The following is a 144,179-nucleotide window of genomic DNA, read 5'->3' as shown; positions in this document are numbered from 1 at the left end:
GTGCCAAAAAGTTACAAAACAGCTTGGCATCATCTGAGCAGTCATTAAATAGACTAGCTGAGCGGCAGATGGGCATCAGAGGCCTGGCCTGCTCACAAGGCTAGTGCCACATGAACCTTAATGCCACTGTCTATCTAAGAAATAATGTGTAATGAAGCTGGCAGTGCTGGTCAGGCTGTCATTCTCACTACTTTCATTCAGATGCCAGGGCTGTAAGAAATTCCTATGAACTTGAGGCGAACATAACCCTTCTTCAGTCACTTCATCCTAATGCCAGTAGAATGGGTGTGCCCCTTTTGGCTCAGAATGAGCTAAAGAAGAGCCCTTTTCATGAGCAGTATCATTAACCCCATTCTACAGAGTGGGAAACTGAGGCACAGTGACTTATCCCAGGTCGTAGCAGAGCCAGGATTAGAACCCAGGTGTACCAAGTTTCAACCCAGAGCACTACCAACTAGGCCACACTCCCTTTCTTTATTTGGCATTTCCTACCTGCTATTATGTTTATTTCTGCAGAGCAAGAATAATGTTATATAGGAACCTGTGAAAGCCATATTCTTTATTGTTAGAGGATGGGGCTCTACAACCACAGGACTGGGAACTGCCTCCCTGCCTTGCAGCCTCTCAAGGCACTGTCCATCTAACTGGGAAGAATGGAATGGGACTCCTCCTCAGAGCCATTTGGCTTCATTAATCAATCTTTACTAGAATAGAAAGATCGCTGCTGAGACATGCAAAGCACTGCCGGACCCTAGGATGAGTTCTGACCAAGCAACAAAGACTTAGTCTGAAGGACAATAAATTCAATCTGTTATGATTTGTCCTGGTACCTTTGAAGAACCCAGCCTGAGGATATTTCAGTGGGATTAAGGAATTTAAGTATGGTTGGTTGAATTTTTTCCATTAAAGGTTTTTTCATTGGAAAATATGATTTTGTCAAAATTTTCTGTGGAAAAAATATCAATGTTGACAAATACTTTGATTTTTCTAGTCAAGAGAAAAAAATTGATTCTGAGTCAACATTTTGGAACAATTTTCATTTCAAAATGTCATTCCAAAATGAAAAAAATCAGACTTTTTCACCTCTACATTTCCAATTTGAAATTTTGGGGAATTTTCATTCCCAAATTTTGCCTTTGCATTCTGATTTGGAACAGAAACTAATTTTGAAATGTCAAAAGTTCCTGTGAGATTAAAAATCCATCTTATAGGAATACCTATTTATTTAAGGCCTAGCAACTCATGCCTTCCTGGTAGTCATAAAAGTAGTTGGCATTTTCTGAAGTTTGATTTTTCAAGGAAAATTTGTGTCCAAATTCCGATGAGAGGAAACATAGAGGGAGAGAAAATTTGGAGAAGTTTTGAAGACTTTTCATGAAATATTTTTCCTGTTTTTAGAACAGCTCTAATTAGTTGCTTTTTCTGCTACTTGACTTCTTTGCAACCACTTAGTGTGTATATTACACCTTAAGCTCCTTTGGATTTGGTAATACAGAGTTGATGTGGAAGAGATGTAAATTACCTATAGCAAGCTGCAGAAAATATAAATGATTCTGAGCCTACCAGCTTTGCCTGCAAACAGTTTTCCAACTGTCCAACGAAGACAGACAATCCTTGTGGGAGATTCCATACTCAGAAGAATCAAAAGAACATTCTGCAAGGGACGGGTGGACAAGAAGTTGGTGTGCTACCAACCAGGAGCCAAGACACAAGATGTCACTCTAAGATTGGGTACGCTTTGGAAGTCAATGGTGAGGATCTATTTGGTGATAGTTCATATTGGTATTAATGACATGGTGTCATGGGATCTCTCACAGATAGTAGATGGCTTCAGAGAACTTGGAAGTGTGCTGAAGAAGAAGTGAGTCCAAGCGATATTCTCTGAGATCCTTCCTGTCCCACAAGCAAAGGAAGACAGAAGGCAGAAGATTCCAGAAGTGAATCACTGGTGAGTTAAGTGGTGGAGGGTTTTGGTTTTATAGAATGTTGGACCACTTTCTGTGGGGAAAGCGGGCTGTATAGTTTGCTTGGCCTCTATCTCAGTAGAAGGGAGACCGATCTGTTTAGGGACAGGCTGGCAAGAGTAGTCAGGAGGGGGTTAAACGAATAGAAAAATGGAAGGGTAAAAAGAGAGGGAAGATATGAGCACTCAGTTAACACAAAATCAAGATGTTGAGAACAAAATTAGTCAAGAAACCAAAGGACATGAGGAGAAGAAATTATTGACTTGCCTGTACACCAATGCTAAAAGCCTGGGTAACAAATAGGAGGAATTTGAATTGTTCATTTATGAGCATAAATTCTATCTATTTGGTGTTACTGAAACCTGGCGAGAGATGATGCAGACAACTGGAATGTTAAAATCAATGGTTCTAATCTATTAGAAAGGCTTGATTGTGCAAAAGAGGAGAGGGAGTGGCACTCTATGTCAAAAATGGCATCACCTGTTTCCGAATTATTGATAAATAAGAGAAAAATAATCTTGAATGATTATGGATCAATGTGCTAACAGACACAGCACGATATGGAGTATTAGCTTGTGTCTGCTACAGAACAGCAAATTCAGAGAAGAGCCACAAGAATGACTAAAGGATTAGAAAGCAGCTCTTATAGTAATAGACTCCAGGAGCTCAATCTATTTAATTTAACAAATTAAGGGGTGACTTGAATACAGTGTATAAATACCAACATGGAGAACAAATATTTAATGATGGGCTCTTCAATCGAGCAGAGAAGGATATACGACGATTCAATGGTTGGAAGTTAAAGCTAGACAAATTCAGACTGGAAATCAGGCATAATTTTTTAACAGTGAGAGTAATTGTGAGGAAGTGGGAATTTTTGCAATATTTTGATTAAGCCGCTGTGTGCCTCAGTTTCCCCTATATGCCAGATTGTTACTTAGTAGGTGAAAAGGGACTGCTTGCTCTGAGGGCAGGCTAGGACACAGCTGTGAACAGTGCCTAGCTGTCTGAGGCCTAAGATCACATATCAATGGCACTCGTGAGACTAGAGTGTCACATTCTACTGCCCGGACATAGACGCCTAGCAACTATACAGGAAGGATGGGCCACATCTAAACCAAAATGAAATCAGATTGCTGGCACTTAAAATTAAAAAGGTCGTAGAGCAGTTTTTAAACTAAGGAAGGGCTGGAGAAAAGCCCACAAGTGCGGAGGAGTACGTGGTTCAGACAGATCCCCTTAGGGGAGGCTCTATGTCCTAATAAGGAGGAGAGGATGGAAGATGATAAAATACAGGTAGGATCTGATGAAAAACAGTCAAATGAAAAAAAAATCCCATACATCATGTAATGGCAGACAGCTGAAAAGTGACAAGTTTTTAAAGTACTTACATACCAATGCTAGAAGTCTAAATAATAAGATGGGTTGACTATAGTGCCGCGTATTAAATGAGGATATTGATATAATAGGCATCACAGAAACTTGGTGGAATGAGGATAATCAATGGGACACAGTAATACCAGGGTACAAAATATATCGGAAGGACAGAACAGGTCATGCTGGTAGGGGAGTAGCACTATATGTGAAAGAAAGCATAGAATCAAATGAAATAAAAATCTTTATTGAACCAAACTGTACAATAGATTCTCTAGGATAGTAATTCCATGCAGTAATAATAAGAATATAGCAGTAGGGATATATTACCGGCCACATGACCAGGATGGTGATAGTGACTGTGAAATACTCAGGCAGATTAGAGGGCTATTAATAAAAAAACTCAATAATAATAATAGGGGATTTCAACTATCCCCGTATTGACTGGGTACATGTCACCTCAGGATGAGATGCAGAGATAAAGTTTCTTGACACCTTACTTGACTGCTTCTTGGAGCAGCTAGTCCTGGAATCCACAAGAGAAGAGGCAATTCTTGATTTAGTCCTAAGTGGAGAACAGGATCTGGTCCAAAAGGTGAATATAGCTGGACCTCTTGGTAATAGTGACAATAATATAATTAAACTTAACATCCCTGTGGTGGGGAAAACACCACAGCAGCCCAACACAGTACCATTTAATTTCGGAAAGGAGAACTACACAAAAGTGAGGTCAGTTAAACAGAAATTAAAAGGTACATCTCCAAAATTGAAATCTCTGCAATCTGCATGGAAACTTTTTAAAGACACCATAATAGAGGCTCAACTTAAATGTATATCCCAATTTAAAAAACATAGAGAACCAAAAAAGTGCCACATGAGAGGCAAAAAAGGCATCCTTTAAAAAGTGGAAGATAAATCCCAATGAGGAAAATAGAAAAGAACATGAACTCTGGCAAATGAAGTGTAAAAATATTAAGAAGGCCAAAAAATAATTTGAAGAACAGCTAGCCAAAGAATCAAAAAGTAAGAGAAATTTTTTTTAAGTACATCAGAAGCAGGAAGCCTGCTAACCAATCAGTGGGGCCACTGGACGATCGAGATGCTAAAGGAGCACTCAAGAATGATAAGGCCATTGCGGAGAAACTAAATTAATTCTTTGCATTGGTCTTCACGGCTGAGGATGTGAGGGAGATTCCCAAACCTGAGCCATTCTTTTTAGATGACAAATCTCAGGAACTGTCCCAGATTGAGGTGTCATTAGAGGAGGTTTTGGAACAAATTGATAAACTAAACAGTTACAAGTCACCAGGACCAGATGGTATTCATCCAAGAGTTCTGAAGGAACTCAAATGTGAAATTGCAGAACTACTAACTGTATTGTGTAACTTATCATTTAAATCAGCTTCTGTACCAAATGACTGGAGGATAGCTAATGTGATGCCAATTTTTAAAAAGGGTTCCAGAAGTGATCCCAGCAATTACAGACTGGTAAACCTGACTTCAGTACCGGGCAAACTGGTTGAAACTATAGTAAATAACGAAAGTGTCAGACATATAGATGAACATAATTTGTCGGGGAAGAGTCAACATGGTTTTTGTAAAGGGAAATCATGCCTCACCAATCTACTAGAATTCTCTGAGGGGGTCAACAAGCATGTGAACAATGGGGATCCAGTGGATATAGTGTACTTAAACTTTTAGAAAGCCTTTGACAAATTCCCTCACCAAAGGCTCTTAATGAAGGTAAGCTGTCATGGGATAACAGGGAAGGTCCTCTTATGTATTGGTAACTAGTTAAAAGATAGGAAACAAAGGGTAGGAATAAATGGTCAGTTTTCAGAATGGAAAGAGGTACATAGTGATGTCCCCCAGGGGTCTGTTCTGGGACCAGTCCTAATCAACATATTCATAAATCATCCTGAAAAGGGGATAAACAGTAAGGTGGCAAAATTTGCAGATGACACAAAACTACTCAAGATAGTTAAGTCCCAGGAAGACTGCAAAGAGCTACAAAGGATCTCAAAAAAATTAGTGACTGGGCAACAAAATTGCAGATGAAATTCAGCGTTGATAAATGCAAAGTAATGCACATTGGAAAACCTAATCCCAACTATACATATAAAATGATGGGGTCTAAATTAGCTGTTACCACTCAAGAAAGAGATCTTGGAGTCATTGAAGATAGTTCTCTGAAAACATCCACTCAATGTGCAGTGGCAGTCAAAAAAGTGATCAGAATGTTGGGCATCAAAAAGAAAGGGATAGATAATAAGACAAAAAATATATTGCCTCTCTATAAATCCATAGTATGCCCACATTTTGAATACTGCGTGCAGATGTGGTCGGACCATCTCAAAAAAGATATATTGGAATTGAAAAAGGTTCAGAAAAAGGCAACAAAAATGATTAGGGGTATGGAATGGATGCTACATGAGGAGAGATTAATAAGACTGGACTTTTCAGCTTGGAAAAGAGACGACTAAGGGGGGATATGATAGAGGTTTATAAAATCATGACTGGTGTGGCGAAAGTACATAAGGAAGTGTTATTTACTCCTTCTTATAACACAAGAACTAGGGGTTACCAAATGAAATTAATAGGCAGCAGGTTTAAAACAAACAAAAGGAATGATTTCTTCACAAAACTTACAGTCAACCTGTGGAACTCCCTGCCAGAGTATGTTGTGAGGGCCAAGACTATAACAGGGTTAAAAAAAGAATTAGATAAGTTCATGGAGGAGAGGTCCCTCAATGGCTGTTAGCCAGGGTGGACAGGGATGCTGTCCCTAGCATCTGTTTGCTGGAAGCTGAGAATGGGCAACAGGGGATGGATCACTTGATGATTACATGTTCTGTTCATTCCCTCTGGGGCACCTGGCATTGGCCACTGTTGGAAGACAGGATATTGGGCTAGATGGACCTTTGGTCTGACCCAATATGGCCGTTCTTATGTTCTTATGGAATCTATCTACGAGCACAGGCAGAAGTTATGCTGTGATTCACATTTTCACATTCTTTACCCCTAGATGGCATTTATCTTTGATCTCCATTTGTGTGGATGGCTTCGAACATAATACACCAAACACAGGGTTTGACTACTTCCTCTCAACTTGCATTCACTTATATCCATGCCTGTACTTTCAGCTGAATCTTGTACTCCCTTACAGTGTTAGAAAATTAATTGAAATACACTATATCATTTTTACTGGAGAAGAAGCTCCCTCTTCTAAAACATGCAGGTCCCAGGCCCTACACAAAGCATTAACAGGTGACAGTAAAAGGGGAAAAAATGAGATGACTGGGACATCTATTTTCTAAATGAAGGACATTACAAGAGATAGTAAATGCTAATGTATGCAGTGGACTCCACTGATGTAGTGCCCATAAAAATAACAATGAAGTACTGTGTGTACCAAAGAAATGTTAAACCAAGGGAGACTGTTAGAAAAAGATATGTATCTCAGGATTGAGATATAGTATGCAAGATATATGCCTTCAAGGCCATAAAAGGTTTTCCCTCTAGCACATTAGCTGTAAACCTTCTGTAGAAGAGAGGGGCATTATTCCACGCATCCCAGGAAGACTATGTTTTAAGGGTATGTATTTCCATGATATCTTCTATAAGCAATAAAGGAGCTGTCACTGTGGGTGATTCTCCGATCTGTTAAAAGATATTGCCTAGCGAGAAGGAGGTCTCACCCTGGGATACAATACAGAGAGGAGAACCCCTGAGAACTGGAAAGCTACCATTAGTATTCTCCCAGGAGAAGCATTGGGAAACAACTGAAGAGCTCTGCTCTGCCTGTTGTCTCCACTCAGAAAGAATTCATGGTTTTCTATAATGTTTCAATGTGCAACTGACTCTCTGAAATGCTGGATTTTAATCAAAGAAGGAAGGAAACTTTTCACAGAAGATTAAAGACTTGAAATATCAGAGTTGGGCTGAAATGTCTGCTGTTTGCTTTGCCAAATTTTTGTGGGGAACAAAGCAGTCTTGTGAATTTCACTCAGTGTTTTTGTGGTGTGAATGATCACAAATTTGTCATTTCCCCCCATTGCAAATGGAGGGAGTAAGGGCCAGATTGTGATCTCAGATAAGCCAGTTTTTATCCAGCATAACTCCACTGTCTGGATATGCACTGATGTAAATGAGAGAAAATCTGGCCCTTATTTTTTTGAAAATGTCACTTTGGGGATGTTTCCATTCCCTTTAGTACTTTAATTATTAATTATTATCATTATTTTATTATTTGGCAGAAGAAAAATATTCTTTTCTGGAAAAAAAAAAGAATATTAATGGTGTGTCAGAGGAACAAATGCAATGGAGATTGTCAAGGAGTAACAGATGAAACCAAAAGAAAAACAGAAACAGAATGACAAGCTGGAAACAAAGGCAAGCCATATTTCTGGTAAATAACACAGAGATCTATCAATCAAAGTACAGATGCAGTACAGAGCTAAGCCGAGGGGGCTGCAGTGTAAATAGATTCAAGGCAATACATGGAAGTTATAACAAAGTCTGTAAAAAGGACAAAGTTGTTCTTGAAGTAATAAAAATACAGTAATCAACTAACTGAACAGTTCTAAGCAAAGAAAGTCGGCAAGGTCGCTGTTCTGTCTTTCACATATTGCCTTGAGAATGCAGAAGGCTGCAGCCTCTGGACTGTGTGTTGCATCTCTGCTTTGATTTATCCGCCATTGTGTTGTTTCCTCCAGCTGTTCTACGCATTGGATACTCACCTACCTCTCTCTGCCTCTGCTCTTACTGTTCAGCATTTCCAGGGCTTTTCTGTTAATATAATTCAATTCTTTTTTCTTTGCAAAAGGATACTTACTTCCCTCTAATCTGACCAGGATGTAATTCTAGTTAATAACAGAGGTTCTGATTCTACCCTCTGCTAGGACAACTTTGTGTCCTGGAGGTGCTGTTTGCACAGTTACTAGAGAATCTCCTATGGCTTAGAAGCTTCTACATGTAGTTGGGGTTCCTTTGTATCTGGCTGATTCCTGGCTACTGGAATGTTCCCTTGGGACCATAGACAGATGGGGTAAATTACAGCAGCCTGAAGGACTGACAGCAGGATAGGATTGGAGGAACACAAAGGTGATTTAAAGCCGTGGAACTGAGCCACAAGGATCTTTCCATTTCCCTCCTTTTCTCTCCACCTCCAGGAAGGGCCCATCATTGTGATCATCCTCGCCAAGAGGGATCTGCAGAAAGGGATGATGTCCTCTCTTCCGGGGGTGAGGATGGGGTGGGGAAGGGGATGACAGTGTTGTCTCCACAGCTTACTGGGGGCCACGAGGAAAACTTGGATGCTTTGCACCTGCATGAAGCAGGCTATGTCCCGATGGAGTACTGAGCAAGTCCACCTTTGTCTCAGATGTGAACTCTCCTACACCCATCTAACCACATTTGTGTAGTAATTAGCTCCTGAAAATGACCTTGCTATGGATTGCCCTGTCTCTCACCTTCCTTCTTTGGGCAAGATTCCCGAGGGATAGGTAGAGAGTCAACTCCAGCAATATCCGGCCACTCCTAATATTCTAGATCTCCCCTAAACAGGCTTCTAGACCTCCCCTAGACAGGCCAGTGTGTAGCACAGAGCTGGTGGATGTAGCAAGAAGTGGATGACGATGTGGTCATAAGCAGAAGAGGAAACATCCAGGCAGTCTTCACAATAGTCAGTCATGAGGTACTATGGACCCATTTGCAAGGCCTGGCAGTGCTGTGTGGGAATGTATTAGCTGGCCACCCGCTTTCTTCCTGAACAGATCCCAAAGAGCCCTGAACAGCTGTTCCATTTCCATGAATCTTCCCATCTGTGTGGTCCAATAGGGACTAATCTTGTTCTCCCCCTTTACTCAACATACTCAGTAATATCAGTGTTTTCCACCTAGCATCACAAACCAAGGGATGAGTGTACACTACTCCAGTGCTTAATGCTCCACAAGGCATTCCCATATTCACCCCCAAAGCAGCCTCAGGGTCCTAGTGCAGCAGTCAGAAAAGCAAACAGAATGTCGGGAATCATTAAGAAAGGGATAGATAACACTGCTCTACAGCCAAAATGCTTCTGAAATAAATGTAGTCAAACTTTACTAATTCTGGGTCACTGAGAATGAAAATGATGCTTAAAATTGATTGGCTCTAGTTTTCAAGATATGCTATTGGGTCAGTATATACGACCCTTGACTTGGGAATGGCGGAGGATAAGTGAGTTATAAAGGGAAGGGATCTCAATTTAAACCAGAAATGACTAAAATACATCTTTGACTGGATCTATGAATAAATCTATGACTGGGTTTGGACAGTACTTGCTTTTTAGGCAAAACAATGAATGATGCAATCTGAATCTGGTATTGCGTCATACCTGATATGAATTGCATCATGTTATTCCTAAAAGTCATGGATGATGCAATCATAACGAAGCTTACACCACTCTGCTGAACAAATTGCCCTATATCAGCGCTAGAAATCATACAGTGTCGTGCTCTCTTATTTGTCAGTGTTTGATTTTGCAAAGGGACACATTTCTGTTTAGCCAAAGTGAGCAGAGATGCCTCGTACTTGTGTGAACAGTGCAGATAACTTCTGCTATGTTTGTGGTGAAGTGACTTTTGCATCACAAGAGCGCAGTATAACCACTATGGTTAAGAAAGCCTATCACCTTTATTTTGGCTGCAAAACTGGAGATCAGGACAAGAGGTGGACCCCACACATATGCTGCAACACTTGTGCAACAAATCTTCACCAGTGGTTGAACAGGAAAAGGAAATCTATGCCTTTTGCAGTGCCAATGATTTGGAGAGAGCCAACAGATCATACCAGCAATTGTTACTTCTGCATGGTGCCTCCAGTTGGGAAAGGTGTGTCAAAGAAGAAAAAGTGGACTGTGCATTATCCAAACATTCCATCAGCTATACGCCCAGTAGCCCATGGAGAAGGACTGCCGGTTCCTGATGCACCAGAATCATTCTCACTTGAGTCAGACGAGGAAGAGGAAGAGGATGAAACTTCTGGTCCTGAACCATCAATGTCACAGGACCCACATTTTCTCCCATCCTCCTCCTGTGAACCACACCTCATAACACAAGGTGAACTGAATGACCTTGTCAGGGATTTGGAACTACCCAAGAGTAAGGCAGAGCTATTGGGCTCCAGACTACAGCAGTGGAATCTCCTGGCAGGTGATGTTAGGGTTTCCATGTTCCATGACTGTCGAAAGGATCTTGTCCCATTCTTCTTCATGGAAGGTGATCTTGTAGCCTGCAACAACATCGATGGTGTGATGGCAGACCTCAATATCGTTCACGATCCAGATGAGTGGAAACTGTTCATTGATTCATCGAAGATGAGTCTTAAAGCTGTTTTACTGCATAATGGCAATGTTTTGCCATCAATTCCAGTTGGTCATGCAGTCCATATGAAGGAAACCTATGACAACATGAAACAACTTTTGAGGTGCATAAACTATGACCAACATCAGTGGCAGCTTTGCGGCGATTTGAAGGTTGTTGCTCTCTTGCTTGGTCTGCAGACTGGATACACAAAATACTGCTGTTTTCTCTGCGAATGGGATAGTCGTGCAAGAGATTCCCACTCCATCAAGAAAGACTGGCCACTCTGACAGTCATTGGAGCCTGGGAGGAAAAGTGTTCAGCATCCACCACTTGTTGAATCAAGGAAGATTTTGTTACCACCCTTACACATCAAGCTGGGTCTGATGAAGAACTTTGTCAAGGCCATTGACAAAACACAAGCGGCTTTCAAGTACCTCCGTGGAAAATTTCCAAGGTTAAGTGAAGCTAAGATAAAGGAAGGTGTCTTTGTTGGTCCTCAGATTTGTGAACTTCTTCGAGATGATGCATTTGACCATGCACTGCGTGGCAAGGAAAAGACGGCATGGAAAGTCTTCCATTTAGTGGCAATAAATTTTCTCGGAAACAACAAGGCAGACAACTACAGGTTGTTGGTGGAAAACCTCCTCAAGGCATACAAAAGCCTTGGTTGCAACATGTCACTAAAGATACATTTTTGGCACTCTCATCTAGATTTTTTTCCACCGAACTGCGGAGCAGTGAGCGATGAGCACGGCGAGCGATTTCACCAGGACATTGCAACAATGGAGAAACGCTATCAGGGCAAATGGAGCCCATCAATGATTGCAGACTATTGCTGGACAGTGACAAGAGATGCTCCATTTAATGAATACAAGAGACAAGCCAAGAAGCGCCGAGTAGACACTGAATAGGACTAAACTATGTACATAATAGTTTTTTGCCTTTTGTTTCATAATAAATTTTATTTATATAACCCTTTTGCTGATTTTTAAAGTGTTACATAAACAGGACAGGTGAAATATTATCATGTAAAGCAACCATAAACACATGAAAAGACCTAGGTTTACAATTTATGATTAAAACTCTACTATCTCCACAATATACATAGACATAAAATGTAAAAACTTAAATATCTTAGAAACAGTAGACAGTCAGTTGTTTTAATTGTCATATTTGAATTCAGCACATCAAAATACATAATAAATAGCACATTTCATCTCTGAAGCAGACGACTTCTCAAAAATTGTAGACCAGTGTAATAAGACATAAAATATCATGTTGCCTTTCTATAAATCCATGGAGCGCCCACGTCTTCAATACTGCATGCAGATGTGGTCGCTCCATCTCAAAAAATATATATTGGAATTGTAAAAGGTTTAGTAAAGGGTAACAAAATTATTAGGGGTATGGAACAGCTGCTGTATGAGGAGAGATTAATAAGACTGGGACTTTTCATCTTAGAAAAGAGACAACTAAGGGGGGATATGATAGAGGTCTATAAAATCATGACAGGTGTGGAGAAAGTAAATAAGGAAGTGCCTCATAACACAAGAACTAGGGGTCACCAAATGAAACTAATAGGCAGCAGATTTAAAACAAACAAAAGGAAGTATTTCTTCACACAACACACTGTCAACCTGTGGAACTCCTTGCCAGAGGATGTTGTGAAGGCCAAGACTATAACAGCATTAAAGAAATAACTAGATAAATTAATGGAGGCTAGGTCCATCAATGGCTATCAGCCAGGATGGGCAGGGATGGCGTCCCTAGCTTCTGTTTGCCAGAAGCTGGGAATGGGTGATAGGGGATGGATCACTTGAGGAGTATCTGTTCTGGTCATTCCCTGTGTGGCTAGATGGACCTTTGGTCTGACCCAGTATCGCTGATCTTATGTTCTCAAAACCCTTGGTTAGTTGCCACCTAACCCTGTAGACACCTACATTTCCACTAGTGAAGCCCCCATGGTACCTAGGTTTCTGCGAGGGAGCTTACACAAAACCATTGAAGTCCTGAAGCCCCCGAGCTGCTTAGGGCTGTAGCTCAGACCTAAGCCCCAGGAAGATTACAAACTGGGTGTGTTCTCACCTGTCCTGCCCGATCTGGTAGCTCAGAGCACTCCCAATATGCACAAAAAACTGCGTGAGGTGAGCAGTTCAGGAATTCTGGGGGTGGGCGGAGGTGTGTGGTTATACCAATAACCCATGGCTAGAGCATTCATATAGGAAGTGGGAGACCCAGGTTTAAATCCCTTTGCTGTCTAATTTGGAGCAGGGATTTGAAAGCTGATCACCCACCGGTCAGGTGAGTGCATTCACGGTGCGGCTGTCTTAACCAGTCTTGGTGAAGCTGTTCCACTGTACAGTATTGAGTGGGCTAGTGAGTGGGAATGACCCTGTAGCCGGATAGCTAAGGCACTCAGCTAGGTACCCATCCCTGTACCTGAATCCTTAATTATTTATACACAATGGAGCAACTCCAACAAGAGAGACTGGGAGAGCATGACCACTGTGTAACCTGATGGCTAGGGCACTTCTCTGGGCTGTAGGAGAGCTGGGCTCAAGCCTCTGCCCTCAATCAGGCAGAGCAGGGATTTGAAAACAGGTCTCCCGTGTCCCAGGTGAGTGCCCTGTCCACGAAGCAAATGCCTGTAACGGGCTGGGGCTGTTTTTCCCCCGTGCTGCTTCACAAGAAAAGCTGACCTGGTTTAGGCATCTAACTCCAGGAGATGGTCCTGGCTGAGAATCCAGAATGGAGAGCTATGTCTGGGATGCGGACAGACCAGCCCAAGTCAGCGTCTCGGAACAATTCACTTAGGGCTGAATCTCAAAGAAGTGGTAAGTGTGACCTTTCAGCTCTTAGTCCAGCTTGTCGTGATGACAAGATGCACTGGAGAGCCTAAGGAGGGCAGTTTGGGACTCCATGGTACGACTAATATCGTAATCCAGGAGTGCACAGTTGTTACTGGCTTGGGGAAATCTACTTATCGAATATCTCACCAGTTTGGCGTCTCTGTCCTGTTTTCTGACAGTCTGCTCTGAGATTGGCACTCTCAAGTGTGAGCTGCGGTGCAGTCCGCGACGCCGTACCTGTACGATATTTATAGCAAGGACGCCGTACCAGGAAGACACAGGAGGAGCAGAACGTGGGGCCGCTGGACAACCCCGCACCGGCAGCTCCTCCAGTGCGGCTGTACCACCCCAGCCCCACCCCCCAGCCCTTCCACGCAGCTGCGTCTCCTGAGTCCGGTCTGGGGTCCGTACAGCAGCCCCGCTGGAGGACAGGGTTGGGGGCGGGGCTGGGCTGCAGGTGGTACAGCCGTGCAAGAGAAGCTGCTGGCGTGGGGCCGCCCAGCAGCCCCACATTCTGCTCCTTTCGCTGCTGCAGTTCCCGGGAGAGCCCTGAACCGCAGGGCTCTCCCGGGAACCACCGCGGCGAAAGGAGCAGGGAACCACCACGGCAAAAGGAGAAGAATGTGGGACCGCTGGTAGCTCCGCTGGCACGGCTGTTCCACTCCCATCCCAGCCCCACCCCCAGCCCTGTCCTCTGGTGGGCTGCTGTAGAGACCCCAGACAGGAAATGAAGCTGTGTGGAAGGGCTGGGGGTGGTACACGCCAGAGAAGCTGCTGGCGTGGGGCCGCCCAGCAGCCCCACAGTCTGCTCCTTTCGCCGCTGCGGTTCTGGAGAGCCCTGAAGTTCAGAAGTCTCTGGCGCAGCGGGAGGAGGACAGAGCTCCCACTCCAGGTAACGTGGGATGGATCATAGGAAGGGGTAGGGGAGAGTGCAGGGCCCCGGGCCGGGGGCAGGGCAGAGAGGAGTCACGTGGGGGGTCACATGGGCAGAGCACGTGCCCCCGCCTCCCCTTAACTGGTGCAGCTTACTGGTAAGAAATGAATTTTACTTGTACCACTGCTTGTGAGCTACTCCGGACAGCGTGACAATCTCTCTCTCTGGCCTGGGCTAAGCCAGGCACCTAACTTGGGGCTGAGGATTGCACTGAGCCACGGGGTGCCTCGGAGTTAGGCGGCGCAGCGTCTACATCCCTTTGTGGCTCTAGCCCCAAGTGCTTCTGTTACTTTTGAAAATGAGACTTAGGCTCCTCAGTCAGTTAGGCCTTGCAACACAGAGCAGAGCAATGCCTTTAAACTACTTGTAGAGTTCTGGGCCTAAGTCTTGTGAACATAGGCCTTAGGCACTTTTGAAAATGCTATCCAGTGGGTTTATGAATACGTTTCTGAATCAGGGTTCAACTCAACTTTGTCTTTACGAACCTTGTGAGGTCAGCACGTATGTATGAGCAGCGTTCTTATTATCCTGCCTTACCCGGGAGAATTCGCCTCTCTTTATGCCTATACAATGCCATATGGCTACGCTCACCAGTGATTTAGGAATAAGAGGTGACATTTTTTCCATGATTTGCACACAGGACATTTTCCAGAGACTAGTATGGGAAGTAAAAAAACCCACCTGGGCCAGATCCTCATCTGGTATCAATTGGTGTAGCCCCATTGCAATCAGTGGAGATATGCTGATTTACATCATCTGAGGATCTGCCTCGCTGGCTTTCCATTAATGGAGACGTGCCATAGATGCGGATACATCATTTCTCACCTGTAAGAAAATACATTACAAGAGCTGATGGGGAGCTCAGCTGTAAAAGTCAGGGAGCGGGGTGGCAAATGAAGCTGAGTAAAATGAAGACAATGCAGGAGAATGACAGTCCATCCAACATGGAGATGTGACTGAATTAATGGGCAGAAATGCATTTAATTCAGATAGACACTGCAACGAGAAACCAACCCAAGGGACAGAATACAGACAGACACGGATGAAAGGACCAAGAGAGCGAAACTCCAATAGGCAGCTCATAACCTGAAGGACAAATAGATTTAGACATTGCAACTTTCTGGAGACAGGGTGTCTATGAATGGAAACATCAAACAATGTCACCCAAATACTTTAGGTGGTGAGCAGTACTGGAATAACTTGCAGGTATAGAGTGATGGAAAAGAGGTGAGAGGCTAACACTTGAGAGGCTCCAACAACGAACTAACAGGTGATTTTCACAGCATGTTTGGTTCACATGGGAATGGTTCTGTTCTCCTCTAACCACATGTGTGCAGGGAGTGGATTCCTGCAGTTTAGTTATAATGGAACGGGGGAGGCATTAAATGTGTAATATGTGTATTTTAAGGTACTTTGGGGTGAATATTATTAATTATTTATATCAGTGTAGTGCTCAGAGGCCAGTTCCAGCCAAGATCAGAACCCCATTGTGCCAGGCACGGCACAGACTCATAGGGTGGGACAGTCCCTGCCCTAAAGAGTTTACACTCTCCACAGCCAAGGCAGACAATGGGAGGGGAAAGAGAAGCACAGAGAGTGGCAGTGGTTTGCCCAAGGTCACACAGCAGGTCAGTGGCAGAGTCAGACAAGGAACCCAGGTCTCCTGACTCCCAGTACAGTGCCTTTTCTGCGAGGTCATGCTACCTCCCTCTAGGCAGCGGTTCTCAAACTGTGGATTGGGACCCCAAAGTGGGTCATGACTCTGTTCTAATGGGGTTACCAGGGCTGGCGTTAGACTTGCTGGGGCCTGGGGCTGAAGCCCATGCCCAAGCCCCACCACCCAGGACTTAAGCCAATGCCCGAGCCCCACACCCTGGGGCTGAAGCCGAAGCCCAAGGGCTTCAGCCATGGGACACGGGGCTCGGGTTACAGGACCCTGGACTTTGGCTTTGGCCTCCCCACCCATGGCGGTGGGGCTCGGGCAGGCTCAGGCTTTGATCCCCACTCCCGGGGGTCATGTAGTAATTGTTGTTGTCAGAAAGGGGTCATGGAGCAATGAAGTTTGAGAACCTCTGCCCTGGAGGAAGGGCTGTTTATTCAGGATAAATCCAAATAAATTAAATAATCTACAATTTTCAATCTCCTGTTATACAATCACTGTGCAGCCAGGCCAGGGCTGTGGGGGTCAGCACGTTCTCCAATGAACTGCTGCAGAAATATATTTTCTGCACATAATTTGAATGACTCAATTGGGCTAATCCAATGAGCTAAAGCGGTGTCCCTGCAATCTGTACAAAGTAGGTTGTGCTTGGCTTTTGTGTTGGAGTACATGGGCAGGGCCCTTGTGCAACATCTTGTTGACCCTCTTGTGATGAACCCCACACTGCTGAAGCAAGGGTAAGGAGTTGCTCTGGACACAGAAGGCCCCACCTCGCTGCCCCTGCTGGGCATGCTCACAGTGGAGGCAGAGTTCAAAAGGGAGCGGCTCAGCTCAGTCTGGGTGGACAGAGCAGGAGAGCAGTCGGGTGGTGCAGCTTCCTGCAGAAAAGCTGCCGAGGCTCCAAGTGGCCGGGACCAGGCCTTACAGTCAAGCCACCACAGAGCCTTCAGCTGCAGAGGCTGAGGATGATGGGCCATCGCAGATAGAGGGAGACCTGAGAGTGGCCCGAGAGATCTCAAGGCAGATCAGTGGCACTCCAAGAGGAACTGAAGCCGGGATAGGAAGTGGCCCAGAGAGCAGGCGGAGCGGTGCCCAGCTCCTAGGCTGCACATTTCAAATGATTGTTTCTTTGGGCCCTGGGTAGAAACCTGGTGGAGCAGGGAGGGCCGAGGTACGTCTATCCCTAGCTGCTGACTCTCACCATTGGGCCACGCAACCCAGAGTATTCTCATTAGGCGGTCCTGCAGGCCTTGGCTCAACCCCTCTTTGATATGTGGTGGAGAACGTGGGCATTGCCCATGTCCTGGACGGAGGGGATGACTCTAAAGAGAACCGTGGATACGGAAAGCTGCTGAAACGGATGCTGGAGAGCCAGCAACAGCAAGCGCCCAACAGTAGCAGCAACAGCTAATTTGGGAGCTGGTGGCCCAACACCAGGCACAAGAAGAACACCTGATCCAGCAGGTGGGGACACTACTACAGCCCCAGGGAGGTAGAATGCTTGGATGCCCATATGGCTCATGAAAATGGGCCCCAGAGATGACACCAAGGCTTTCCGGGTCACCTTTCAATGGGTGGCTACTGCGGCATGTTAGCCACCAGAACATGGGTTCTCCTGATTGTCCCATACCTGACCAGCCTTGCACAAATGCCATATCAAAGCTTGGACTCCACTGAGGCGCTGGGTTATGCCAAAATAAAAATAGCCATACTCGACTATCTAGGTATCAAGCCTGAGAGGCTTTGCCAGGAGAGATACCTACCAAGAGCCCTGCTCCAGGTGGTGGCCTAACATCTGTGGGACCAGTGTTGGTGCTGGTTAGACATGGAAAAGCAGACTGGAGTGCAAGTAGTGGAAGCAATTGTATTGGAGCAATTCCCCCAGATTCCCCCAGGCAGAGGGAGGGAGTGGGTGAGTTGCCACTGACCATTGACCCTCAACCCTCATGGAGAACTATGTATCCCCAAGCATCCAGCCTCACCAACACTGAAGTCAGGCACTCCTGAAAACAAATCTCCAACACCTAGCGGAGGCCAGGTAAAGAGGGAAAATCAAGGACCACTAAACAGGCTAACACCATGAGAAGTGCCTTTAGCCAGAGAGCAAAACCTGACCACCAAAGCAGAATGGAAGTGGGACCAGAGCCCCAGAAGAGAGGGATACATGGACCCAGAAGGCCCACTGCCTAAGAACTGAGCGAACCAACTGAGACCTTGAAAGGCCCATGCTTTGAATGTGGACAAAGGGGACACTTCCAACAAGACTGTCCCTTCAGGGACTGTAGTTATGATCAGGCATGGGTGGCAGGCCCCTGAGCCCAGAAACGAGGCCCATCCAAGCTGTTGCTGCTGTTACAGGTTAATATCACCCAAGTGATGGGCTTGGTGGATTGTCCAGACAAGCTTGGTAGGGGGTGCTCCTATCTACCTCCAGTGTATCCATGGTGAGGTGTGGCCCTACCCAGTGACCAAAGTATGACTGGAAATAGAGGTCCAAACAGAAACTTGCTGAGTTGGTTTAACAAGCACCCTGGCCTACCCTGTGGTATTGGGGTGAGACTGGAAGTGGTTTGGGGAGATCCTGAAGTAGTGGAGAAGAAATTATCCCAGAAAAATTGATGAATTCCCAGCTGTTGAATCCAGCCACTAGACAAAGCGCCCTCTGGTTCTCGCCACTGGGCGACACAGTCTGGAGTATCGCCACTAGGTGGTACTGCTGGCCTTGGACTCAAAACCCCCTTTGACACCTCTTGTTATCTAACAGGAAGTAGGCTAGAGAGAGACATGACTCCAGACAGTGTTTAGGGGCTGTCTGGCTCAGACACTGAATACACTTTGTGCCATCCATGTTGTGAATGTAATTGTTGTCTGAAAGCACTTCCCTGAGACTCCTGTCTTCCTCATTCCACCTTCATGCACCAGTGCGAGACTGACACAAACATTTTGATTCCTGGAAGGGAGAAGAAAGGACATTTCCTCTGCATGAGATGTTAACATAGGCATACAATAAATAAATAAATAAATAAATAAATAAAATAAACTCTACAACAAGGGACCTGAATGTCGGAGGAACATAAATCTGCCAAGTGAAATCACTTCATGAATGCCAGCAATTGTTTTTCATCTTATTTAAAATGCATGGGACTGGAAGGTTTGGACCTTTCTCAAGAAAGACAATAATTATTCTGGAGTCAAACAATGAACATTAGGCAGCCAGTGGGCTTTTATGAAGAACTGAATTTTGTTTCCTTCATGTAGCTGACAGTTTATCTACATCCTGTTTGTTTTGGGTAATCTGAGTGGTTTCTCATTAAGAAGTAGGAAAACACTATTTACCAGAAGGACTCAAATTTAATAAGAATAGCTGAGGTAAAACTGAATCTAGCTGTACACAGTAATTTCCCCATCACTATCCCAGTCTAACTCTGCATTTCTTTTTAAATGTGCAATCGCTTTCAATGCATACATTCATTACACAAGAGTCCATGATATAAATAGTGGCACAAAAGTGGGATGCACTTTATGGATTCATTTTGGCTGAAACATATTGATCTGTGTCTACACATTGTCCTCTGACATTGAAATTGATATTACGTAACCTAGGTGGTGGGGGTTGTGGGGTGATTATCAGTAAAGAATTTTCCTTCTTATACTCGTGAATTGCTTTTTTTTCTTCTTCCCTGTGATTGCTAGCCTACGGGAATGATTGCACAGTGAGTACTCTGTTAATTATCTTCATTCACTGCTGTGAATGGTGCGGGTTGTGTGTATTTCTGATGCTTTAAACTGTTATCAACCCTGAAGGAGAAAACAGCAGGGAAAAAAAGGAAACTTTTGTTAAAAGCCTCTGACAAAATGAAGAACATATTTAATTAATTATTTTGTGATTACCCTCTTTGAGAATAATATGCAAGGTCAGCAGCTATATGTCCCTGAGAATCAGAAAAAGGAACTGCGGGTCTGGAATAAATTGAATATTCTTCAAATGAGACAAAGAGGTTAAATCCGTGCTTTACATCGAAATCTCAACTAAGTCTTAACTTGAGAGCCGTGACTTGCTGCTTATGCAAAAGTTTCCTTTATTTAAAATAGGAGGAAAGGAGAGATGTGTGTAGCGCCCCTCTCCACCTGGTTACCTCCTTTAATGGCAATTCACTTACAGGTTTTGATGGACAGGTCTGGGTTCTTTTGGATCCCGCCATCCACTCAGCAGGGTAAATCTTTTTTTTCTATGAAATTATTTGGCAGTGCCTCCACCCCCCTCGCGCCTTTCTGGCAGGTTCACTAGGGCAGCTTGGGCGGAAAATTCTAACTACAGAGTAATCCCCTTACTTGCCAGATAGTTGGAGACTTCCAAGAAATAACACAACACATAAAAATATATTCAACACAATAATTATATTAAACAGGCAACAAATACAACATAACAGGGTGAAACACTATTTTTAAGGTCTCCGGTGCCCACACTGAAAATACCCGGGACTTGATGTAACAAGTGTAAAATTAGTGTCCTGTTGGTACGCATACTTTGCTGGGGCCCTAGACGACCTATACAATTCTGTGCAGTGGTTTAGCAGTGTGGCTGACTGGGTTCAGTACAGCCCAAAGGACCCACAAGTGGGAGGAGGTGGTGAATCCCTCCACAGGTATAATAAGCAGCAGGTTATAAAATCCTCAAACCCTCACTGCCTGGCTTGAGGACACAGTTCAGGGAGTAGGGGGTCCCCAAAACAAATTCCCTGACTAACTAAAAAACGGTGCACTCACAAACTCCATGAATGATCTTCAGGTTGGAAGATGACGCTGGACTCTTCAGTCACTGCAGAGGGGCTGATCTCCGCTGGTAGGGATCCTCCTCAAACAGGAATCAGGCTGTGTCGGTCCCAGGATTTCCCCTCACCACGAAGGGGTGCAGGGCTCAAGGTATAGGTTATACAACTACCCTAACATTCAAACTGTAGCCTCCTAGCCCAGCCTCCAGTCACACACTCGGCGGGCAGCTTCCCTGGACTAGCAGAGCTGACCGTGTGGTGACTGGTCTCACCTAGGGGGCTGGGGGTGAACCCAGCCTGGCTGGGGAAATTTCTCAGCAAATGCTACCAATTGGGACTCATCTGTGGGGAAAGAGAACCCAGGTGAGGGATCGGCTGTCAGGTCCCTAAAGGCCAGTTCTCAGGGGGAACCCTGCTTGCAGGCCTGGGACTCACCAGCTCCCCACACAGCCGGTCCTGCCCCTGCCCTGGCTGGCTCCAGCCTCTCCCAAAATGGCTTCTTCCCTCTCCTGAACTCCCTGGCAGGGGCATCTCACTCCCTATCAGTTGCGGGGCAGACTCTGAGTTTGCCTTGGCTCCTCCTCCCTGAGCTGCCAGCAGACAGAGCTCCAGGAATCTAGGTAATCTCCTTGGGGGTTACATGTGTTTTGCAGATTGAACAACTTCCTTTGATTAGCAGGAATGAAAAAAAAATATTACGGTGGTACCCCCAGGCTCCAACTGGGATAGGGACCCTGTTGTTCTAGGTGCTGTACAAACATAGATAGGAGACAATCCCTGCCCTGAAGAGTCCATAATGTAAAAGATACTTAAAAAATCCCCAGTGTAGACACAACTATGCTGAGAGAAGTACTTTTCTGTCAGCATAGCTAATATTGGTTGGGGATTGTTTTTCTTTCAGCTTAGTAACACCACTTTTCTCAGCTTACACAGGATATAGTTATAGTGACATATCTATGCCGACAAAGCATTTGTAGTATAGAGAAGGTATGACGCAGTTCACTGACTGCTCCTAGCGCCTCCTCCTGCTGTCCTGGGAATTAGCTCTGCCAGCTACTGTGCCCTCCTCAGCGGTCTCTCTACCTGTCTTCTTCTCTCGGTCCGCAGCCTCTTGCTCTTGGAGCGGCAGCTTCTGGTCTGTGGCTTGGCCCTCTGGCCAGGTCACTAAGTTCCTCCCCTTCTGAGGAAATCACAGTCCTTCCGGACCAGCTGTCCAGTGACATCTTCAATGCCCTGTGCCACTACCCAGTGGCTGGTAGGGGAACCCAGGCCCACCCTCTACAATGGGTCGCAGTCCGGAACCCTATAACATGCAGCCAAGGCCTGTATTGTCATAACCTTTGCTGCTGTTTCCCTGGGCTTCTTCCTACATAACTGGCTCTCCTCCCTCTTTGGGTTTGCAAGCCCTCTCTCCCTCCTCTCTGAGAGTGACGGCAGATTCCTTCTCTGCTACCCCCCTTTGCTGCTTGCAGCTCCTGGTCTTTACACGGGCCCCTCCTGTTCCTGCCCAGCTGAGCCTGTTTTTAATTAGGGGCTTGCTTGCTTGGCCTAATGTACCCTCTCAGGCCCAGTGTGGGGAATACACCCCATCACAGAAGGCTGAAACTAAAACTATCCTCAGCTGAAAATTCTCAAAACCCATTCCAAAGACACACAAGGCAAAAACTAGTACATTAAAATCAGTGCAAACCATCGAGGGAACTTTTGGGTAACATATTCTGGGACTTAAACTCAACACAAAATCCAATAAGCCAAGTATCTATCCTGTTCATTACTAGTAAGCTTGGTGTCAGTTTGCAAACAATCAAGTAATGAAGTAGCAACTCAGGATCTGTCTGTCTGCACCTTTAAACAAAGAGGAAATAAATCTTTCAAAATGCTAGTGCTTAGTGATAGCATGTAAAGCAAGGGGTCTGGGGAGCTCCCTCTCTGTCTCAGTCTCACCTCACTCTGCCCCTGAACAAAGGCAGACAAGCCTTATTAACTGGCTTGCTGGTTCTTGATTGGTCATTATTTCCTCTAGCCCTTCTAGGGCTCTGGAGGACTGTCTTGTTGTTTGCCCAGTCTGAGTGGATTTTCCTTTGGCGAGGAGTGTCAAGGTGCTGATGCCTCCAGCCGGGGTCAGGAAGGGCCCGATACAACCCGTCACGCTATGGTAAAGTTCGAGTGGGTAAAATGGCAAGGTTGATGTGCAAGGTAGTACAGGCCCTGCACCTGCACGCTCTGACTGGGAACTTCTGGACTGAGAGGGGAAGAGGAAAGACAGTCCCATGGAACCATGACTCCAGTTTTCCCCTGTGCGCAGGAGAGTATAATCCATTCCCTAGAGGGTGCAGTACTTTATGGGTTTCCACCATGCATTGGGAACTCAGGATGGCATTCTGCCTTTCTGAGTCAGAATACCCATGGAACTAGCCCTGGGGAAACATGGGTCTTTACAGCCCCTAACAGGGCTGTGCCATTCTGGCATGATCTAGCCCTGTGCTAAATGGCAATATCTAAAAGGTGGGAACACAACTATGCAATTATGAGAAATGGCTTTGCTTTCCTATAACACAGGAAGTACTTCCATTAACAGAGTGGGCAAAGGCATGACAGTACGGCCAATGGCTGCCTCTGTTGGATCCCCCTTCTGTCTCACATTGGTCAGTATTTGCTGGTAGCAAACTGGGAGAACAAGGCTCTTTTGGAATTGGGGGAGGAGATCTCCATTTTCCTCCCATTTGGGATAGGAGCCAGACATAATAGGAGACAGCAGACAGATCACAACTGGTCTCAGCCTCCTGCCAACACGGAGAGAGTTTATGGGTAAGTAATTAGTTCCTGAACCTAAGTGGCTGCCAGCTAAATAAATACAAATGACATTTCCTATAAAAAACAATGATAGTTTGGGTTTGGGTATTTTCTAGATGTACGGTGATGAATACCTGGCATTTATTAGATTTCCCGCGTGTGCACGCGCACACACACACACACACACACACCAACATTAAAAATACAGCAGCGAAATAACACAAAAACCTTTGTGTTACTTTCTTTGGAAACTATCTTTCTGAAGCATCTGAAATCTAAATTAGCTCCACTCCATTGATTAAAAATATTGCTTACTGAGATTTGCCAAAAAAATGTGTTCTGAAATTTAAATTAGGTTAAGTATTTTGTAGCAGACTGCCATAATAATTTTCCAAAGCAATAAAATCAGTTATCAGAATTAATGATACATAAAATTCATTTTCTGATTTTACTTACATTACCTTGCTCCCCTCCCGCATCTGTTTTCAAACCAAGTCCCGTCGCTTTCTAATGGGCCTTTACACTGTTTGGCGATCCTGCTTGAGGGTACATGGAGCACAGGATTCACAACACTGCTTTTAAGATCACTGAGTTATAAATATAGGATGAAGTCATGGGGAAATGCAAAAAGTGATAGTGGCAACTTTACAGAATTTCTGTGCTCATACTACCACTGTACGGCCTTTGAGGTGGCAGCTGTCAAATCAAATGAGTTCCTTTGATGTCATAAAGATAATTCCTGGTTTCCCCAGTGCTTTTAACAGAGTGAATGAAGCAGCTGCTACAGTAGAGGGATCAGTGAATGGCTATCCAGTAGAAGAACAACTATCTGGGTTGCAACTGGATTTTCTCTCTGGCAGGAAGTGGTGGCTGCTTCTCCACCACTGTAGAAAGCCTCCTTTCCAGATAGTCCATAAATGGAGACAATGGATGTCTTTATTACTTGACAGCCTGCTTCTGGCTTACAAGTGAAACTACATGTTGAGAAGTATTTCTGAAATAATCTTGCATTTGCAAGATGTAATGTGAGCGCAAAGCTCCCCGAAAAGATGGCCAGAGTCTGAGAGGCACTGCTATAAAACTAGTTTCAAACCCTTGAGAGGAAGATCCATTGGTAGGCAAAGATAATGAATCATTGTGCTCACAATGATTAGCAATAATGGTCCATACTTATCCCTGATGGGACTCCGTGGTCAATACTGGTAAGTGATGTTGGTAGGATAGGGGAAGCAATAGATATGCTGAAGATTCCACCTGCTCCTTTAATTTACAGTGTTTCTTTCCCAAAGCCACAATGTGCAATGGCTTCCAGCAGCGGTTCACAAACTGGTGTCTCCTTGGTTTAAGAGAGTGAGTTGTTGGCCAGAATATTAGGGTCTTTCTCTTCTCTTTTTCAAAAGTATCCCAAGGGGCTTTTATTTGTCACAGATCTTGGAAACAACCATTGTTTAATGTCTCACAAGATTAACTAATACAATTTACTGATATGAAACTTTTCATGCAAGGATCTTAGAACATCTTACCAACAGAATTGATGAAGGGCTATGTTTTCTGAAGTGACTAGCAATTTTGGGGGCTACATTTCTGGGGATCCAACTTTAGTCACATGATTTTCGGAAAGTGCTGAGCACATGTTCTCAGAAAAAACAGAGGTATTTCAAGTGGGGCAAAATCACTGCACAGCTATGGGTTTCAGTGACCATTGGAAGGGTGCAAAGTGAGTCAATGGCAGAGTTGAGAACAGTCTATCTAGTTTCCAGGAATTTTGTTTCCCTACTTTCTAACCACTAAACACACTGCCTTCCACAAGACCTGCAAAGAGCAAAAGGTATTTGTACATGAGTAATCTGTCACCGGAAAATCTCAGTTGGAACTTTGGTAACTAAATTCAACACGTTGCAATACCTATGTAGTAAAGAAAGGCAGAGAGATCAGATTTATGTAGTTTTTGTACTGAAGCTCAAATGAATTCCAAGCCTTTGTTTCTTACGAAGGTCAATGGATCTTAATAAAAGTTAGGACTTATGTTTTTATAAAATAATAACAAAAAGGCATGAGTACAACATGTATATCTTTTCTTACAAAATCAGATGGCAACTATTTTCCCCAGATTGCAGGTAATTAGAATCTTTGTGAATTAGTTCCATGATGATACTTCATTTCATATATTTGATGATACGTTTTACATAATGATAGCCATGTTTCTTACTTTTATGGCTGTCGCGGGTATGACTCTAAACTACTTTTTCCAGCTGGCTGGGTAGATGACTTCAAATACGTTATTTTTAATATTCAAACAAATAGATAAAATAAAACCACTAAGATACAAGATATTGCTTCAGACCTCATGAAAGAGCTGTTGGGCTGTGACCCTTCAATCCTGACTAGGACATGAGTCTAATAATAACTAGAGGTGGGATCCTTTATCACCTGAACTACTTCCGCCCTGACACAAAAAAATACATAAAAATTTGGAGGGAATGGAAAATCTGACCTAATTTTTTTGGCAGGTTTGACAGGTTTTCTTTTAAGTTAAAAACAAGATGAGACTGAAGTCATTCTGTGAGATGTCTTACAGCACTGATGGTTCAATACAGCAAATTCCAAAAGATACTTCGGTGGAACAACTCCAGTATGATTGCAAAGCCACAGCTTGAAGGAGGCGGGATGTTTAATAAACCATGCCATAAATCTATGGGGGGGAAATTATTTTTTTCTGCAGAGGAGGGCTGAAGAATTGGTGAGGATGAGATGTGTAGATAGGGATCTGTGCTTCTGGCTACATGTAAACTAGGGCAAATTGGGGTTTACATATGACTTCTATATAATCTCACAAAGGACTCACTGACTTTGGTGTGAGTTAAGGTACAGTAGATCAAAGCTTACTCATCTTTCTGATCTAGTTCTGGTTTCAATCAGAATACTTTTGAGTCCTTCCAACCCTTTAAACCCCTAAAGTACTCAAATTTTTAACTAATGCAGAGCAGAAAAATACCATATATTATATTGGGAAAACATGCATACTGCCTGTATATTTGCATTCATTTCTCAAACTCTCTCTCTCTCTCTTTCTGTTCACCCTGTGAAGGCATAATAGTTTCACCATGAATACTTGTCCATTCGCATGCAGATTTAGTATGCAGATAAAATATGACAGAATTTTTCTACAAAGAAGAGATTATATTTTACGCTGTGACATTTCTATTCTTTTCTTCCTGGGATGTTAGTAGCTTTACTGAGATAGAATAGATAAATGTAATGAGAAAACTTTTGTTTCAGAGGGGAAATGTTGCTGCCTCTTTAAAAATGAAGGGAAAATATTAAGATAAAGAAGAAAATAATTAATAATACTTTGCATTTTTAATACAGCTTTCATCCAAGTATTTCAAAAGCACATTGGAAATAGTAACCAAGCTTCACAACAACTGTGTGGAAGGCAAGAGTTCTTTGTAAAATGGGTGATCTGTAGCCTCAAGAGGTTGTGGCCTACATTTTTGAAAGCTTATGGCGTGCAATTCCCCATTAGAGCACTTATTCTGGATACCCCAGACAGGACTGGAAAGAGTTAAGGTGGCCAAGTAGGCCTATTAACTCTACGGGCTGCAGCTGTGGAGGGAGAGCCAGGGAGCAGTGAATTGATTGCAAGCAGGTGCAGCTGTTCAGAAACAGTGGGGCCTATAAAGCCAAGAAGCTGGCAACAGACAAGGGCTGCTACTGGGAAAGGGCAGTCAATCTCTGGGAAGAGGGTGGAAGGTTTTAGGAGCTGCAGGGGTGTGTCGGCTGCAGTCATTCCCTGGGAAAAGAGCAGAGGGTTTGGAGCTGGTACACCCAGAGAGAGGAGAGGAACCAAGAGTGGTAGGAAGCAGTTTAGGTAAGGAGCAGTGAGGACTGGGATAAGAAAGCTCAGAACTGTGGATTTAGGGTCCCTGGACTGGGACCTGGAGAAGAAGGCAGGACCAAGTTCCCCTACCAGCCACCAGGGGCGTGGCATAGACCAGCAGGGCAGTGAACGGGAAGACTGCCTGGGTCACTGTAGTAGTGACAGAGAATTGAAGGGCAGTACCCCAGAAGGGGGAGAAATATGGAGTGACCTAGCTGGAAGGCTGAGTCACAAAGAGGACGCTGTGGTTGCTGGGCGGAGAGGAGCTGCAGACCTCTGAGAGAGAGAGACGGAGCGATGGTGTGGAAACCATGGAAGGGGGCATTGATCTAAGAGCTGGAGGAGGCGCCAGACATGGTGAGTGGAACATCCTGTGACTGGGTGCTCAGGGAATGTATGTGCTGAAGGATGGACATCTGCAAGGATGGATTGTGAGCGTCACCATGGCGATAAGCCTGTTGTGTGAAGATCATACAGACTGCTTTAGGTAGCATATGCTGTAGTTGTGCCAAACTGTCCAAGATCTGTGCAGCTCTACCAATGCAGTTTTATACAAATTCTTTAATATGCAAACCAGCCCACTTATTAATTTGCATATTTGCTAATAATTTGCACGTGACTATCAACTCCAGTGTAAATCAGTACTTCCTGTTCCTAACTATGGCAGGGGTGGGACATGAAGCTGCCCCAAACCTGGTAGCAGTGGTAGGTCATTGGATGCCGAAGAGTTTCTGGGGAGGAGGCGGGTGCTGGGTGGGGGGACAAGCCCAGGGATCTGCGTTTGTGGGGGTGTCTGGTGGGGTAGTTATTTGACCATGGCTGGGGGTAGCTAGGTTGGGTGTTTGTGGTAGTAGCTGTGTGAGTGTCATTAGTTGAGTAGAGAAGCTGGGGAAAGTTAGGGAGTATCCAGTGGGTAGCTGGTGAATAGGGGAAGAAGCTGGGGAGAGCTGGGTTTGTGGGGAGTGTCTGGGGAGACTTTATAGAGCTGTAAAAAGCAACAGAGGGTCCTGTGGCACCTTTGAGACTAACAGAAGTATTGGGAGAATAAGCTTTCGTGGGTAAGAACCTCACTTCTTCAGATGCAAGTCTGCAAGCTTATAGAGCTGGTGTGACACCTAGGGAAGGTGGGAGTGGTGGCTTGGACCTTTTCAGAAGGGGCTGGCTGGTTGCTGTGCAGAGAGCCTGGGTCAGAACTGGGTGCCCCTCCCTTTCTGTACCTGCTGCAATTTGCCAGCTCCTTCCCCACTCAGATCCAGCAGGAGGAGCAGGGAGGTGGAGCCTGCATGGCTGCCTGGCCTCTGGCAGCTGTGACATAATTGCAGACCATTCCTGTAGCCCTGCTGGGCACGTGAGATGCAGTCGAGCTGTGGGGACTGCATGCATGAGCGTTGCACAAAAGACCTGATACAGCTTGGGCCAGAAGGTGTAAGCCAGGCAGCACAGCGGGAGACGGTTTCCACTCATCCCTCTGCAGGGATAACCCAGTACAGCTCCAAAGAGACCGCACTGGATGGGAGAGAAAGGAGCAAAGAGTGATCTGATGCTGCATGGAGTTCTTCTCTGGAGGAGTCTGGTGTGTTTGGACACACTTGCATAGTGTAGTGAGGCTAACTATTAATTCCTGGCACTGCTCCGGCCTGCTGGTTTTTGTGGCCAGGGCCAATGTGCATATGGTAATCATTCATTAGTGGATGCTAATAGAACTGCCACAGACATGGCCAGGAAGACATGGCCAGCCAGGTTCATTGGTGCCCACATGTGCCTGCCAGATTGCTCCACTGGGTCCCCCATGGGCAGAGCTTGCAGGTCAACTGGCTACCCAACAATCATGTAACAAAGGGGAAAAACTATCCATTGATCCACAAATGCAAAATGGCTGTTTTAATCCAATAATACACTCTCAGGAGAGCTCAGCGGGATGTCTACTTTAGCAAGTACTTTGGCTTCTTCCAGTGAGGTCCCAATCCACACTCTGCTCTCAGGCAAAACTCCTGTTGGAGTTCAGGACAGTGAGTGTTTGGCCTGCATGAGGAGTGCACTAAATGGAACAGGTCAGAAAATATTTTTTTTTCCATCACAAAATTCTGACAAAATCTAGTTTTCATTTTATTTGTTTTTTTGTTGTTGGAAACCTGAAAATTTTCAATGAAAACATTTTTTGCAAAAAACAAACTTCTTGTAAAAAAAGCCATTTTCTGTTAGAAAAAGGTTTTTAATGGAAAACTGATGATCGTCACTAATACTAAATACTCTACCTCACTCCATCGTCTCTAGTAACCAAGGGTGTACAAAAACAACAAGGAGTCTGGTGGCACCTTAAAGACTAACAGATTTATTTGGGCATAAGCTTTCGTGAGTAAAAACCTCACTTCTTCGGATGCATAGAGTGAAAGTTACAGATGCAGGCATTATATACTGACACATGGAGAGCAGGGAGTTACTTCACAAGTGGAGAACCAGTGTTGACAGGGCCAATTCAATCAGGGTGGATGTAGTCCACTCCCAATAATGCAGTGCCTGCATCTGTAACTTTCACTCTATGCATCCGAAGAAGTGAGATTTTTACTCACGAAAGCTTATGCCCAAATAAATCTGTTAGTCTTTAAGGTGCCACCAGACTCCTTGTTGTTTTCGTAGATTCAGACTAACACGGCTACCCCCTGATACTTGATACCAAGGGAGTACAGGTGTTCACCAGCATTTTTACCACTCTGTCTAGTAGACACAGAAAATTCTAGCAAACAGTTTACAGTATTGCGAACACCAGTTGTTCAAAAATCATAAATCAGGCCCCAAAATCATGAGATTGGCTTCAAAATCATGAGACTGTAAAACATAACTCGGAGGTGCTTTTTATTTCTTTCTTAGATTCTAAGCCTTTCAGGCGCAGTTGCTTCACATTTTCATGCTTTTCCCCACAACCACAAAGACTAAACACTTCCTTTTTAAAAAAAAATGAAAGCTGAGAGTCTTCTCCAATCTCCTGATTCTAGAAGCTGGAGCTTTAGAAAAAAACACCAAACATCTTTCTCCCTCTTCTCCCTACAGTCTTAGCCCAATAGAAATAATTAAGTAGGAAGATTAGAGTTGGTATCAATAGTTCTTTTTTGTGTACCAATGATAATTACTATTTGTTTGTATCACAGTGGCACTTAGAGGCTACTTCTTCGATGGGTGCCCTATTGGGCTAAGGCCTGTACAGACACATACGGTTTGTCTACACTGTGCACTAGTCCACACCAGAAGGATATAAATTCTAATGCACATGAGGGGTTGGACACTACCTGGCCCATGTGGACCCTGCTGGCATTCACTAAAAGTTCCCTAGTGCACATGAATGTAGTCCAATTTTAAACAGAACTACGTTAATTTGCACTAGGGAACTTTTAGTGCATACTTGCAGTGTCCACATAGGTCAGTTAGTGTATGACTTGCTATCATGCACTAGAATTTACACCCCTCTAACACACAGTTTAGATGAGCCCATAGTTGGAAATGGTTCCTGTCCCAAAGAGCTCACAATCTAAGTGGACAAGGCAGAAGGTGACAGAAAGTGCTGTTATCCCCGTTTTACTGATGGGGAGATGGAGGCCCAGAGAGGTCAAGTGACTTGCCCAAAGTTACACAGGAATTCTGTAAAAGAATCGGGCATCAAATCCAGATTTGCTGAGACTCAGTCCAGTGCTTGAACCGCAATACCATACTGTGTCTTAGAGGGAATCAGTGAACCAGCCAGAAGACTAAAATCCCTGTGGCTCCCTTGTCTGATATGACATGCTCCTTTGCCTTCATTATTATTCTTCATTTTTAAAAGAGAAGGGGGTTCTTCCCCTTATGTATGTTTGGGCCTGCAAGTAACTGTACAAGAAAGGCCAGAGGAAATGGGCAGAGTCTGCTGAAATCCTTGAGAAGCTGCTCTCGGCATTTTGTGCACATCAATGAAAATGTTCTGTGAATGAGTCTTGGCTCGAGTACTGAAAGTTGGTATACTTCCCAGATTGCTTGTAATTATGTGTCCTTATTATGAATAGATATCGTATTATAATGTGCCTAATCACAGCTCAGTTGCCGATACAGAAATGTATTTTCTTCTATTGTCTTTTTGAACATTTAGTATTTTATGGGTTAGCTACTAGTATATTTCCACTTAGCAAAGGGTTCAATTAATGGGTCAATGAAAACAGAGCTAATGGATGACTGTAAAACTCTACTTATTATAAAGCGTGAAGAGTGGGTTCCATGCTCCAGTGCTCTACCTCAGTTCAACCGATGTCATTTGTTAGGGCAACAGTTCTCTGGCGCTTCCATGCGATTAAACCCTTTTAGGGGCTTTAATTTAAACAGCCTTGTGATTAATTTCTAATCCGTCTCCCAAATGGCTTGTTACTAGCAGCAGGGGGCGTAATTAGTGTCACCCTAAGAACATGAGAACGGCCATACTGGGTCAGACCAAAGGTCCATCTAGCCAAATATCCTGTCTTCTGACAGTGGCCAATGTCAGGTGTCCCAGAGCAAATGAACAGAACAGTGGTCCATCCCCTGCTGCCCATTCCCAGCTTCTGGCAAACAGAGGCTAGGGACACCAACCCTGCCCATTCTGACTCATAGCCATTGATGGATCTATCCTCCATAAATTTATCTAGTTCTTTTTGAACCCATTACAGCACATATGTAATGGATTCTGGGTGGGAGTAACCGGTGACAGGGGAAAAATACTGGGGATCGTTATTTTTTGTTTACGGAACTCATCCCAGAAGGGGAGTGTGACGGGGTGTGCTTGTCCCACACCGGTACTGCGAGGGTTAACTCCACTCTCTGGGCCGAAAAGGCCATGCTCCCTTGGCCCTGCTGGGCATGCTCCAGCTGGAGATGAGGTATAAAGGATAACCGCCGAAGAGAGAGTACGCAAGCTGTGAGCTCGAGCCCAGGAACCCCAAAAGCCCCAGGCGGCAAAAGACAAGGATGCTGAAACTCCAGCGGATGCCCAAGGAGTAGCGGAGCTGTTGGGAGCTGCACTGCCTGAGGAGCACAGAGAGACGCTGGGACCCCGGCATCAGGAACCAGGTAGAATGTAGCTCAAGGAGACTAATTGTGGTGCTGAGTGGGGTCAGCCTGTTTTGGGCGGATTCCCTGCTGACCTGGTGGTGAGCATACTTGCCACTGACAGGGCCCAGAACTGGGATCCAGTGAAGCAGGGAGGGCCCGGGTGCCCCTACCTGGCTGTCACATGCCCTGGGATGGCGGCCCACTCCCTTGACAGGCCACTAGACTACAAAGCCCCACAGAAGGGGCAGTTATACTGACTCAGGCCACTAGGCCACGCGGGCCAAAGAGAGGGTGACCTTACTGACTCTCACCCATTGGGCCACACAACCTTGAGAGAGAGAGAGTGGCCATATTGACTTTTACCATTAGTCCACACAACCCCAAGACAATGGGCGGTCTATGTCATATTATGATTTGATGTCATATTATGCCTTATTACTACTGACATGTCATGAAATAATTTAAAATAATAAATACCACCTGGATCACCTGGATCGATCAGTCTTCAGCTGTCGTTAGGACTGCGCCGATCACAACACATCCATATATAACAAATATAAAAATGAAATAAGTCAAATAAATTTAGAAATGAAAATTTTGTTTTGAAATTTTCCCAAAATTAAACCTACCAAAACAAATAAAAAATAATTTCAGGAGAATTTGTTTTCATGGTATACTTTCTCAAAAATAGATATGATTTAGGAAAAACAATTTGTTTTTGTGAAAACAACATTTTCCAACAAAGATTTGTTTCAACAAAAATTTTCTAACCAGGCCTAGTTAATAGGGATGAAAAATTGGTATTGTCTGAAGACTATTGATTTCTGAATAGTGATGAGTATATTCTTCAAATAAATGAGCAAACTTGGAAATGTCAGGTTCAATTTTTAACTACAATTTTTTTAATCGTTTGCACTCGTCTTTGTGATTGCTTTCCACAAATTCAGTTTACTGACTGCAATGGTTGCCAAAAGAGTGAATTTTGAGCCAGTGTTGCAGAAGTTTAAATATACAATCAGGAGTAATCACACTGGAAACCTGATGCTCATCCCATCAGGAAACAGAAACATACCATGTATTCTGTGTGGCCAGTGAAATGATCTCAGATTTTTGAATATTGAAGATTTACAATGCACTGCTGGCAAGCTATAATAAACCAAGAATTATTCATAGTAACTATTCTGTGAATAATGTTTAATATCAAGTACAGTTGAGAGAGACACCATCCGTTTGTGCACAATGCAGGATCAGAGGTTACAAACTGGATGTTGTTCTAAGAGAGATGCTTGTGTTCAAACAGAAATTGTTTAGGGGCAGGTCTCTGGCCTGTGCTAGACAGGAGGTGAGACTAGATGATCACAGTGGTCCCTTCTGGCCTTGCAATCTGTGCATTTGTTAAATAACTGTTTGTGGTGAATTAATCACCCAGTACTAGCAATGTATTGTTGATCTTAGCACAGTTTCTAATAAACTCAGCTGGGATTTTCGAAAGGGCCTAAGAGAGTTTGGTGCCAAAATGCCATTGAATAGCAATGGGAATTGGGTGCCTAACTCCCTTAGGCTGCATTGGAAATCCCAGCCTTTTGTCTAAAACACAAAACACTGCCACCACACCTGGCAGAGGTGCCAACTTACCAAGTTCCCGGGGGTCGGGAACTTGGTAAGTTGGCACCTCTGCCAGGTGTGGTGGCACTGTTGGTAAGTTCGACCCCTGCTCCGCCCCGGGCCCTGCCCCCACTCCACCCTGCCTCTTCCTGCCCCTGCTCCTTCCTCTCCCCCGCAGTGCCCCCTGCATGCGGCTGAACAGCTGATCACGGCCGGTGGGAGGCACTGGGAGGGAGGGCGAGGAGCTGATCGGTGGGGCCCGCTGTCGGGTGGGAGGGCTGGGGGAGGATGGAGAGGAGCTGAGGTGCTGAGCACTCACTACTTTTTTCTGTGGGTGCTCCAGCTCCGGCGCACACACGGAGTCGGCGCCTATGACACCTGGACTACGTGGCTGGACTACATGGCTGGACTGCTTCCTTGTGGTGGAGGGGACCAGCATGCCTTGGACCTCAGGTGCTCAGAGCATGCATAACTAATATGGAGAGTATGTCATTGTAACCCAGTAGCCTGCTGTTAAAGGAGAGGAGGGCTGGGGCTAGCCTGCACTATTGGGGTCAGGTGACAGCCTGTTAAACGCCTAGGCCGGATAGGAGGGCTTGGAAAAGGCCGTTTGTAAGGGGAGCATGGGGACCTAGCTGGGCTGCTGTGAGGAGCCCTGAAGGGGGTTTGAAGGGCTCCAGGGAAGCAGCCTGGGGCTCTATCCCAGAGTCAGCGAGACTTCCCGGTGACCCAGAAGGGAGGGGGAGCTGAGCCTGAGTTCAAGAGGAGCACAAGTAGGACAGAAGCCCCTTTGGTTTTCTTGTGACTTCTGTTGCTACTGAAAGGGGATTGGACTTTTCGAGTTCCGTGCTGAAGGGTTGAATTATGTGAATTGCTGGAAGAGATGGAAAATCTGGGTGTGGGAAACCGGAGCAGGGAGCAGCTTTGATGCTGGCCTGCAGGGGGGGCTATAAGGCTGTCACGCCCTGTGACAGTAACATATTGTCTTAAGGCACGATTCTGCTCTCATTGACGTCCATGGCAAAGCTCCCATTGCCTTTAATGGGAGCAGGACCAAGTCTCCCATTAGTGCTCACGTCTCCCACTAGCAGCTTGGTCCAGTTGCTAGAACAGCTAGCTGAGTTTCCTTTACTTCAGTGGCAGCTGCCTTTGGTTTTGGTGCTGAATATTCCATGTTTGACCTTCGCAGACAATGGTCTATATCAATGCAGCCACAGGATATTGGTACCACGCTCCATGCATGGATTGTACATGGTTCACCAGAACTTGGGAAGGCTTTGTGGAGCAGGTTACAGTCTTGGCTGTTGCCATCTGTGAAAACTGTTAACTCTGTCACCCACTCTGCATCAGTTTAAATAGGTTACAAACTGCCCACAAACAAGCTGATCTGAATACTATAAATTCCTGGGTGTCATTACTAAAGTGTACCCCTGTAATACCCTATCTATGATTATAGCAAAATAATAGGACCTGACTCTCTAGCTTCTCCTTTTCTCACTGCCCATCAGCCAGCAAGATACCAAAATCATTGCCTGAACCCCCATTCCATAAATCACTGTGCTGAATCAAGTAGCTTCAATTTCAGAGATCATCCCATACACTGCATGCAAAACGGCGCAAGGGCAGCTCAGTTGATGTGAACTATACCTTTACTATAAACCTGGATATATGCAGTGTTGCCTATTGCAGTGCATATGCTGTGTAATCATCTTAGAGAAAGACCTTTTTGTAGAGGTAATGAATACATGCAAGCGGATGAAGTTACTGCAAGACTCGTAGTGCTTGTTGGGGCAGATTAGCAACACAGCTCAATAACCACTAGCTCCCATTGACTATCATAGGATCTATTGAATGCTGAGCCCTTTTGAAAATCTGGCTCTTTGCGCCTGTTTTTCCCATTGCCGAGCACTTTGTGCACACTAACAACTGTGCAAAATGGATTTGGCAATAACTTGTACCCCCTTGCAAAGTCGCCTTTCAGGAGGATACAACACCCTTTATATTCATGGCAAAGAGCCGATTGCTTAAACAGATGACAAAGTAACTTCGGGTTTCACTATATGACTTGGCTAAGTCAAAACCTTTGCCTAGTTAAATCTGTTCATTTTTGTCCTTGAGTACTTAGGGCAAACCTCCATCTAGCTGCAACAACTGAGCAGCAAGTGCTGCTTTTCTGCATGCAGTGTGACCTCTGAAATTTAAGCTCCCTGATTTGGCAAAGTGAGTATGGAACTAGTGTGGGAGCCTGTGATTGGGATGGGGAGGGAGGGCGGAAGTGATACAAATCTGACATCTCTTACAGTGTGGTTGTCCCTGGGTAGGCTTCGTATGTATCTGTGGGATCCAGGAATTTCAGCGGCTGACCATTTCTAAATTGTAGTTTGTGGTGAGTGTGTGTGGGTTGGTGGTTTTTTTAAAAACATCTTTCATTGTCTCTAGTTCCTGCCTTATTTTTTTAAACTGGAAGTCAAAACAAGGAACATTTAACCTGAGAAGTTGTCCAGATTCATCTAACGCAATAAGACACTCAGCACTGCTTGTACTAAGTAGGTCAGAAAATTCCCCACGGCACTCAACATGCGTTTTGAGTAAACACGGGATGGTGGGCAAATGAGCTAAAGAAAAGAAAGGACACCGATGATTTATCATGCAAACATCAGGCTCTCTCCTTGGAATCAGAGGGGAACACTTGGTACACACAGAGTCACCAAACTGATACTGCTGCAGGGAAGCAGTTTGGCCTGTTGGACTGGAATTCAGGACAAAGTGGATTTAATTCTCAGCTCTGCTGCTGGGTGAGCTTCGAAAAGTTATTTCACCTTCCTGTGCCTCCAGTTCTCTATCTATACAATGGGGATAATGATTGTGCCCTCCTTTGTAGAGTTCTTTGAGATCGAATGATGAAGAGCTAGTGGTTACAGTTATCCTATTTCCATGCCGTGGAAGTGTCTCTGAAAAGAGCCAGGGCCTGTGTGTGTAATACATAAAATATCTACTTTGTTAAAGGTTCATCCCCACTATGCCATGAGTAGAGTGGAATGGCCCATTGGATAGACAAATTAAACTAGCCATAAAGGGAACCAGTTTTTTCACTTCTAAAAAGGAATTATTTTCCATCTTATTTTTCTCATGGGGAACAATATGGTGAAGCTAAGAGCATTAGAAACAGTTAGCCAGGGCTAAGCTTCTCAGATGTTAAGGCAGCGAGAAGCCATGAAGATCATGTAATCTGACCTCCTGCATGACACAGGCCAGAGAACGGTACCCAGTCATTCCTACAGCCCGCCCAATAGTCCTGTGGTTGAGCTACAGCAAATATTTTAGAAAGACTCAGTCTTGATTTATAGATTCCAAGTGATGGAGAGTCCACCACAACTTTTTGGAAGCTGCTCAAAGCTTAATCATTCACTGTGCCTTATTTCTAGCAGATGAAGGCATAATGTTTTTGTGACGTTGTGCAGTCTATATGGTTTTATAAAAAAACTTGATAATAAGTCAATATAATGTAACTGAGATAGTTTTAGAGAAAATACGGTAATAAGTGAATGTAAGTAACTGGGATATGCCTCATGCAAAAGGTCTCTTGTAAGGTATCATTACAAAGTTTATAATCTACTGAGTGTGATCATCTGATTTGTATAAATGTACCACTCTTGTATCTAAAACTAGAAATATAAAATGTAACTCTGAGGGCCTATTGTAATTGTGTAAAGTGTGGACCATTAATGATGGTTTGGAATCTTGATGACTCCCATTGTCTGCAGATGGCTGTATTTACCTGTGAGTCTTCCTGTATATGTGTGTGCTGGCAAGTGAGTAATGAAGTCTTGCAGTGACATGTGATCATGTCACCTGAACTGGAATCCATCTTTAACCTGGTGCTTTTCCAGTGAGGGGGGGTGGAAACCCAGAGAGACAAAGAGTTCCCGCCTTATGCAAAAGATATATAAAGGGGGGAAGAGAACAGAGAGAAAGAGAAGCCATCATGAAGAATCCCCTAGCTAACACCTGAGCTGCAGCAAGAGCTGTACCAGGGGAAAGAATTGTGCCCAGGCCTGGAAGGTGTCCAGTCTGAGAAACTTACTGAAGCATCTCTGAGGGTGAGATTATCTGTATTCAGTTTGATTAGGCATAGATTTGCGCATTTTATTTTATTTTGCTTGTGACTTACTTTGTTCTGTCTGTTACTACTTTGAACCACTTAAATCCTACTGTCTGTATTTAATAAAATCACTTTCTATTTAGTAATTCACTCAGAGTATGTATTAATACCTGGGGGAGCAAACAACTGTGCATATCTCTCTATCAGTGTTATAGAGGGCGAACAATTTATGAGTTTGCCCTGCATAAGCTTTATGCAGGGTAAAACGGATTTATCTGGGTTTAGACCCCATTGGGAGTTGGGCATCTAAGTGCTAAAGACAAGCACACTACTGTGAGCTGTTTTCGGGTAAACTTGCAGCTTTGGGACAAGTGATTCAGACCCTGGATCTGTGTCTGGAGCCAAACAGGAGTGTCTGGCTCAGCAAGACAGAGTGCTGGAGTCCTGAGCTGGCAGGGAAAACAGAAGCAGGGGTAGTCTTTGCACATCGGGTGGCAGCTCCCAAGGGGGTTTCTGTGATCCAACCCGTCACAGTTTTCTCCCTTTGTAAGTGATCACACTGGTTTTTAACCTTTTCTTCAGTAAGAGTTTGTCTAGATGAGCAATTAGTCTGCTGCAAGCTGGGTGTGAATCTACCCTGCAGTAAACTGCCATGCACTGTGTCTGTGTGGACCCTGCTGCCGTGGACTAACCAGTCATGTAGACAAGCCTTTAGCGAGACAGACTGGGCTCCTTCAGTTCCTTGTTGTAAGGCAGGCTTCCCTTGAATCATTCTTGTAGCTCTTCTCTGAACCCACCCAAGTTATCAACATCCTTTTCAAAGTGTGGCTACCAGAGCTGGACAAAGAGTCCCAGTAATGGTCTCACCAATGCCATATACATTAGCCCACTGACATGGGACTCACCCTGCTTGGACTAACCTCCTGCAGCATGGCATGGCAGGTGCACCTGCCTCAGTTTCACCTTCATTTGCCCCTGGAAAGGAACATAGTCTTTGTGTCCAATTCAAAGGCCTGCTTTTATGCATAATTTATTTATGTACACTAGTCCACAGAACCCTTCTGATAAAATTGTTGTTCCCAAAGAACAGGTACTATCCCAGAAGATTTCCATGCCCCTTCCAGGCTCATCACTTCCAGCTTGCCTACCCAAGTGTCTGTCTCCAGTCTGTCCCCAGTGCTTTTGCCCTTGTTCCAGGGCTTCACTTTCCAGGCCCCCATCAGAGAGTTACCAGAGTTGCTTCTCTCCCATGACTCTGCTACCACATCCCCCACGTCAAGTCCTCCTCTCAGAGCGCTTCCCACAGGGTTCCATACACCAGCCCTCCCTGCCTGCAAGTCCTACCCCTACACCTGGGATCCACCCTCCAGCATCAGCACTCTTCTTTCCAGGCTTGGCTTCCCCTGACCAAGATACTTTGCCCAGTGACCTCTGCATGAGATTTCCTGCATCTTAGCAGGATTCCCCAGCTTTGGCCAGTCTTGCTAAGCACCTTTCTTCAGCTCCTGTTGTTTCAACAGCTGTCTATACCAGCTCTCATGGGACTCCTGTGGTTCTCTGCCAGTAACTCTTGCCAGTTGTCCATGGTTCCACCAGCTCCTTCCTGGTGCTTCTGGGACACTTGTTGCCACAGCATAGCACTAGGAGCTCACAATTAGTGTATCTACAAGGAGAGGGGAACAAAAAAAAGTTTTGGACAAATAGATTATTTGCTGAAAATGCAGTTTGGGGTCAACTGTAACTATTCACAAAGTGGGGTTAATTTGGCAAATGGTTTTACAAAACCAAAGGGGGAAAGTCAAATCAGTTCATTTTAACCTTTTCTAAATGAAACCTTTTGAGTTTTTTGTTTTGAAATGACATTTCATTTTGAAATCTAGCTAGATTTGGGTTTAAAAACCCACCCCAAAACTAAAAGAAATTAGATTTTTGGGGGGTAGAACAAAATGTTTTCTTTGACCTGTAATGCATGTTTTCCCCCCTGCTTTGATGAGGTCAGACAAAGAATGTCTGTTTCAGGTGGGACAAAAATACAAGTTTAAATTATTTTTAGGTTCAGCCACCACACCAAAAAACAAAAAACACTTATTTGCTCAGCTCTGTCTCCAGTGGTCCCTCAATCTTTTCCAGTGATTTCCTGCTTTTCATAATATAGTTCTGGAGTTGTGTCCTGCATTCTTTGTTCCTAGATGTTTGATCTTCCACTTAGCTGTATTAAAATGCTCATTTGATTGCATCCAGCCTACCAGCATCACCCTTCTGGCACTTATGAAAATAAGAACGGCCACACTGTCTTCTGACAGTGGCCAATGGCAGGTGCCACAGAAGGAATGAACAGAACAGGGAATCATCAAGTGATCCATCCCACGTTGCCCATTCCCAGCTTCTGGCAAACAGAGGCTGGGGACACCATCCCTGCTTATCCTGGCTAATAGCCATTGATGGACCTATCCTCCGTGCTGCACTTAGGTATAGCAAAGGAGTTTGAAAAAACTGGGACACACATTCATGTCACAGGAAGTATTCTTAAGGCTTAATTGTGCTCTATGCAATTAGGCTGGGATTTTTTTGAAGCACCCCAAGGGAGTTAGGCACCCACATCCCATTGATCTTCAGCTATAGCCCCTTGTGTTCAAACAACTCAGTCTCAGTGTTTCCCCTTTATTCTTCTCCCCAATTTATCCCTCGTATCAGTCATCCTTCTAACTGACTTGCAATATCTTGAAAAAAAGACCTACATTTTGGTCTCTTCTGGACAACAATTCCAACTTATTAATCACTTGCAGACAAGCTGGAGAGTGGATAAGGCCACAGCAGGGTAGGTGTGTGTGTGTGGGGGGGAGGGAGTTATTATTTTTTTTCTTGAACATATTTCTATTTTTTCCATAGGAACGGTTTCTTCAAATCTGAATTTCTGGGGGAAAGAAGTGGCTTGGCTGACATGTTGTAATATGACATATCTTGTCCTGTTTAATATAAGTCATCTCAATTTTATGTTCCTTCAAGTGACACAAATGGAGTTGATGATTCACAAAATGATGCCCTAGTTTAGGAAACCTGAAAATATGTTTTGTTTTTCCATCACTCAGACAAGCTCTTATATAAGCTACAAAAATTGGAGGAATAAGGAGCTGGAATTGCCCAAAGAGGGCACAATTCAGGAAAGTATCACTCTTAAGACTATACATGACTTTCAGCACATTCTTAAGTCCTATTGGAGCTTATTGGACTTAAGCATTTGCTTAGTGTGCTGTCCTGAATTGGGGTTTGCATATGTTTTTTCCTGAATCAGGGGCAGAATTCTAGCACTACGAACCCAACCATGGAAGATCAGGTAGGTAGATAAAATTAGATGTAGGAAAGTGGTAACTAGGGAAAGCTTGCTTGGTGGCTCCACTCTTTCTGCATGGTAGGCATTACAGCTACAATATATAAATAGAGGAGTGCACTAAATCCAAAAATGGGAAGGATGATCTCGTGGCAAAATCAGAGGCCTTGTAGTCAGGAGAATTGTATTTTACTCCTGGCTCTGCCCCAGACTTAGAATCATAGAAGATTAGGGTTGGAAGAGACCTCAGGAGGTCATGTAGTCCAACCCCCTGCTCAAAGCAGGACCAACCCCAACTAAACCATCCCAGCCAGGGCTTTGTCAGGCAGGGTCTTAAAAACCTCTAAGGATGGAGATTCCACCACCTCCCTAGGGAACCCATTCCAGTGCCAAATGACTTCTGGGGCAAGTCATTTGATTCCTCTGTTTCCCTGTCCGAAAACTGGAATAATCCTGCCCTACTCTCCAGGGTGTTGTGTGGCTTAATTCATGTTTGTAAAGTGCTTTTGAGATCCTTGTATAGATGGTATGTTTGTGCTGGGCAGAACTGATTTTTTTATTTTTTTTTATAATTTTCATGGGTAAGATCAATGTTTGTCAAGCATTTTTTAAATTTTTATTGATTTACACTTCCACAGTTGCAGGAAATTCTGCTGGGTATCAGCCAATAATAATTTAATGACAAACTCTGAGATTCAAAAAGTTAAAGCTCTAACTGTTTAAATCACACATTGTCAACATCACATGTCAAAATATACAAAGTACATATCCTTAAATGAAATTAAGTTCTCAAGCAGCATTTTTCTTGCTTTGCCTATCTGTACATTTCTATTACAATGGAAATAGTATGCATGTGTGTACGGTGAAACTGATGTTTACTGATAAAAATCTAATCCTTCCAATCCTAATGATATATAAGTGTATGAAGTATTTATTATGTTTTATATCCCTCGTTCATATGGGTTCTTAAGCATGGACCTAACTTGAACCACTTAAGTACATGCCTAACTTAATGCAACTTAAATAACTTGCTAAATCTGGGGGTCTGTTACTGCTGCTGTCCATCGTCAAAATATAGTACAGACTGATTTCTCTATGCGTGGCCTCCCAGCACTTCCCAATAATGGACAAGTTAAAACCAGCCATTGACATTGGCCCCCGTTGTTATAACTGGAGCAAGGCAGAGACATGAACTGATTGCTACATGAGCTGTTGTGTTATACTTTTAAATCATGTACCTATCATGCTGATAGCAGTAATGCCAATTACAAACATTCAAAAATCACAAGTTAGGCTTCCCAAAATGATGAGATTGTATTAAATCATAATTTTCTTACTAATGAATTTGGGCTTTTTAATTTGTCTTCAGGTTTTTCAATCTTTAGAAGGCACATGGGTTACATTTTCAAGTTTTTCTCTTCAGCCATGAGAATGATAAATATACTTTTGTTTTTTAAAGTGATGCTAAGATTCTCTCTCAAACACATGACTCCAGAAGCTGGGGCTTTAAGAACATAGCCAATATCATGAGACATACAACACTCTGGTGAGAGAGGGCAACATCGAAAGGCACTTTATAAACACTGATAGATAGGGCTGGTTGAAATTTTTTCAAACAAAACTTATTTAGTGGGAAAATTGGGGGCTTGAAGAAGCTAAATGGTTTTGCAAATAAGTGTCTACTTTCTGCAGAACTTCTGTTTTTCATTGAAAAAATAAGTGCCCCCAAACTGAATTTTTGGACAAGAAACAATTGGGGGGGGGGGGGGGGGTCAGAGGGGAGGAATGCTATTTTTTATTCAGATTTCTGTTGAAAAAATCAATATTTTCAATGGGGAGGGGGCAAATTCTGACCAACTTTGATAGACACTTGACTTTTCATCTGTATTTCTGGGAGATACCCTAAAATTATTGTGGAAGATTGTTCTGAACTATTGCTTTCAAAGGGAAAAGTGTGTTCTATTTCTGAAACTGTTTTCCCTAGAAAATCTGCTCATGGCATGCATTGTATGATCAGTGCAACTGATCAAATCAATAAACATAGTTTCTTAAAACAATTAAATATTGGAAAATTTGAGAAACATGTTGGCTTGTGATGCAGAGCGTGGGCTTATTTCCAAAAGGTGATGAGCTCCTGCATTTCCTATGAGAGTCAATGGAAGTCCAGGTTGCTCTACACACCAAAGGACTGAGTGAAGAGAGACTTGAAATCAGCTGTTTGTGAAGCAAGTATTCTATTTATTTCTTTGGTGTACTGTTCAGGCTTGTTTTAGCAGGGCATGCGGCAGAAAGACTGCAGATATGATGGATAGCTGAACCTGGCCTGGACAAAACAATCTAGCAAAAATTATCATTCTAATTCAGAGGGATTTTGTATTTGTAAATTATTCCAAAATCAAATCATATGCGATGGCTATCTATCTCACACAGATTTTAACATTATAATAAAGCATGTTCTATCCACTGGAGCTGCAGCAGAGTTCATCCAAGATCTGAATTCTGGGAAACAAACAACTCTGTGCCTACTTGGCAAAGCTGAAAAGTGCATTGTTGTTTGTCTGCTCGCTCTTGTAGCGTTCCGGGTGGTAATATATATACTAAAGTCTGGACCTTCAAAGGCATCAGGCCCAACAACTGGGGCTAGAGTTTCAAAAGAACTCAGTGAGAGCTGCTGTGTGAAGCTCTTTTGTATGTTTAATTGCCAAAATGGGGGCACTTAGGGATTCAGATCTTCTGAAAATCTGGTCCTATATGTTCAGCTAGATTTTAGTGGGTTTTTTTTCTCCTTATGAAGGAAGCCCAGAGTGGATTTTCCCCCTCCTTAGCATCCCAAATCCTAGCAATGTGAAGGAGTCTTTCACCATCCTCAGCCCATGCTTCCTTTGCTTGCAGTTCTAGAAAGTCAAAGTCTTGCCCTCTTCTTAATAAAAACCACCTATGGTGTGTAATCAGCCAAGCTATCAGTTGTAATCGGAATATACCCCTTTTAACACCATTTTGTCCACCTGCAAGATGTGTTTATACATCTACTGCTGAGCCCTGGAGAGACAATCAGCATTTAGCATGTTTGATTCGGCAGATTTTCAGGGAATTCCTCACTGGGAACCTTTCTTCTAAATGGAGATGCCATGCCTATTGTCCTCTGTCTGTGCCTCATGAGGTATTGGTTCAGCAACAGATCGCCACTGTTTTGGAACTCTAAAAACTCCATTTGCAAGTAGTCCCTTCTCTGCCCCAGACATGTGTGACCTTGGGCAAGTTATTTAGCCTCTCTGAGCCTCAGTTCCCCCTCTGTACAATGGGGATAACAGCCTGCCTTACCTCAATGGGGTGCTATTAGGATAAAAACATTACAGATTATGAAATGCTCAGATACTTATATGGATGCCATTATTGTAGTAAGATCAACAGCTAGATAGAAGTAATGAGTAGAGCTGGGTGATTTTTTTTCAGCAAATAGTGAATTTGCTGAAATTCATTCTTCAGGGCACAAACTATTCACAAAATGAGGTTGAATTTGGCAAATAATTTTGGCAAAAAATACACAAAAATCTAAAGTCAAGATACTGTGTTTCATTTCAGCCATGTTGAAACAAACTGTCTCAACTCTTCATTTCAAAATAGCATTTTGTTTTGAAACTTAACTAATATTAAACAAACAAACAAACAAAAAACACAAAAAGGGGGTTAAATACCTGAAAACCAAACAAAACATAGTTTTGGGTCACATGAAATGTTTCATTCAACTCAGAATGAAATATTTTCTTTTTCCTTTTGGTGACAAACTCAAAAAAATAGAGTTTTTGGCTTCTCAGTTCAACCCCCAAACTGAAAAATCCCAAAGACTCACTCAGCTCTAGAAATGAGCCATTGACAGGAAAGATGCCAGTGGTAAAGGCTGCTATGTACAATTACAGACCCTTACCTGTCATGAGTTAGGTAGCCTATATGGAGTCTTAATACTTGCTATTGTGTATGTCTCAAGGGAAAGCTACAGTAAAATCTCAGTTTGGAGACAATAACTGATGTGGAAGGGCTGAGCCATTCCCCAGCCTGAGCCGTCCGGCTGTCCCCGGGAGAGTTCGGTGCTCGAGGGAATTTCTGCGGCGCTGATGATGAGAACACAAAGCCATCCCATCAAGGAGAAGCTAAAAGCTCCACTACAAGTTAGTAACTACCGCTCCTCTCATTTTCTCTTCAAATCCTCTTCTCTCCCCCATTTCAAATCCCACAGGCTGAGCACTGGGCTTAAACGATAGTATTTTCTGAGAACAAAGTATAAACCACCATAACCACCTGATGTGGGGTTTCCTCAGTCTCTCCTGCTACAGCAGTTCCACTGGGCATAAATAATTAAAGTCATCAGAGCAATGGGACTGGATCCTGTATCTCCCGTGTGAGAGCTCAAACCACCAGGCTAGAGATTCACTTTCATGCTCTCTCTCTCTCTCTCTCTCTCTCCCCCCCCCCCCCCAAAAAAAAAAAAAAAAAAAGGATTCTCTTATTACTTAGCTCAGTGGAACAGCTTTCTCAGAAGAGACTGAGAGGACACCCCTCCACACACACATCACAATATCCCATGCCCAGTGGTTAGGGCACTCTCCTGAGAAGCAACAGAGCCCTATCCAAAGCCCTGATCCCTCCCATATCCCAGCTGAGCACCCTAAGCACTGGGCTAAAGGGTGAGGGACATCCTCCCGCTATGGCCATTTTGTGTAAGCTCACCTATAAGGACCTGACCCAGTAGGTGAGCTCTGAGCATGCTTACCAGAGTGGGCCCCACATTCAAGTAAGGTGTAGGAATGCTCGTCTTCCCCCAGTTCTGTTTCACCCTGGGACAGAGGTATCTGGTTGCCTGGCGTGGGGCTGCAGTGCACATGTGTGCAGAGAGAAACATAGGCTCCTAGAGAATGCTTTCTGCAAAAATGTAGGTGCTGAGTGAGTTAAGGTGTTGGGTGGCAGCTGAGCAGGGATTTTGTGAATCCCAGTGGGGCCTGATTCTGGGATTTAGGTGCCTAAAGTGGCAATTAGGTGCCACGCCCTCTTGTGAATCTAGCTCCAGCTGCCAAGCCATTGTGAAGTGTCTTGGAGGCATGCCGGCAGAGGAGGGGGTTAAGGAGAGATTTAAAGGACACAGGTGGCTTTGTGGATTTTTACAGAGGGCTCCTTCCAAATATGAAGGGTGGCCTGGCATGATGGTGCTTAAAGGAAAATGTAAAGGACATTCACAGCCGGTGTCATTGGCCGTGTGGAAGAGTGAATCTGTGTCTTGCTCTACACCTCAAATTTAGGTCTACATAGCTACAGCGTTCGGGGATAGGAAAAATCCGCACCCTGAGCACCATAGGTAGGCCTACCTAACCCCTGGTGTAGACACTTCTAAGTCGATGGAAGAATGCTTCTGTCGAACTTGCTAGCATCAGTCTACAGGTGAGGTTCTTACAGGGACAGAAACCTCCCTTCTCTTGTAGTCTGTCTAGACTGCGGGGCTACAATGGCATAGCTACGGGACCATGATGCTGTAATGGCAATAGTGTAGACCTGGCCTACCTCTCCAGAGCGTATGAGAAACGATGGGTAGGGCAGGGATAGGTCTTCACTCCAAAGACCAATAGGTTTGGGCTTGGTGGCAGTGGAAAAAGGAGTCTTGTACCCAACTTGAGCACTGACACTCTCTCCAGCTATCAGCCATGGTCCAAATCTTGCATTGTGGGATAAGATTATGGGATCAGTGCCAAGACAGCTTTCACTGTACATTACTGACTATGGTTTTCTCAGTCTTTGCCTGTGTAGAGTCCAACCTCTACATGGCACAGAGGCTGTACTTGTCAAACCAGTCTGGTGGTTTGTTTTGGTTGGTTGGTTGGTTTGTTGGATTTTTTCCCCCTCCTGGAAAAGCATAAAGATTAGATGTACAAGCCAATATCATTAGATCTGTTGCCTGACTCTGATACTGTGGATCATGCTGTGCTGATGCTGGTGCATCTGTGGGACTTACGGGAAGTGGATGGAACTGATCATCAGTCATCTTGTTCCTGTCTTGGGGAGAGATCACTGAGGATAGATGGGGGCGGTTGCTCTTCTTCCTGACGGGCTGTCTCCTGTGAGGTACCATGCCATCACCCCGCTGATTCACGGGATGTGCTAGGCCCCTGGGAGAACAGGCAGGCAGCCGCAGTGCTTTCTGTATAGTGATAGCTCAGCTGGGCTTGTGTAGCTGAGCACCTCTTCCAGGGTCTGGGTGAGACTGGGGCACAGATGAGGACAAACTGGCTGAGACTCAGTCTGGAGAGGCCTGAGATTATTTGGGTGGGTCGGGAAGAGTCAACTGGAGGCTTTGTCTGAGGCTATCCTAGCCCTAAGAGTGGGGCTGTTCATTCAGATATATAGAAATGACCCAAAGGAGCCTGCGTATAACTTACATACGTCGTAAGTGTAGCTGTGCGCTCAAAGACAGCCCACCACCAGTGAGGCAGGAAGTTTAAAATCTCAAATTCCCCTCCTCCGCTAACAGTTCCCTAGCCTTACAGCTCCCTCAAATACACACCGAAAAACAGAAAGCTCAGTTCCTCTAGTGCCTAAGAAAAAAATCAACTGTTTTCCCTATGAACCTTCCTAAATATGAATGAAGAAAGAACAGGTGGGGCAGTCCAGCCCAAACAGCCCTTTTTAATTGTAGCAGTTCAAATGAGTAGAATAGTTACCCCGTAATTATCTCAGGGTCGGATGTTTCCTGGCAAATAGTGACTGTGTGAAGGAATGAGGCCCAAGGTTCAGCCAAGCTTACTTCACTGAGCTGGTCATTAGCTGCCAGGCAATGCCTGACCCGGAGGGCATCACAGCTATTATACACCATGAAAGTATAAAGATGTAATGAAAGAGTAAAGCAATTACCTTTTTTGTGAAGGAAAGCTAAAAGTAGAACTGCTGGTTGCCATGGATATGGAGTTCTGTTGACCCTGCTGGTGTCTCCTTTGCAGACAGAAGCCAAGGGTCCAATGCTGCTCTCAAAGCTGTTCCATGTAGCCCTGTGTGAAGCCAAAGTGAGCCTGGGTTCCATGGAGCAGCTGGCCGCACCAGGGAGTGACACAGTCACTCAACCTGGTCGGAAAATGTCAATTATTTTTGTAGGAAATCTTTAGAAATTAAAAAAAAAAAGAAAATCCTGAGACGTGTTTTGTGTGGAGGTGGAGAGAAGAAAAAATTCAGGTTTTTAGAAACCCAAACTGTGACCATTACCACCAAATAACCACCAAAATGAACTTTTTTTTATCCTGAAAGCCATTACATTTACTGAAAATACCAATCAAATATCTGTCAGCAACATTTTTCTTTTGGATGAAAAGCCAGTTTTGTTCAAAAACTTGTTGATCAAATATTCTGACTAGCTCTGGGAGGAGCTAATAGGACAGTAGGACTCCATGCTCGTTGTTTCATTTGTTTAATCCGGTTCTGCTGAGGCTCGCGTGTGCCTTTGCCTTTTGACTGGTACAGGCATTTTGCAGTTGGAACGATATGCAAATCAAGTTAGCTTTTTGTGAGGAAACTATCTCCCTTTGAATTCTGGTCCCAGTTTGATTCTCTGTGTTCTCTCCTATTCATCTGCAAAGGTTTTAGGAAGTTGTTTTGTTAAATATCTTTACTGTATATTTAGTCTGCTGATTACCATAGGCACATGTGGTACAGTGTTATAGGGCAGGTGAAACATTTAACTCGATCACTACTTTGTGCTCTGTATTTACAATGAAAGTTGCAGCAGCAAGAGGAGATTGAAGATCCCAGTTATTCTAGCAGACTCCCCATAGCATTGCCCATTACATACTAAGCTATGTGCTTTTCCCACTCACAGGTGGTATTGCTGTTGATGGCTGGTAGCAAATCAGGAATGGGAATGGATATGTGCAGACTTTTAACATCGAGGCTCAGGCTAATATTCTAGTGCTGTATTGATTTTCCTTTGTATAGTTTCAGTGTTTTGTACACTGTTGCAAAGAGATAATGGGTTTTCACGGGTGGATGTCAGAATTACACTCATGCTCAGCTCATATAGCCGTGAGTCAATGAAGCAGACTAAGACAGTCTCCTAGAAGTTTAGAAATCCTGTAAATTCCAGAAAGAGTGGCCCAGCCACTCAGCTGGAATAAATCAGCATAGCGTTACTGAAGGCAATAGAAGCTATGCTGATTTAGTCCAGTTGACAACCTGACCAGTATTAACTTAGCTGATCTAGTCAGTTTGGGAAATAATCTCTCCATGACCCAGTCCTTTAATCCCTTTGCACATGCTCTGGAGTTCAGAGTATAAGTTTTGCACCAGATCATTTCATCTGAAAACATTTTCTAATTCAGACTTACAGGCCGCAATAACTCCCCACCAAACCAAGTTGTCCCAAATCACAATTTTAACACTGGGGAAGGGAGGAAGTAAATGTCAGTCCATCTGTAAACTTTAGCAGTCCACCTAATCCTCAGTGGTAATGCTGTGTGATTTAAATTTGGCTGGAAAGTGTATTTGGACTAAAACGGTGTGGAAGCTTCAGGCCAAAACTTGAAACCTGCTGAAAATCCCCAAAGTTGCCAAGTTTTGGCCCAGGTTCAGTTGAATGTCTAGGAGAGCTCAGGCCCCACCCCCTCACTGAACTTCTGCAGTCCCTTGAACAGAAGTGGGGGTGGTCGGGCATTAAAACTGTGCTAAAATTACTAGCTATCACTCTAACTTGCAAAGGGTTCCTGGTCCTGCTTGCAGACTACAGGGCTCTGAAGAGACGCACGTGATCAGTCAGTCTGCAAAGAGTGAGTCTGGAGTAAAGTGGGGTGAGGTGTGACTCTCTGTTTTAGGGAGCAGCCTGTTTTGTCTCTTTTTGGGTTTGAGTTTATTTCTTAGAATTCAGTACACAAAAGAAAGTAATGTTACATTACAACCTTCAGCAGTAATATATGTTTTGATCTAACTTCTGTGTGTTTGCCATGAGCATAACAGGGACCTTTCCTCACCCTCCTTTCCCAGGTGTTGCAGTGCTTTGTAATACATATTAAGGCTCTTCTACCTGTTTGTTTCCAGTGGTATGAAATGCTCTCATTTAGGGCCAGATTGTGGCAGAAGAGACGAGGCGAGTGCAAGGAGTCTTCCTTTCCTTGCTCTGAACCTGGTCCCAACCGGGTACCCTCGCACTCTGAAGTGAGAGCTGGGCCAGGGCTGGTGCTGCTCCAAAAGGGAAAAGGAAGACAGGGTGGAAATGAGGTTATGGCCTCACTCCTACTCCAAACTCTGCACCAGCTAGTAGTGCTGGCTGGCTACGGAGGGGAGCGCACACTCCAGGCAATGCCAGCTGGAGCTCTCTTTGGGGTGGGGCAGTTCTGCACTGTGCCTTAACTGAATAACTGACCCTTAATGTTTAGGTGGCTCTACAGCAGTGTTGCTCACCGAGTGGTGTTTGGTATCACCCAGCCAGGGCACAAGGGCACTCCACAGTGCAGGGAACACAGCTTCCGATGAATACATATTACAATAGCGCTGAGTGCTCAGATACTGCCGGTCAGGGGCAAAGCCAGGAATGGAGTCTGGGAATCTTGATCCAATGGTCCCCATTGTAACCATTAACCTGCATGAAATCCTAGACTCCAGCAACGTGGGGTTCAGCTTTGTTTCCATTTGCAGATTCAAACACTAACTAGGGGGAGGGTGGGGGCTGATTAGAAAAACACTTAAAATGGAGCTTTAGGAGGTATTTAAATAGGGCAAATGTCCTGTGCTGGCCTTCTTCATGGAGTAAATTTCAGCCATGGTGTTTATTCATAGTGTCCTAGATTCCTTATAAACACAATGCACTTACAGGCTCTCTGGGGTGCTCTCGTTGTGGGTTACAGAAGCATTCCCAGAATTCTTTGCTCCACACAGGCCTTTTACTGTATAAAATGTCCAGCACCTCCAACTTTGTGAGACACTCCCACAGTGAAGATGTATTTCTCCAAATCCCTTGTTAGTAAGAGTTAGGCCCAGCTCCTCAAAGGTATTTAGGGTCCTAACTCCCATTGAAATCAATGGAAGTAGAAGCCCAAATACCTCCCCCATCTCAGACTAAAGAGGTAAGAAAGAGGAATACAAAATCTTACTCAAAATGGGTAGAAGAAAAGCAGGCAGGAAATCAGCTATCAGGGATAATATCCAGGGAAGAGACAAAGAGGCTGAGAGATTCATCAATGAGTGGAGAAATCAGCAGCAAACCCAGAAGCCATCAAACACAGGAGGAGGAAGAATCAAGAGAGTTTTTTGGGGGAAATGGCTGCCATGAAATGCTGCCTCTGGAGGCTAAAACCAACAGAATTAAATTCAAGCAGCCCAATGGCGCTCGTTTTGCAGAGTCTGTCGCACACAGGGCTGGGATAACTAGGTTGCATGATGACCAGATACAACAAAGTATTGAGACCAAATCAGAAGCTGGAGAGAAAATCTAGGGGAACAATTCTTAAAACCTCCTGGAAATCTTTGTGTAATTGCTATTGTCCAAACAGAAAGTCAATTGATCTTTGGATAATCACCTTTTTTTAACTTCCAGGTTTAATCCACACTAAGACTAGCCCATTTTCTCTGCCCTAGTGCACTGCTGCCTTTGACTTGGTGGCAATGTCAGCTCTCTCATGCTGACAAATGCATCGCAGCAGAGAAGTATTTCCATGAATAGATTGTTACAACATCAGTGATGCACCGACTGCTAACTCCTTTCTCTGGGAGATCAGTTGTAATGTTAGTGGGATTGGTGCTGAGTGCTTCCAAAGCAAGAATTCTAAGTTTTGACAGCAATATTTCGATGGGACTGAATTTGATTCAGTTCACAGCATATTTCTGTCAGACTTCTAACTTCAGTTCCTCCAGCCACCTGCAAGTAGCCACAGTGGGCCAGAACCCCAGCTAATGTTAATTTGCAAGCTCCATTGAATTCAGTGCATCAGCTGAGGATCCGACCCAGTGTTTCCATTTGACTTATTCTGTACAATAGTCAGACAAATGCCCCTCCTATACTGAGAGGTTCAGGGAAAAATTCTTAAAATGCCTTTAGCCTTTTGCTGACCCTGACTAGGACCAGTGATAAGGAATGACAATATAAGAAATCAGAGTAGTCACAACTGGCGACAACAGCATCCTCACCCTTAAGGATGGTGCACTCAGCATAACAGCCCCCTGAGAACAGAGACCTGAAAGAGGAGACATTTTGTAAGACAAGAGACCTGCCATTGTGAGATGTGCTTTACATTTTCAAGATGTGCCCTGTGATAGTGTTTATTTACAGGGAAAAATATCTTTCCCCTAGCATCAAAATTAGAGCTGGTCAAAAAAGGCAAAAAAACTGTTTCTGTAAGATACTTGGAAAATGTTGAGGCTTTTATTTCAAACTTTTTGAAATGGGCCCTTTTCATTTTTTAATTGTTATTGATTTTTTTCAATTGCTATCAAAAACGTCAAAATGGTCTTAGTGAACAAAAAAGATTGATAGCCATCTTGCTGGTTTTGATTTAAAAAAAAAAACCCTGAAAAACCCAAAGGCCATGGATTGTCTTTGTTTGGCCAATCCCCTTCCCCCCACCAAAAGTCCACAGTTGTGTGGGGCATGGTGCGGGGGTGGCGAGATCATTCGTGGGGGAGGGGGAAAGACCACCTTTCAACACAAATTTGTTGAAATCCACCACAGGATTAACCCTTTGTCACCTGTGATTGATACCCTCTGCTTTGCATGGCTTGTAATAGTAATTGGCCCAAACTGGAACCTCCTATCCAAAGCCTTTTGAATGTCATAGGGATTCCTATTTGAATCCTTACATCCAACCCTCTTCCTAAAATCACATCCAAATCTGTTTTCCATTGCACCTCAGATGGGTCCAAAATCTCGGCACAGCAGATGATATTTCCACCATTGGGGCCTTAATCTCTCATGAACAGCTAGTGAGATGTCAGAGTTATTGAATCTGAATCTAAATGCGAGCCATTGTCCTGATTATCCTCAGCCTGGAAATACCGAACCCTGACCTCATAGCTCTTGAGAAAATGGAGCCAGCTCATCGTGCTTCAAGCACATCCTTTATTTAACACAAGCTGTAAGATTTTTGGAAGCTTTGTTTTTCATCATTCTTAGTTTGTCCCCTATCCCTGAAATGTACCCACTTTAAAATGCCACTTACAAGACTGAAAACACAAAGGCAGGGAGCATTCTTCTGTCTCTTTGACTCCTCAGCAATTTGATTGAAAGACTTTAGCTCACATTCCCCTCATGGAGTGGGCCTGTAACTCTCTGCATTTTAGAATAGGTGAGGGTTTGAGGGGATGAAAGCAGCATCTGTGCCACACATTTGATTCACTAGTGTTCTTTTATCTTCCGATTGAATTGGACAGGCATAATAAAGCACCAGGGTGTATAAATACTGAGAAACACACATGGTAAAGTGACTATATGTTAATTTTTTTTTTATATGATGTCCCTACTCCCTGTGTCACAGGAGCTTCTGTCAGGGTGCCTGAAATGTCCTGGCTTGTCATTTCCTCAATTGAAACATCTAGCTTTTTAAAATTATTGTTCACGACTGCACTCAGCGGAATTGTATTTTTAAGGAACAACAACCAATTGGAGTGAGTATTCAGGGTGATGGGCAGTGTTTGGAATGAAGAGAAAAGCATGTAGAGTAGAGGTGGGTCATTTCTCTTACGCAGACATCTGTTGCAGTACTCAGGCCCGGACGTTTCACGAACTTGATACCACCTTAAACCGGGACATGATAAAGTTAGCTGACCACTGTAAGACTTGGTGCCTCCAGCCAAGCATCATAAAAACAGTCTCCAGTTTGTTCCATCTTCATCACACCAGCGCAACCCGAGAACTAAATGTTTATCCGAATGGTCAGAAGGTGAAGCATAAAGTAGAACTGGTCTATCTGGGTGTGACCTTAGACCGCCTGGTTTTGACCTGCCCCATCGCCAATGGTCCCTGTTGAACAGGTTCCGGACTGGGCAAGGTCTCTGTGCAGCCAACCAGTATCGCTGGGGCCTTCGTGACAGCCCTTTGTGCAGCTGCGAAGCAACACAGACGACGCATATTCTCGATGAATGCCTGCTGACTAGGTTCAGCAGTGGCCTAGAAGAACTGCATCACGCCACTGAAGATGCCATTGCTGGGCTAAATGACTATGCACACACTAAATATATTTCTCTTATGCAAAAGTCTCTTTTTTTTTTAGCTGAAAATGCAGATTTGAGTGGATTGAAACAATTTGTGAATTTGATGGTTGATTTCAGTTAATTGTTCTGGCCCAAAAAAGGGGTGGAGGGGGGATTGTGGAAGTTTCCCTGTTCAAATACCTTCTCATCTGGGGGAAGGCGGGGGGCTTGAAACAGTGTCCCCCACATTCTGGGTGAGTGTCCCTAATCACTGTGCAAAAACTTATCATGGAGGCCCTCTTCTTTCCCTCTCCCCACATTGTGTGGAGTTGGACAGCCTCTGTGCATGCCTAGGCCTGGGCCCCATGGGTGAATACCTGTCTCCCCCCACTTAGTGATCATATGAGGCTTAGGCATGAGATAGGCAGCAGTGTGCATGCCCTAAGGCAGGAACTGGGTGCAGAGGGGACTTTTACAATGAACATTTAGCTTATGGGTGAGTTTAGGCACCTACCGAGTTAGGCGGCAACTGAGGGGTGGTTTTGTGGACTACGGTGGTGCCTAAAATCAGGACTTAGTGCCTAAATCTCTAGCCTTTGGTGCCTACCTCCCTTTGTGGACCTGGTACTCATTTCTCTCTCATCCTGTGCAGCTTGAAAGCTGCTATAAGAATGCACATTGCTCTGTTCAGCTCCCGTGTCTGAAACTGATCCCCTGTTTGGTGAGAGAGAACCCATGTAGGGTTGTGCCACTTTGGTGGAAGAGCAGAGGCCTAAGTGCGACTGTGAGCCCACAGGTCCTTTACTCTTTGCTTTTCAATCCAAGGCAAAAGTACCATGTCCTAGTTGAGGGTTGTTTTTCTTCCTGAGAGGCTACTCCCCTGACTCTTAATTAAGCTGTATTTTGGAAAGTTGTTCAAATAAGAAATGTCGGCTTTCCTGAAGGTGAACACTACATGAGTATGGTGGAAACTAGTTAGGAGGAACCTCAAAATGTTGATTCAGGGAAGCATCTCTTTGTTTGGCTGCTTATCTGAAACTGGACTGACACTCAGCCTTTCCTGGTTTTTGGATAGCGCTGTGGGGAGGACAGACATTCTGTTTCACGAAGGGTTTCGAGATTGCAAAATCTGGCTTTGTTCCCAGTTGCAATAAAACTTGAAGATTTCAAATTATCCATGAAATGAAGCTTGGGGGTGGGGAGAGTTTCAGGTAAATTGATAAAAAAAAATCAGAATGTTTCTTGATTTTAACTTTATTTCATATTATATTATCATACAAAAATTTGAAATGAAAAGTAGCTTCACAATGAAATATTTTGGTCTGAAAATGTTGACATGGAACAATTCTGACATTGTCAGAACTGGTTTTCTGTTCTTTTTTTTCTTTGTCTTGTCCATTTAAAATGTAAATGACTTACTCTCCCTATGTGTTTGTACAGCGCCTAGCACAATGGCTCCCGGCCCTCTCGCACTATTATAATACTGATAATAGATGAAATGTAACTGTTCAGGGCCGCCCTATGCATTCTGCACCTTTCAGCACTCAAACTGAAAAGCAATCAAATATATTTGGCAACGCTGAAGTCCTTGGAAGAACGTCTCCTAAACTTTTTGATCTGCCTAATAACAGGAAACCCATGCGCTGAAGTATATAACAGAGGCCTGAGATGGCATTACTCTCACTGGGTATAGCAGGCATATGGTTAAAAGGGGGCGGGGAGGCGGCTAGGGCTGTGTCAGAATCACCAGCTTGTGTAGTGAAGCATAGATAATGACAACAGGACACTCACCAGCTGCTGCAATAAAAAATACTGCAGGGCAAGGCTTTGCTAAACTGCGAGATTGGACACAGGGCAGGGAAGGGGTTTATATACTGTGCAGCCCCAGTGAAAACAAACAGAAAAGCTAGGGTGGCTAATCAGAAGTAAATGATTTCTGAAGTCAGCACACCATGCTGAGCTAAATCATCTTTTCTGGCTTCTGCTTAAGGAATTTTAAATCAATAGTTCTAGTGGGCACTTATCTATACAATTTTCAGCAGAGGGACTTTACCTTGCAACATCGTGGGTTGAAGCTGTTGTAGCAGAAAATTGCAAATGATCCAGAAATAGAAAATCATAAATGACACATTCTGCATAACTTTGCCGGTAAAACTTGGGAGTTGGGGGGGGGGAGGAAGGGGATAAGAGTTTTGGTGGTTTTTTTTTTTTCTTTGGGTTAAGAAAAGTTTGGTGGGCAAATGTTTGTCTTCAGACACTTAGCAGTACTTTAACGAGGACTTGTAACCTGCTGCATGTACTTTGTTTTCCCTATCAGTTTCCTGCTGCTCACATGTACCCTTTCCTCATGTGCCTATTGGCCCCTTCTTGGGGAGCAGGGCTGGTGACATGAAGCCATGGCTGAGGCACTCCCTCATCCCAGGCGATTACTCCAACCACTGAGCTAACAGTTACAAGGGAGGTGGGCCCCCTCCTCAGAATGCCTTAGGTGACTAACTTCAAAGGCTCCTGGCTGTGATTCACTGGCAGACATAGGCACGTCCCTGCAGCCTGGATTTAGATGCCTGTCTCTGAGAGAGGAGTAGGGTTTAGCACAATCCCCTGGGCTTGGCATCTCCTGTTAGCTGCTGGCTTCTGTGAACCCCAGTGTAGTGTGCTTCTTCCTCCCAGGGCCGCCCAGAGGATTCAGGGGGCCTGGGGCAAAACAATTTTGGGGGGCCCTTCCATAAAAAAAAGTTGCAATACTATAGAAAACTATATTCTTGTGGGGACCCCTGCGGGGCCCAGGGCCTGGGGCAAATTGCCCCACTTGCCCCCCCCCCAGGCGGCCCTACTTCCTCCCCATTCATTGTAGTGGGAGCCTGCACATTCAGGCTCTGTGAACCTCAGTGCACTCCTGTGACTTTCTAGGCACCTCAAAGTTAAGTGCTGTGGAGCTCAGTGCCAAACATCTAAGTATTTTTGCAAATCTAGGCCCAAATGACTTGCCCAAGGTCACATACACAGCCCGTAGCAGAGCACGAAATGAAGCTGACTCAATCGTGTCTTTTGATCACTTAAAATTAAAATTCCATCTCTTGTTTATTGCAAGTCATTTGCTTGTACTGTATCTTTCCCCTGTCCTTCTGCACCTGCTTTTATCATTTTTAGCAAGAATAAAGCACTTTTCATGCCACCACTCAACTGCTTTCAACCTGTGAAAGCTGGTTAATGAGTGGTGAGAAATCAAGAGCTCCAGCGAGTAAAGGCCAAAGGATCTTACCTCCCCAAGCTCCCACATGACTGATTTTTAGAGCCAGTTGACACCACTGCTACTGCGCAATCCAAACCCCCAACACTTTAGCTACAAGAGCCAGCAGACGGCCTAATTCATGGCTTAAAAACTCTTGTCTTTGTTTTCCTTCTTCCATGCTTCCCTTTCATTTCCTCACTGACAGCTTTTCACACACAAGTTCCTAGTAGTTAGAAATTCTGAGACTGCGGTTGGATAAACTCAACAGGAAGCAGCCAGCCCATATAGCTAATTATCAAACAGCTAGATGGGCTAGTATTATTTGAACCACAATTCACAGCTCAGGCTTTAGAGGGCCCCTGCACTAGGATTGCATGCTGGGTTTAAGCCAGTGCTGGTTCTCATGTGAACTATAAATTGGGTTGATATGACTAATTTGGGGCCTCCAACACAATCAGCCACAGTTTCTAGCCCTTTTTATTGCCCAGCACACACAACAAAGAAACATAGAACAACATAAAACACTTTGCCAGGTTCCAACCCGGACTGTGTGCCCGCTTGCCTCCAGCAGCCTTAATGGTCAGGACTTTCCTCAGGCTAGAAGGGTCTGCAGGGCCCACTTGCCCCCATGCAGCCTTTTGCTGCAGCCACAGGACAGCACACTCCCAGTCCCCACATGTCATTTATATTCCCCAGCGGGGACTCCTCAGCACCTGACAGCCTCAGCCAGGCTCTTCTCCAGAACAAGGCTGGCTGGGCTCCAGCTCTTACAGGCATCCTGCCCTGTTACAGACCCCTCATGTGTTTGTTTTCTTGGAGACATTTACTCCTGGGCAGGGAGCTAACGCAGGGTCTTGGGCCCATTTAAATCTCTCTGAGGGCATAAGTGGGATTTAAATGGCATCTATGCCTCGTGTGGGTAATCGGCATTTGCGTGAATGTTGCTCTCTCTAAACATTCATGAAAGCAGGAATCTTGTTGACAAAACCATCTGCAAAACATAGTGGTGTGAGCACACTTGCTCAGTGCCTTGCTCATACTGAGATTATTCTGATGTCTCCCTGTGGGGCTGGGCATGAGGGCGGTGCGTAGCAGGGCGAGACTGTCATGTTCTGCAGTGCAATCCAGACCTATGAGGGGTTGTCCCCCCTGCCATGTAAACCTAGGTGTCTCCAATGCCCTGCTGTTGTGCTCACAGCCTGGACACCAGCAGACAAGCATGCAGATTCACACCCTGAGTGTCTGGGTGCTGACTCCAGCAGCCTTGGTTACTACTTGGATGGTGACTGCAACAGACTCCTGCTCCCAAATTTCCCTAAAACGTTCCCTCATGCATCCAGACCTCTCCTGGACCACTTAGAGAAATAATATGGTTTCTATGATCCTTTAAAGCAGTGGTTCGCAGCCTGTGGGCTGCTTTTGGCCCAATCAACACACAGCTGCAGCCCATGTGACATCCTCAGGCAGTGTTTATATTGTTCGGATGCAGCCCACATAACACAGAGAGCTGCAGATATTCTCCACAAGGGTAAATAGGTTGTTAACCACTGCTTTAAAGAGACAAAAGCACATCACAGTTTATTAACTTAACCGGGGTAAATATACCCTTCCCTTCGAGCACAGCGCTGAGTTGGCTTATTGTAAAAAGAAAGCAAGTATTTTTAACAAAAGGACATAGGTTAAGTAATACCAAATAGAAGGAATAATGTTAGAGAGGTTACAAACAAAAGTAAAAACACACCTTTTAATGGCTAAGACCTAACTTAACAACCTTGGCTAACTACAGATTTCTTACCAATCTTTGTTCTTTCTAGTCATGGCTGACTTTCCCTCAGTCAGAACTTCCCACAGAAGTACCTGGTTCTGGCTTCCCTTGTCCTCCTAGATGAAAGATCTTTGCCTATTCAGGTTTCTCACCTATTTTCAGTTCTGAGAGACTTCAACACTGCCTTGGTTGAAGGACCCATCTTTCTCAGCTTGCAAGAGCTAGGGTTCCTTGTCTGTCTAGTGCTGGATTCCAAAGATGCCTTTTGTCCTTCCTCATATTTTCCAAAATTCAGTGACTTTGTTTCAAGAGGCAGGAAGAACTCCTGCTGTTCTTCCCTGCCTGTGGTCTTCCCATTCTCCTGCTGATTTCTATGTGAATGGGGTTTCCATTGTTTTTGGTCACATCTTGTTTAATTTATTGGCGGCAGGTAGATAGCTACTTTCCCTCCTGCCTGGGGAAAAGCCTGTTTCTCCCTTTGTTTGGCCAGACTGAAAAGTATAATATCAGTGAGTATCCATAATTGCTCCTAGTGTTAGTATATCCACTTTATGATATTTCATAAAACGCCCAGTCACTCATTATACGTTTATAATGCAGGAACTTTATACCATCTATTGATTCAGTTGCTTGTCACTTGAGGTTCAGACCCCCTGTTCTTATAGGCCCATAAGCCTTTGCAATGTGTTCTTGGAAAAGAAAAACCCAGACCAAGCTTCACCCCAGCAGCAGAGAGAAGATTCCATTCTCTCTCTTCCCTCACTCATTAGCTTTCTTTACCTAATATTAAATGGACCTTAATTGTCTCTGCCTGACAGCAGGGCTAATCAGAGAAGCAAACTTATTCCTCTGTCTAGGGCAGACCTGATTACCAGCTCCCCAGATGTGGCTGGTTTACACACATTTTAGTAGTCATTCCAGCATGTATCCAGAACCTTTCATACGTACTCCATACATACATCACACAAGAATATTACTGATCAGGGAGTTAGTTTTCCAGTGATATTGCATGGTCGCTATTAGCTACGGATGGACATCAGTGAACTGGGGTACTCTGAACTGGTCAGGCCAGCTGAAACTCATTACCTGATACCAGCGAGCCCCTTGCCCTCTGGCACTGGGATGCTTTTAGGGTCACAGGGACACAGGCAGAAAGAGGGTTAAAATAAAAACCAGCATTGTGAGACCAAGTAGCAGGGCCATGAGGGAAGGCAGATACATTAGAAATCGCAGCGGACTATGCTGGCAGTACCTCACTCTTTCAGAAAAGTCAGAATGAGCACAGATTCTGGGATGGGGTAAAAATCAATGCCTGGGAACAAACACCCACTGGATGCACCTGAATCAGGGGCACAGGGAAATTCACAGCACTCAACCGACCCCCCCACCCCATTCCTGCAAAGCCTGGGTGAACTGTTCAGTCCCACAGATATCAGGATGGGCAGGCAGAAGGGGAGCACGGATTCATGGCTGCTGCCCCTGACCATTCTGTGGCTGGAATGAGAGAGGCTGCTTGGCAGCGGGCTTGACAGAGCAGAAGCGCTCACCTGAGCAGAGAGAATGGAAACCTGCCAAGGCCCAGCGGCTCCTGAGGAGAGACTGAGGGAAGCTGTGGGAGGCCAATCAGTGGCTTGAGGAGGACTGGCAGCTCCTGAGGAGAGGTTGAGAGGCATTGCAGGCAGGATTTTGGCTGCTTGGAGCACTGCCAGCAGCTCTGGCAGCAGGAGGAGGATGTCGGTTTTGATTTTCTCCCTGTTCGGGATAGCAATTCACAGGTTGTACCTGCTTTTCCTGCTGTTTGTATTTTATAAAAGGGTAAATAGCACTTCTCCGGTCACTTTGTCCACACCATTCATGATATTCTAGGCCTCTATCACCTTCCCCCCTTACTCATTTCTTTTCTAAGCTGAACAGCCCTACTCTTTTTAGTCTTCCTCATAAAGAAGTTGTTACATCAACCTTATTCATGTTTGCTGTCCTTCTCTGAACCTTTCCAGTTCTATATCCTTTCTGAGATGGGGTGACCCGATCTGGACACAGTGTTCAAGGTGTGGGTGCACCTTGAAAGATGGTTTGGGGTGGGGAAGTTCCTTGAGTTTAGTTCATTAAATGCAGAGTTCATGGGTCAGGGGCAAATCGAGGAATTGCTTTGTTTGTGTGCCGATTAGTTCAGAGGCAAGATAGTCTGGTTAGGACCTGGGAACCAGGTTTGATTCCCTGCTCTGCTGCGCTCCCAGTGTGACTTTGCACAAGTCACCAAAGTACATCTGAAAATATCACCCTTGGTCTCTCTTTGCCTAGTTCCCATCTCCAAAATGGGGATAACAGCACTTCCCTACCTCCCAGGGTGTAAGAGGATAAATTTGTAGATGTGAGTGCTTGGTCAGTGGGGTAATGGAGGGCCATATATGTGTCACAGACAGACGGCTCTTTAGTGAAGGAACCAATCTTGTGTTGAGCAGTCAGAAGGGAACTGCTGTTAAATTACAATAGTCTGATTGGGTAGTGCTATAGTATAAGCATTGATGCTTACTGCAGTTTAGGCCCTATATGGGGAATTGCTTTTCACAACGTAAAGAAATCTGGCTGATGGAGTGGTTTATTGCATTAGCTGGTTGACCTTGCAGCTTTTCTTTCGGGATCCTGCAAAGCAGAACTAGCGAAAGGATGGTGGGAGGAAGCCCTGCCCCAGTCTGTCTTTACATCTCCTGCCTACCTATAATGGGAGAGGATCATTTCCCCTATCATTTCCACTATCCCTTCTTAGTGCAGGTGTACCAGAACAGGGCTTAGTGAAGTGCAGGCTTAACAGCACTCTGTATCAAATCCTTCTTGGTCACCCCATCTTGAAGGGGCTATAGCAGAAATAGAAGGAGTGCAAAGTCAGGCAAAAGGGATAAGAGAGACTAAAAAGGATCAGGAGTGTTTACTTTAGCCTGTCCCCTCTTATTTGTATCTGCTCTAAAAGTATGCACAATAATGACTGGTAAGGAAGGTGGAATGAGCCCACCTGTTTACTTTTTCCATAATAGGAGAACAAGGAAACATTCCATGGGATTGAAAGGTGGCCAGTTCAAACAGTCACAAGGAAGAGCTTCTTAGCCTCTGGAATTCATTGCCACAAGATACCATTGGGGCCAATAAAATAAAAGTGTTCAGAAAAAGGTGGGGCCCACTGGATAACAAGAATGTCCAGAGTAGTTATAGTAAATATTGTATCCTTTCCAAAACTCTTGATGATTTTTTAAACTGTCAAGCTTCTGGGCACAAGTCAGCATCTGACTAGGGGGAGCTGGGAGGAAATATTTCCCTGGGTGTGGGTTATCCCATCACTGCAGGATTTTGGGCCCCTTTGTCTGGAGCAGAGAATGTTGGCCGCTCTCAAAGACAGGCTGCTGTAGTTGGACAGTGGGTCCAATCCAGTCTGGCAATACCTATATCTTTATAGAACCAACTCAGCCTCATTCTTGCAATCTCTGATTCCGGTGATTTCTCTTTCTAAAAAGTGGGGCAGCTGCTTCCATAGGGAAGAATGGACCTGGAGCATCAAGAGATGAATTGCTCCTCTTGCATAAAAACTCAGGCTTGGGAGTGGGGTTGGGTAGTAGGCTGGGGGATGCTCCCTGCAGAACAGCCCAGGCCCCCCACCCTCCCACAAACCTGCAGTTTCAACATGTATTCTTAGGAGGTTCATGGGCAACCCAGGTCATCCATGCAGACACCTGTTTCCACTTTTTATAGGATTCCTTTTTGATTTTCCTGATGGATCCATATTGACCTGTGACTATTCTTCCTCTCATTCCTTCACATCAAGATAGTTTGCAGTTGTGCCTTTAAACTTCTTGAGAAACTGACAGCTCTGCTGCACTCCTTTTCCCCTAAGATTCCCCCTCCCCCACCCTTCAGACCTTATCTACCAGTTCTATGCATATTTTAAAGTCTGGGGTTTTTTAACTCGATTGTCTTTCTTCTGCTACTTTGACTCCTTCCTTTCGTTATGATCTTGAAATCTCTCATTTCATGATCGCTTTCCCTCAAATTGTCTTCCACCTTCAGATTTGCTACCATTTCCTCCAAGTTGGTCAGAATCAAGCCTAAAATGGCTGCCCCCCAGTAACTTCTCTGCTTTCTGAAACAAAAAGGTGTTCCCAATACATTCCAAGAATTTACTGGAAATTTTGTGTTTTGCCATATTACTTTCCAACAGATGTCTGGGTTATTAAAGTCCCCATTACTATCAGATCTTGTGTTCTGGATATTTCTGCTGTTTGTTCCAGAAATGCTTTATCCACCTCCTCTTCCTGAGGAGTAGTAGAGGGCTCTTGAGTCCAGCAGAAAGGCACAAGGAGATCTAATGGCTGGAAGGTGAAGCTAGTCAAATTCAGACTATGTCACTGGTGGACAATTTATCTTTGCTCAGTTCTCCTCCTTGCGGGCACAGTGACTCCTGTGGGAGACTAGGTTGAAAAGTCCCATAGCCATGTTCCTTGTTTCATTACTCTTCCTACCTGTTGTATTCTTTCATGTTTCTTTCATCCATAACTATCTGAAACCTATCTTAGGCAAGGTCATCCTTCGGTTGCAACCAATTTACCTACTCTCTGATTCTGTCAGTAACTCCCATGTGTTTTTGCATTCCCTCCACCTTCTCCTCTAGAAAGATGGCAGTCTTGTACATCATGTGTAACCCAGTGAGGAGGGCTTTAAACTAGGTTCACCGGGGGAAGGAGAAAGCCCTGATGCATCTGAAGAAGTGAGGTTCTTACCCACGAAAGCTTATGCTCCCAATACTTCTGTTAGTCTTAAAGGTGCCACAGGACTCTCTGTTGCTTTTTACAGGAAGGCCAAATCACACTTGGAGTTGCAGCTAGCAAGATATGTTAAGAGGAACAAGAAGGGTTTCTTCAGGTATGTTAGCAACAAGAAGAAAGTCAAGGAAAGTGTGGGCCCCTTACTGAATGAGGGAGGCAACCTAGTGACCGAGGATGTGGAAAAAGCTAATGTACTCAATGCTTTTTTTGCCTCTGTCTTCACAAAGAAGGTCAGCTCCCAGACTGCTGCACTGGGCAGCACGATATGGGGAGAAGGTGACCAGCCTCCTGTGGAGAAAGAAGTGGTTCGGGACTATTTAGAAAAACTGGATGTGCACAAGTCCATGGGGCTGGATGCGCTGCATCCGAGGGTGCTAAAGGAGTTGGCAGATGAGATTGCAGAGCCATTAGCCATTATATTTGAAAACTCATGGCGATCGGGGGAGGTCCCAGATGACTGGAAAAAGGCTAATGTAGTGCCCATCTTTAAAAAAGGGAAGAAGGAGGATCCGGGGAACTACAGGCCAGTCAGCCTCACCTCAGTCCCTGGAAAAATCATCGAGCAGGTCCTCAAGGAATCAATTATGAAACACTTAGAGGAGAGGAAAGTGATCAGGAACAGTCAGCATGGATTCACCAAGGGGAAGTCGTGCCTGACTAACATAATTGCCTTCTGTGATGAGATAACTGGCTCTGTGGATGAAGGGAAAGCAGTGGATGTGTTATTCCTTGACTTTAGCAAAGCTTTTGATACGGTCTCCCACAGTATTCTTGCCAGCAAGTTAAAGAAGTATGGGCTGGATGAATGGACTGTAAGGTGGATAGAAAGCTGGCTAGATCGTCGGGCTCAATGGGTAGTGATAAATGGCTCCATGTCTAGTTGGCAGCCGGTTTCAAGCGGAGTGCCCCAAGGGTCGGTCCTGGGGCCGGTTTTGTTTAATATCTTTATTAATGATCTGGTGTGGACTGCACTCTCAGCAAGTTTGCAGATGACACTAAACTAGGAGGCGTGGTAGATACATTAGAGGGTAGGGATCAGATACAGAGGGACCTAGACAAATTAGAGGATTGGGCCAAAAAAAACCTGATGAGGTTCAACAAGGACAAGTGCAGAGTCCTGCACTTAGGAGGGAAGAATCCCATGCACTGCTACAGACTAGGGACCGAATGGCTAGGTAGCAGTTCTGCAGAAAAGGACCTAGGGGTCACAGTGGACGAGAAGCTGGATATGAGTCAACAGTGTGCTCTTGTTGCCAAGAAGGCTAATGGCATTTTGGGCTGTATAAGATGGGGCATTGCCAGCAGATCGAGGAACGTGATCGTTCCCCTTTATTTGACATTGGTGAGGCCTCATCTGGAATACTGTGTCCAGTTTTGGGCCCCACACTACAAGAAGGATGTGGAAAAATTGGAAAGAGTCCAGCGGAGGGCAACAAAAATGATTAGGGGGCTGGAGCACATGACTTATGAGGAGAGGCTGAGGGAACTGGGATTGTTTAGTCTCCAGAAGAGAAGAATGAGGGGGGATTTGATAGCAGCCTTCAACTACCTGAAGGGGGGTTCCAAAGAGGATGGAGCTCGGCTGTTCTCAGTGGTGGCAGATGACAGAACAAGGAGCAATGGTCTCAAGTTGCAGTGCGGGAGGTCCAGGTTGGATACTAGGAAACACTATTTCACTAGGAGGGTGGTGAAGCACTGGAATGCGTTACCTAGGGAGGTGGTGGAGTCTCCTTCCTTGGAGGTTTTTAAGGCCCGGCTTGACAAAGCCCTGGTTGGGATGATTTAGTTGGGGATTGGTCCTGCTTTGAGCAGGGGGTTGGACTAGATGACCTCCTGAGGTCCCTTCCAACCCTGATATTCTATGATTCTATGTAAAATATGCAGCCCTTGTGGCCTCTGTATAGAATGAAGAACATGCTTCCTCTCTGAATTGCATTGTCCTGGCTGTGATGTATGTCAGATGGTGGTTTTCATTACAACAATCACTTGCTGGAAATTCTCAGTGTTGGGTCTTCGCTGCATTTGAGTTTCCCTGTAAAGAGCTCCCAGAATGCAGTTCTCAGTTTTGTCAAAGTGCATGCTATACAACTAGTAGAGTCTTGAGGCAGAAGGGCTGTTTGGGACCTAAGAGTGATAAGTAGATGGAAAAGTAGAATGCGGATGGGGCTCTCATTCTGTGTGTTTCTCCCATTGAATGACCAGAGCAAAAAGGACATAACTTAAACTTTGCTTTAAACGTTTAAAAAAACCTAGGCACTTCCGAAGCAAGCAGCAATTTGCATATCAGATTCACTCCAATTTATTGTTAACCTATGGTGCACTGGGAACAGTCTTCTGCTTAGTCATGTGTGCAACTGAAATTTTAATTTAATTTGTTTAATTTCCCCCGTACACAGACACTGTTGTAAATTTATTAGGGTTCCCTTATGCTTTGTCCTTTCCATACTAGACAAAGTGATAGATTATTTAGTCATTCAGAGTAAACCATTTGTCAAGCCCGCAAGTCGGGTACTTCTAAGTGCATAAATAATTTATTACCGACTGTAGAGTGGAAGGAATATACATTTAGCAAATTGTAATTAAAAATAATCAGAAGATTAATCACTTGATTGAAAGTTATTTATTAAACTGAAACAATCTCTACAAAGATGTTTTAGCCTTGGAGAGCTATTGTGGTTTTACGATAGATCCTGCAAAGTTAAAATAGTTGTTGAATAGAACTAATTTCCTAAAAGAAGTGGCAAGTTTAGACATAAAAGAAAAAAATCAGGAAAAATACTTTAGAAGATACTCCCTTATTCACAATTCAGTTATTAGGCTGTAGTTCCACTTGTTAATGTATAGGAAGAGCTAAGGTTGAGACACTTATGAATGAGAACAGTTTTTCTTGAAACACATTTTCATGTGAAAGTAAAGTGCAGCATAACGTTAGCACCAATTTACTTACCATAATCCATAGAATCATAGAATATCAGGGTTGGAAGGGACCTTAGGAGGTCATCTAGTCCAACCTCCGGCTCAAAGCAGGACTAATTCCCAACTAAATCATCCCAGCCAGGGCTTTGTCAAGCCTGACCTTAAAACCCTCCATCACCTCCCTAGGTAACCTATTCCAGTGCTTCACCACCCTCCTAGTGAAATAGTTTTTCCTAATATCCAACCTAAACCTCCCCCGCTGCAACTTGAGACCATTGCTCCTTGTTCTGTCAAGTGGATCTTACCAGCAACAGCCTCGTTTACCAAGACTGTACAATTACAGGATGAAAATATTTTTCTGGGATTTCAGGGCACAGAATACAACATAGTGGAACAAATTCAGACCCAGTGTAGGGAAGTGACTCAGTGTAATGCCAGGCCCATTCCTTGATTAGGCACATTGCCGGTTCAGTGCCTAGTTAATGGCCCACTGCTATGAAGACCCCCAGATTTCAGTGGAATATGGTGAATGTGCAATGGTCTGCCTACCTTTTAACTGCAGCATTGAGCTATTCTCCGTATGCCTTCAGCATGAGTACTTTTATCTATAGAAGCTGTCACGGACTCACAGGTCATGCCCACTCTTGGCCCCGTGCGGTCCGTGGGGGGTGCCCCTTTCAGTGCGACAGCCCTTCTCGGGGGTCCACTCTCTCTCGGGGTCAGGCCCCTCCACCTCCTGGAGCTGCACCTTTCTGAGCCTTAGCACGTCTGTCTCTTGCCGTGGGCCCCCTCAGGGAGTCCACTCGCTCTGGACCCCCGAAGGCCTCCACCCCCGAAGGGGTTGATGCAACCCTGTTCTCTAGACCAGAGCGACACTCAGCCAGCATAAAACAGGAGGGTTTATTGAGAGTTGAACACAGCACAGGAAACTCGCAGGGCCTCAGGCCTGGCCTCCCTCAGCACAGCACATCCCAGTCTCCCCTGCATCCACGTGGGCTCTGCCTGCTCCCCCCTCTCCAGCCCAGAGCCCCCCCTGCTTCCCAGCTGGGCATCTGTGATCACCGGCCCAAGCCCCACCTCTGTCCATTGTCTTCTCTCCAGGTAAACAGAGTCGTAAACTGAGGCCTCCTCTCCTCTCTTCTGTCCTCTGGCTGGAACTGGCTGGTTAGCCCATTGTCCTCCCACTGGCCAGAACCGGCTGCAACTCCTGAGCGGGCCTCCAGGTCACCAGGTCGCCAGGTCACCTGTCGCTGGGGTATCCATCCTCCAGGCCATTGGCTGGGGCCCCAAGTTCCCTCTCCCTTCCCTTCCCCTCATTAAACCAGTAACACCCAGGGAAACTGAGTCCCACCCCCTCCGCATGCAAACCATTGTAAATCCACAATAAACAAGAAAATTCCCCACTTTGTCACAGAAGCAATCCCATTTGTTTGAGGAACTAATCACATGAATAAAGGCATTTGCCTAAGTATGTGTAAGATGGGGGAAGGATAGCTCAGTGGTTTGAGCATTGGCTTGCTAAAGCCAAGGTTGTGAGCTCAATCCTTGAGAGGGCCACTTAGGAATCTAGGGCAAAATCAGTACTTGGTCCTGCTAGTAATGACCTTGAGTTTTGTACTTTGTAACAGCCAAACTTCCTGCCTCAGATATGGGAGCTGTTACATCTGATAGACCCCTGCAGGGTACCAGTATCCCACTGTGAGGACAGTGGGGAAATGGCAGGCACTGCTGTGCCGATAAATAGGTGTAAGGACCAGTAGTAAAAAGGAGTTGTATTAGCACCCGATTTGCCAGCTAAGCAACCCAGCAATTGTTTCTGTTGTTTAATACTTTTTGTTCCACACCCAAACTAGAGAGGATTTTCAGGGAACAGCTATGTTTGTACACGAGTATCTGGAAAATGAATAGACTTGTTTGGATAGCATTGTCCATACCTCAAAACGAAAAACTAAACAGCCAAACAACCCTGAACCTATTCTGAGACAGAGATAGCATGAGGAAGTTTCCCCCCCCCCCCATTTTTGTTAGCAATTCCTGGAAGAGGAAACTAGGGAATATTTGAAAATCTCCCCTAAAGGTTAGAGCTTGGGAGTTTTCTAGTGTGATTTCCAAACCAAATGAGCTTTAGGCATTGGCCAAACCTTTCCCCAGATAAATGGGACTGGCAGAAATGTTGAGGATTGTTTTTCACTGATACTGATCAGAGATGAACTGAGGAGGTGGAGTTTAGATCAGGATATGATTTAGGGTAGCATTCAGGAATAGACTTTGAGATTGGCTTCAATGGCACTTAATCCTTTTGAACCCTCCTCATGGGATTTTAGCCCCAAATGGCGTCAGTTTAATAAAGTCGGTTGATCTCACATGTTGTCTGCTGTTTGGAGTGTGGGGGCTCACATAGGATTACCCACTGCCCTGAGAGTGGCTAAATCTGGGCCAGAAGCAGAAAACAGACCTCTTCTGCTTTTGGGTAGGATCCAGAATCCAAACTTTAGTGTGATGTGTGAATTCATGGATTTGAGTCCAATTCTCCCTCTCCTAACATATGAAGGTGTTTGGATCTGAGGTTTCATTTTCATCCCGCCTCTTACACTGATAGGTCCAAAAGTGAAAATAATCTAGTACTAGAAACTAAACTTTGCCTCCGATGGCATTGCCCCTCTTTGAAATTGCTCAGCGGACAAAGGATTTTAGAGGTGAGAATTTCTCCCATTGTCAAAGCAAAGAAATACAAGCCCTGAACGTTGCTGTTCTTGCAGACAGTCTTGTCATTTGTTTATGCGCATAAACCAGTACAATTTATGACAATATAGCATAAAACTGTGCATGCAGCTCATAAATCCAGGCTTGTACAGTCCATATTTGAAGTTTATTAGCATATCGTCTCTGTCATTTGCATGTGCAACCGTAAATTATGCTTTCAAAAAATGTGTTCAAACAGATTCTAAAGAACACTGACATGGAAAAAGGGGATGTTAATAGCGCTCCCTAGGGGTTGTAGCACACAGAGTTCCAAGCTACAAGCACCTAACGTGAGTGGAAAAGAGAGAAGAGACGGCACCACATGAGAAAACATAGAAAGGGGCAGGGCTGCTAACTCCTTTAGGAGCTGAACTACTCTCACCAGAACAGGGAAGAAGAGGGAGCCGAGACACCGCACACCAATTCTACAGATAGCAGTGGCACCAGAGCAAAGCTGCTTGACACTGAAGAGAGCTTTAAAAGCCAAATTAAACATAAAACTTTTTAGCAGAGAGGTTGTTTTTGTGGTGCAAACTTGAGGGAATTCAAGTAACTGGGCCAGACCTATCCCCTAGTTTTAGGCACCACTGCCATCCACAAAAAGCACTTTGTCGCTGCCTAATCCAGTAGGGGACTAAACTCTCTCAGTGACTGAACCTCTGCTGCAAAAGCCTCCTAGGCACTTATGTGTCTACATCTGGGCATGAGCACTGCTGTCTCAGGCAGGTGCCTGGCACCTATCTCACACCGAGCCCCAGCACGAGCCTCAAATCAAATGAAGAGAGGCATTGCTTGGCCTATTTCACCTGTGGGGTCCGATTTGGTAGGCATGCTCAGAACACACCTAACCCCACATAACACAGCAGGGGGAGGGACAGAAGGCCTCCCTTATAATTTTTAGCCCAGTAATGAGGATATTCTCTCTATTCCCTCTATTCAGCACTGGTGAGGCCACATCTGGAGTTTTGGTCCCCCCACGACTGAAGAGATTTGGAGAAATTGGAGAGAGTCCAGCAGAGCGCAACAGAAATGATTAGGGGGCTGGAGCACATGACTTATGAGAAGAGGCTGAGGGAACTGGGCTTGTTTAGTCTGCAGAAGAGAAGAGTGAGGGGAGATTTGATAGCAGCCTTCAACTACCTGAAGGGGGGTTCCAAAGAGGATGGAGCTCGGCTGTTCTCAGTGGTGGCAGATGACAGAACAAGAAGCAATGGTCTCAAGTTGCAGTGGGGGAGGTCTAGATTGGATATTAGGAAACACTATTTCACTAGGAGGGTGGTGAAGCACTGGAATGTGTTACCTAGGGAGGTGATGGAATCTCCATCCTTAGAGGTTTTTAAGACCCGGCTTGACAAAGCCCTGGCTGGGATGATTTAGTTCGTGTTGGTCCTGTCTTGAGCAGGGGGTTGGACTAGATGACCTCCTGAGGTCTCTTCCAACCCTAATCTTCTATGATTCTATGATTCAGTGTTGCAATGCCAAGGTCCCTTGGTGTACCTGGACCGAGGGCTTTAAAATCAATTTTAAAGAAACAAATGTTTGTGGGGACCCCAGCTCTGCATTGGTACAAGGACCCAGCTGCAGTGGAAGGATTTACACAGGAATCTAGCATTACAGAGAAATATCTAGAGGCTTCATATAAATCACACTACGCTGATTAGCCAAGATCTGGTGGAGCCAGCAGAGTTCAGGGATCTGATTCATTACTGCATAGCTCCAGTCACGCAGTGGCAGGCACAAGAGTGGGAAAATCCGATGACAACTGTGAATCAGAACCAACATGTCAATGGGGAAAAAAATCCAACCATGCAGTTATGAATCAGTGACTAAAGAATGGCTGCAACCATCAACTTCAGAATAGTGTCTGTTGTTATCAGAACTAAATAAGGGGCATGGATCAGCATTCACGATGTATTCCCTGTCAATACCCATCCCAAGCTGGAGAAGATAATGATCTAATCAGTGGACCAAATTCGGTGATGAATCCAGGTCACATGCCAACTGAGGCATGTTGCGCCTTTACTAAGAGTACTAAAATGCATGTATTTGTTGCAGGCATTGTTTAAACATGAAAGAAATCTGTAGCTCTGACAACTGAAGTTTCAAAGCCTCAAACTGATACTTGTAAACTGAACTAGAAGCTGGAAATTGTGTTGCCTTTAAAACAAGCCCTGAAGTGATGAAGCAGGAATAAAGCACCACCAACATTGTGCAGGTAGGATCCATAGTAGTGATCAGCCAAATCCAGAACCCCTAAACAGACAATCACATTTTGGGAGATAGATTGATATACCCTGCTCTCAACTCCCAGCTGTGGTGTTGGTTCCAGGTTAGATCCCAGACCAGAAAGAACCTATTTTCTGGATCCACTTTGATTACAGCTGAGATCTCACCTGTACTTCTGTGGCCAGATTTTCACAATTTAAGGTGCCTAAAAGGTCAGTCTACTTCTTCTTAGCATCTGGGCAACATGCCTCAGGTGGCACATGACCAGGATTCATTTGTTCCGCTGGTTGGATCATTAGCTTCCCCAGTGTGGGCTGGGTACTGATGGGGAGCACGACGTGAACACTGATCCATGTCCCCTGTCACTCTACTGACAAGTGGCATTTTGAGCCCCTTATATGAAAAAAATTCTCTCTCAGGAGAATTTATGTAGATCGGAGAATTGAACAGACATTTTTCATTACATTTTGTTCCTAAGTCTCTCTCTACTGCACTTTAGTCTGTAGTCCAGAAACTGTTGACTTCCGTTAGAAAAGGCTTGTACTCCCATTTAGCACAACTTAGTGACACTGGTGTTCTCTACATCTGGGGAGAAAAGACTAATAGTCCCATTAATGTATTGTTGCTACAGAAGTTGTAGGGGGTATGTGTTGTGGTTCCTGGAGAAATACTGCTGCTAGAAATTACAAAATGGAATTTCACCAGAGATTACAGAGATTTATAGAAGCCATTGCAGAACTACACAACTTTCCAGTTCATTTATCAAAGTGCCTACAGTTCCCATTTCAAGGCAGGTGAAACAATAATAAATATTTGCAAAGTAAATTAAACTCTATTCAGAGAATTTTAACAAATACAAGGTCAAAAAAAAAAAAAAGTGGAGCCCTGTTAGCTCTTGCCTAGTCTATAAATTGATATTTGACTGCTATAGCTTAAAAAAGTCCCCCAAAGTGTTAGTTGCAGAAACTCAGTGTTCTGTTAATTCTCTAACATGCTCAGCCCCATAGACAATATTTTAAACTAAGATTTCTATTGTGTTAATTATGTTCTTTGCAAACAAAAAACTGTCATACTTTGCATTTTGATTACCCATGGGAGAAACATAAGTGGTTTGTGTATTAGGTTGGATAACATCCCAAAATGGATGCTTATCTGAACCTAATCCAGGCTCTTCAACTCTCTTTGGTATGCAAAATTGGACTAGAATATTTTTCACATTTCTTCTTTGCACTTGAGCCAGAACTACCTGTGTGAGGTATGTCAGCACCTCTAATTCCAACCACAGCAGAATGGGGGATTGCAGAGGCATTTACACCAAAGTTAAACCATCTCCCTGAATGACAGAAGACTGTGACTGTGACTGGCATTGTTCCACTAGTGCAATGCCTGTGTGAGAGCTGAGTTACTTGTACCAGGACAAACAGTCCCACAGAATAGCCTCTTTGGGGCAGGGAATCTCTACCCAGGCTTGGTCTACACTTTTAAATGAGATCATCCTAGCTACCTTGCTCAGGGCTGTGAAAAACTTAGTGCCCTGACTGCTGTTCTTAGGTCGACCTAATCCCCCACACCGCATAGACACAGCTAGGTCAACAGAGGAATTCTTTCATTGATCTTGCTCTTTCCTCTCGGAGAGGTGGATTAACTACATTGACAGGAAAACCTCTTCCGGCAATGTACGAAGCATCTATGTTACAGCTGCGTAGTTGCAGCTGTGCCGCTGTAGGACTTGTAGTGTAGATGTAGCTCTCATGTGTTCAACCCCATTAGAGCCTTGATCCTGACTGCAACCAACAATCATTTTACACAGTTGTTCCGATTGCTGCTGCACTTCAGGAAAAGCTTGGTTTGGTTCAGTTAGAATGGGAGAAGGTTCTGCTTAGTTTTGACTTTAGCCAAGTTGGCTCACTCCTTTAACTTTAATTCACGCTGACTGATGACCTACACTGAATCTAGTGGTTCTGATCCTGATTTGTACTTGGCTTTCAAGATTCCATTTCTCATCACAAACAAATTTGATATTTTAATAATGATTCATCAGCTTGCATATTAATGTATTATCTGCCTGGATAAGTGTATTTTTCTTACAGCTCAAATTAAATCTTGATATTTATTTTCCTCTGCAGAATTGGCTAGTCTGAAGTCATGTGTAAGCAGAGTCTGGATGAGATTTACCCTGACGTCTGGTGGTGAATTGTGGCGAGTGTGGAAAAGAACTTCAGGGGCTGATCTTGTTTGCATAGGCACACCCACCCCGCCTAGCATGAGCCCACAGCAGCCCCAAATGGTCACTTTGGCTGCTGTGGGATCCCCAGTTTCTCTGTTATTGGGGCAGAAAGAATAAAGTGTTGTTACCATGATTATGTAAATCTAGGCCAGTGGAACTGTTTTATGACAGAGGGACTCATCATCAACTAAGCAGCACTCGCTAGACAAGGGACATGGGTTCCAAAACCCAGTGAATTGAGAGAGGCAGGGGACAGGCATTTGTACCTGATGGGATGGGCCTGAAACACCAATTGCACCTGATCCTCTCTCCACTGTTGGATACCAGAGCTAATTTTGATACCATTAAGAGCCTAGTTACAGGCTGCTATGCTGAATTCACTTTGGGCCAATGATGCACTAGCACTGGGACTCCCCTACTACAAGCTGAAATCACTAAAGAGCTAAAATTACTAAGAGCTGAGTGTAGTGTTAACTAGTGGGGAAGCCTGAAGATTTATTGCTAAGCAGCTGGCAGAGCGGAGCAGTTTGTGGGACGGTTGGAGCGGCCCATGGGTCGGCGAGTGGAGCGGTGCTGAGCAGTTTGCGGGATGATTTGAGCAGCCCGTGGAGCAGAGCAGTTCGTGGGACGGCAGGAGTGGCTCACGGGACGGGCTGGTGGAGTGGAGCAGCTCGCGGTGAAGGCTGCAGCAGAACCCCATGGAGAGGCAGGGCAGTCGGCCTCGGACCACGTAAGGTGCCCCTTAACACCCCGTGTGCCCCTTCCCTCTTGCCTCCACTTCCACCCAGGCTGGGGGGGTAAAACTCTGCAGATAAACATTTGAACTCTGGGGCTGCACTGACCAGGGACTGAGACTTTTGGGTTGTTGGACTTTTGGGTGATTTTTGGTTTGCTGAACTCAAGAGTCTTTTGGGGTGATCTTTTGGGTTGTTGGACTTAAGACACTGAGGGGAAAAGGATACTGCCAAACTTACTTGGGGGTGGGTCTTTTGCTCATGGTTTGTGTTATGAATCCTGTTTGTGGTGTTTCCCCAACATAATGCCGCATTGTTTCCCTCCTTTATTAAAAGGATTTTGCTACACTCAGATTCCGTGCTTGCGAGAGGGGAAGTATTGCCTCTTAGAGGCGCCCGGGGAGTGGTGTGAAATTGTCCCAGGTCACTGGGTGGGGGCTCAAGACGGTTTTGCATTGCGTTATTGAAACGGAACCCCTAGATACTGAACCCAGCCCTTGTTGCTGCCAACTCAGACGGGCAGAAGGGTTAAACATGTTATACAGTTTTTATTGCCATTTCAGGAGTTATGACTGTACTGAAAGGTACTTCATACAGTGTTTCTAGGTTCATGATTATTTCACATCTCACATGCATTGTCTGGATGGGCTAGGATACAACACACAACCTAATAATCTCTTCTGCAGCATACTTTGTACTACTACCAAGAATATATTTTATGCTACCATGAAGTGGCTATTATATTGGGAGAAAAAAAAACAGTTTTAATTTCTGACCTAAGAATTAGCGGTTGCCTAGGTACCAGTGATCATATATTTCATTGTAATCTTGCAATTACATATATGACTTGTGATGGTCAATTCAGACTTTTTATTTAAAGGATTCCTAGGTTATTTCATCATGAATGTAAAAAGGAAAGAGCTTTGGCACACTTGACACAATTGGTGTTTTCTGATTGGCTACTCCCTGAATTTGGCACATTTCATCTTTCTTTGTCAATTTGACTATTGATTTCCAGGTGTTGAAGCATGCACCTGGCTCCTGTCCAAATCTATAGTAGCTGCTGATAATATACAGCCCCTTGGGTCCCAAATCATGGATTTATGTCGCTAATTTCTTCAGGCATGCAAGTTAGAAAATGTTGGCCTAAGTTTCAAGCCCTCCTCTTGTCAAAGACAGCCTTGACCAAGTAAAACAATTGCTAGGATTGAAAGATTGCCAGTGATTTTTCACACAGAAGATGAGTTATTCATGTTCCTTCCTACAGCTGCCTCAAACACTTCACAAGCTGGCAGCTACTGTATGCTTTCCCCACATGTGGAATGGGCATTTCTCGCAGTCTTGTGCATAGGGTTGTCAACTGTCTAATCACACAAACCCGAACACCCTTGCCCCGCTCCCTGCGCCGCCCCTTCCATGAGGCTCCACCCCACTCACTCCATTCCCCCTCTCTCTGTTGCTCGTTTTCCCCTACCCTCACTCACGTTCACTGGACTGGGGCAGGGGGTTGGGGTACGGGAGAGGATGCAACCTCTGGGCTGGGGCTGAGGGATTCAAAGTGTAGGAGGGGGCTCTGGGCTGAGCCTGGGGCAGGGGGTTGGGGTGTAGGAGGGGGTGCACAGTGCAAGCTCTGGAAGGAATTTTGGGCATGGGAGGGGATTCAGGGCTGGGGCAGCAGGTTGGGGTGAGGGAGGGGGAGAGGGATCTGGGAGGAAGTTTGGGTGCAGGAGGGGGTAAGGGGTGCAGGCTTCTGGCCGGACAGCGCTTACCTCGGGCCACTCCCGGTTGACGGCGCAGTGGGGCTAAGGCAGGCTCCCTGCCTGCCCAGGCTCTGCATGGTTCCCGGAAGCAGCCAGCATGTCCCTGTGGTCCCTGAGGGACCAGGGGTCTCCACACGCTGCTCCCACCCCAAGCTCTGACTCCGCAACTCCCATTGGGTGCAGTTCCCAGCCAATGGGAACTGCTGAGTCAGTGCTTGGGGCACAGGCAGCGTGCATAAACCCCCTGTCTCCCCTCCAGGAGCCGCAGAGATGTGCTGGCCACTTTCAGGATTGGCATGGAGCCTGCCTTAGCCCCGCTGCGCCGCCGGCCTTTTAGTGCCTAAAATCTCCCCGTTTGGCTTCAGTGGCCTCCGGGAGATAGAGCCCGATTCCGGGAGACTCCCGGCAAAACGGGAGGGTTGGCAACCCAGTTATGCAGCATAGCACAAAGGTAGGATAGATGTGGAACCCAGTACTGATCACCCTGCTCCAAAGCCCATTTCACTCTAACACAGGGTCAACAACGTTCAGCACGCGGCCCATCATGGTAATCCACTGGCGGGCCATGAGACATTTTGTTTACATTGTCCATCCACAGTCACGGCCCCTCATGGCTCCCAGTGGCCGCAGTTTGCTGTTTCCGGCCAATGGGAGTCATGGGAAGCGGCACGGACCGCAGGGACATGCTGACCGCCGCTTCCCACAGCTCCCTTTGGCCAGGAATGGCGAACCGCGGCCACTGGGAGCTACAGGGGGACATGCCTGTGGACGGTCAACGTAAACAAAATGTCTTGCGGCCCGCCAGTGGATTACTGTGATGTGCCGCATGCCGAAGATTGCTGATCCCTGCTCTACACTCTCTGTACAAAGAATCTTTCTCACTGTGTGGCAGAGAATACTATCTTTTTCTGACTCAGCTTCAGAACATGCCCTGGTCTCTGATATTTAATCTATAATTTCACTAAGTGACACCCTTCAGCAAAAACTTAATCAGAAAAGGTGAACGGTGGAGACCATCTAAGGGTCACAGCAAAACAAAACCAAAATACAACCAAAACACCAACACAGAGGGCAGTGATCCATCATGCCAAACACTTACTCTGAACAGCTACGTAGCTACTCTAACCAAAGGTATTTTAAATGTGACATCAAAGCCAGCAGGTTTCTAATCTAGCAGTTAAGTCTCAAGGGAGTAGTAATGAAAATAAAACATCTCAATTTGCTTACAGAGCAAGAAGATGTTAAAGAACTTGCTGAAGCATTTGCGTCATTATATTAACCGGTATGGATCCCGTGCTCCTGTCCTCTTGTCAGAGCAGAGGGACGTGGGAACTGTGTGTCACAGTTCAGGGAGCTGCACCTATATCCTGCTCCAGCTGGTGAGCTGTCTATCACTCCTGTTGCAGTGGTGTGCTTGGTCTACAAAGCCTAGTTCCTGCATCTGTCAGTGTCTTCCCTCCAGAGCATTGCCTCCAAGACCTGCCCCGTCTACGAGACCGCTCCCAGCAGACTGGAGGTTCTCTGTCTTCCAGGCAGATGTCCCTTTCTCTGCATAACTCAACCAGCTGATTTTTCTCCAGCTGTTCCTTTTTCCCCCTGTCTTTTTTCTTTATGCTTTTTCCCAGAAAAAAACCCTAATGAGCCTTTTTTTCTTCTGGGTGCTTCTCCTTCTACAGTGCTTACTTTTACTTTTGTTGGCACTTACAATGTTCACATGGTTCCAGATCCCACACCTGCTGCCACCACATGTGTCACATTTCAGGGCAACTGCACCTGTGTGTCCTGTCGGTGCCTGCACAGTTCCCTCCCCCACTGTATTTCCCAGCACACACAGGTTGCCCGAGGACACCTGTCTGTTTTCTCCTCAGAGACAGAAAACAGGTGTAATTGCTACAGTTATAAAGTACCATATAGTTCTTTCTGTGCAACCCAACTTTGTTCTTAAGGTAAAAAGCTCTACAGAGAAAATATTAACAATAAAAGAACCTACATGCATGCTAAGAAGCTTACCAGAATTAACCCCAATCCTAACCTGGATTCTGGCAGGATACGTCCTTCAACCCCCCTCCTGCTCCTCCAACCCTCTTTGGGTTACCTTGTAGTTCCAGTCCATCACCACTTCAGCTCAGAACAAGCACCCAGTCCTTCCAACCCTACCCTAATGATTGGGGTCCTCCAAGGATCAGGAGTCCTGTCCATTTGTTGGATCAAGAAGAAGGCTTTGAGCCAGATTATAATCAGGGTATTTATCCAAAAAGAACCTTGCTTTGGCTGTTGGTTCTTGGAGAATCCAGTCTGAACGAGTATATGTGCACCTCTCCAGGGGGTGGCTTCAAAGGGTTGATAATGGAGATAGTACACTAGCATCCCCCCTTTCTCCTAGAGAAGGTACATGAACTACCACAACAACAGACACAATTGAATTTTTAATACAATGTTCCCCAAATATGTTAACCCTAATTCAAAAAGCTTTAACTTAATAACGTTCAGTTAGGATATTGCAGGCAATTGTCAGTCTATCACACTATGGGAAGACAGATAGAACATGAAAATTTCTATTCTATTCTTCTTATGCCATCTTCATCATCATACTATCTGAGCACCTTTCAGTCATGCATTAAAGAGAAGCAAAGCTCCTCTTTGCAGAAACCACCGTATAGTGATTGTGCAAGGAGTGTTACATTTCAGGAGTTGAGCATTGAATGCTCATCATGAATTGTCCATCAACCACCCATAAGGTTAACAAACAAACCCAAAACGGGACATAAACTTTTGTTTAGTCAGCTTAAGAAAAATCACAATCTACCCATGAGCAATCTACTCGGATATTATGGTGACATAGGAACTGGGATGGATGAAAAAAATAGAAGCCTTGAAAACCTTGGATCTATTTGGGATGACTGTTGATTACAGTTTAACTTTATTTCTTTATGTTAGATAAGTTTGTATCCTGTGGTTCATTTAGAATAGATATTGAGTCAAATTCTGAGCCAGTGCAAGTCAATAGAGGTGTATTTGCTTATGCTAGGTTTGAATTTGAGTCTAACTGTTGAGGGGTTGGGTAGTTATAACCAAGAGCAGAATTTAACCCAGTGTCTGTGTTTTTGAGAGACAGGGAGTAGACTTAGCATTAATGTAAGAACCAGGTCCTGTGGCGAAATCATTTGGAGTTAAAGGGCCCGGCTAAGCATATCTGCCAAAGGAACTCTCACATGCATGATGTGAAAGCACCTTGGAAATGAAAAAACGAAACTCTCTTTATATCAAAGGTGATTCTAACAAACTGGAGCAGAAGTTCAGGTATCCAAATAGGGCCAATGTCTCAGGTCAGCTGAAGAAGCTAATTTAACAGCTCACAAAACAGTTTGCTCCAGGGGGTTTTGCTACTTCAGCTGCATTTATTTTATACATTGAAAGAGGGTGAACATTCAGTCAGTGCACAAGAAAAATCAAAAGGGGAACAAGACTTTCAAGTAGGGCTCCATTTTTAACTTTCAGCAAAACTAACCTCCATCCCCACCCACCCAAATCCCTGCTCAAAAAATATCAGTGAATGGATACAGCCATTCATGCCTGCAATGGAGAGAACAGGTGTAACTAAGAGCAGAACTCACCCCTTGACTGCTGGTGACATCTTCAATTCAATCCATTCGGGTTCAGATGCAAGAGCAAATAGAATGGTTTTTAAGACATATAGTTTGTAACGTACATTGTACAGTAAAGTAACAGTAATTAGCGGCAACTGAGTAGGAGGGGTTGAGTTACCCATTCCAGCTGTGTGTGGCCCAGGCTTTGAAAAGCATGCCAGTTCCCAATGACTGGTGAGACTAAGGGAGTCTGCCAGCGGAGGAAGGTAGGAAGATAGGGTGTGGGGTTGTGTTGTAGTGACCCCCCGAACTTTCTTGGTGTTCTACAAGAAAGACCCCGCAATGAGAGAAACATGGCACATCACCAACGCCACTGCTACATCGTCCTCTGCTTGAATCTGTGGGGGTCCCTGCCACAGAGGCGTCCTGATCCTGGAGGCTTCCACCCAGGCCCTGATCTTGACTTGTTGGGAAAATGGCCTGCATGTCCCTGCCCAAGAAACCAGGCAGGGGGAACCACCCAGTGCAAGTGTGTCTGTTGGTGGAGTCCCTTGGGAAGCAGGTGAGAGCTGCAGAAGGAGGTGGCTCGTCTGTGTAGCCACATGTAGGATGCATCTGGGGCGGAGGTTACTAGCTTGGAGCAGACTCCAGCAGCACCAGAGGAAGAAGAGGAATTGTCTGATCTTCAAGGAAGTGATTGGCTGCTGGCCATATCAAGCAGTAAACCATACTCCACCCATCACCACCACCACACAGGTCCCCTGTCCACTGCTGTCAAGAACGCATGTGCTGCACTGGCAAGAGAAGGAAAAGAACAGACCCCAGTGGCTTGAGGAGGAACCATCTGCCCCCAGCGCTGGGAGGCTCACAGCCACGACACCCATGAGAAGGAGACACAGGGTGCTAGTGGTCAGGGCCTCCTCTCTCAGGGGGACGGTGGCATCCATCTGCTGACCTGACATGATGTCCTCGGAGGCATGCTGCCTGCCTGGAGCGCATGCCCAAGACATTACAGAAGGTTGGTAAGGCCCACCTGACCTTCTAGCCACTATCCCATCTGCTCACCCATGTGGACACTAACGATACTGCCAGGTATGACCTTGAGCAGATCAGTAATGACTAGAGGGCTGTGGGAGTTAAGGTGAAGAAGTCAGGGGTGCAGGGTGTGTTCTCATCCATCTTCCCAGCTCAGGGTAAAGGCCCAGGCAGGCACATGCATATCCTGGAGATGAATGCACGGCTACGGAGATGGTGTAGCTGGGAGGGCTTTGGCATCCTTGCCCATGGGGTGCTGTTCCGGGAAGGAGGATTGCTGGGAAGAGATGGGGTCCACCTAACCACGAAGGAGAAGAGCATCTTCAGGCACCAATTCACCAGCCTGCTGAGGAGGGCTTTACACTAGGTTCAAAGGGGCCAGATGACAAAAGCCCACAGGTAAGTGAAAAAAGTGAGTTTAACAGAGGGCTAGCCATTGGGTTGGGTGACATAGAAAATTACAATACGGTCATAGGAGCAACAAGAGAGAAGTGAGTGGGGGAATCTGCTCAACCTCTTAGATGTCTACAAACAAGTGCAAGGAGTACGGGAAATAAACAGGAAGAACTGGAAGTATTAGTCCATAAGCTAAATGACAATTGACATCACAGAGACTTGGTGGGATAAATCTCATAACTGGAATATCGTAATAGAAGGGTATTGTGTGCTCAAGAAGGACAGGCAGGGAGAAAAGGGAGGAGATGCTGAATAATAAATCAAAATACATACACTCGTTCTGAGGTCTAGCAGGAGGAGAGAGGCAGTGTGGAAAGGTCACTGTTACCTCCTGAGCACCCCCTTGTGGGCGAGTGTAGCTCTGCAGTGGCCTGCCTCAGTTTCCCCTCCTGAATGAGGTAACAGTGAGGTCACTTAAATGGGCCAGTCAAGGAGATCTCCTTTACAGCAGCGTATTGCCTTTTAATAAAGCCTTCTGCATGGAGAGTTTGTACAAAAGTTTAAAGGTTCTTACCAGAGACCCCGGCTAAAAGTCCCCAAAGCCAGGTCTCCAGGTTCCAGCAGCAGTTCCTTCGGCTGTAAGGCCTCAGGCTTCCCACTGCCTAGAGAGCTCTGCAACCTTCACCCTGTTTGCTCAAGCTCTCTCCCAGACCTCCGTGCCTGGAGAGTCATCCCTAGCTCAGGCTCCCTCAGAGTGCCCAGGAGTGTCCCCTCAGCTGAGCTCTCTGAAGCCTTTTATTAGGCCTAGGTCTCTTTGCTTACTTAAACTGCCTTACAGCTCTTTGGGCATTTACACTGTCGCCAGGTGGGCCAGGGCTGGCTCATTCCCATCCATGGAGCCTGTTACAGCTAGGCTGGGCCTCTGACTCCCGTGACAGGCAGACCAATTAAAGTTTCTGGGTGAAAATAGCAGGAGCGATATCATGATAGGGCTCTACAACAGATCACCAAATCATTATGAGTAAAGGGAAGGAAAGTGTTGGTCCTCTACTTAAAGGGGAAGGGAAGCTAACAACAGATGACCTCAGGAAGGCTGAGGTGTTGAATGCCTATTTTGCTCCAGTCCTCAGTAAAAGGGTTAATTGTGATCAGATACTTAAGAACAATTAATATTAACCACCGGGGGGAAGAAATACAAGCCAAAATAGAGAAAAAACAGGTTGCAGAATATCTAGATAAATTAGAAATATTCAACTCATCAGGGAGTGATCAAATTCACCTTAAGGAAGTAGTTGAAGCAAGCTTGGAACCATTAGTGAGTATCTTTGAGAACTCATGGTGGATGGGTGAGGTCCCAGATGACTGGAGAAGGGCCAGCGTGGGCCCTATCTTTACAAAGGGCGTGAGGGGAAGAGGACCCAGGGAATTATAATTTCAATAGCTGGAAAGATACTGAAACAAATTATTAACTAGTCAATTTGCAAGCACCTTAAGGATAATAGCAAATCCATGCCAGCTATTTCTTATAACCCTAAGACCAAATCATACCAACTTAGCCTAATTTTGTTCTTTGATGGGGCTAGGGGATAGGGGTGAAGTTGTAGCAGTGATATACCTTGATTTTAGTCCCACATGAAATTCTCAAAGGCAAACTAGGAAAATATAATTTAGATGAAATTATAACCAGGTGTGTGCGTAACTGGTTGAAAGACCATACTCCAAGAGTGATCAATGGTTACTGTCAAACTGGGAGGAAGTATCTAGTGGGATCCTGCAGTGGTCAATCCTGGATTCAGAACTATTCTATATTTTCATTAATGACTTGGACAATGGAGTAGAGATTATGCTCATAAAATTTGTGCAGGACACCAAGCTGGGAGGGGTTTCAAAGACTTTGGAAGACAAGATTAGAGTTCAAAGCAACCTTGACAAACTGGAGAACTGATCTGAAATCAACAAGATGAAATTCAACAAAGCCAAATGGAAAGAAGGAGGGAAAAATCAAATGCACAGCTACAAAAGGGGAATATCTGGCTAGGTGGTAATACTGCTGAAAAGGATCTGGGATTTATAGTGGATCACAAATTAAATGAGCCAACAATATGATTCAGGTGAGGAAAAAGCTAATATTCTGGGGTGTATTAACAGGAATGTGGTATGTAAGACACAGGAGGTAACTATCCTGCTCTACTTAGCACTGGTCAGTCCTTAGCTGGGATACTGTGTCCAATTCTGGGCACCACAGTCTAAAAAGATGTGGTCAAATTAGAGAGAGCTTAGAGGAGAGCAACAAAAATGATAAAAGTTTCAGAAAACCTGACCTAAGGGGAAAGGTTAAAAACACTGGGCATGTTTCATCGTAAGGAAAGATGACTGAGTGGGGACCTGATAACAGTCTTGAAATATGTTAAGGGCTGTTCTAAAGAGGATTCTGATCAATTGTCCACTGAAGATACGACAAGAACTAATCAGCTTAATCTGCAGAAAGGGAGATTTAGGTTACACATCAGGAAATGTTCTACCTATAAGGGTGGTTAAGATGTGAAATAGGTTACCTAGGAGGCTGTGGAATCCCCATCATTGGAGATTTTTAGACAAACACCTCTCAGGGATGGTCGCGGGATACTTGGTCCTGCCTCAGTGCGGCATTTCTACGATTCTAACATACTTACAATGGATCGTAAATGGTAAGGATATTACTGTGTTCTGTCTTTACAATTGATTTTACTTTTAAAACTTTCCCTTTGGTCTGTATCCTTTGCCGTGATGTGTGAAATGCTCAGAATAAAACTGAAACCATAAAATCCTCACCAGGTTTGGGGATTTACGACAAACTCCAAGTTCAGAACAGGTCTGTCAAAAAGCTTGAAGAGAGTCACAAAACTTTGTGAAGCTGGCACTAGGCTTTCAAGCAGACATAGGTTGATGTATGGCTAATGTGGAAACCCTGCATATTTGGAGTGCTACATAGTTTTGATACAAAACTACCAGAATCACAGACATTTTGGCTGACTTTTGGCTTTGGTTTTCAAGTTCATTTGAACCTGAAATTCTAAATGAAACAGCAGGCTGAGAAAGAATCCCACTCACATGAATCAAAGCTGGACATGTTTGCATGAACCAGCAGGTGATTACACACTTCTAATATTTTCCTGTTTGCATTAACAGGCAGATAATGGAAGGGGGGTGGGACACTCTGAGCTTGAGCCAAACCTAACTGAAGTCAGTGGAAAGGCTCACATTGTCTTCAATGAACTTGAAGTCAGACTCTTTGAGAAAGATGGAGAAGGATAATCTTACTGAGGTTAAGGCACTGCAATATCAGTCAGGAGACTTCGTGTCAATTCCCAGCTATGCGGCAGTCTCCTTTTGTCACACCGAGCAAGACACATACAGGGTCTTGTACAGGTACTGGGAATTGTGGGAATGCCAGTGGAAAACTGTCTAGGCCTGAGGCCAAGTCATTGAGTCTTTGTTATTTTCGCATTAACAAGGTACATGAGAGGACAGATGACAAGTCAACATGACCATATTCCCAGAGAACCACACCAACTCAGGTTCAATGCACCCCGAGGTACATGTTTATGGGGTTTGTGTATGGATGATAGAGAGCTATAGGCAAAAACCCACAGCTCCATGCTCAGAAAGAATCCAGTGAAGGGTAACATTTTCAAAAGTGCTTAGATGACTTCGGAGGCTAAGTCCCACTTTCAAGAGACTTAGGCTCTTAGGAGTAGAGCTGGTGGAAACTCAGAATTCCCATTTTGTGGGAAATCTCAGAAGCATTTTCATTCTGATTCTGAACAAAAAAAGTAGAAGAGGAAATTTAGAACTCTCCTATAAAATGGGAATTCTGGAAAAAAAATGTTTGGAACATTTTGAACACAAAGGTTCAATTTTGACTTCTTGCTATTTGCATAATGAAAAGATTGCTAGTTTGCATTAATATCGTTCTCTTCAAACAGGATTACATTAATGTGAAGTAGGAACTTTTTAGTTTGTGTCCACAGTGTGCACGCAAGGGAGCCACAGCACAGCACGCTGGTGTGCATTTCTATTCAACCCTCCTTGTCCAAACGGCAGGGCAGTGGAGAAAGGCCAACATATTGCTGTTGTTCCATGCCATCGACACCACGAAGAAGAATGTTTTGAAATGATTTACTTGTGAAATAAGATCCTTGGCTTGTCAGTACAGAAAAAATGCCTTAAATATAACAACCCCCTTAGTATGGATGCAATTATAGTAGTATCGCTTATTCCTGTGAGGGAAATAGAATAAACTGTACCAATATGGCAGCATTCACTCCAGGGTGTTGTACCAATTTAACTATTTTGGTAGGGAAAATAATCACATCCCTAACTGGTAGTAAATAAATTGGTACAAAAAAACTGTGTGTAAACGAGGGCTCAGTACTCTTACCTCCCAAAAAGAAAAGAGGAGAACTCAAACACTCAGCCATTTCCTTTGCAGTGGTCAATACATATGTCTCATATTGAGGTGCGGGGGGGAACAAACGTGGAGCACCAAGATGCCACGTACGACTGATGATGAAGGAAAGCTTTTTATGCCTAATACATCAGTGAAATTGTTCATCAGCAGACACATTCTTGAGGAAATATCACCACTGTGATCCTGCCAAGGTCAGTGGCTGGATGAGTTATCTGCTTCTGAAGTGCTAGTCATGTGAGTCAGCATGCCTGGGACCAATGTTAAGTTGCACACCTGATTTGATAAAAATCCTTCCGAGTTGTTTATCTTTCAGGCAGTGTAATGTTTCCTCTTCTGCCGCTCTTCCCTTTATTTTCACATCCTTTCTGGTCCCTTTCCCTTACTCACACACACATTTTTGTTCTTTTGTTGTTACTTACCAATGTTGGCAAGGATTTGCCTCAAATTCTGCCTTCAGGTGGGCATGTGCAATTCCTACTGATTTCATTCATGGGATTTGGATGTGTGCATATGTCTGAGGGAAGAATTTGACCCTCTGTGAAAATCAGTGTGAGAGAAATTTGTCTTCTGGGTATTCCCCCCCCCCACACACACACACGCACATACATTACAGAAACAGTAGCAATTTTAGAATAAACAGATCCATAAACAAGTGAACAGCTCCTTTGTTTAATATATTCAAATCACATTGGATATATGAAAAGAAAACATGCTGTAGTACCGGCAGCCTACCATTACAATAAAGGCTTATGCAATAAAGTAAAATAAAACAGAAATATAAAGAGATGATTATTACGCTCTTGATGCCCAATTTACCAACAATTTGTTTCAGCACAAGTGATAAACAATTTATTCTTTTTTTACTTTTCTCTGATAAATTTTGCTGAGGCAAAATCAAATCAAAGCCAAGACAGGTTCCCTGCAGTCAATGTAAGGCTGTAATATGCAGTTAGCGAAATATAAAATAGATATTTAGGAAAATAACTAATATTTATGGTCACCGGGTGACCTGTAAAAGAACTTGTTATGAAATGTATTCTATGTTCAAGGTTGTTTATTGGATGTAAAGAAAGTTTTGGTGGATAGTCAGCGGTAAGAAATACTATGTGCTTACCTCACACAATTTTTAATCCCCATAATAAGGCTCCAGGATTGTCGCTCTGAAGCGTAGAATGCCAGTCCAGAAGCGTGAAGCAATGGAAGCAGCTACAAGCGTGGCTGAGGGTTCTTTTTGTTCAGAATATCACCAGGTTCAGTCGTCACTGGGCCCTGTGGGAACCAAATGAGCTGCTGGCAGCCAAAGGTTTCTGTGCTTGTTGGAATACAACGGTTGATCAGAGAAGGTGGGACTGACAACTCTGTTGGGTGTCCAAGGGGTGATTGTGCCTCCCACCAGGGGGCAGCTCTGTGCACAAACTTTGGGGAACATGCACAAAGTGCGACGTTGTTTAATACAACACAGCATAGGGCACGGAACCAAGAGCCTCCATTCTCAGCTTCCTTACGCCCATGGCTTTACAATAGCACAGCTTTCAGCTACCAGTATTAACATATTGAGCTTATCGGTCAGCTTCTGTTTAACATACTGCTGCCTTGTCTTCATTACATTGGTCAATTGTAATGTCCCTCAGTCAGTAGACATTGCCCTAGACCCAGATCCTCAAAGGTATTTAGGCACCTCACTCACAATGGGAGCTTGAGGATCTGAGCCTAGCATCCGCACACAAATTGACCACCCTTGATTATCAAGCTGGGCATCAGAGATAATTACCCCAATCATTCTTATGGGTAGGCCCTTGATCAATATAGGCTCAATCAGGTTCCCACATGGAGATACCACCATTTATAGTGCTATTCCACAGTCCACCACCAGCAATGGTAGGTGAGGCCAGTCCCACCGTGGCAATGGTAGGTGAGGCCAACTTTCTGCGTTCCAATGCCAGGAAGTCACCTGCTCATACAAATAGCGCTGCATGCTGTGAGTAGAACTCCATTGTGAGTTACTTTCTGAGCAAGCAACTTCCAAACAGAGTTGTTTCCTCTGGATACACAGCTGGGGACCTAATGGGTGAAGTAAGAGTTGTATCACAATTAAATTACACCATTTTGGCAATAGTTCTAATACAATAAAAGTGACAGCTCATGCACTATCCTGGACAATGTTTGTATCGTATAAGCCTACTGAGACTGGCTATCTCTACACTAGTGAGCTTACAGCTACACCAAGTCACCAGTTGATTTCCAGCTAGGTTTACTTGCATTTAAGCCTATCATATGTTAACAGTGACAAACAGGCATGGGCCATGGCAAACTGGCAAAGCATGGACTGCTACACCGATACTGAACTACCCTCTCAGTGCTAATGTCAATTCCTGCCGGTCAAGGTGTACGGGTAGAGGAAGGGCTTTGCACTGAGAGCTCTGCAGTGGTGGGACATTTGTACCGCAGCTGTTTAAGAGGCATGGTGGGCCATGGTTAGGGCATTGGACTATACCTAGGGAAACCCACATTCAATTCCCCTCTCTCTGCCACAGGGAGAGAAAGGTTTTGAACAGGGGTCTCCCACATAGTGAGCTATGAGATGCTCCCTCAGTCACTCCTGCTGAAGTTGTTCCAGGGGTGATGGAATAATTTGTATAGTGCAGGTGCTGAGAGCCATTGAACCAAACTGTAAACCCAGTACATGATGGAAACCACTTCCAGCCAGGGGGTGCTGCTGCACCCCTACTTCCAGCCACTATGAGTTGTTCTGCTGTGAATAAATAATGAAAGAGTGATTAGAACAGGGGACTGGAACCAGAGTCCCCCCACAAACATACCAGATAGGGTGTTTCTCTACCTAATAGTGCAATTATGAAGCTTAATATATTGGAGACCGAGAGATGCTCAAATATTACAGTGATGGGGCCGAGATTAGTACCTCAGACACAGATGTAGTGTCCATTTGATGTATAATTAGAGGACTTCAAATTCCAGTATGCATTTGGCAGCCCAAGATCCCATTATGCGATTCACATTCTATTTCATCCCTGAAGATGCAAACAGAAGTTGATACTGTATATGATACTTTTTGTAAAAAAAACAACGTTATCTCTAAATGGAATATTTTTCCTACTTTTAGATGAAGTTTAAGTGGTGCTAAAAAAAATATCTGGGAATTCAAAGTTTTAAACCTCAGCTGTTACAGCAAAGTAGCTTCTGGGATTAAAGAGAGGTTTTTTTAAACAAAAAAAGGGCGTGGGGGGAAGGCCTGAGAATGGGAGATGTAAAGTGAGCGAAGGTGGAGGTCCTGAGATATTTCTAACTATTCTATAGCATCTTTATAGTCTACATACACAAAATGCAAAATAGACTTGAGTGAAATAGCCATTGAAAGAGGATTTTCCAATTACGTTTGCCTGGTTATGAGTTTGTGAAAGTTCTACAAAATTTGAGCAGTTGTACAAAGTTGCTGCTAAATATTTTCCATTATGTAAATACTGTGGACAAAAATAATAAAAAAGCCTCAAACTCAAGAGTTGGAACCACCTGCAAATGATGAGCTCTTCTGAGATCTTTGTATGCTCAGCATTGGTCGTGGAGCCAGGCGGGTCTGAGGGGGAGGGGTCAGTTTTCATATGCACTTAAATAACTTAGGAGCACTAGTTCCATTGAGTTTCAGTGAGACTTTGGCTCTTAAATGCCTAAGTCACTTTTGAAAATGGGATTTTTAGTCCCATCTCCAGTAACTGGCTTTAATACTTGGCACACAATAGCATTTTACACGTGTGTGTGCTTATGCCTCAGAATCAAACACCCCTCTTACGCAGCTAAATATCACTACCCCCTATCTTTATAGCTGGAGAATCTGAGGCAGAGACTGAGGCCCAAATCATCATTCTGTAGGACCTGCCAGGCAAAATATTTAACCTCTTTTAGCCTGTTTCAGAATCTGTATAATAATATACCTAGAGATGATCGGGAATGTCGAAAAATGGTATTTTGTCAGAAAATGTCAATTCATGAACATCTAAACTTTTAATGGAAATGTATCAGTTCCATCAGGAAGGTTTCTCAGTCCAGGATGGAATTTCTGGTCAAAACCAGAAAGAGAGAGAAAGAGAGAGCGGATCCTAGAGTCTTTCTTGCCCAGTTCTACTTCAATTTGCTTATAGAGCTAGTTAGGAATTCCTCCAACCCCACCCCCACCCTCCGCTCCTTAAAAACATTGATGAAACAAAACATTGCTCTTCTGCATCTATTGTCTTTGATTTTTTTTCCCAGGAGGCTGGGGGGAGGGAAGCTTTTTGTCAAAACAAACAAACAAACAAACCAAATTGTATATTACTATAATAAGCCTCAACATTTTGGTTTTAAATTGAAGAGTAATCCGTTCTGGTTGCAATTTTGGGGTCTTGGTTAGCAAAAAAAACCAACATAAAATAAATAAATGTCTGGGTTTTCTAAAAAACATGTACATTTTCAACAAAACCAGATTTTTGTAGTCAAATCTTGTCAAATCCATTTTGTCAAAAATATATTGTCGATCAAAAAAAGTTTCAGCGGACAATTTTCAACCAGCTTTACTGCCTACGTGTATAGTTGGACTTAGCCCAAATCCTGCATGTTTTCAGATTTTACCTTGCATAAGTGAAATCCACCAATTTTGCATGTTTCCTCAATCATAAAATTAGCCATTAATGATGTGCTCCATGGGTGACAACAAGGAACAATTCCATCAGGGCCGGCTCAACGCATCAGACGAGGAAGCACCTGCCTGGGGCGGCACATTGTAAGGGGCGGCATTCTGGCCAATCTTGGGGCGGCACATTCCGGCCGCCCTACCGTGGTTCTTTTTTTTTTTTTTTTTTTGCTTTGGCAGCCCTGTCCGCAGCTCCAGAGCCCCTGGCCGGCTCCCCGCGCTCCGCCAGTCCCAGCCCAACCCTGCAGGGGCATGGATCCTGGCCTGGGGGGGCAGGAACTAGCAATCCCCGCCGCTCACCGTGCCACCGGGCTCCCCAGGATGCGCCACTCCCTGCTGTCTTCACCAGCCTCCACCTCCCGCGCTGCTCTGAGCCCGGACCGGCCGAGCCGTCTTTAAAGGAGCAGCTGAGCCAGCACCTCCTGCAGCCCCCGGGGGCTCCACCTGCCCGGCCGGGAGAGGCACCCCAAGGCTGGAGGTGGGAGCCCCTCTCGTCCGGCTGCGAGTGGGCTGCAGCGCCCGGCTGCCCATGGGTGGAGGGAGCGGGCGGGCACCGCCCTTCACCCCCCTGCGAGCCGCCTTCACCTCCCTCCACGCGCTCCCTGCGTCTGCTGTGGGTTTTTTTGCTTCGGCAGTCCGGCCGCCCCCTTTTTTTTTTTTTTTTCGCTTCGGGCAGCAAAAAAGCTAGAGCCGGCCCTAAATTCCATGCTCTTCCCCCTAGAAGTGTAGACAAACATACCATTCAAAATGGTGGCTGTGAGTGAGTCTCTGTGGACACCTGCCAATTTCTATTTGGTGTCTTCCATCTTTTTCACCCTGCTAAAGCTTGTGTGTAAAATGCCACACTGAGCAGAGCCAGAACCCCTTTTCAAACCATTTTAAAATGATTTGATTTTTCTAAATTGACAAGATACATAATTACCCCTTAATGTGTGTTTCTAAATTCGTTCTTCAAAAAACAAAGCATTTAAAATATATGTTAAATAATTTCAAAAATAGGAGGAATAACTAAATATACTATGAAATATAGATTTGTGTACATACCTTTTGAAACAGAGTTTAAAAGTTGAGTAGTGAGTCACGTGGCAATATTTTTTGAAAGCATAAGCACAAGGATATATTTTGTATCTGAGGTCAGGCAATGCAGGACCATAATAAGAAATATTTTACATTAAACAAAAATGCTGCAAATCTATGGAGAAGTATTATAGCTCTGGGGCACATAGCTCAATGCTTCAGTTCCTGAGCTCAGATTTAAGGGATCAGACAGCTTCAAAGGAGGAAAGGCAGTTATTTTTCTCAGCTGCAGTTCTTTCATGTTTATACAGAAGGCCTTTCTGAATGAAACTATGCATCAAACCTGCATTTTGTGCAGCCCTTCCTACTTTGCAGCATGGAGAACCTGAGCCAAAGCAAACTGAAGTCAAGAGGAAAGATTCTTTGCACTGACCTCTGTGGAAACCACATTTGTATTGCAGTTAGCACATGTTGGGGTGACCACGTGACAGGGACAATCCCAGTTTCAGGGCCTTTCCTAGGTCCCTTTCTGTATATTCTCCTGGCTTTTATAAACTCCAGTAGCATGAGCGTGGACAAGTGAAGGAGCCAACGGCCAGTTGAGCAGATGAAATAGAAAGGTGGCTAAGAATCATAGAATCATAGAATATCAGGTTTGGAAGGGACCTCAGGAGGTCATCTAGTCCAATCCCCTGCTCAAAGCAGGACCAATTCCCAACTAAATCATCCCAGCCAGGGCTTTGTCAAGCCGGGCCTTAAAAACCTCCAAGGAAGGAGACTCCACCACCTCCCTAGGTAACGCATTCCAGTGTTTCACCACCCTCCTAGTGAAATAGTTTTTCCTAATATCCAACCTGGACCTCCCCCGCTGCAACTTGAGACCATTACTCTTGTTCTGTCATCTGCCACCACTCAGAACAGCTGTTCATTTTTTTGTTCTGTGTCTGTACAGCCCCTACCACAATGGAGACCTGGCCCATGAGTGAGTTCCTAGAACCTTATGCAATACCAATAATAAACATAAGGAAGATGGGCACATTTTTCTTTCCCTTCCACCCCTCCACACGTCATTGGCTCCTGCTAGAACTCTCTTGTTCTCGTGTCCTCAGACCTCCCCCACCACGACAGAATTCCTGGCTTTTCACCATGAAAATCTGGTCGCTGTGGGCCTCATCCAAAGCTCTTTGAAATCGACAGGAATCATTCCCTTGACTTCAGCAGATTTTGGATCAGGTGCATAATTACATACACTCACTTTTACTCCTAGCTGGCAACAAAGACCCGCCGCAGTTCTTCGGGTGTAATAGTGTCACCCTGTCACTGGGTCCACTCACTGCAGATGGGGCCTCCTCCTGGCCGCTCTGGGGATTAGCTCTTTCTAAGTCGGAGGCCCCCTTCTGCTGCTCACTGCATGCCCAGCCATTGCTTTCTCTCTCTCTCTCACTCTCTGTGGCTCAGTGTGCTCCCTCTTCATGACTTGACCCTCCAGCCGGGTCACTATATGCGTTTCTCTCTTCGGGGTAATAAAGGCTTTCCTTACCAGCAAGCGTAGGTAGTCTTCCCATTCACTGCCCCATGGTGCCACTTCCCCAGTGGCAGGAGGGGAACCCAAGCCTGCCCTTTACTCCAGGTTCTAGCTGAGGGACTCTCTAATTAGCAGCAAGGTCTGCACCCCTCCCCCCCAGACCTTACTGTCTTTTCCCTGAGCCTTTTCTAACCTTCTGGCTTCCACCCTTCCCTGGCTTAGCCAGCCCAACAACTCCCTTCATCCAGGGAGTAACTACAGGCTACTTGCCTCTCTAGCCCCAAACACACCTCCTTTCTCCCAGGGAGTGACTGCAGCCTACTTCCCTGCAGTCCCTCTCTGCTATCAGCTCCCTGGCTTTATAGAAGCCCCACCTGTTCCCACACAGGTGATCGTCCCCTAATTAGGGCTTTCCTTTCAGCTTTAATTCTCCCAGTTTGCAGCCTAATAGGTTAATTGGCTCCTCTGGCTTCCATCCACCCCTTTGGGGTGAGGGTGTGGTCAACACCCCATCACACCCCCTTTTCCACCCTCCCCCAAAATTAAACATTTAAAAATATTCCGGTTTTATCTGAATTTCCCCTCATTCAAAAACAAGTTTCTTTCAGTGTGGTGTGTGAAAGGACAGAAATTAACCCCACTTTTGTGCCCCAGGGGAATTTTAAATCCACAGTTCTAAATGAAAACGAGGGCTAGTCTATTGTACACAGTTGTCTGGGTCCATCGCCATCGTACAGGTGTGCCTCTCTGTCTAATGTATTCACCCTCACCACAGCTCCCGGAGGTACCGAGCTTCTGTGATCATCCCCATTCGACAGAGGGGAAGCTGAGGCCAAGATCCTCGAAAGGTGTGCTCCAAACTGCCATTGATTTCAGTGGAAGTTAGGAGCCTAAATACCTTTGAGGCTCAGGGCCAGAGAGACCCAGGATTACATTTTCTAAAAGTGTTTAAGTGCCCAGTAGGTGTTTCCCTGGTGAGTTAGGGCTACACAGCGAGCTTCTCTGCGCCGGGGGGCACCAATTCTAACATGCACTAGTGTGATGCGTGCTAACCGGCCCATACGCAAAGCTCCCTGGTGCACATTATTGAAGTGCTGTTTGAAATGGGACCACATTAACCTGCACTAGGGAACTGTTAGTGAGTAGCAGCAGGGTCCACATGGGCCACTTAGCGTGCTCTGGAATTTACAGCACTGTAGTAGCATGGACTAGCACACTGTGAAGACCAGCCCTTAGGAGCCTAACCTGCTTAGGCGTTTTTGAAAATCACACTAAGCACATACTTACGTCTCTAGGCACTTAAATCCTCTTGAAAAGTCTGAGCATAAGCAATTTGCCCAAGGTCACGTTGGAAGTCTGTGGCGGAGTATGGACTTGAAGTGAGGTCTCCGGGACCCCAAGCAGGCACTTGGACCACAATTCTATGGTCCCAAAGCGTCAGCCATGTGTTGCTCTAACTGAACAGTTACAGAACGCTTTCTTCACCTCACAAACTACCTGCTCGGCTTGCACCAACGGGGAGAACATGAGCTGCAGTTTCAGTGGTGACAAGGAAGAACGCTACAGCACATTGGCTCCCAGGGAAGGATTGTAACAAATCAGGGTATTTTTAATGGGAGGTTCTTACATCAGTCAGATAAAGGAATAGTGAGTGCACCATGTCCTGCATGCTGGTGCATGGAGCCACATTGCGTTTGAATAAAGCAGGAACCCTTCATTTTCAGCACTGCTACCAGCGTCTAATTGGCAAATCCTGCAGTATATGGTGGGGCGATGGCTCCAGTTGTACTGAGCACTGCTTTTGCTTAGCTGGTGCAATATTTTGCAGCAATTTAGAGTCTGGAGACGAATGCTGAAATAAAGCATCGGCATGTTCATCTGCTGATACTGGCAGGTTCATGAGCTGCAGTGTTCGGTAAAAGCAATGCATCATTTGACATCACAGATGCCTCCTGAGACAGTCCAAAATCCCATCTACAAATGGAGCATAAGGTTTAAATCAGCACCTGAGAAAGAATAAGGGAAACTTCTGCTGATCTACTCTAGCTAAATGTTAGAAATTTCACTTGCCTTAAGATTAAGCACCCAGTGATGTGGCCCAGTGATTAAATTCCCAGCCGCTATATACAGTTTCATTCTAGGGCATATGCAAAGGAGCTGACTGTCCCTCCTTAATCAAACCACTCTGCTCTGTCTTCCAAGGCTGCAATCCACAGCAGAGACTGGGATCTGCTAAATTAAAACATTAGTAATAACTTAGAGAATGTTTAACAGTGATCATCACTTTACAAATAAGGATAATGATTCCCCTGTCGCCCAAGCTCCATGAGAAATAGCAAGTAAATGTTATGTTTCCTATTAAAGTGTTAAGTATTCGTAAAGCATCCCTCATTAAGAATATAATCTTGTTAACATGTTGCATCTCAAATGGCTGTGCTATCATGCTGAATGCTGGGCTACACCCTGAGTTGCTTTAAACCAAATTGGCTACGCCTCAAGAGAGCTAAGCCAATTTACATCAACTGAGAATCTGGCTCATTGGGCTTGGCACTGAACGGGTGTGAATACAAGTGTTATGGAATGAGTGATGCATATAATGGCTCTGTCATTCATCTTCGGGTTTTGTTTACATGGCGACGGGTGAAAGCTATTTTTTCTTTGCCTTTTCCCTGCTCTATTTTGTGGTAATTATGGGTGATTTGGTGTCTGTTTATGGAAGGTTGTAATTGAAAAAGAAAACATCCTTAATTGACGTGGTTATTTGTTGCGCTGACGATTTGATTGCTGACTCCGAGGTTGATTGAGAACACCCTTGCTAATGACAGGCTGCAACGCTGACAGATTTGTGATGGTGTCAGAGCCTCATCTTCATCTGACACTTGCTTAAAATACAAGCAGACGGCTCTGGGCCAGATTCTTACCTCGCTTACATTAGTGCCACCCTGTTGAGTTACTAGTTTAACTGAGAGGAGCATTTGGCGCCATGGCTGAAGTGGGAAATGCTCTGTGGTATCAATGTTACCTGAAAGGCTGTCTGATGGCTCATCCATGGGTGCCATTGGGCGACATGAGTGGCCGTGGAACGTCAGCTCTTCTAGTTCTCCATGACTGTTGGTGCCATGGAAAAATGGGGTGTAATCTGGAAGAAAGGGGCAATATTATGCCCCGCCACCCTCCCTGCCCGTAGAACCCCTCAGTGCAAACAGGTACACCCATGCCTGCCGTATGTCAGCTCTGTGGTGAGTTACACTAGCATACAGGGCTTGGGATGCCTTGGGATTCCTGTGTCAGCCGTGCTTAGAAAGGGCATAGAGAGCCCCTGCTAATGGAAGGCTGGCCTGTAGAAGGAGGATGCTCTTGTGAAGGAAGCAGCACAGGCCTGGGACTGAGATGATCTGGCTGTACCACAAACGTCCTGTATGTGAATGTTGTGCAAGGCACTTAGGCTGACACTGTTCACACTTGATGCCTAAGTTTAGACACTGAAATGAAAGTGGCCTGAATTTCAGAGGTGCTGAGCACATCCTTGAAGTCAGTGAGGAGCGCATGGCGCTTTCAGGCCAATGTCCAAATATGGAACATAGACACTTATCTTTAGGGACTGAAGTTTGACACTCTCAGCCTGTACCTGTCTGGGTGTCAGTTCCATCCTCTGTTTAGTTAAGATAATACTTCCCTATGCTATGCGGCTATTGTGAGCCTAAAATCACCAATGCTAGCAAACCCTCTAAGGTCCCAGGATGGATGGTACCTGAGAAGATCATGGTTTTCAGTATTATAGAGTTGGCTGGGCTCAGCGGAAAGCCAGACGAGGAAGAGCCAGTGGTGGGAAGCCAGCAGCGAGGACACAGCTAGCAAACAGGCAGCAGTGGGAATATGCAGTGCTGACTGGCATGCATGGTAGGACTCATTCAGGAATCAAGTCTTTAAATGCCGCAGCTCCCCTTTGCATCACTGGCTGCTGGAGAGGAGTGGACAGACAAACAATGTCTTCCTTTCATGGGTCTGCAGCCCCAGGGAAGCTTGCATTCATGCAGAGGGATCAACCTCTGCCTTATTTACCCATCAGTGGAAATATGGCCCTATATAAAGTCATTTGCAATGCCAGATTATATGTCTTTAATGAAGGATCTTTAAGCCAAAATGATGGAGTGGGTTCCTCAGTTGTTTATTGTGCATAAATTTCCTGCTCTTTAATGATAAAAATGATTATAAATTTGTCTTGGGAATGTGGTTTGGCTTAAATATATGTGGTTATACCCTTATTATAGAAAGGGCTCTAAAACACACTAAAAATAATGTTCTATAAAATATTATAAATACAAAATAAATATGACATAACCATCGTGGTTTAAAAATATATATATCCATAAAGCAGATCGTTCTTGATTTCATACAAATGAATGAACCAACTATGCAGAAAGCACTAGGTGTCTACCTACTTTTATAATAACACTGGACGCCTACTTTGATTAAAACGCTTTCCATTTATATAGAAAGCCTGGCATACAAAAGGGTTGCAAAGTGCTTTACAGACTGTTGCTACAGTATATAGAGATCAGTTCACCATAAAATGAAATGCAGCCACCTCTGGGGTGACAACTCTTCTCCATCAGCAACACCACAAACCAGTTTTTGGTTGCAGGAGTTCAGAATAACTTATCAAAAGAACCTGATGCTGAGAACGGTCTAATGAGAGGTAGATGACTTGGTGGGTTCCTTCTAAGGATGCTGGGCTGTTTGGAGATGGAGCCTGGGCAGGAAGCAAGCAGCTACTGCCACCCTTCCCCAGCCAGGCTCTCCCGGGCAGCTGGCTACGCCACGCAGAGCAGCGACCAGGAGCGGCCCCATCCCACTCTTTGTCTGGGGTTGACTTCCAGGGAGAGCAACGGAATGTGCTGGGGGTGGGGAGCCTCCTCCCGGGTAATGTGAGGTGGGAAGGGAGCAGGGAGAGCGCAGAGGCCACGGGCTGGGGGTGGGGTGGAGACATGTGGTGCAGTCATGTGTCCTCCCCTTTAGCTTGTGCCCCCCCCACCCAGTATGGGGAGGCATCAGTTGTCTCCGAAATTTGATAATTGAGGGCTCTTAATCTAGCAGTCAAAGGCCTAAGAACAAACAATAGGTGGAAGTTGAAGCTAGACAAATTCATACTAGAAATAAAGTGCACATTTTTAACGGTGAGGGTAATTAACCAGTGGAACAATTTACTGAGGATTTGATAGATTGGACATTTTAAAATCAAGATTGGATGGTTTTCTAGATGATATGTTCTAGTTCAAACACAGCTTTGCGCTTGAAGCAGAAATTACTTCAGGGATGTCCTATGGCCTGTGTTATACAGCAACAGTCAGAATGTCACTATGAGTCAAGTCTTCAGCTGGTGTAGCAGGATGATGATGGTGTGACATTCTGTACCTCGGGGGAACACCCAGCACCCCCATGTTCATCCTTATAATTTGGTTGTGTGGTATCTAATGCAAAGTGTGTCATGTTGGGTGGCTTAGGAAGGTTCATGATGCATTGAGCATTGTTCTTATAGCAATGTTATAGGTTGCAATTTCATGTATATAGTTACGAGGCTGAAAATGTGTTCTCGTGGCTTAGAGCAAGCCCAGACAAAAACAAGAGCAGAGGGGCAGTTCACATCTCATCAGGGCATGAGCAGGGGGTTGGACTAGATGACCTCCTGAGGTCCCTTCTAACCCTGATATTCTATGATTCTATGTATGGGACAAACTCTGCCGAGCATCACAGGAACAAAGGACACTGGCCTAGGCAACAACAAAGGATCTGTTGGACTCTCGAGTGAGTAACCCCCCTTCCTTTGCTCAGCTTGGGACTGCGATGAGGTAATGCTCACCTGACTCTGAAGGGGGGTGAGGGGGCAAAGCCAAGAGGGAAGAAAGAACATGATAAAAGGGAGAGACATTTGCCATGCTCTCTCTGTCTCTTCCACCTACATCTAGAGACACCACATCAAGCGACTGAAGCGCTGATCAAAGAGGAGAACTTACTTGCCAGCGGCTGTGTGTGAACAGCCCAGGAGTGGGGGTTCTCACAGCAGAGCAGGGTAAGGCTGGCTCCCAGAGTCAAGGATTGTGAAATTCTCAGGGAAATTAGACAGGCTACAAAAACAGAAACCCCAATAATAATGGCAGATTTCAACTATCCTCATACAGATTGGGTGCATGGCACCTCAGGACAGGATACAGAAATAAAGTTTCTACACACCACTAATGACTGCTTCTTAGGACAGGTAGTACTGAAATCCACAAGGGGAGAGGCAGTTCTTGATTTAGTCCTAAGTGGAGCACAGGATCTCATAGACTCATAGACTTTAAGGTCAGAAGGGACCATTATGATCTTCTAGTCTGCACAACGCAGGCCACAGGATCTCACCCACCCAGTCCTGTATCAAACCCGTAACCTATGTCTGAGCTATTGAAGTCCTCAACCTGTGACTTAAAGACTTCAAGGTGCAGAGAATCCTCCAGCAAGTGATCCATGCCCCACGCTGCAGAGAAAGGCAAAAACCCCCCCGGGGCCTCTGCCAATCTGCCCTGGAGGAAAATTCCTTCTCAACCCTAAATATGGTGATCAGCTAAACCCTGAGCACATGGGCAAGACTCACCAGCCAGACACCCAGGAAAGAATTCTCTGTAGTAACTCAGATCTCGCCCTGTCTAGTGTCCCATCACAGGCCATTGGGCATATTTACCGCTAATAGTCAAAGATCAATTAATTGCCAAAATTAAGCTATCCCATCATCCCATCCCCTCCATAAACTTATCAAGTTTAGTCTTGAAGCCAGATATGTCTTTTGCCCCCACTGCTCCCCTTGGAAGGCTGTTCCAGAACTTCACTCCTCTGATGGTTAGAAAGCTTTGTCTAATTTCAAGTCTAAACTTCCTGATGGCCAGTTTATATCCATTTGTTCTTGTGTCCACACTGGTACTGAGCTTAAATAATTCCTCTCCCTCCCTGATATTTATCCCTCTGGTATATTTATAAAGAACAATCATATCTCCCCTCAGCCTTCTTTTGGTTTGGCTAAACAAGCCAAGCTCTTTGAGTCTCCTTTCATAAGACAGGTTTTCCATTCCTCGGATCATCCTAGTAGCCCTTCTCTGTACCTGTTCCAGTTTGAATTCATCCTTCTTAAACATGGGAGACCAGAACTGCACACAATATTCCAGATGAGGTCTCACCAGTGTCTTGTATAACAGTACTAACACCTCCTTATCTTTACTGGAAATACCTCGCCTGATGCATCCCAAGATTGCATTAACTTTTTTTCACAGCCATATCATATTGGTGGCTCATAGTTATCCTCTGATCAACCAATACTCCGAGGTCTTTCTACTCCTCTGTTATTTCCAAGTGATGCATCCCCAGATTATAACAAAAAATCTTGTTATTAATCCCTAAATGCATGACCTTGCACTTTTCACTATTAAATTTCACCCTATTACTATTACTCCACTTTACAAGGTCATCCAGATCTTCTTTCTTTGTTTTCTTCTTATTTATATGGCTATAGAACCTTTTACTATTGGTTTTAATTCCCTTTGCAAGGCTTTTGGCCTTTCTCACTTTATCCCTACATGTTCTGACCTCAATAAGGTAGCTTTCCTTGCTGATCCCTCCCATCTTCCACTCCTTGTAGGCTTTATGCTTTTTTTTAATCACCTCTCTGAGATGCTTGCTCATCCAACTTGGTCTATAGCTCCTGCCTATTAGTTTTTTCCCCTTTCTTGGGATGCAGGCTTCTGATAGTTTCTGCAACCTTGACTTGAAAAAAATCCAGGCCTCCTCCGCCTTTAGATCCACAAGTTCTTCAGTCCAATCCACTTCCCTGACTAATTTCCTTAATTTTTTAAAGTTAGCCCCTTTGAAATAAAAAACCCTAGTCTCAGATCTATTTTTGTTTATCCTTCCATTTCGTTTGAACTGAATTAACTCATGACCGCTCAAACCAAGGTTGTCCCCTACAACCATTTCTTCTATGAGGTCCTCACTACTCACCAAAACCAAATCTAAAATGGCATCCCCTCTTGTTGGTTCAGCAACTACTTGGTGAAGGAATCCATCAGCTATCGCATCCAGGAAAATCGGAGCCCTGTTATTATTACTAGCACTTGTCCTCCAGTCTAAATCTGGGAAGTTAAAGTCTCCCATGATCACACAATTCCCATTAGTATTTACTTCATTAAAAAACATTAAAGAGGTCTCTATCCATATCTAAATCAGATCCCGGTGGGCTATAGCACACCCCAAGCACTATCCCAGGGGAGGCTCTAGTAGCTTTCTTTCCCAATGTGATTTTTGCCCAGACAGACTCTGTCTTCTCCATTCCGTCCCTTCTTATTTCTGTACAGTCTACCTCATCATTGATGTACAATGCTACTCCACCACCTTTGCCTTTATTTCTGTCTTTCCTAAATAGCACGTACCCTTCAATACCTGTATTCCAGTTATGACTACTATTCCACCATGTTTCTGTTATCCCTATAATATCTGGTTTCACTTCCTACACCAATAGCTCTAGTTCCTCCATTTTGTTACCTAGGCTCCTCGCATTAGTGTACAAACATCTTCATTTTTGCCGTTTGGCTTCTCTCTTTACCCTATTAGGCACAGACATTCTACCACCAATTTCACCTATTAGGCCGGTATCTACACTACCCTTCTCTGCCTTATGTCCAGTCTCCTATCCATGGCTGTATCCTTTCTAACTTTGTTTTCTTCTCTCTCAGTGTTAAAATCTGGCGTGGAGATTACCTGGACATCTCCCAACCCTCTCTCCCAAATTCCTAGTTTAAAGCTCTCTTAATCAGTTGTGCCAGCCTCCATCCTAGAAGTCTGTTTCGCTCCCTACTTAAGTGAAGTCCATCCCGAGAGAACAGTCCTCTGTCCATGAATGCCTCCCAGTGGCCATACATCCCAAAGCCCTCCTTATAGCACCACTGCCTGAGCCATCTGTTGATCATCATAATCTTGTCACACCTTTGTTGTCCTTCTCTAGGAACAGGCAGAGTCCCACAGAAAATCACCTGACCCTCAATTTCCTTAAGCATTTCCCCCAGCCTGGCATAGTCTCTCTTGATATGGAAGGAAACCAACAAAGCATTCAGTGGGCCACTGGATGATCGAGTTGGTAAAGGAATATTCAAGGAAGACAAAGCCATTGTGGAGAAACTAAGCAAATTCTTTGCATCAGTCTTCACTGCAGATGATGTGAAGGAGATCGCCACACCCAGAACATTCTCTTTAGGTGACAAATCTGATGAATTGTCCCACATCGAGGTGTCAATAGAGGAGGCTTGGAAACAAACTGATAAATTAAACAGTAATAAATTACCAGGACCAGATGGTATTCCACAAGAGTTCTGAAGAAACTCATATATGAAATTAAAGAAATGCTAACTGTTGTATGTAACTTATTTGGTAGGCTCATGAGGTGATCCTAGCAATTACAGGATGGTAAACCTAACTTCAGTACCAAACAAACTGGTTGACACTATAGTGAAGAACAGAATGATCAGATACAGAGATGAATTCAATGTGTTGGGGAAGAGTCAACACAATTTTTGTAAAGGGAAATCATGCCTCACCAATCTATTAGAATTCTTTGTGGAGGTCACCAAGTATGTGGACAAAGATGATCCAGTTGATATAATGTACTTGGACTTTCAGAAAGCCTTTGACAAGGTCCCTGACCAAAGGTTCTTAAGCAAAGTCAGCAGTCATAGGATAAGAGGGAAGGTGCTCTCTTGGATCAGTAATGGGTTAAAAGACAGGAGATCAAAGGGTAGTAATAAATTATCAGTTTTCAAAAGAGAAAAGATGAATAGGGGGATCCACCAAGTATCTGTACCAGGACCAATGCAGTTCAACATATTCATAAATGATCTGGACAAAGGGGATAAATATTGAGGTGGCAAAGTTTGCAGATAATACAAAATTACTCCAGATAGTTAAGTCCAAAGCAAACTGTGAATAGTTACAAAGGGTACGTCTACACTACCAGCCGGATCGGCGGGTAGTGATCAATCTATCGGGGATCGATTTATTGTGTGTAGTATAGATGCGATAAATCGATCCCTGATTGCTCTCCCGTCGACTGCTGAACTCCAGCTCGGTGAGAGGCGGAAGCAAAGTTGATGGGGGAGCCGCGGCCGTTTACCCTGCGCTGCGAGGACACAAAGTAAGTAATTTTAATTCGATCTAAGATACGTCGACTTCAGCTACGCTATTCTTGTAGCTGAACTTGCGTATCTTAGATCGATTTTCCCCCGCCCCCCAGTTTAGACCAGCCCAAAGGGATCTCACTAAACTTGGTGACTGGGCAACAAAATGGTCAATGAAATTCAGTGTTGAAAAGTGCAAAATAATCTCCATTGTAAAAAAATAATTCAAACTATGCATACAAAATAATGGAGTCTAAATTAACTGTTATTATTCAAAAAGGGTCTTGGAGTACAATTGGGAAACAGATAGATAATAAAACAGAAAATATCATAACATCACTATAAAAATCCATGGTACACCTACACCCTGACTACAGTTTACAGATCTGGTTGCCCCTATCTCAAAAAAGATATATTAGAATTGGAAAAAATTACAGAGAATGGCAACAAAAATTATTAGGGTTATGGAACAGCTTCTGTATGATGAGAGATTAAAAAGACTGGGACTGATCATTTTAGAAAAGAGACGTCTAGGGGGCTAAGATAGAGGTCTATAAAATTATGAATGGTGTGAAGAAAGTGAATAGTGAAGTGTGATTTATCCTTTCACATAACAGGGGGTCACCCGATGAAATTAATAGGCAGCGGGTTTACAACAAACAAAAGGAAGTACTTCTCCACACAACACACTGTCAACCTGTGGAACTCACTGCCAGGGGATAATGTGAAAGTCAAAAGTGTAACCCGGTTCAAAAAAGAATGAAATAAGTTCATGGAGGATGAGTCCTCCAATGACTATTAGTCAAGATGGTCAGGGACACAACCCCTTGCTCTGGGTGTCCCTAAACCTGCAAATGCCAGAAGCTGGGACTGGACGACAGGAGATGGATCACTCGATAATTGCCATGTTCTGTTCATTCTCTCTGAAGCATCTGGTGCAAGCTTCTGTCAGAAGATAGGATACTGTGCTAGATGGATCATTGTTCTGACCCAGTATGGCCATTCTTATGTTCAAACTGTAGAATGTCATGCTTATATCTTTGGAGGTTGTCAGTTCACTCCTGGTGTTGTCCAAAATGGCACCCTCACAAAACAAAGTGTAGAGCCAGGCATGGGGAGAACAGCCCCTCAGTTTCAGATAGGTCTCTATTACAAACCCCTTAGGTTACTTATTAATCTTCATAGATCATCCATGGTTATGGCCTAATTTTAAAATATTTTGTCATAAAGCTATATTCTCTGTACTGACTTAGAAGGTGCAACCACCTAAGTCACAAACATCACTCGCTGTGGTACATGGGTTTTCCTCGGTTGTCTCCCATCCAAGTACAGACCAGCCCCAACCCTCTGAGCTTATACACTTATAACATTATCAAAGTAAAAATAACGTATTTAACTCAGCAATAAGCCCTCTGGCTGGGAACTTCAGAGGGTCCTGAGAGTTTGATTGTCAATAAGCTTGGAAATTTATGGAAGCTAGGTGCATAACTCCCTTAACCTCCTTGTGAAATTATCGGATGGGGTTTTTAACAAGAAACGTTCACTGACTCTCCTTTCTCAAGTGTCAGAGTGGTAGCCGTGTTAGTCTGTATCAGTAAAAACAACGACGAGATTTGTTAGTCTCTAAGGTGCCACAAGGACTCCTCATTGTTTTTTCCTCCTTTCTCAGAGCTGATCAGAGGGAAGAGAAAACACATTTTTCCAGCAGAGAAAGCAGATTAAAAACAAAGATTTTAAAATCACTTTGTACTGACAAAAGTGACCGTTCCACCTTCTGTTCCCTGGCACGCAGCAAGCACACATTTTAAATAATTCATGCCAACCTTAAACATTTTAAATGGAGAAGGGAAGCTTTTCTAACAGGTCACTGAGTAAGAGATAGAGGGAAAAGAAACTTTAAAAAAGTTGAAAATGTCTATGAATCATTTTAAAGTGAAGTATTTTATTCATATTTTCCACTGAATAGTGTCTTTTAAAAGCATCTGAGCTGAACATGTAATTACAATGATTCCTCTTGATGAATTTTTTTCATTGCAATACAGTTTAATCCTTTTAGTTTGATTTAAAATAAAGCAGAGCAAAGGAGAGCAAATATTTAAAAGATTTGTGCATCTTGCAAGATTAAAGTTACAGTACCTTAATCTCCTGTGAAACTTAGACACATTTTTAATGGGTTCTTCATTTATTATTTTAAGGAAAGCATTTTCAGCTAGATAAAATAATAATAATAAAAGGATAGTAACTCTTTATATAAACTATTGTTTAAGAGATGCTTTCCTTGCTCAGGAAGAAAGACTATAAGACCACAAGCTCTTCACGGTAAGAACCATCTCTTTTGCTCTGTATTCATAAAGCGCCTAGAACAATGGGGTCTGAGCCATGACTGGGGATCGGCTGCAAAACAAACAACAATAACTTATATGGTAGTGGGATACTCCTCCCGCATTAGCCCAGCTGCAGGTGGGTGTGGTTTGGGAGTAGCTGGGGGAATGGGTGACACAGAGTGTCTGTTATTCAGTGCCAGTTGCCAGGCAGGTGCTGTTAGGTGAGAGTTGTGGCTGCCTTGAAGGTTGTTGCATTTTTTAGCCAAGGTGGCCTTGCCTTATTCCTTTGCATTCCCCTGCTGATACAATATTAGTCAAACACAAGAATCTTTTGCTAACATACATGCCCCTGTGTCCTTTGGGTCCTTCTGAAACACACAGGTGCAATTCCACAGCTCCAGGTGTACAAAAACCTGGGAGTGGAAAGGTATTGGGGGGCATCAACAGGAATTGTGTGATGTAGAGACCCCCACCCTGAACCCCGACAAAGCCAGGAAATGAAGAGTCCAGGCGATATGTCCTACTGGAGAATAAGCAGACACAGCTTACTTCCTCCCTTGTTCTGAGGAAGAGAAAACCTCTCAACATGTGAAGCAGCTCTGATTGGCTGCCTTTCCCCAAGAGTGAGAGGAGAAGGGATGGGCAGACAGTCAGAGACAGTTTCCCAACAGACTGATGGTTTTTCTGTAGGAGGGTACGAAAACTTGCAGCCTATGGGAAAAACCCTGAAGAGTTGGTAGCCCTATTACTCAGATGCCTACATATGGACTAGGAGTCTGATGTAACTACATCCTTAATTGTAAGCACTGAGTACTTCGTTAGGTATCTCAGTGTTGCTGACATCATGGATTACTCACATGTTTAAGCCTTGCACTAAAAGTATTAACTGAAATGTCATCCAAATCACATACGTGTTCCTAATCTTCCTTAGGTGGGCGCTTATCCCCCTACTTCCTCCATCTCCTTGCTCCATGTGTTCCCTTCAAATTTGCCATGTTAGTTCAGGTCAGGAGTTTTAAATCAGTTTACATTTAGTCTACAGCAGCCCAGCGGGTCCTTTAGTACTGAATGTAAGCAGAAGAACACACCCCTTTGAAGTCCCCTCACAGTGACAGAACATAAGTGAATAAACCCCTAACACTTGTTTTGGTCTTGTAAGCTGTACTCCACTTCAACTAAGCATACTCCTCATTCCAATAGCAATAAAATATGCTTAGACCTGGTTGGGAAATTTTTCATCGAAACATTGACCAGAAAAATACTGTTTTCAGCTAACCCAAAGCGTTTTGGAAAGTGTGTCAATTTCCTATGGGGGGAAAAAGATCAGAATTCCAAACAGAAATTTCAGAATTCTGAAACGAACAGTTTCTGAAACCAAATTTTTTCAAAATGTCTGATTTACATGAAATTTCAACTAAAACAACCCAAAACAATGTTTGTGTTTGTTCTGATTTGGACCAAAACCAGATTTCAATGTGTTCTAAGACCTGGAAATTCCGAGTTTCCACCTGCTCTAGCTGTGGCCGGGCATTAGCAGCACAGTGCTGAGCAAAGCCTGGAATTGCTGAGATCCTCAACTAGCACTGAAACCAAAGAACGCTGAAAGGGCTCAGCATCCTTGCAGGATCGAGCCTCTGGTCTCCTTAGTGGATGGTTTAGGACAATCTTTGGCTTTTTTGCCTTTCACAGTGCACAAGACCCTGGTAATGCACTTCCTGTTTTAACCTATTACTGTCGCTGTAATGCTGTTATTATGAAGGCACTAATATCGCAGCGAAGGTGTCAGAGCCCTGTTTTAACCATAATCAAAGCACCATTATCTCTATATAATAAATAAATAGATGTGTGTCTATCTATGCTAAGAGTCCTAGACTATTGTGATATCAGCAATAACGCTACCAACCACCACCCTTACTCTACAAATACTTTGCATGCAACAATTCCATTCGTTGTAATGAGTCAGTGATATAAGAGAGACTGCACAGATGGTGGATTATTTGGACCAACTGCCAGAGTTGCTTAAAGGTTGGTTTGCCAGCTGTGCAACTCAACACAAACTCCCCAATGCAACCCAAACATAATCCCCCAGGGTAACTCCCTAGTCACAACTAAACACAACCACCCCCATCCCACAAAATAGACCCAAACACACATAGTTCCTCACCCCAGCAAACACCTCTGCTTAAATCAATACACAATTCCCAAGCACCACACACACTCATCAGTTTATGGCTTCTTAGAGCTGCCTGCCAGGAAGCGGGATACTCCAGAGAGTTGTCTAGGACAGAGTCTCGAACCTTTCACTCCCACCACTTTCCTAACTAACAACCAGCCCGGAGAGCTACATCAACAGTTTGTGTTGCACGTCAATCTGAAGTGCAGGAGGGGTGACACGTCAGAAGGGTGTGAAACTGCTGTTATTTTAACCAAAGTTGTAGAAAACAGGAAACTCTACCCACACTTATCCTGCAGCAATCTGTACCTACCTGAAATTATCATACTTACCATAAAACTGTCAACTTCAGGGACAAAGCCACAGGTTGTCACTAATTATTTTACTATCCCAAAGGGGCTCCTCTGAAGGAAAGTGTCATAAACATACAGCTAAGGGGAGCATAAAATCCCTCCTTTACCTGTAAGGGGTTAAGAAGCTCAAATAACCTGGTTGGCACCTGACCAAAGGGACCAATAAGGGAAGAAGATTCTTTCAAATCTGTGGGGGGAGGTTTTGTTTGTGCTCTTTGTTGCTCTCTCCAGGACAGAGAGGGACCAGGGTAGGAAAAACCATCTCCTAAAACCCTGCCTGAAATAAGCATCCAAGATTACAAAAATTGTAAGTAATAGCAAGGAAATGTGTTAGCTTATCTTTTGTTTTAGCTTGTGAATTGTCCCTATGCTAAGAGGGAGGTTTATTCCCATTTTTGTAACTTTGCAGTTTTGCCTAGAGGGGAATCCTCTGTGTTTTAAATCCTATTACCCTGTAAAATTACCTTCCATCCTGATTTGACAGAGGTGCTACTTTTACTTTTTTCTTTATAATAAAGTTCTGCTTTTAAGAACCTGATTGGTTTTTAGTGTCCTAAAACCCCAAGGGTCTGGTCTGTGCTCACCTTATTTACCCATTTGGTTGGTATATTATTCTCAAACCTCCCCAGGAAAGGGGGTGAAGGGGTTTGGGGGGTATTTTGGGGAAACAGGAACCCCAAGTGGTCCTTTTCCTGAATCTTTGTCTAACTCACTTGGTGGTGGCAGCGATACCGTCAAAGGACAAGGAAGAATTTCTGCCTTGGAAAAGTTTTTATCCTAAGCTGGTAGAAATAAGCTTAGGGGGTCTTTCATGCAGGTCCCCACCTCTGTACTCCAGAGTTCAGAGTGGGGAGGGAACTCTGACAGAAAGCTACTTAAAATCCTAAAAAAAAAAGAGCTGTGTTTGTATATTCATTAATTAAAACTGATCATCTGGGCAATTCAATTGTATAGAAGATTTTGATTCCACCCCTCTCACAGTTGGATTGCCATGTATAAAATGCCTAGACTGCTCCATTTCCTTATCCCTACTGCTTTTTTGAATGCAACATGTTAATCAATGACATACAGTTGACTGAATAATCAATGTTTCATTACTACTGATGGCTCTTTTAGATAGCTCGTGAGAGAACAGGGCATTCATAATTAAGGATAATCAACTCTAAGACTCTGGGACTCTAAGGAAAGATTTATACTGTTGTCAACTAAACACTGAGAAATTCCTGGAAGGAAAAAAAAAGTTGTGTTTATACTAAACTGCAAAGAGAAGAAAGGAAGGCTGGCCTGGGAATCGGGAGACTGGGGTTCAAGTTTCTGCTCTGACACAAGGTTTCCTGTCTGGCCTTGATCAAGTCACTGAGTCTCAGTTTCCCATTTGTAAAATAGCAGAAGAACACACCCCTCATAGTGGTGTGGTGAGGATAAACAGATTGCAGATTATGAGACACTCAGATACTGTGGTAATGTGGGCCATATAAGCATCTACGTTACATATCGTACAAGCAAGAAATAAGCAAACCAGGTAGATCGCCAAATCTAATCTCCATGCCAGTGTACAATTGCTTTGTGGTCTATTTCCAGTGCTCTCTCCAGTCTCCTTCTAAACTGTTTGAGTGATGACACTCCCACCATTTGCCTCAAGAGACTGACTTTCAGACTGTTTTAATATTTCCCTCATGGAGAGTTCATTAACCCATCCCTATTTTCTCTGCTCTTGTGAGAATCTAGTTGAGTGATCGTGGAACTTGTGTGTGACTGCAGCTAACACTCCAAGGTGGTGTCTTATGACACAAGGGTACCAAACAAGGGTGGTTTCTTCTATAGGATTCCTAGATCACAGCTGAATGAAGCAATTGGTGCAGTGAGGGACAGATAACCCCAACCATGATTCGGTACCTACTGAAGTCAGGGGTAAAAGTCTCACTGGTTGCAATGGTGCAGGATCATGCCTTGTCTGTATGATGTGAATTGGAAAAAAGAATTGGTATCAGCAACACCTCTATCACTGATGAGAAAGGGCAGCAGAAGTATGTAGTGGCAGGGACAGAAACAGCAAATCTCAGTGAATTACAAGAAGAGTAGTTTGCCCATGGTAGCTAAGCATGTACGTGTGCTTAGACTCCAGTCCGAAGCATAGCTTTTCAGTGTGTGAATAAACCATGCTTCTTCAGCAATTCTTCAGTTACGATGAATATTTTTCATATGCTAAGCAATTTCCTACTAAACAATTTTCGGCGCTTCACCATCATGTTCTCCACTGTTATATACAAAATATGCCACAAACAGCATTTGTCTGTTTGTAGTTCAAAGTCTATTTTTTAGATATTCTACATGGTTTACCATCAAAATTGTTCGCCAACTTCTACTTAGAATCAAATTTAAAAGCACAGAAAGTCACTTTGCAGCCAGTTAGTAATACAGCTTTTGATATTTCCTGGTGAAAAATTGCTACACAGCACATACCATAGTAGCACTGTGTTTGAAGACACTTCTCTGAACCACCGCTACTTTCCCATTCACAAGAAAGGGACCTAATATAGGTGTGGTGATTAGAACTGGGTGAACATAGGAACATAAGAATGGGCATACTGAGTCAGATCAATGATCCATCTAGCCCAGTATCCTGTCTTCCAACAGTGGCCAATGCCAGATGCTTCAGAGAGAATGAGCAGAACAAGGCAATGATGAAGTGATCCATCCCCAGTCGTTCAATCCCAACTTCTGGCAGTCAGAGGTTTAGGGACAGCCAGACCATGAGGTTGCATCAATGACCATTTGGTCATTGACGGACTATCCTCCATGAACTTATCTAATTCTTTTCTGAACCCTGTTATCATTTTGGCCTTCAGAACATCCCCTGGCAAGAAGATCCACAGGTTGACTGTGCACTGTGTGAAGACATACTTCCTTTTGTTTGTTTTAAACCTGCTGCCTATTAATTTCATTGGGTGACCCCCTCGTTCTTGTGTTATGTGAAGGGGTAAATAACACTTCCCTTTTCACTTTCTCCACACCGTTCCTGATTTTATAGACCTCTATCATATCCCCCCTTAGTCGTCTCTTTTCCAATCTGAATAGTGCCAGTCTTTTTAATCACTCCTCATACCGAAGCTGTTCCATACCCCTAATCATTTTTGTTGCCCTTCCTTTTCTATTTCTCATATATCTTTTTTTGAGATGGATCAACCAGAACTGTAATCAGAATTCAACGTGTGGCATACCATGGATTGATATAGTGCCATTTTTATATTTACTGTCTTATTACCTACCCCTTTCCTAATGTTTCCTAACGTGCTGTTCACTTTTTTGACTGCCGCAGTACGTTGAGCAGATGTTTTCAGAAAACTATCTAGATTGACTTCAAAACCTATGCATCCGAAGAAGTGGGCTGTAGTCCATGAAAGCTTATGCTCTAATAAATTTGTTAGTCTCTAAGGTGCCACAAGTACTCCTGTCCTTTTTTCAAAACCTATGCCGTCATTCCTATATATTTTGTACCCTTGGTATTACTGTGTCCATTGATTGACATCTTTATAAAAAGCTCGGTGATACCTATTATATCACTAACTTCATTTAATACCAGGCACTCAAGTTCACTCATCTTAGTATTTAGACTTCTCACATTTGCACTTATAAAATTTGTCACATTTTGTTGTCTGACTTCATGTGATGTAAATGAATGTGGGGAATGGTTTTCCCATCTCATGGATGTGTTTGAGATTTCAAAGAAATTTCCTGATGAAACTGAGAACTGTTGAGATTTTTCTTCTTCCATGAAAAAGAGAGCCACCAACCCTACTATAGCCAATTGTCTCATTCAGTGTAGAGACATGAACCTTGGTCTGCCACATGCCAGGTGAGTGCCCTATGAACCAATCCATTGGCTACTCTAGAGTTGCATTCTCTCTCAGTCTACCCGAGCTTCCATTGTGGAGCTGAGAAACTTTTCCAACAAAAGTTTTGTCTAACCTGACCTTTTCATGTGAAAATTTTCTATTCCCATGAATTGATGTTTGCAGGGCAAGAAAGTGTTTCATCAAAAAATTCCTGCCCAGCTCTAATGCTGATCTCACCAGGAAGTTCTGGAGTTGTAACAATAACAAACCAAGTGAGACCATGTCAGTTATGGCCTATGGAGATGATTAATTAGGATGTCAAGGTCAGGATTAAATGAGGGAGGAATTCCCATTACAGCCAATCTTTGTGGGTGCAGTGGGGGTGGTAGAAAACCTGTGGTATTCTACCACGCTTGTGTGGCCCTTGTTTATTTCATTCTCTTCGCTCCTTTTTAATTGGCGCACTGCACTCTCTTCTTTCTCACTTTTATTATAGTTTTTTCTTCCCCCCTCCTCACACTCTCTTCCTCCTGTGGCTTCTATTTTATGCCTCATATCCCTTCAATGAATTCTTAGAGAAGTACTTCCAGGACCTTTCAGATTATTCTGTTAGCTCCTCCTCTCCTCAGCTTTATAATTGTGTTTCATGAGTGACCACTCCGTCTTTTCAGAAATACCTTTATGTTTGTGCCATTTCTTGCTTCAGTGCCTTCCTTTTTCTGGTGTATTTTCATCTGTGCCTGTTGAATGTGAAGACTACACTTTCTTGTGCAGTTCTGCAGATATCTAGGGCTTAACCTGCACCATCGTCCCTGTAATGGGGTCTGTACCCCACACCCAGGCAACAAAAGAGTTAATGTGGGCCTGAGAGATTAATTATGCTATCTGGCTGCACCTGCAGCGTGGGCTGGGCCTAATTAAGGATGAAGCCCAGCTGGGGAAGGAGCTGAGCGATGATTATAAAGAAGGGAAGCACAGTTTAGAACAAGAGTTACTTTTTGGGACTGGAGGGGGAAGAGACTGGCAGGCTCCAGGGGGAACCCCAGAGTAGAGAAGTGTGGCAGGAGGTACATGGAGCAGCCACTGGGGGTAGAGCAGACTCTGGTGGTCGTCCCTGATAAAAGGGAAGGATCTGGACTTCCGGGGAGAGCACCCTGGGGAGGTGTTCAGTAGAGGAACATGGCAAAGGAAACTTAAGTGGGATAAAAAGGCCAAGGCGGGCAGGAGATGGTTTAAGTTTGTAATTTTGGATTGGGGTTTTGTTGGGGGATTCCTGGGGAGAGCCCTGTAATTCCTGGCCCTAAGAGAAGAGTGAACTCAGCTCTGGGAGAGGCCTGTGGACAGGCTGTGGAAGAAGGAAGTCCAGGGAGGCTGAAGCATAGAGTCTGAGGGGACAGACCTCTTATGGGGTCTGTAGACTGGAATCCAGTATAGTGGGAGGGCCGCAGTTCCCCTACCACTGGGAGCCGCGATCGGCCGAACCTGTGGAGGCGGCAAGTATACAAACCGGCCTGGCCCGCCAGGGGCTTTCCCTGCACAAGCGGCGGAACAAGTTTAGGAACCACTGGTATAACAACATTACAACTAGTCACAGGATTATCTAGTGACTCTCATCCAAGAACTGCAAATCTTGATAAATGAGCATGATCCCGGTTTTGAATGGGGGAAACTGATACACAAAGAATTCTAAGAGGTGGGACATTCATGAGCATCCAGTATTTGCTTAATTCTCTTCCAATGAAGTCAGTGAGAGTCTTACTCTGAAATTCAATGGGTGCACAGTTAGGACAATGCTAAGCACACTTGAAAATGCCACTCAGCATTGTTTAAGTTTCCACTAATTCTGAATGCCTTGGTTTGTTGGAAGCCTAGTTTGAAATAGTTTGGGCCTGGTTTTTTTTCAAAGGACACTCATAACATTATAGAAGCGTAGGACTGGAAGGGACCTCAGTAGGTCATATAGTCCAGTCCCCTGCACTCAACCAGAGTCATGGGTGCTCAACACCTTTGAAATTCAAGCCTCAGGTCTCTCAAGCTGGACTCCCAGAATCTGAGTCACTCTGAGTGAGTGGACATTTGTGTGTTACCTGGGCCAAGTCACTAGGCTTTAAATGTTCAGGAGTTCTGTGGTAATATTTGGAACAGAATCTCAATTCCTCTGCCCCTTCTGTAGCCACTAGATTGCAACTCTTAGTGACAGAAGGTTCTGTTCTGTTGCTGTTTGTAAATTCAAACAGAATGCAGAAATATATAATGGACCCAAAAATACACATAGGTTCCTTGCATCTTTATTTTCCCTTGCACACCCCACTCTGGGGCCAGGCACTAGGTAAACTTTCTCACTTGCTGGGATTGGACAGAGTGGTAGGCCTGGCACATGCAAAGCATAGATTCTGGAGGTCTGGATCTAATCTGATTCCACAAAGAGTAGGGAGATGGCTGGGCCATGCCCTCAGATGGTTCAGCCACAAACGGGAGCATAGTTTGCAATCTCTTTACAGATGATTCTCTGGCTGCACTCCTGGGAGTTCTAGGAAGTGATATGTCCGCCTGACAAGAAGACAGTCACAGGAACACCAACCAGCCACTACATTCAGGTTTTCTGACTTGCAAAGATACAATTTTCAAAACCCAAGAATTGTCTTCTCTTTGATTCAAAGGAGAAAATGTTCTGTGCTGATCCCATCCAACATAGCAAGACACTCCCAATGCTCATTGCAATAGAAAGAGAGCCTGAGACATAAGGCCTGGTATGAGGCCTGAGGCCTGAACTAAAGTAGTGGTCAAGCTTGGCTGATAGAAAGCAAAGTGAGCAAAAGTCAGGCTGTGAGCAGAAGGCAGGCGGCCCTGCTATAAAACATGCCTACTTGTAAGTTCACAGAATCTGGCAAGAACAGGGCTGGTATTGCAAAAACACACACATTCCTAAGAAGTGCTAGGCACAGGACACTCAAACAAACATATTCCAGAAGGATGGTACCAGAACACCCCATACCAAGTATGCTACAAACACCTCCCCCAAAGATAACAGGAACACACTGACCCATCCTAAAGATAAGGTCAGGATGACAGTGTGATAGAGATGTTTTGATGGAACCAACATGTGCAAGGCAATGGGTGGTAACAACTCATGTCAGGGGGCAATAACTAACTATGTCAGAGGGGCAATACATAACTTGTTTGTATTGCTGTATAAAATGGACTGTCAGAGGGAGTGTCTTTGGCCAGCTGAGGGGGCAGTGGAAAGTCCCACCATTGACTGAGCTGGTCCATTGTCACAGGTATACCTGCGTTAGTGTAACTGTGGACATTGATTCGGGGAGCTAGGACCTGCCCGGGTGCCTTTTTCTCCAACACTACTAAACCAAGTCTCATGGTCTCTGTGGGCAGTTTGAGCAGAGCTGTACAAGCTATCTGGCCAGAGCTAGTGCAGCACACAGAGAGAACATACACACGCAAACAACATCTGACGACACTCTTTTGTATCCATCTAAAGCTGTCAGGAATAACTGTCTATCTGGGCTCAAGGAAATGAGGTGAAAGAAGAAAGCAACAATCTTACCCAGAATGGGGAACAGAGCAGTGAGACCGCAACCTCCTGGCTAACTGAAGAGGGAAAAATATCATCACAGAAATAACTGACTGTGAATGACTGACCTGGAGAACTTAAAAAACCTGATGTGAATCTCCTCTTTGGAGGATGACCGGGTGAGAAATCAGCCACTGGCGACAACATGCAGGGAAGAGACAAGACCATGGGACTCACAGGTGTGTAGAGAAGCTGCAGAAAATCTGGAAGATGTTGAACAATGAAGGAGGAAGAATTTACGGAATTTATTTTTAAGTGGCCTCTCCCCCAAAACTACCCCTCCAGGCTAAAGCCAACAGAATTAAATTGAAGCAGGCTAATTGCTCCTAGTCCTAGAGAGTCTCTCAGACACTAAACTGGGGTAAGTAGGTTGGACAACTAACACAAGCTGCAAAAAGCTATGACAGCAGATAGATACATATGTTTGTCCTTAAAGTTGAAGAGAAAATATAGGAAGACAATTCTGAATCTCCTAAAAGTTGCGGTATAAATTGCTATTGACAAAGCAGAAAGTCAGTTTACCTTTTGAATAATCCCCTTCTTTAGCTTCCTAACTTAATGCACAGTGAGATTAGCCCAGTGTTTTGTCAGCCCTAGTGCCCTGCCACCATCAACTTGGTGGGAATATCAGACCTCTCGTCCTGATCCATCCCCAATTAAGAACTAAGACAAAATGCCCTGGTACCACACTTACTTACACTAGCGAGAGTCAGGAGTAAGACTACTGACGTCAATGGAGCTGCACTAATGTATCTGAGAGAAGAATCTGACCCATAGTTTTCAGTGGAAGTAGAATGAGGCCATGTCTGGACTATAAAGTTGACTGAATTCCTAGGGAACTTGGGTTATATCGCATTTTACTACTTGTAATCCCAATCCAGAATTGAATAATAATTCATGTTCAATCCTTAGTGTGTGTGTGTTTTTTCTCTTGATTTAATTATTTTTGCTAGTCAAAAAATGAGAACATTTAGTTAAAATCCAAGAGGAGATTACATCTGCTATTTTTGAATTACAGACCTCTTTCAGCTTTGGCAAATTCTTCTGAGGTGGAGTGAATTGAAGACACTAATGAATAATTTGAGAGAGCAGAGAGGAGCTCAAGTATAGGATAAATGCCTATAATTATGAAGAAGGACTTGTTTGTTCCTGTAATAAAAATGGGGGAAATTAGGTTATTAGCCACTGGTCCTGGTGGTGTGGGGTCGGGGGGAGGGAGGAGGTGAACCCAACCAAACAGTTTTTTTCTGATTAAAAATGTCTTTTTGACAAAAACAGATTTTTCTAGCAAAAATGTCCATTTTTGCCAAATTTTCTGATTTTGTTGAAAAGCTAAAAACAAACATTTTTAGATGCTGAAAACTGAAAACTTTTTAGTTTCCAGAGGTTTCAATATTTTTGCTGAACCCCCCCCCCCCCCAAAATGGTCATGAAAATAGAAATATTAATCTTTCTTCTAATATTTTTAGGAAAGCAAGGTACTCATTAGAACCAGCTCTATTATCCACCTTCTAATGAACAAATTGGACAGATCTAGATACAATAAGGCCAAATCATTCCTCTACTTTTAGTCCGAGTGTGGATAAAATGCACATAAAATACAATTCAAATTAGCCAATAAGGGTCAAATTCTGACCCTTTCTTTGTACAGGAACAAACTTAACTAAAGAACCTGGCTCTCTCAAGAGAATTTTGCAGCAACCTGGTGCTAAACATGCTGGTGAAAATCCATTTCACATGTTCCCCCTCAGAGAATGAGGGGCATACACAGAGGCAAGGGGCCAGGGGAAACACAGCTCTTAAAGTATCAGGGGGTAGCCGTGTTAGTCTGTATCTACAAAAACAACAAGGAGTCTGGTGGCACCTTAAAGACTAACAGATTTATTTGGGCATAAGCTTTCGTGAGTAAAAACCTCACTTCTTCGGATGCATAGAGTGAAAGTTACAGATGCAGGCATTATATACTGACACATGGAGAGCAGGGAGTTACTTCACAAGTGGAGAACCAGTGTTGACACGGCCAATTCAATCAGGGTGGATGTAGTCCACTCCCAATAATAGATGAGGAGGTGTCAATTCCAGGACAGGAAAAGCTGCTTCTGTAGTGAGCCAGCCACTCCCAGTCCCTATTCAAGCCCAGATTAATGGTGTTGAATTTGCAAATGAATTTTAGTTCTGCTGTTTCTCTTTGAAGTCTGTTTCTGAAGTTTTTTTGTTCAATGATAGTGACTTTTAAATCTGTAATAGAATGACCAGGGAGATTGAAGTGTTCACTTACTGGCTTATGTATGTTACCATTCCTGATGTCCGATTTGTGTCCATTTATTCTTTTGCGGAGGGACTGTCCCGTTTGGCCAATGTACATGGCAGAGGGGCATTGCTGGCACATGATGGCATATATGACATTAGAGGATGTGCAGGTGAATGAGCCCCTGATGGTGTGGCTGATGTGGTTGGGTCCTTTGATGCAGTTGCCAGAGTAGATATGGGGACAGAGTAGGCAACGAGGTTTGCTACAGGGATAGGTTCCTGGGTTGGTGTTTCTGTGGTGTGGTGTGTAGTTGCTGGTGAGTATTTGCTTCAGGTTGGGGGGTTGTCTGTAAGCGAGGACTGGCCTGCCTCCCAAGGTCTGTGAGAGTGAGGGATCATTTTCCAGGATAGGTTGTAGATCGTGGATAATGCGCTGGAGAGATTTTAGCTGGGGGCTGTATGTGATGGCCAGTGGTGTTCTGTTATTGTCCTTGTTGGGCCTGTCCTGCAGTAGGTGATTTCTGGGTACCCGTCTTGCTCTGTCAATCTGTTTCCTCACTTCCCCAGGTGGGTATTGTAGTTTTACGAATGCTTGATAAAGATCTTGAGGGTGTTTGTCTCTGTCTGAGGGGTTGGAGCAAATTCGGTTGTATCTTAGGGCTTGGCTGTAGACAATGGATCGTGTGATGTGTCTTGGATGGAAGCTGGAGGCATGTAGGTACGTATAGAGGTCAGTAGGTTTCCGGTATAGGGTGGTGTTTATGTGACCATCAATTATTTGTACTGTAGTGTCCAGGAAGTGGATCTCTTGTGTGGACTGGTCCAGGCTGAGGTTGATGGTGGGGTGGAAATTGTTGAAGTCTAGGTGGAATTCTTCAAGGGAGCCATGATTAATGAGGAAGGGACAAAGAGGGCAAAGGACATCCATATGGGCCATCTCTGTGGGTGGTCAAAGATCTACACCAGATCCCTATGATCATGGACTAATTCCTGGGCTGGAGGACCATGGCCCATCTGTAGACATTGAAACAAACCCTGGCCCCTCAATCATCTGACAGAAACTCCAACGGTGAAAACTTACAGAATTTTCCTTTCCCTTAAGCACTGTTGCAAGATGTTTTGTGGGGGCAATAATTTGGCCCATCACTAGTAATGACTCTGAATAGGACCATATCCATTGGTGTCTTTTTTAAACACTTATGAACAATTGATTAGAAGCAAAATGCAATAGGAGGAAGGAAAGGAACAGAGACGTTACAGTCATTCTGTCCCTCAAACAAGGGCTGCGCAGATAATTATTTTTCATTGTTATGCTAAATTATGAACAACAATGTTATTTAAAGAGATGTCATTTGGTCCTAGACCAGCACCTAATCAGAAAGTCAGGTGTGTATATTACAGGAATATTGGGCTAGATTCACAAAGGGACTTAGGCGCCGCAGTTCCATTTTAAGACACCAGTGTGATTCACAAGCTTCACTTGACTGCTGCCTAGCCCAGTAAATGCCCAAACTTGTCCAAGGCCTACATTTTTGCAGTGAAAGTTCCTTAGGTGCCTAAATTTCTGCCTGTGGGCACACACACATCTGCTCCATTTTAGATGTCTGGGTACCTGTCGTGCACCTCAGCCCCAGAGTGATTCGTGAACCAGAGGAAGATGGGTGTTCGCCTGCCTCTCTCTCACATGCACAGCCCGATCTGGTAAGTGTGCTTAGAAGTCACCCACTGGATCGGGTCCCATTCAACATCTGGCAGTGGCAGCATGCACCATTTAACTCTTAGCTCCCTGGCTAGTGCAGCTACATGCATGTGGGACACCCAGCTTCAGTGCCCCCATCTGCCTGATGGGGAGAAAGGATGTGAACAGGGGCCCACCACCTCTAAGGTGAGTGGTCTAGCCATTGAGCTATGAGCTGGTCTGATGCAGGGTTTGCCAGTCTCTCCTGCTGAAGCTGTTCCACTGTGGAGAAAGACTGAGGCCACGGTTACACTATATAGTTAGGTCGACCCAGGTATGTTGCTGTGGGGTGTGAAAAATCCACCCCACTGAGCAATGTAGTTAAACTGACATAACCCCCAGTGAACACAGCACTAGGAATTCTTCTGTTGACCTAGACACTGCCCCTCAGTAGGATTACCTGGGCTGACGGGAGAAGCCCTCCCGCGGCACAGGTAGCGTGTACTCTGACGCGCTACAGCGGTGTAGCTATAGCATGTCAAACAGAGACAAGCCCTGAGAGGATGAGACTGACTCTAGCCTGGTGATTAGGGCACCCACCTAGGAGGTGGGAGACACAGGGCCCAGTCATGCCGCTCCAACCACTCTCAGTCTTTGCGCACAGCTGAACAGCAGAGATTGAGGGAATCACTTGTCAGACTATCCCATGTCTCAGTGGTTCATGCACTGTCCTGGGAGGTGGGAGACCCTGTTCAAATCCTTTCTCCTCCTCAGGAAGCTTGGGCAGTTGAACCCAGGTTGCCCACATCCCAGGCGAGGGCTATCATTGACACCACCTGCTCCATCCGCTTTCTGTGAAGTCGGATGCCTGCCTAGCTCATTCTCACATTCTCATTCTCTGCTCCAGCAGAGCGGTTCCTGCCTGTGGATTGCTAGCAGAGATGGGCACCTCCCTGCAGCCTGGGGGGAAGGGCTTATGACACACCCCTGATGTCAGCATCTCTCATTGGCTAGCTGAGGCAGCTCCCTGCCTAGGTGCCGGCTTTTCCGACTTATACTCCAAGGTATCTATCTCCCCATTCATTTGTATCGGAGCTCAGGATTTTTGAATTGCAGTGTTTTTCCAGCGATCTTCTAGGTGCCTAAAAGCTAGGTGTTGTGATGAACAGTATCACACTGCCTGAGGCCCTCGGTGCATCTAGTACATTATACTTAGAGGGGGTTTTATTTGTGCATGAGAAGTTAACTAATGCTAGACGTCAGGCTGAGGTTGATGAACTCAGTGATATGCTAAGTCTTTTCCTGCTCTGTGATATAAAACACATGCAGCATATATTGAAAAGGAAATATAAATTGTCAGACTAAAAACCCATATGGTGGGCAAAGGAAAATACTAGTTCCAGTAAATGCATGTTTCACTTTAGTTTCAGTTCCAAGCAGTCATTCCAGAAAATCTCAATGACATTTCTCATCTCTATAAATAATGCAGCATCATGATGAAAGGAGACGAGCCATTTCTATAGGACAGCCTTCTGCATGAAATTAGATGTCCTATAGCAAATTTCAACTGGGGAGAATTTTAATAGATCAGGAACTTATTACGCTTCCAAATGCCTGTGAAGGAAAATGTGGAAGAGCTCTTAAACATATGATGAATGGTTGACCACCTGCTCACAAAAAATAATTAAAAGCCAAACTGATGGGAGAAGAGCTGGGTGAGATTCCGGACATCCTACAAATGAGCATACAATCAAGTTGCTCAGCAACAATTTTTAAGGTTTGGTCCCAAACCTGAGATTATCTCAGCTGTGAGCTGTGGTGGCTAAGAATAATACAGACAACTGTTATGCTATATAAAATATAAACAGAGATTGGGGGGAGGGATGTCAGCAGGGCATCCTGTATTTGTCATGTGACAATGATAAAGAATGACAGAAAAATTGCTTTGTTCTAACACTGAGTTAGGAATTTCATTACCAGTAAGGAAGACAGTCTCTCTCTCTGTGCTTCACTGTTGAGACACTGCTAAAATCTTCCTCAGTTCCCTTTCTGCCTGGCCTCCTGTTACAGTTTTAAAGAAACAGTGCAGAATATACTTACAGTGTTGGTGTACATACTGATTCCAGATCCATCTCCCAACTTCACTAAAGTTTCGGAGGATTTCAGATGGTTAATTTTGGCCTGGGGCCTTCTTTTGGTAGGAGCTATGACTTATGAGCAAAGTATGGACCAGAAGACATGTCTCTACTAAGTTTTAGAAATAGAATAATTTAAATTCCCAACAATGAGAAGATTTGGATGACCTCTGTAACCATACATGGCCCATTTTCGGTACTACAGAATGCAGTTAACATTGAGTAGTGTTGAATAAACAATACCAACAAAAGGCCATCTTGGTGAGTTGAAACGGTTTCTTTGCGGGGGGCGGGGGAGTGGATTTTTTAAAATCAAGATTTACTTGCAAATCCTTGAGAGAGGAAAAAGAAAAGGATTTATAGGAAAAAATAATGTGTGTGCCCAGCAATCAATTCTGTGAAGTATTTTCATAGCTCATCTTTTATACTAAAATACCATTTTTTATATTTGAGACTATAAATAAAAAATGGTATTTTAGTATAAAAGACGAGCTAGTAAAAAAAAAAGAAGAAGAAAGATGCTGCCTGCAGCTTTTTCAGTGTTACTTATGGGTTTACCTCCATCCCCCAACAAGTAATGTATCCCACAGCAAATCAAAATCCTGGCTAATGGGATACAAAAAGAAGACAGAAAAGGCTGGGATGAATTATGAATGACCTGGAAGAATTAATTTATTCACTTACAGCAGTTGACAATCATAGTATGAAAGAGAAGTGATGAAATTTTAAATAACTTTATCTGCACTTGAAAATTGTATAAAGCCCTGGATAGTTCATTTGCACATTACTGAATTGGGAGGGGGTTATGTGAAAACTAAAATCAGAGTCAGGGTACGTGATCGGGCTCTATCACAAAATACAAAATCAAGGTAATTACTTTTGTTTGTCTAGGTAATGAAGCAGCAGCTGATAGAATGCAAAATAAATATTGTTTTGTGTACGAAGATTTGCCTTTGCAAGAAAAAGGATTTTATATGAGCATGCAAAATATAATGTCAACACTAGGGTTGTCAAATGATTAAAAATATATATTTGTGATTAATTGCATGATTAAAACAATTCATCATGGTTAATCGTGCAATTAATTGTGCTGTTAATAAGAGAATACTGTTTATTTAAATATTTTTGGATGTTTTCTACATTTTCAAATATACTGATATCAATTACAACGCAGAATACAAAGGATAGCACCATTGGAGGCAAACTGAACCTAGGGAGCTGAGGACCTGGCTATGTGAGTGCTGGTGGAGCTAGGCCATCGGAAAGGAATCTCATTTTGCTAGAGTTCCTTTATACTCCTCTGGCTGTGTAAAGTGGCCTTCAGCTACAACTGAATCCATGCAAAGCCCTGTACGCGGTGTAACGAGGCCCTAGTGTAAATGAAAATCAGACCCATTGATTTCAAGTGGAGTTTTGAAGGATTAGACCCAATATTAAGGGTTCAGAATTGGACCTGAGACTGTGTAACTATTATTGACTGAAACATTTTGTTTAAAATGGTGGTTGTTGGGTTTTGGTTTTTAATGAAAAACTGGCTTTTACGCCCAAATTTGAGTTAGGGCCCTCTCTTCTAGAAAATGCCTGGCAGAATGGAGGTATTGGGGGCACAGATAACTCAGTGGTTTGTGCATTGGCCTGCTAAACCTAGGGTTGTGAGTTTAATCACTCAGGCCACTTAGGGTTCTGGGGCAAAATCAGTGCTTGGTCCTGCTAGTGAGGGCAGGGGGCTGGACTCAATGACCTTTCAGGGTCCCTTCCAGCTGTATGAGAGTTGTATATCTCCATTTATTATTAGCTATACACAAATAATGATAACAATGATTTCAGTGGACTCGGGACACACTGAATTTGCCAATTTAGTGGGGTCTACAGTGCATCGTTGGCAACCGAAAGTTTTCAATTATCATGATTTAATGATTACTCAGCTGTTTTACTGTAGTGTCGCAGAACAAAAAGATGGTCCCTACCTCAGAGAGCTTGCAGTCTAAATATTGCACAAGAGACAAATGAGGGATATAAAAACTCCCATAGGGGAGTACAAGGATACAATGAGACATTGATTTCAGTGGGAGGTAGGCGCCTAACTTGAATACGCACTAGTGAACATCCTGCTAGATGCCTTTCTGTAGCGTCAGGTAATGAAGTACCTTTGCAAATCTAACCTGTAGTCTCTCTGTGCCTCAGTTCCCTAGATGATTCCTTATCTCATGGAGCTGTTGTGAGGTGCTCACTGTGGTGATGTGGGGGCCATATAAGTACTTTATATAGACTGATCACTTGTGTGTGGTAGTGGGTTTTCTCAGGTAGTGTTAGAGGGCTCAGATACAGACAATCCACCATGTGGTGTGGGTGTGTTTAAGCCCTGTCACCCATCCAGGATCAGAAGTATCTGGAGAGCCAACATTTGATATACATAATTGTCTGGCCTGACTTATGTTTCTAGATAAAAGTGTTACAGCTGTGGGTAGGCCATTTCTCTGAGTTTGCTTAATACAAAGAACAAGCAAAGACAATAGTGAAACAGCGGGGGCCTGTTGTTTACTGTCTCCTTCAATGAATGTGGCAACTGCAGCAGACCCCTTTTAACAAACCACCCCTCAAAGAAGCCTCATCAACACTAGTGCACAGGCTGTGAGCTGAGACTTAATGACTGGCCTGCAGGCAGCACAACCCTGTATGTGGAAAAGATGGCACAGAACATTTCTATGCGCTCTGCTCCTGATGAAACCACCTCCCATCACTGATATGGTACCCTCACTGGCTAATGCTAGCAAAGGGCCCTAAGGAGGAGACCTTCAGAAGTACCTAACGGGCTTAGGAGCAAACATTAAGTGCAAAATACGGAAGTAGTGAGGGGACACATTCAAAGGTATACATGAAAGTAAGGTGTCCAGCCACCATTGACTTTCCATGAGCACCTAACTTCCTCTGTGCCTTTGCACCATAGTGTGAGTCTGAAACAACAGCAGCAATGTCAGGATCAGAATTCAGTATTCATTCCCAGCATGCCTTCCCCCTGCTTCATCTGTCATAGCCCATCAGTCTGCCACGGTGACTTGGGAGTGTGACTCAGGCCACTTAGGGCCCTAGTAAAAATGAAGGGCAAAAAGTTTCTATACTGTACCTCCAAGCCAATGATAGCCTGGTCTCTCAACCAAATGGCACCTACCCATAGGACTGGCTGAAACTGGGGTAGTTGCATTCATTTCTGGGGCAGACCATTAGAAAGAAGTCACCTTCCTCACCGGGAAAGGTGTGCCCTAACGTCAAAACAGAAGAGATCATGATTGGTCTAGGAGCAGAGTATAACCTACCTAAATCACACCTAAATGAGACAGAAGCAGGGTGTTGTCTTTATGATTTATTTGTAATACAGTAGTGGCTGGAGGACTGCTCACTGAGTTCAGGCCCCATTGTGCTAGGTGCTGTACACCTGGAGACTGTTCTTCCCTTAAAGAGCTTGGACTTTCTCTACATTTTGGCAGATAAAAAAATTAAACTATGCAAACAACTAGAATACTGTGTTCTGCCCTAGCAGATAAATCCTCATCATTTCAGGGATCAGCACGGTAATATTACTAATAGGCCTGTGGCAAATTACTTTGATCCACGGGACATGGGGCTTGAAAATTAATGAATTAGAAATGAAGGTCTCATTACTATAGAGAGACGAGAGCCCGGAAAATGGAGGGTATTTGCTTCCCATGTTTACTTTTCTTACTTCATTGGCCTTGCTGCTAAATTAAGTTAGAGGAAGAATTAGCCACTTAGCTCCCGGTTACTGCACTTAGGTGGTGGGCACCTTCAGCTGCTCACAGTGTGGTGTCTTCCAACTGACCCCAGCAGCTTTGCAGGATTTTCTATGAAGCAAAAAGCACTTCACAAACAACAGAACTATAAGAGAAAAATCTGCCTCTCATCAATCAAAACCGGACTGTTTTATTAACCACGTTACGGTTGGGTGGGTGCAAATAATAAAGAGGGGGGAAAATTGCCTCTGACCCATGAATTGCCTTTGGCTACCTGAAATAATCTCAGGTGCAGCAGTGACTCTTTTATACCCATTATAAGGTACCATTTCCTTTGGGGTCTTGTTATAGGGGGTGAGACCACTGGGAAATAATGACCCAGGCCACAGTAAAATGCTGTGATATGGCTCTGCAGCTCAGGGAAATAACGCCACGCACAGCTGTAGGAGCTATTGGTGGGGCCTTTTATCCTATGCTGAGCCCACGTGCTCCACTGCGATTATCCTGCATAAAGCCAGAACGATACAACTCTCTCACTGAAAACAAACGAAAAAGGGGAGTTTAAAGTGAGTATTCATTTTTATTGCCATGCGGGGTCTGTAATGTTTGCTTCTCTCTTGAAGAAGAAAGTAGCGTGGAAATGCATGCTTCTCGGTGTGGAGGAAAATGGAGTTTAAATGCCACAGTGGTAGAGTTGAACTATGAAATCCTTAGCAAGCAATTTAGGAAGTGGGTGAGACAAAATTGTGCCAAATGTGGCAGTTCTGTCCCAGTGCTACCTGACAACGTGTTCATGCAAATGGCTGTAATGGGGAAGAACTCTAGCTGGCATTTGCAAATCCACATAAGGGATCTGGAGGCTATTTCTTCCCCACAAATTTGCATGGGTGCAAGTCAGCCTCCACATTTTGACAATCTGGCAACGTGCCTATGGATGCAGAACTCACTAGAGTCAAAGGACGTCACACAGGCAAGTGCTGAATTGTCAGACCCAATCTAGTCCGATGAAGCAGGATCATGTGACATAGGGCAGGGTTTTCAAAATTGCCTGAGTTAGGCGCCTACTTTGTGTAGATGCTTTTGAAAATCTCACCCATAAAGTATTCCTGTTGCCCTGCTAGTCAATCAATAGCCTTAATGTTACCTCACCCTGTGATAGCCAGCTGGACTGTATTTCTCTGTCTAAATGGCAGGACCCTTTCCTTCTTCCACCAGTTTTTTTTTTTGGGGGGGGGGGGGGGGAGGGGGAAGGATGGGAAAAGGAGGGCACCGCAGGAGAAATCTTACCGACAAGCCATCCCGTCCCTCTGTTGAAGCAAGGGTGAGGAGATTTTCAAAAGCATTCATCATTGGCCTAACTATACTCCTAGCTAAGTCAGTGGCCATTTTCTCAACTTTGGTTGTTTAATGTTGAGCTACACTGTGACATCTAGTACCTTCCAGGCTCTGATGCACCACGTGATCCTTTGTCAGCTGCAGGATTATCCTAATTGAAATCACCAATTTCAGTCATGATTTAAATCAGAACACACAAAACCTGGATTTAAATAATTGCTTTTAATTATGCTCTGCATTTGTACTCTTTAGTTATTTCCCCCCAAAAAGGTTCATTCTCATTGGTTGGCATGTATCACCATTAAAACGGGGATTTCATTTTTTACAACTAAACGTACTCTTGACACTAGATTTAGTCCTTCTTTTTGCTAACCAGGAAGATATGCCGTAACAAGGATTGTGGTGCATTTGCCATCACTGGCTATTTTAAAACAGGATGGGATGTTCTTCTCAAAGATCTGCTCCAGTTCAAACAGGAATTAATTCACAGAAGTCCTAATGCCTGTACTATACAGGAGGTCAGACTAAGTGATCACAACGGGCCCTTCTGTCTATGAATCTATGATCGAAACACATTTGTTTAAGCAATGATATAGCTTAACATACATTTATTCAGATTCTTAATTTCTACATTTCATTCATTATGTTAGAAAATGGTGAATGGTGTATTTCTTATTAGATAATTAACACTTTTACATACGATCTGTGTCAAAATGCTTTCGAATGGAAATTGGAATTCAATTACAAATGCACAAAACAGCCTTTTGAAACTGTTTTTATCGATTCAATAAAACTACTAGATTTTTTCCACTGTCCAATTGTTGATACCTGTAATTGAAGAAAGCTCGATGTCTCTGATGAATAGACTGTGAAAATAAAAGTGTTTCTGTTCAACTCAAACCAAGAGTCATTAAGGCAAAAGCTTCTGTGCACAACACAGGCTGAAAGTACTGACAAATGTGTGTGTGGAGCGGGAGTGAATACAGGCATTCAGTCCATTGTAAAGACTGCAAATAAACTAGATATTTCATATTGTGCCATATTTATAAAACTTGATCTCTGCAGTTAAAGGTGGTTTTTTTCTTCCTGATTCTGTTTATTAAAAAGCAGCCTTTAACTCATAAGTTAAAGTTTGTGAGGACAGCTCATTAGTTCAGCACATCATCATTTAAAAAAAATATATATTACAGTAAGTTTAAGCCTTAGGTTGTCAGATTCAAATTTATTTGTAAACAGTTTTATTTTTAAAAAGAAAAAGATTAAAAAAATAATAATAATAGATTTTTACTCCCCTTGGCAGATGGCACTTAAGAGAAGGGATGAAATATGTACAGTATTAGTTCTTTAGAGCTCTGATGCCCCCACTGGTTCTTTTGAACTATAAAAGATTGAGATATTTATTATATAAACAATTATTCTGATAAATACTATAGCAACCAATCTAGTAATTCGGATCAAAACATAACTTCCATTACAAATACCCCTTTTCAGTTGCATTACAATTTTATCAAACAGATTATTTTGCTGGGGGCTGGGGGGGGGGACACACGACATATTTTCCATGCTTGGTCTCTGCCCAGAATTGGACTATTTGGGAAGTTGTATTCCTCATGTGTTTAAAATCAAAACAAACAAAATAAACCTTGTCCTAATCAGGAATTTTGCTAATGGATAACTAAACAGTAGCTGAATTCTTGAATAGCTATTGTCCAAACTTGCTTTGTTTTGTAGATCTTACTGAGATGCAAAGAACAATCCATGTTTGAAGGAAATTGTTCATATCTTCAAACTTACTGAAACGCTGAAAGCTTTTTCATGTTTATACAGTAGGGTTTGGAGTTAGATTTTTGTGTTCAATCTATGACTTAAAAAGCCAGTGGGACAAGTGTTCATTTTTTACATCATATTTCATTTTATGTGCTCATTTTTGCATATAATTTTCCTATTTTTTCTGCTCATTCTACAGCACCGTTGTATGTTAGAGAAACTGAGATTTATATTAAAGCCAAGTCTCAAGTCTGTATATACAGTTCGGTAATTTACGGTATATAAGGGTGCAGAAATTATTCAACTTTGTGTTAATATAGTGAATTAACTGAAAATTAATTTAACATTATACAAAAGACCAGATTTTAGGCCATAAGTACAAGAGGACAGAGCTTTAGCTCTGTAGCATTTTTGTGGCTATAGAGGGGAAAGAAGAAAAAAACTTTAGCAGCAAGTGCCTAATTAGCCATAAAAATAACTATTATCAAGCCAACAAAATGACTTGACACACCAAGGAACTGGTATATATATTACACTGTTACGAGATGTGACCAGAATTGTAACAAGAGCATTAGCATTTTGTTTTCAGATCACTTGTAACAAGTAAAGAGTTCTATCTTTGCTAAATAGCTACCTTTTATTTGGGAGAGAAAGAGGGAGAAGACCATTTCTATGCCTCTTGCAAAAGTAATCTAGCACATATGGCTGGATTAATGGCCCCAGCAGGAGTTACTGTAGGGAAGCTGACAGCAAGGCATAGGCCTAAGGGCTACAAATAGGCATATCGGGAGAAGGATTGTTTGAAGACTTCAGCACTCTGCTTTTGATTCATTTTATTGCATGATTTTGGTGACTTGAAAATAATAATTGTAGTGTGTGCCTGAAACGTGAATGAGATTAGATACAAGTAGCTGGAACATCTGCTGTTAGCTTGCCAAAAGTTTACACTGAATGTGTAATCCATAAACCTCCAGAAGAGGGACAAAACGATAATTCAGGTGTAAGGCTGCTGAACGGAGGGATGGGTTTCTCAAACACTAGTCAGAAGCTGAGGCGAGGCAGGTTAGGCCTAGCGGCTGGAGAGGTGGCAATCAGGCCAAGAGGTCAGAGCAGGGCAGGAACAAGGCAAAAGTAAGGCTGGGAGCTAGGCTGGAGCCAGAGCAGAGCTGGAGCAGGACTATGGGCAAGACTACAGCAGGAGCACACTGAGGCTGTGGAATTTGTCACCACAATCAGGCTGAGGAGAGTTTCAAGCCATGGAGTGACACTGAGTAGGGGGTTAGACGAGTTGGCTCTTGCAGTCCCTTCTAGCCCTATGATTCTCTGATACCTGCCCTGAGAATTGCCAGACCAGCTCCTGGCTTGTGGATTGGCTGCAGTCTAACACAGGAATGACTCATCACCACCTGTGGCTTAATCAGGTGCTAGTCCAGGGACAACTCATCACCTCACAACAATCGCTGAGTCAGTGGCCACAGGTTAGCAGCCTTAGAAATGGACCGGCCTGATCAAACGTAAAGAGAGAACCAAAACTGCCAGTGGAGACCTGAACCACGTATGGCCAGTAGAATCATCAGTCATTGCAGGGCTCCCTGCTACTGGCAAACTCTCTTGGCTAAAAACAACAAGGAGCCTGGTGGCACCTTGAAGACTAATGGATTTATTTGGGCATAAGCTTTCATGGGTAAAAAACCCACTTCTTCAGATGCAGTCTCTTGGTTAAGATAGTGTGTACTGTTTGTAAATGAATGGGTGAAATTCTGAGCCCAGTGAAGTCCATGGCAAAACTTCCATTGATTTTCATAGGGTCATGATTTCACCCATATGTCTGGGTGTTGAGAATCTGTGTGTACATGAATCCTGGCTTCTAAAGCTCCACTTTGGGGATGGATTTAGCATGTGTTTAAATGCTCTCCTGTTCAGGAAAGCACTTAAACATGCACTTAACTTTCAACATGTGCTTAGATACTTTGCTAGATGGAGCTTCAGTCTGGGAAGTCCTATCAATGGAAGCGATGAGAAGTCTCGCATTCTGCACTGGGATGCCAAGGGGATCTAGCCCATGCCCCTGCAGCCCAGGAGTTGCTCTTCACAAGTGGTGCAGCAGCTTTTACAATAAAGTTAAATTTAAAGGCCTGAAATAGGTGTTGTTTTCAAGCTCCCAGTTCAATTTCTGAAGAGTGGGAGAAGTTGGATTGCGGAAGAGGAGGCTGATAAAAGAATTGTGGGAGCAGAATTATATTGGTAGCTGCCAAATTGACATTTAAAAGGAACCTCCTGCTCCCCACCCATCATATATTAAATGAGGTGCAAGGGAGCAACAATACATCCACGTATACTCTACACAGTGGTTGCCATGAATAAGTTAATATTTGCCAGTGTTCGTCATGGGGGTACATTGCAGAGAGACGTGTGAATGTCAGCCTGTGTAGCTGTATTTATGCTAGTGGTCTAGTTAGCTTGCTAACAATAGATGTGAAGAAGCTGCTGTGTCGTCGTCAACACAGACTGCACAACCCTACATGACTACTCTGATTACATACTCGCCTGTGCAGGAGGCGTTGAAACCTGCGCTCCGGCATCCTCACTTCTATTTGAAGTGATCTGGCTCGAGTACTGCTAGCATGGGTACAGCTAAGCAAGCTGCCCTCACACACCCGGCTGCATTGTAGACGTACGCACAGTAACGCCAGAGTGTGGTTTGGTAACACGTTCAATGGTAAAAATTCATCACCAGCAACCACCGTATCTCACCTGAGATAATACATTCACTCTCAGATTCTTCCAATCCTAAGAAATGGAGCGTTTCTATCTAATGGATAGGAATTGGGCTACTCATCTCTCAAAGGCTACAGAAGAAATGGAAGTAGTCCAGAGAAGAGCAAAGCCAGTGATTGACAACATAGGAGAAGCTGCCTTAAGGGGAAAGATGAAAAAGACTAGTGTTCACAAAAGAGAATCCTATCCTAGAATCTAGGCCACACCTAAACCATGAGCGAGAGGTGTGATTCCCCTGCTTATGTGCACATCCTTGCGCTGCCTCTCGGTTAACTGGCCCTAGTACAAATAGCAGTATAGCCACGGTAGCACGGGTGGGAGCAGCGAAGGCATGGCTGAGCTGTGCCAGGGAAATACCCACCACTTTTAGGTGTGTTTGTCCTTGGCACAGCTCAATGAGATCTGGAGTGAGTATGTGTATTCATGCAGGGGAATCACGCGCCTAGCTCGGTGTCGATTTAGCAATAAAAATGCAGGCTTGGAAGGGGACTGAAGAGGTCATCTAGTCCATCCCACCACAGTGAGGCAGGAACAAGTTGTTGCCAGCACAGAGGGCCCGAGGGGGCAACAGCGGGGTTCCATGCCCGGTGTGCTTCGCGCCAACGAACACACCAGGGTGGAGAAGCAGACAAAGTTTATTCAAGAGCTCTGAATAGGCACTAGGAGACTAGCATGTCTCAAATCAAGCGCACCAACATAAGCAGTTTTTCTCTTTTTATACTTTACTTTCTCCCCCCCTTTCTTCCCTACCCCCCTTCCTCCCTTTCCCCCTCCCTCCTCCTACAGCAGTTACATTTAAGCAGTTAAGTCATCTTGGCGGCTATAAGTCTAGCTCGTTAGTAACTCTTCTTTGAACCGTTATCTTGTCCTTTTCCCTTTGATCTGTTATCTTGCCTTTCAGCCAGAAGCATGCAGGCCTTATTACTATTGCTTCCCAGCTGCTGGCCTGTGAGGTTAGTAAAGTTTAACATGCAGGGGCCTTGGTTCACTTTGGCCTAGTGCGGGGGGGCTTTATTGACTCTCGTGGTCTTCAACCCCCCGAGTTACCTAGGGTGATGCCTAGTGACACCAACAAAGTAAACCATCTCTGATAAGTGTTTGTTTATCCTGTTCTTTAAAACCTCCAGAGATGAGGTTGTGGAATCCCCATCATTGGAGGTTTATAAGAACGGGTTGGAGAAACTTACCAGGGACGGCCTAGGCTTACTTAGTCCTGCCTCAGTGCAGGGTTCCTTCCACCCCCATATTTCTGTAATTTTCCTTCTTGGACCCTTGTCTTTTTTCATCTCTCCCCATGAGACAATCTCTTCCAGGCAGTAAATCACTTTCTTTTCTCGTCTCCAGACTACTTCCATTTCTACCATTCCTTTGAGAGAGGAGAGGCCCAGTTCAATCCCTGTATATAGATGTTCCCTTCCTATTGCAGACAAGGGGAAAGAGTATATGGCAGAGGAGATTCCATCGTCATGTGAATGTTACTCTGAAGACTACCATGGCGTTACTATATTCCCCAGCAATACCAGAACAAGATGGTCAATAGTGAAGTCAAAGGAGAAATATTTACTATGGGAGCCTATAAAAAGGCAATAGCATAGTAAAATTTTGTTAGAAGTACCAAACCCTTAAAAGATCAGCATCAGTAGCAATTAACAAATATTACAATGAGTATTGATCCTTGTTCTTTGTGGAACAGGCTAATTGCTAGAGTCAGAATGGATTTACCCTATGCGTACTACAGGATGTTTAGCCAGATGCATTATGGGCATTTTCCATCATCCTTTGAATTAAAGGATGTATAGGCTGTTGCCAATCAGGACACGCGACTAGCAGAACAATTCGTGCAGTCTGGTATTGAATGTCTTGCAGTGACTGATGACAATATTTTAAGCAATATGTGAAAGCAGTCAAAGATTTTCAACAAGAAATGGCTGGGATGTGAAAGCAAAATTTAATCTTTGTGATATAAACAGTGTCACAACCCCTATTACAATTATGCACTGAAGCAGATTGGACATGAAGATTTTACTAACACTTCTATACTGACCTTTCTTTGTTGTTTTAGACCAGCAGGAAAAAAAAAATCACTGACTCACACATTTGTGCTAAGTAGAACCATATAAAAGACAGCAGGAGCAATAAAAAATGTGATTACTTTTTAGGTTTAGGTGAAGCTAACATAATTCATTTATCCTTCAGTCCCTGGTCCTGATTCATAAATAAAAGATATAAAAACACTTGGCTTCTTCTGGCAGAAATAACCGTTTGAAAACAGAAGATACTGTACTTGGAATTCTGAAAAAAATATGCTCAGTTAATTTAAAATGTATTTAAAAGCAAATGAACTCCCCACGTCACATGGGAGTGTGTTAGCCCAAATGACATCACAAACATCGACCCCGACTCTTCTGCTCAAGAAGAGGTTCTGAACTATTTCTGCCTTGCTGGTCTTGTCTTCCCATGGGACTCCAGCAAGATAGTAATACCGCCAAGTGGATGTTCAATTTCTTGGTCAGCCCCATGTCTACAAAACAAGGGTCCAGATTCTGGCTGGGGAAGCTAAAGCTGGGAAGAAGACGAAACAAGTGGGGTTGGCCTGGGAGGATCACGGTGGGTTTAAATATTTTATTGTTTAAAAAGGGCAAGCAGAGAAATGTCAGTATATTTGGTTTATTGTTAAGTTTGCTTGAACTCTGATACTGAGAGTCAGGGAAGTGCTGACCATGGGGAAAACATTCATGAAAGTATGTCTCAGACAACTAATATTTGGACACTAATGATCTGCTTTGGAGAAATGATGATCATCCCTAACTCCCTTTGAACCTCACTGGGAGCAGGGGCTCAGGTCCTTTAAAAAACAGGCCAATGGATCCTTTTCATTTGTTTGCCAAAGAAAGCGGCTGGCCCAAAGAGCTGTTCTACTGCTCACAGCTGGCCTTCAGTATAACGATGGGGTGATTTTACACAATGTTCAGTGCTGACCTAACCGCTCCCATTTGCCCATCAGTGGCAAGTGTCATGAAAAATCTCTCCCTTGATGTTTTCTCAATTTGCTTAGTGTTTACCATTGGTTTTGTCTTATATATCCACTAATTAGCCTGGTCACTCGTCCTACCTTTTAGCCCTGGCTGCAGAAATGGCCGCAGTGGCTGTGTGTGGGAATTGGTGGGGAATTACATTGCTGTCCCTCTCTCCTCCTGCATAGATCACCTCTGGAAAGTCTTAGTGTTGCCAACTCCTGCAGTGTTATCACAAGTGTCAGGTTATTTGGTGTTTTTCTTGAAGCCCTAATGTCATGCAAATTCCATGAGAAATGCCATTGGGCCCTTGAAGCCCAGTGTCATCCAATTCCATGAGAATCACCGCTTTAATTAAGAGAAAAAGTATGTTTCTAGCCCTTATGGTCTCAGAAAAGCTTGAAAAAATGAGTCCAGGGAAGCCAGAAGATTCAAACACCAGAAGGCAAGCAAGAATTGTACTGTTTTTTTTTTTTAAATCTTATGATTTTTTAGCCACTCTCAAGAATTTTTTGAAGTCTAATTCATTAGTTTTGGAATCGGGGGCTAGCAATATTGCATTAGTGATACATTTTCACCTTTAAATGGATTCTAGTAATAATAACAGCATTTAATTCTTATATAGCACTTCTCATCAGTAGATCTCAAAGTACTTCACCATCTTTAATGTACTGAAATTTAATGCAAGGCCGGTGTTCTCATGCTCACTGAGATATAATCACATTGTTACAATAATTATAGTAAAGTAGATGGCAGTTGTACCTTGATGGATGTACTGTATGCAGGCAGATCTCATGTGGATTTAAAACAGAGCATGTTCATATGCCACAACATGATTTTATCCCTTACTGTGTCAGACTATTTGACATCTTTGGTTCTCTTTCACAATAGATGTGTTTTTGGGGATCTAAAACCAGACAAGGAAATTAATAGGTGCACTGGCTTTCTGCAAGACCATAATCTAAGCTTATTTGCATATATTAGTAATGAAGCAAGTCTTCCAAATGACATTTCTTAGACATTAATAGATGCAATATTTTATTGCTCTGAAATCTTTTTAGTTTAATCCTTCAAATGAAAAGGAACACCCTTCTTTAAAAAAATAAGATAAACTAACTAAATGTGAAAGAAAAAAATCTACTCTCTGCCAAGCTGTTTTTAATTAGAGTGACAATAATTTTCTTAACTATAAAAATTGCATTCTTCAAGTTATGCTTCCAGACCCCAAAATTAGTTAGAGGGTGTTACATATCACAGTTTGATCAGAATATAATGTGACATATTTCAGCAGATATTCAATGAAAATTTTCCAGTGTCCTTGTGCATTTCCATGGCCGGGTAATGAGTTTCAGTACATATGATACCGTTTAAAAATCACAGGACTCTGTTATGCCTGTTGAGAGATTTCATGTTTCCACATTCTGCAATATGAATTGGTGCCTGTTGAATACCAGTATTCAACAGGCACCAATTCACGATCTGATCTATGACGAACCAACTCTTCTCCCATCTACTTCCCTTTCAGAGGGGAATATTTCTTTCAATTTGTCCAATACATCTATATGGAAAAAGAGCTACCGGTTCCATTGGCACTAATGCGGTGACTGCATTCAGTGTGTTATAGGCTGGTGGTGGAAGTGAAGCTAGTTTGGTTTACTCTGAAACTTGCAATCTGTTATCATTACAATAGCTTTCTGTAGTTAAGGGATAATTTCTTTTGCTTTATAGCTGCTGAAATTGATTAATAACCAAAATGAAGTTGAGGCATTTAATCAATCTCTAAAGCTATTTATTCTGTATGTTACAAAGCAACAGTGATTATACAATTGGAGCATAAAAGCTAAAATCTTATTCCTTCCCTCATGGGCGCTTGACAATGCTAAGCTGCTTGGTTTTTCTGACATACCACAAAGTCTGACACTGTTGCTAGGAAAAATAAGGGGCGAGAGGTATGTTAAAGTTAATAATATTTTAGGTACAAATTTGTGTATTAGAGAAACAATGTGACTGAATACAAGGGGCAAATTAACTTCAATATAGCCCAGTTGATGTTCCTGAAGTTATCCCAAGGCTGGAGTAATCTTGCCTATGTATTGGCAATGCACCTTTTTAACATTGAGAGTAATTAATCATTGGAACAATTTATGTAGGGTCCTGATGGATTCTCAGTCACTTGAAGACTTTAAATCAAGATTGGATGTCTTGCTAAAAGAGATGCTGTAGCTCAAAAAAGTTATGGATTGATGCAGGAATCACTGGGCAAGTTCTATGGCCTGTGATATACAGGTCAGACTAGATGATCATAATGGTCCTTCTGGCTTAAAATCCATTATTCTTTTAATCTTTCAGCTATCTTGGATTTCGTGGAACACCCCAGCTGATGAAATGGTGGATCTTGAATCCCCTAGTGAGTGCCACGTTACATTGAACTGTTGGAAAACTATGCATGATACAACATGATTATGGTGGATAAGACACCACTGATGTCATTTTCCTACTTGGCACAGTACCTACCATTCGTCTTACAGTCATCTTCATAGTTGTTCTAGGACATTTTCCTGGTTCTAATTTTCAGCCAATTATGATTTTGTGGATTTTCCCCCCTATCACCTTCTTTATGGCATCAGCAGCTTTTGGCATTCCTACTTCTTCCTTTCTGAATGAAAGACAAGACAAAATAAACTAGAACTAGAACAACAGGTTTTTGTCTTTGCTTATTTAAATTGAGGCCAAAACTTACCCTACTCTGTGGTTTCATTGGGACCATTCACAGAAGTTTGGAGAGCAGATAGGTCCTTTAGTGTGAAATATGTCATCGAATGTAATTCAAATATAATTCATCAGGAAGTCCTTCCCTGACTCTCACACACAAAGCCTCTGGAACCTCTCCCTGGTGGGAGGATGACCACTGTTGAACATGCAAATGATATTCAGGTCTAGATGGAATGCAGTGGATAGAAAGAATATAGGAATTGGAAGACTGGATCAGACCCCTGGCCCATCTATTTTAGTCCAGATATTTCAGAGAAAGGTGTAGAACCCTGTGGTAAGATAATCTACCTCCCTACATTTGGTCTCCCCTGATTGCTAATTGCTAAGTCCTGAAACATGAGGTTTAATATCCCTTCAAAAATTCTTTTTAGAATTAACTATTATACCTCTGGTAGGTAGAGTCTAGATTACTGCTTGGTCTTCTGTGATTATATCTACACTACAAGCTAGGGGTGTGAAACTGGTGGGAATGTACTCAGCACAGCTCAGCCATGCCGCAGCTTCCCCTACCAGTGCTATCGCAGCTACTTGGCTATTTATAACCTTGAGCTAGTATCAGTGTAAGTACATGAGCAGTGGGCTCTCTTGCAGTGTAGACAAGTGGCACTAAAAATGTGGCTTTTTACAGGCTGTCTTGGCAATGAGGAAAAAAGGTCAGCCCTGCTCTGGTGCCTCCACCTCTGCTGTGACACACACTGGAGACGTAATGTGAGAGAATGCTCCTCTTGTGCTGTTTCTGTGGATAAATGGAGGACGTCAGGCTCCAGGGCTGTCAGTCCAGCACTTGCCATGACTATTAAAATTGACACAAGTCTTGACAGAGGTCTAGGCAATGTGGCAGTAGGCAGATTTACTTTCCAACATAATGTCCTCAGATATTTCCTTATCCCATTATGCAACCAACACCTGCACTTCTCCTTTGCTCCCCACAAACCCATTTGGGTGCAATCCTGGCCCCACTGAGGCCAATGGCAATGCTCTCCATCACAGGCTGACTTAACGAGGGAGAAGAATCTGGTGCACCTGGACATTGCAGGGAGTAAGAAAGCCCCTGTAAGGTGTTGACTCTGGGGAGACACCAGCAAGGAGGACCTGTGGAAAAGGCCCATCTCCAAGCCAAAGGTGCTGGGAGAGCAGGGAGACAGACCCACAGAGAGAGGGGGATTTCAGTGTGAAGTCAATGCAGAATTTGGTTTCCATAGACTTATATCCACTTACCATCGTACACAGTACACTACTCTTTAGGTCACCTCATTTGACCTAACATCTGCATTTGACCCGACATCTTCAAGAAGGATTGAGGAGCAGAGTTTTGCCCCAATTATCAAGATGTTTTGCTTCTGAGATGTTCATAGTGAAACCAGTGAAATGGAAATAGTGAAACTGGATATTGGTATATTTGTAACTTTTCTGAGAAAAGGAGAAAAGACTATATGCAGTCTTTCTCTCCCTTGGTTTCCTTTACACTCACTCCTTCCCAAAGAGTTCTGTTTAAGGGTAATAAAATTATCCACACCTTCTCTTAAAGCTTAAAGACCTCTGTTTTAGAGTGAAAAAAAAAACTAGAACACAAATGCAATTTATTTTAATTGCTATTCAAACGAATAGGGTTGCAGTAACATTTCCGTGAGTAGCTTACAAATGGATGCTTTGCTTTTATCCACATTCACTTACAAGACATTTCCATCCTCAACCCTCCCCCCTCCACACCCAACAAAGGTTATAATGAATTCAGGAAGCTGCTATATTTAAAATACCTAACAATTCAACCTGAAAGAGATTGCTATCATCAACTTAGCAGAGTGTTTTTGATAAAGATAGGAAAAGAAAATGCATACTCTTTGATTTAGTGAGACGGAGAGAGATGAATTATTGTCTGCCTGTGTGGACTGTACACTGTTGTAGATCTATGGATTCCCCAAAGACAGTGTGTATCCCCTGGACTGAATCCTTTACCTTATTATTATTTGTATTTCAGTAATGTATAGACTTGGGCCCCAATAGGGACGTTGCAGTCCTTGCCCCAAAGAGTTTACAATCTAAATAGACAGGCAAAGATTTGGAAGGGAAACAGAGAGCCAGAGGGGAAATGGTTTGCTTAACCAGGCTAGTGATGGAACTAAGGCGCCCTGATTCTTGGTGTATAGCATGAGCCACTAGACCTCGCAGCCCGTTACAGAAGGCAATATGGAAGGTTTGTCCTGATAAAGCTCTGTAGATAGCTTTATTCTTAAACAGTGTAAGCAAACAGGAAATCAAGGCAAGTGTTTCCCGTTAATTCACATTTAATTTGTATGTCGTAATAATAGCAAACTCCCTCTGGGGAATGGAAGTTTGGCCTAGACCTGGTTGAGCAAAACAGTTATTTGTTGGAAGCTAAACATTTCATGGAAACAGGCCAGTTTCAACCAGATGTTCATCAGGAAAGGTTTCGCCAGTTCACGATGGGTTTTCTGGGGATGGGAAGGACCCGCATGTGAGTTGACTGGTGATTAGGGCACTCACCTGGTGTGTGGGAGACCCAGAGTTTTTCTACATGACTAGTGCTACAGTTGCAGTGCTGAAGCTGCACCTCTGCAGTGTAGTGTAGTGCAGTATAGTATAGGAAGGGTTTTTCTCTGTTGCTGTAGTAAATCTAACCCCTCGAGAGGTGGTAGCTAGGTCAAGGGAAGAATTCTTCCCTTGACCTAGCTGTGGTGATACTGGGGCTTGGGTCAGTTTAAATACATCTCTCAGGGGTGTGACTTTTCACACTACTGAGTGACGTAGCTGGGTCGATCTACATTTTAGGTGTGGACCAGGCCCTGTGGTCAAGTCTCTGCTCTGTCTTGGTTTCATCACAATGTGGAATGGGGAAAAAGGAAATCTGAGTTTTGCAGGGTGGGAAAACCATGTTATGCCCCGTTTTAGGAAAGCGCTAGCTCTGAGGAGGGGTGAACAAGGAGGCCACACACGCTGCAGGCCATCCAATGATATTATTTGTCATTTATTTAAAATCAGTTGGCAGTGTAACAATGCTGAGCACCTATTTGGAGCTTTGCATCCACAGAGCTTGAAGTGTGGAGCATAGGCGGGTCTCCGTAATATTATCTCCATCTTACAGATAAAGAAACTGAGGCACAGAGAGGTTAAGTGTCATGCTAACATGTGCAGTAACTGACCCTGTTGTGCCCTGTGAATTTATAAGAATAATAATTCCTATATTTTTTTTATCCATAGCTCTAAAAGGGCTTTACAACAGAAGCTGATATCAATAGCCCCACTTTACGGGTGGGGAAACTGGGGAACAGGGTGAAAGTCCCTTGTCCAAAATTACTGACAAAGGGAGGAATAAAACCCAGGTGGCCTGAATCCTAGAGCAACGTGCTAACATCTAGGCCACACTGTATCTCCCATGTAGGTCTCCCAGGAGAATCTGGTGGAGATTGGGCACCCCCTGAAGCCCCTTCTTAATCTAATTCTGAGGAGCCCAGTGGCATTACAGATGAGGAGAGCTTGCTTCTGAAAAGAACCCCATATTCAGCATCCCCCACCATGGGTTTGTAGGTCAGGCATCCCTTCGTGTGTGGATGTGAAGGGGAGCATGGAACATTATACCTTGTTTAATGTCACCCTTTTCATGAGTAGCCCATTTCTAACAAGGCTGGATTTCATGGCTATGATGTCTAGATATAGCAGAGAGTTACAACAAAACAAAAAACCTTGGCTTTTTAACCCCATGAGGTAAAGAGCTATCTTTCTGAGTATGGAATACAATGTCTTCCATGGAAAACTGATTACATAGGCCACTGAAAAAATGTTGTCCATGTTTCCTCCCCCCCTCATCACCCAGAAGAGCACTGTAAAATAGCAGTAGCCTGGTTAGCATTTTGTTTTTATCTGATTCACAGAACAAGAGGGCACTGTGCTTTCTAGCTATAACAATCACTTGTATTACTGTAGCACCGAGAAGCCCCAGTTGTAGATCAGGATCCCATTGTTCTAATAAACACAGAATGAAATGATGGTCAGACACGACCTGGAGTGGTTTGGGAAAGGTTGGAGCTTTTCCAACTCTGGGAGGGGAATTGAATTGGATCTGGTGTTCTGGTTTGGGCCTCTCTTTGTGGCTAGTTAGAGATGGGAGTGAGATGTAACATCCGGCACAGAATTTAACCTCTAGTACCCTCTTTCCCCCCCCAAAAAGTGTCTATGACATCCTGGTCTGGGTGGTTAGCTCAGCACATAATGGAGCTATGGGGCCTGCTGTGAAATTCAGATCCAAATCCCAGCTCAGAATGCTGGACTCTATATGTTTGGTTGCATCTGTGATTCTGGTATGGGCCTATTTCTAGTTCTATTATTTGCATTGTATTGATGTTCAATATCTTCCTTAATGATCTGGAGGATGGCGTGGACTGCACCCGCAGCAAGTTTGCAGATGACACTAAACTGGGAGGAGTGGTAGATATGCTAGAGGGTAGGGATAGGATACAGAGGGACCTGGACAAATTAGAGGATTGGGCCAAAAGAAATCTGATGAGGTTCAACAAGGACAAGTGCAGAGTCCTGCACTTAGGATGGAAGAATCCCATGCACTGCTACAGACTAGGGACTGAGTGGGTAGGCAGCAGTTCTGTAGAAAAGGACCTAGGGGTTACAGTGGATGAGAAGCTGGATATAAGTCAACAGTGTGCCCTTGTTGCCAAGAAGGCTAACGGCATTTTGGGCTGTATAAGTAGGGGCATTGCCAGCAGATCGAGGGACGTGATCATTCCCTTCTAGTCGACATTGGTGAGGTCTCATCTGGAGTACTGTGTCCAGTTTTGGGCCCCACACTACAAGAAGGATGTGGAAAAATTGGAAAGAGTTCAGTGGAGGGCAACAAAAATGATTAGGGGGCTGGAGCACATGTCTTATGAGGAGAAGCTGAGGGAACTGGGATTGTTTAGTCTGCAGAAGAGACGAATGAGGGGGGATTTGATAGTTGCTTTCAACTACCTGAAAGGGGGTTCCAAAGAGGATGGATCTAGACTGTTCTCAGTTGTTAGCAGATGACAGAACAAGGAGTAATGGTCTCAAATTGCAGTGGGGGAGATTTAGGTTCGATATTAGGAAAAACTCTTTTTACTAGGAGGGTGGTGAAGCACTGGAATGGGTTACCTAGGGAGGTGGTGGAATCTCCTTCCTTAGAGGTTTTTTAAGGTCAGGCTTGACAAAGTCCTGGCTGGGATGATTTAGTTGGGGATTGGTCCTGCTTTGAGCAGGGGGTTGGACTAGGAGACCTCCTGAGGTCCCTTCCAACCCTGATATTCTATGATTTTATGATGTTGACATTTTTCATGGGTTTTTCTGATGCCATGGGGATACATTTATGGGGCTTAAAATAATGGGAGAATTGGTCTCCTGCAGATGGAAATATTATGAGAAGACCAGTTCCCTTAGACAAAAGAATAAGGTGGAAAAACATAGCCCCAAATTCAAGATAGTTGGATGCCTCAACAAACCAAGAGCCCATCCCTGCACAGAGCCATAGTGGTTGGTGCTTGTGTGTTAGGCCTGTTGTTTCTCACAGCGTTATGATCTCAAAGGTAAATATGCTGCACCATGTCATTTGGCAGTTGCTATGGTAACTATATATTTTTGTTGAATAACTGACAGATCAGTTGAATAAAATATGTACAAATTGTCAGTGTAACTGTCAGTAATTGTAAGGTACTGATGCCATGGAGACTCAGTAATATAGGCACTTTCATTTCATCCTTTTCTTTTTTCCTTCATGCAAGTATGTTAGGTGTAAATACGTGGCTGTTTTTTTCCATCGGCTTCCCACTACAATTCTGCCCGTCGTTCAAGCTGATCAGGGAAGACGCACACCGCCGACGAAGTGAGCCGCAAAGAAATGAGTCAGTGCGGAGCAAGGCTCGGCTCTTATGTTTAACCTTCTCAGGAGCTGTGAGCAAATGGCTCCTACCTAAAAGTGGCCTGATTTTTAAAGGTGCTGCTGGGGCTTTGCAGCTCTGGAAAGCAGGTCACTTTTCTATCGGTGTCCTATTGCGCGCACTCAGGTTGGAAAGTTTTGTCCCACTTGAGCTAAAGGAGGAGTTCTGACCTCTGGCCCACCTCTGGAGAGGGGAGTGACATACACTTGGCCACTGGGTTACTAACGGTTTGCTAAACAGCAATAGAGGGCTGGGAATCTGGACGCCTGTCTTCTTTTTGTGCCATTAGGAGAGCTAGGTGGGCTAGCCAAGTACATCAGTTCATCACACTCACTCTGTGGCAATGTAGATGAGTCTTGGATTTGCTCCATTGCAGGGCCGGCTCCAGGGTTTTGGCCGCCCCAAGCAGCCAAACAAA

Source organism: Trachemys scripta, chromosome 5 (assembly GCF_013100865.1).
Source record: "Trachemys scripta elegans isolate TJP31775 chromosome 5, CAS_Tse_1.0, whole genome shotgun sequence".
Classification (NCBI taxonomy): Eukaryota; Metazoa; Chordata; order Testudines; family Emydidae; genus Trachemys; species Trachemys scripta.
The sequence above is the reverse complement of the archived record's forward strand: the minus strand, read 5'-3'. Positions refer to the sequence as shown.